The sequence below is a fragment of the Zootoca vivipara genome, chromosome 7 (genome assembly GCF_963506605.1).
Source record: "Zootoca vivipara chromosome 7, rZooViv1.1, whole genome shotgun sequence".
NCBI lineage: Eukaryota > Metazoa > Chordata > Lepidosauria > Squamata > Lacertidae > Zootoca > Zootoca vivipara.
The window spans coordinates 55,619,937-55,764,115 of record NC_083282.1 but is presented as its reverse complement, the minus strand read 5'-3'; the positions used below and the strand labels follow the sequence as shown (position 1 = coordinate 55,764,115).

The 144,179-nt window shown below is 44.5% G+C and overlaps 1 protein-coding gene across 6 annotated transcripts; it reads right to left on the bottom strand.

Annotated features, from left to right (window-relative positions):
• Positions 1–47,051: 47,051 nt before the first annotated feature.
• On the bottom strand, positions 47,052–140,550 carry TMCC2 (transmembrane and coiled-coil domain family 2). Of its 6 annotated transcripts, XM_035122736.2 has the most exons (6): positions 140,321–140,550; positions 139,709–139,930; positions 118,554–119,087; positions 62,420–63,354; positions 49,841–49,976; positions 47,052–49,205 (listed from the first exon to the last, which is right to left on the bottom strand). In XM_035122736.2, exons 2-6 carry the CDS (start codon positions 139,895–139,897, stop codon positions 48,894–48,896), a joined length of 2,106 nt encoding a protein of 701 aa, XP_034978627.2. In that variant the 5' UTR covers positions 139,898–139,930; positions 140,321–140,550; the 3' UTR covers positions 47,052–48,893. The 6 variants fall into 6 exon arrangements, with proteins under 6 accessions (XP_034978627.2, XP_034978629.1, XP_034978630.1 ...); XM_035122738.2 differs by lacking the exons at positions 118,554–119,087; positions 139,709–139,930; positions 140,321–140,550 and adding exons at positions 79,285–79,427; positions 86,513–86,957; XM_035122739.2 differs by lacking the exons at positions 118,554–119,087; positions 139,709–139,930; positions 140,321–140,550 and adding exons at positions 79,285–79,424; positions 86,513–86,957.
• Positions 140,551–144,179: the final 3,629 nt, after the last annotated feature.

The window sequence follows — 144,179 nt, the reverse complement described above, 5'->3', positions numbered from 1 at the left end:
GATTTCAGGACTTGCTGGTTCCGTTTTCATGCTTTAGCACTGTGGCTGGCATTTCAACTGGTGGCTTGCAAACAATCCTAAAATGGGTCATATGTGTGGGACTGCGATCATTTATTGGAAAAAAGTTTTTTTGGGGTGGGGGTGTCTTCATAATGACAGAAGCAAGTATTTTCACAGTGTCATAGATCAGCTGTATGAGGAAGGAGAGAGAAGGAATACAGTGGTACCTCTACTTACGTATTTAATGCGTTCCGAACACACATTTGTAAGTCAAAAAAAATCGTAAGTCGAAGCAACCCTATCTAAAAATTCATAAGTAGAAAAAATCCTATCTAAACCGCATCCAAGATGGCGGACGGAGCTCCGTTCATAAGTAGAAACATTCGTAAGTAGAGTTATTCGTAAGTAGAGGTACCACTGTAGTTTTAAAAATACACATCCCATGTTAAAGGTGGGATTAAAGGTGGAGCCTTCTGAAAAATGGAAGACCACTGTTCTGTCACAGGGATGGGAACATGTGGCCCTCCAGATTTTGTTGAAGTACAGCTTCCATCATCCCTGACCACTGGCTATGCTGTCTGGGGCTGATGAGGGTTGTAGTTAAAAACATCTGGGAGCTTGGGAAGGTTGCTCTTGCATCTTCTCATACATGGACACCCAATCAGTGAGTTATTGGACACCTAAACTTACCCTCCCCGCTGTTGTGAAAGTATTTTAGAAGGTCTGTCACCTTGTGAAGGCTGCTGGGAATACAGACAGTGTGCTGGCATATCCCAGGCATCCTGGTAATGTTTATCTTTTTTTTATTGGCCTTTCTCCTGATAACACAATGAGGAAATGCACTCTCTCTTTTAAATATGTTTTACATTGGGTTTCAATATGCTGTGACAAATAAAGTAGTAAAAAGAACGAAAGGAATAATAACAACAAACCCCCAACCCCTGCCTCCAAAATGGGCAGCAGACACACCATCATCAATGAAACGCATTGTACCCCAATTGCTCATGTGAATGTGAAGGATGTGAAGTTGTGGTGTGGCCAGTTGAAAAGGTCGTAAAAGGGTATCATATTTCCATAAAGCCATCAGAGTCCGGATTGACATTCAAAGCTCTCGCACATTGAATGATCTTTGCCATTAATTCCGCTGTTCATAGGAGAAATCATAGCTTTTCCAGGTTTTTCCAGTTTGGCACTACCAGTTGCTGTGTAGGCAAAAGAAGAAACATAAAAAAATTATTTGAACTGTAAATCCTTTTGGTCATTATGGAAAATAGTCAGGAAAGCCAACTGAGGTGTACATCGGATTTTTTTGTTGTGTAATGAGACATACCGTATTTCATTGAAGACTATCATCTGAAATGTCTGTATCTTATTGCAGATCCACCATATTTGGAATACAGCCCCAATTTCACTACATCGTCTCCGACAGAGAGGGGATGCTGATGGGTAAATGACACTGTTATGGCATCAGATGCCATTGATGAAAAGTTTGAAGGTGTTTCAACTATTTTTGTAGAAACAGATAGCATAGGCATTTTGGTCCACATATCGCACCAGACTTCCTGATCTGGATCCCCGGGTCCATTTCCTAATGGAAGGGGGAGTGGCTGATATTGTGGTCCCAACATGAATGATGCTAATATAATAAGCATTCATTCATATTTAGAAACTATCCTATTCCCAAAACTTAGATAGGGTTACAAAAATAGCTAGTTTTACATATATATATATTTAAAAGTGACTGACTCTGGTGATTGAAATGCTCACAATATTTTAAAATATCTGCTGTGTAACCCCATAAAAGTTAAAATTATCCAGCAGAGTCTTCCAAGCAGTGATAAAAGTGGGTTGCGTGTTTTGACAGCACATTCATAACATTCTGTTGGCATTCAAAGCTTAGTTATGAATCTCCCCCTGTCCCTCCTGGAATTTCATAATACTTTGCTGATACTTGCTTGCAGCTCGCTCTTATGAGCCACACTGTCGATTAAATGAATAACAGGATCTGGCATAATAACAAACGAGGCACAAATGTGCCTCTCTCCCTCTTGTCCTGGTGCCACAGTTACCTTCAGATATGCAAAAGCCAAACAAGCGGGGGTAGCTCAGTTGGAAGAGCACAATACTCTTAATCGTGGTTTAAGCCCAAATTGGGTAAAAGATTCCTGCATTGCAGGGGGCTGGACTAGATGATCCTCATGGTCCCTTCCAATTCTATGATTCTAAGATCAGTTACATTGCTGTATTGGAGAGATAGCAAAAGAGAAGGGAGACCAGGTCCACCTTTGATGAAAACCTCTGGATCTTGAGCTGGGGCCTAGAAAAGACATGGAGGCCCATGCAAAATGTGCACCAGTCAGATGCAACACTCATTTGTTTATTTTAAAATACTTATATACCACTTTTCTATTGAAATATCCAAAGCAGTTTTGCACTACATAACAAAAACCACCCTAAGACCCAGAGACAAAACAACAAATGAAACCAAGAGGCATATCAGAAATCCAGAAGTTTAAAAACACAAGAGTTAGTCAAAGCTGCCACAGGTTAAGCAGAGGTAGAGAACTCCTGAGCCCAACCTTCCAGCAGTGGGGCAAAGCGGTGGGTTGATGGGCTGCATTCAAAGTCCTGTCACTTTCGTCAGCCAGAGCAGAGGTGGTTCTTTCATTTGTTTCCCTTTTGCTGCACCAGCTTCAGGCATCAGCAGAAGACTACCAAAGAAGGGAGCAAGGTGGGCCTCCCTTGGGAAGAGAATATCTTCCCAGAGAATATCTTCCCAAGAGAAAGAAAGACCCTCTCATTGGTTCCAGCCAACCATATGTGAGGTGTGAGAAGAACTGTAGCTCAGTGGCAAAGCACATACACTGAGGAGAGCCAAGGTGGCAACTTCCAGCTGCTTTGGACTACAATCCCCATCATTTCTGACCAGGGCGGTGGTGCATCTCATTTTGTCACTTGAAGCAAAACAGGAAGTGCTGCTCTGCCCTGCTGCTGCCAGCGCCGATTTTGGGCGAGCTCTCACATATTCAGCAAGATCTCATGCAATTATTGCAATATCTCACCTGAGATTGGCGTCAATGCTGGGGGCAGCCTCACCCCACCTAATGGCTGCACCGTCCCTGATTCCTGTCCATTGGCCCTGCTGTAGAAAATACTGAGCCTGGTGGGCCAATGGTCTGAGTCTGTATGAGGCAGCTTCCTATGTTGCTAGGTTGGTGGAACACCTATGGGAACCTCTGCTGAAGATCTTAATGAGCAAGGAGGCTCAATAGTAAGGGTTAGGGGAATGGAAGGTTTTTGACAAGCTGTCCAGCAGTTCGTCTTCTTGCTAAGAATAGATGGGTTGCTTTCTCCAGCTGCCATGGTGCAGGTTCCTGCTTGTGTTGCTGCAGGATGTGGGGGGGGGGGATCCCGATAATAGAAAGCTCACTCCTGAAGGGTAGGGTCAAAGGCTGTGGAATTATAAGAAATCTGCACTAAAGCTATGAAACTAGGCAACTTTACAATATTTTTGACCTTTTTTCTTTTAATGGCTTGCTATGTTTATAAATGTAAAAAATAGAAATGCTTCATGACTCGGTAGTTTTCATCACGAGCTTTCAGTATAAATGCCAGCTTCATTCGTGCCCACTTGCAGCCATGAGTCAGCTAATATCACAGTACAGTGGTACCTCGGTTTTCGAACGTAATCCATTCTGGAAGACCTTTCAAGTTCTGAAACATTCAAAAACCGAAAACTCAATAGCTGACAGCCAGGCCTCAGGATCTTGCACTCAGCAGAAGCCACGTGGCATGTTCGACTTCCAAGGCGGGTTCAAAAATGGAAGCATTTACCATCCAGGTTTATGGCGTTCGAAAACCAAAATGTTGATCAATGGAGACATTCAAAAACTGAAGTATCACTGTATTCTTAAGACTCTGGACATTCTCTTCGGGGAAGGGCTAATATTGTCACGGGTGGAAGTTCTGCGTCATTTCTCTTCACTTCTCTGAACCCTATGACTGAAGGAGGAAAATAACTTTGCATACATTTCCCTAAAAATGCGGATGGCAAGAAAGCGTCTGCCTTTGGGGCATGCGGAGACAGCAGGTGACACACCACTGCTGCACCTGATCAGGCTTACTCAGGATCTGTCCCCATGAATACCACTGCTATTCTGAGCCCTGTTCCAGAGCATAAACTGAATGAAGATGAGCTGATGGGAGTCACTGTGTTCAGTTTCGTTACAATTTCTGGTTTGGCATTGAAACATCAGCCAAGGGAGCTTCTAGGTGGAGGTTTATTGTGAAATTGATGCTGCTTGTGCATGCAATGTAGTGTTGGTGGTTGTTTTGCACTGTCCACACGATGCTATAGTTCTCAAAATGCTTTTGCTGATGCCTTGATCTCCAACCTCAATACCCTGCCTTTCTTGCCAGTGCTTTCACTTGCTGTTTTTCTCCTTCTTACCAGTACTTTGAACCCTGTCAACAGGAACAAGCCCTCGCCAGTCGCCACCCTTTGATCCTCAGAATAAAAACCTTGATACTCTTATCTTTATGGAGCACGAAACATTCCCGGCAATGCCCTTCCTTATCCTAGAGCTCCTTCTCGGGTTTCTGTAAATATGCTATGAAATTATTGTATTTGACCTGAAGCACAGAAGGAACCTGAATCTTCATGGGTCTGTTTTTAAAGCTTGCAGAAGTTATTGCTATCATTTCAGTTGATAAACAAGCTCTGTGCCTTAAATCGGAGATACAGCGTCTAAAGTTCAGTAGCTTCTTGGGCTCAGTTGGGTCTCAGACTAAACTCGTTGCGAGGATAAGATCCTTTCATCCTTATCTTCTCCTCAGAAGTGTGTTGCTATTTGCCGCCTGTTGTGGACAAATGCATATGACCAAGTCTCTTTTAAATTCATCCTGCTACTAAATTTCCCTCCAAGAGCATCACACCTATATGCTACTCGCTGTACCTATACTAGCCATGCTGGCTATGCTCTGCCTCCACAATTGGAGGCAGCAAAGCTTCTGAATCCCTGTTGCTGGAAACCACAGTAGGGGAGAGTGCCCTTCTGCCCAGGTCCTGTCTTTAACAGCCACTGTCTTCACTGGGTTCAGAAACCACTGAACAACAGGAATCTCATACCCAAAACAATGCAGAAGTCACCATACTGCGAGCTTCCACCTCCTCTTTCCTCCCCTGAAGGTATATTGTGACTTGTTGACCAAACAACACTTGAAACCAGGGATCAGAGATGAGATCCCTCCACATGCTCAGATTGCTATGTCTTTCCCATAAAACAGGCACAAGGGTGGGGGTTGTGATTAGGACCAGGGCCATGGATGAACCTTTGTTCCATCAGGTGTTGGTGAACTACAATTATCGTAAAGTTTTTTATTGATGGTTTTATTGTTTTGTCTTTTTTAGAATCATAGAGTTGGAAGAGACCACAAGGGCCATCCAGTCCAACCCCTTGCCAAGCAGGAAACACCATCAAAGCATTCTTGACATATGCCTGTCAAGCCTCTGCTTAAAGACCTCCAAAGAAGGAGACTCCACCACACTCCCTGGCAGCAAATTCCACTGTCGAACAGCTCTTACTGTTAGTAAGTTCTTCCTAATGTTTAGGTGGAATCTTCTTTCTTGTAGTTGGAATCCATTGCTCCGTGTCCGCTTCTCTGGAGCAGCAGAAAACAACCTTTCTCCCTCCACTATATGGCATCCTTCTATATATTTGAACATTGCTATCATATCACCCCTTAACCTTCTCTTCTCCAGGCTAAACATACCCAGCTCCCTAAGCCGTTCCTCATAAGGCATCATTTCCAGGCCTTTGACAATTTTGGTTGCCCTCCTCTGGACACGTTCCAGCTTGTCAGTATCCTTCTTGAACTGTGGTGCCCAGAACTGGACACAGTACTCCAGGTGAGGTCTGACCAGAGTGGAATACAGTGGTACTATTACTTCCCTTGATCTAGATGCTATACTCCTATTGATGCAGCTCAGAATTGCATTGGCTTTTTTAGCTGCTGCATCACACTGTTGACTCATGTCAAGTTTGTGGTCTACCAAGACTCCTAGATCCTTTAGTAAGCTACTTTGTGGGTTTGTTGTGTTTTGTTTTGTTTTTACAATGAAGCAGTATATAAGTTTTATGAAATAAATAATACATCTGCGCCTAAATATTCTGTTTTTAGTGTTGTTGTTTTAATTATGTTTTGTGCCTTGCTTTGAGATATATATGTGGAAGGTGGTTAAAAAATAACAATAGCAACAATAACAAACAATTATTGAGCATGACAATAAATCTGGAGACATGGCCCAGACCATCAGAACCCCACCCCCACCCCCACCCCATTTGCTGCACATATGGCGCACTCATGAAGAGGGCTAAGGTGTTTTGTTTTCCACGAAGCTGTCAAGTCATTAGTCCACATGGCTCAGTCTGGTCTACACTGGCTGACAGTGGTGCTTTGTTGTTTCGGGGAAATTCCCCAACCCTATCTGGAGAACCCGGGGATTGAACTTTGGACTTTCTGTATGCAAAGCAGATGCTCTGCCATTGAGCTATGACCCTTCTCGGGAGCACCATCCCTCAGTGAGTTGACCTGCTGGATCCGATCAAAGAACCATCTATTCAGCATCCTGTCCTCACATGGCCAAGCAGATGCCATTGGAAGGGCTGCAAGCAGAATCCTCACCCTGCTTGTGAATCCCAGGGTGGTTTCACAGCCAATCCCTCTTTACAGAAAACACTGGAAACTGTAGTTCTGTCAAGGGGATAGGGGTCTTCTAACAGCTCTCAGGACCCCTAACAAGCTACAGCTCCTTCCCAGAATTCTTTGGGGGAATCCGTAGCTGTTTAAAGTGGTATTGTTGTGCTTTAAAGGTGTGGTGTGAATGTGGTCAAAGTTACAGCTGCTTTGGGTGGGGGAGAGGGATTAAAATATTTTGCAAAAAGAAAATTAAAATTCTTTGGCGTTAGCCAAAGATTAGCAATGCATTATGCAAAATACAGGACAAGGAAATAAAAAGAGACTGGCATGTGATGTGTTGCCACTTCAGCCTTCAGTGTTTAGGGAACTGTCCGTGCCTGCACCATGGGAAGAAGGCATAAATAGCCCTCCTCAGTTTCACTTCCCTGTCCAAGGTCTCCCAAAAGTCAGCCTCAAGCCTTGTTCACCCCAGCTAACCAGTTGATTGCTCTTCCCTCATCACTTTTGCTTTTAATCCCTTTTAAGACCATAAGCATCAAAGCTGCCTCCATAGTCTTTGCTTTCTCAATGGAATTAAATGGCCTCACTACATGATCCTAGGTTTCAGCCATGAAAATTTGTTGTTGTTGTTGTTTAGTCGTTTAGTCGTGTCCGACTCTTCGTGACCCCATGGACCATAGCACGCCAGGCACTCCTGTCTTCCACTGCCTCCCGCAGTTTGGTCAAACTCATGTTCATAGCTTCGAGAACACTGTCCAACCATCTTGTCCTCTGTCGTCCCCTTCTCCTAGTGCCCTCAATCTTTCCCAACATCAGGGTCTTTTCCAAGGATTCTTCTCTTCTCATGAGGTGGCCAAAGTACTGGAGCCTCAGCTTCACGATCTGTCCTTCCAGGGAGCACTCAGGGCTGATTTCCTTAACAATGGATAGGTTTGATCTTCTAGCAGTCCATGGGACTCTCAAGAGTTTCCTCCAGCACCATAATTCAAAAGCATCAATTCTTCTGCGATCAGCCTTCTTTATGGTCCAGCTCTCACTTCCATACATCACTACTGGGAAAACCATAGCTTTAACTATACGGACCTTTGTCGGCAAGGTGATGTCTCTGCTTTTTAAGATGCTGTCTAGGTTTGTCATTGCTTTTCTCCCAAGAAGCAGGCGTCTTTTAATTTCGTGACTGCTGTCACCATCTGCAGTGATCAAGGAGCCCAAGAAAGTAAAATCTCTCACTGCCTCCATTTCTTCCCCTTCTATTTGCCAGGAGGTGATGGGACCGGTGGCCATGATCTTGGTTTTTTTGATGTTGAGCTTCAGACCATATTTTGCGCTCTCCTCTTTCACCCTCATTAAAAGGTTCTTTAATTCCTCCTCGCTTTCTGCCATCAAGGTTGTGTCATCTGCATATCTGAGGTTGTTGATATTTCTTCCGGCAATCTTAATTCCGGCTTGGGATTCATCTAGTCCAGCCTTTCGCATGATGAATTCTGCATATAAGTTAAATAAGCAGGGAGACAATATACAACCTTGTCGTACTCCTTTCCCAATTTTGAACCAATCCGTTGTTCCATATCCAGTTCTAACTGTAGCTTCTTGTCCCACATAGAGATTTCTCAGGAGACAGATGAGGTGATCAGGCACTCCCATTTCTTTAAGAACTTGCCATAGTTTGCTGTGGTCGACACAGTCAAAGGCTTTTGCATAGTCAATGAAGCAGAAGTAGACGCTTTTCTGGAACTCTCTAGCTTTCTCCATAATCCAGCGCATGTTTGCTATTTGGTCTCTGGTTCCTCTGCCCTTTCGAAATCCAGCTTGCACTTCTGGGAGTTCTCGGTCCACATACTGCCTAAGCCTGCCTTGTAGAATTTTGAGCATAACCTTGCTAGCGTGTGAAATGAGCGCAATTGTGCGGTAGTTGGAGCATTCTTTGGCACTGCCCTTCTTTGGAATTGGGATGTAGACTGATCTTCTCCAATCCTCTGGCCATTGCTGAGTTTTCCAAACTTGCTGGCATATTGGGTGTAGCACCTTAACAGCATCATCTTTTAAAATTTTAAATAGTTCAGCTGGAATATCATCACTTCCACTGGCCTTGTTATTAGCAGTGCTTTCTAAGGCCCATTTGACTTCACTCTCCAAGATGTCTGGCTCAAGGTCAGCAATGCTCAATTAGACTGTTGGGTGTGCCTAGCTCAAGATGTTGGTAGCAGATCTCCAAGATTTCAGGCGGGATTGTCTCCCAGCCCTACCTGAAGATGCTGGGGATTGGACCTAGCACCTTCTGCATGCACAACAGCTGTTCTGCCTCTGAGCCACAGCCCTTTCGTTCACCTTGATGCAAATCCAGCCAAGCATCTTGGCTGGTTTCTCGCCCTCTCCTGGAGGGCAGGGGATGAGACTGGGTGTGGAGGAAGATTTTGGAGCAGGTGTCTAGGGAACCTTTTGGCTGGTTCCTGGCCCTTGTAATCTTCAAGTGGCATATTGCAGCAGGGCTCACAGGTTTGAGGCTGGCACATCACCCCAGGCATTTGAATAAACAGGCAGAACAGTGACTGGCTTCGCTTTGCTAGGGCGGGCAACCATCTCCCGACTTGCTGTAGCATGAAGGGCACTCCCTACCCCGATTTCATGAGCCTCTTAGAAGGGCAAGTTGAGGCTACGCATTTGGCTAGACCACAGAACAACACCAGCTTGTTAAAGGCGCAGAGGCAAGTGCCTTGAACCGAGCCTTTGGGTTCAGAATTCTTTATTCTGATGTTGGCTGTGTACACACCATACATTTAAAGCACAGGTATCCCAATAACCCTGAGAAGTATAGTTTCTCCTCACAGACCTACAGTCCCCAGCAGCCTCTGCAACTTACATTCCCAGGATTCTTGGGGGAGAGAGAGTCATGTGCTTTAAATGTATGGTGTGTACCCAGCCTGACAGTGGCTCTTCAATGACATGCTACGTGATTTCCTTTTATTGGCTATAATTCCTATGAAGTAGGCCGTAATTCCCATGCCCTAAATGGCCTCGGTCCAGTATACCTGAAGGAGCGTCTCCACCCCCATCGTTCTGCCCGGACACTGAGGTCCAGCTCCGAGAGCCTTCTGGTGGTTCCCTCGCTATGAGAAGCCAAGTTACAGGGAACCAGGCAGAGGGCCTTCTCGGTAGTGGCACCCACCCTGTGGAATGCCCTCCCACTAGAGGTCAAAGAGAACAACAATTACCAGAGCTTTAGAAGGCATCTCAAGGCAGCCCTGTTTAGGGAAGCTTTTAATGTTTGATGGATTTCTGTGACTGTATTTTAGTGTTTTGTTGGAAGCTGCCCAGAGTGGCTGGGGGAACCCGGCCAGATGGGTGGGGTATAAATAATATATTATTACTATTATTATTATTATTATTATTATTATTATTATTATTATTATGTTATAAGTGAGGAACTGAGGACTCAGCTAGACTGGTAAATAAAAGGCTATTTATGTGAGTTGTATATGTGATATAACTTTGTGCCACCAGATGGAGATGTGGAGTCCTGTTTTTCTCTACCTGTTTCCCCTGTTTAAATTTACAACGCTTTAAACCAGGCATCCCCAAACTTCAGCCCTCCAGATGTTTTGGACTACAATTCCCATCTTCCCTGACCACTGGTCCCTGGGATCATGGGAGTTGTAGGCCAAAACATCTGGAGGGCCGCAGTTTGGGGATGCCTGCTTTAAACTGAAACGCTTCTCTGATGTGTTTAGATCCAGCCTGAGTGAGTGTGTTTGTGTGTGTCTATATGAGAGAGAGAGACAGACTGACTGAACTGACTGAAGAACTCTTTGCCAAAGCAACAAAATGAGCTCAGATCAAAAGTAGAACTTGGAAACATCAGTCCAGGTATAGCTCTGAAATTCACCTGATTCAGATACCCTACTGAAGCTGAGCGAAAAGCTGGCCAGGACCTGATTGAGAGACCTCCTGGGTTCCCCATGTGTACCACCTTAAGAACATAACATAAGAACATAACAAGACCCTGCTGGGTCAGGCCAAGAGCCCATCTAAATCAGCATCCTGTTCTCATGGTGGCAGACTAGATGAACTGGAGCAAAATGCAGGATAAAAAAGGTAATGCATGAGCCATCTGCATGAGCATCATTGTGTGGCTAGAGCAGAGAGATATCTAGAGTTGTGCTTCATCCCATGCTCCATTTTCTCCCATTCTGGTATTAAAGACTTTTTTACAATTGCTTTCACATTTCCAGTATCCATCCTGCTTGGCTTCAAGAGCACACAGAGGTAAAAATAATAATAAACAGCTGCCACTGTAATCTTAGATAAGAGTCAAAAAGCTCGCAGGTCAAGCAGCATCACCATGACTCCTGCATTCCTGATCCCTTTCCAGTGAGTGTTTAGCTTGAGTAGAGCTGGCTTCTGTCTCCCATCCTTCCGTCTCATCCAGACCTGATTCAGCCTCTGCATGGTGGACACTTCCTTTCGGTGCAGAGCTTGCTCAATTTCCCCTGCATCACTTGACATGCAGAGTGGGGGACTTGTGGCTGAAGCAGAACATCTTATTTTTGCTGGCGATGACTTTGCATGTGTCAGAGGTGCAGGGAGATGGCCATTTCCTGTGATCCTAGTTCAGCGCCATAAGGCAAAACTTGTCTGGGGCAGGAAGAGCTTTGGGAAAGGGCAGGAGCCATGCCCATTTCAAGGCAGCAAGATGCACTTAGAGACCTCTGACAACCTCGGAGGATCAGAGGAACCTGAAGGGCCTCCCCATATGGACTGCTTGATCTGGAGCACCGAGAGCATTCAAGCCCACCTTGGCCTCTGCTTGACATGACCCTGATCCGGTCCTTGACACCGGGTGGTAGCCAACCCTAGTCCTCCTCAGACACACTCCAACATTTCTTCAATGAAAATAGGGACGTCTTATTCCATACTACTACTACTATTCCTGCCAACCTAGCAGTTCGAAAGCATGTCAAAGTGCAAGTAGATAAATAGGTACTGCTCCAGCTGGAAGGTAAACAGCGTTTCCGTGCGCTGCTCTGGTTTCGCCAGAAGTGGCTTAGTCATGCTGGCCACATGACCTGGAAAAACTGTCTGCAGCCAATAAAGTGAGATGAGCGCCGCAACCCGAGTTGTTCGCAACTGGACTTGACTTCCAGGGGTCCTTTACCTTTTTTTCTACTACTACTACTAATAATAATCTGACTGGGTTGCTTAAGCCACTCTGGGCTGCTTCCAACATATATAAAAACATAATAAAACATTAAAAACAACTTCCCTATGCAGGGCTGCCTTCAGATGTCTTCTAAAATTTGTATAGTTACTTATCTCCTTAGCTCGGGAGTCATGTAGCTCCATACCCTTCATCGTTTCTCCGATAGAAATAGGGACGTCCTCCCAAGGAAAAGCGCAACATTCCGGGATCAAATCAGAAACCGGGACAGCTTCTGTAAATCTGGGACTGTCCCTGGAAAATAGGGACACACGGTCTGTAAAGGTCATTGGACCGGCCTCTTAAGTCGCAAGCTGGAATTTAAGAAGCACTCAGACTTATTGCAATGAAAAAAGCAAAAATGGCTGTTCCGCCATTTTTTGAGACTATAAACTCTAACTGTTAGTTTCATCTCAAGTCTTAACTGGTACTTACAGGACCATACTAGCAATGATAGTTAGGTTCTTCCTCCACTGTTACAGGCTTTATGCCTCCAAATAACAGTTGTTGGGAATCACAACTAGGAGACAGCTCTTGCTCTCATGCCCAGCTTGCCAGAGGCATCCCACAGGCATCGTCCCACAGACATCTTGAAAACAGGGTGCTGAACTAAATGGGCCAGTGTCCTGATGCAGCAGGCTGACCATATCTTCTTGTGTTCTTAGGCCCTTGGGAGGCATTTAGTAAGTTCACCCTGGGAAGTGGGGTCTCCAGAATCTAAAAACAGATCCTGGCCTGGGGCGTGGAAGCTTGCCAACCATCTGCACAGAAAGGCCAGGTCCACAGCAATGCCGCAGACCCACATGGGAAGGGGGTTTGGGTTTTTCTCAGCCATGCAAAGCCCCAGCCACACACGAGCCATTTTTAGCAGCCGCTGTGTGAGTAAAATAATATTTCGATTGGACCTCGGAGTCGGAAAGAATATGACCGATCTGAGAGAAAGCGCCCACACCTTTTGCAGGTTGGGTCAGGGGGAGGTTTGTAAGGTGTGCTCCCCGACTTGGCCATCACATTGCTCAGCACTGACAGGCTAAATTTCCTTGGACAGCTTCTCCCCAGGGCTGGTCCTACTGTTAAGTAGACTGAGGTAGTGGACTGGCCTCAGGCGGCAGATGCTGGGAGGACCAGAGTGGTAGTGAAGTCTTATGTGTGTTGTGCAACCTGATCTGAACTTCGTAAGCTGATCCAGCAGCCTCAAGTGCAGTTGGTTAGTTATCTGTTGCGTTTATATCCCATGTTTTTCTCCAAGGTGCTCAAGGTGAAACACATGGTTCTCTTCCCTCCTCATTTAATCCCCACAACAACCCTGTCCTGTGAGATGGATTAGGCTGAGAGGCAGTGACTGGCCCAAAGACTCCCATTGAGCTTCATGGCCGAGTGGGGATTTGAACCCTGGTCTCCTGGGTCCTAGGCCGACACTCTAACCACGACACCAGCTCTTTCAGCTGAGGCAGCCAGTCGTTGGTCTGGTCAACTTGCTCTATGTTCTCTATGTGCAACATACTGCCTTGCCCCTCTCCCAGGCAGCAAAATGTCTTAGGCTGGCCCTGCTTCTCCCTGCTGCAAAGCAGTTAAAAGGAACGCCGCCCCCTTCGAAAGCGAAGCACAGGCAAAACTCACAGTGCTACCAAGCAGGGCACGAGGGGGTTAATGCTGTCCCGATGGCAGCAGAAGGGTTCCTAACAGCTGGCACATGCAGGAATTTGCCTTTTCAAAAGGTAGAATGGCAGCAGCTCCCTACCCACCAAGCGAGGGGAGACATGACAGATGCGCTCTGACTTGCCTTTTGTGCTGGGGGATTGGCTCAGGGATTTGCAGATGGTCCCCGCTTAATGCCCCTGAAAACCCTCCTGTAATCACCAGCATCTGCCTTGGACAGATATAAGCCACATTATTCTTTTCTAGCCACCTACAATAGAGGCAGCAGGGAAGGGTGGAATAGCCTTTGAGATGCAACACACACACACACACACACACACACACACACTAAGGGTGGCTTCTCCTACCTGTTTCCCCCCAGCCCTCTTGTCCAGCCCCTGCATCATTTGCTGGATAGCATAACATAAACACAATACGACCCCCATGCTAACCTCGAAGAGGGAGTGTACACAGATCTCTGCCTCTTGACCATAACAGATCTGGGGAGGCCACATTCACACTCAAACTTAATCTGGCTTCTTTTTGGCTGTTGCGTTTACATGTTGCTTATAATTAATCTGCATCGAGCTGACTGCTCCTTCCCACCTTAGAAGTACATCTTCTGCCCACACATGTTGAGTAATTTTAGGATAATTGGGCTGCCTGTGAGGAGAATATGTGGGTGTGGTGTTTTTTTTTATTATCATATCCTTAGGTTCATTTTATTTTAAAGAGGGTTTGGGGTACAACCAAGACTCTATGCAGCAATGGAATACATAGATATCTATCTCCATGCTTGGAGCATTTGACCGCTTCTGAACAATGTGCCTTCTGCTCCCTTTGTGGGAACCCCCTCCTGTCTCCCTTTCCTCCTCCTCTTCCTCGGCACAGCCCAGACCTGCCGTGGAAAGGTCTTTCATTCCATTCTTACCAGAGCCACTAAAAGCAAACAAAGCATCTGCTCCTGACCTTGGGAAGGAATGTGGGCTTTCGGCTCAGGGAGGAGTGAATTGCAGCGGCCACCCAAGGCATTTTGGAATGCTGCTGGCTTCTCCCTTTGTGTGGTTTTTGTTTCCCCTTTGCCAATTCTGCAGGTGTGAACATGAGGTGTGGGCAAAGAGAGGAAAAGGCGGAAGCAGAAGAATAAAAAAAAGCCCAGACTTCATAGACTGGGAATGCAAAGCGTGGGGGCTATTTGGATTGTTATGGTTATCTTTCATCCCCTTTCCCTGGGTGAAGTTGCATTGGGGGTATTTCACAGAGGTAACCTGAGCAAAGTCAGCATGGGGGAAGCCAGGAACAGGAAGAGGGCAGGGACTTTCCCAACTGGAGATCAGTTTTCTATCCAGACTGGAGACGTGAAATTTTGGAGCTGTTGACTTCTTCCTGTTCAATTGAACATGTCATGTTCAACCCATTGGTGAAATCATGCAGTATCTGACCATAACTGTGTAATCACACGGCACCTGTCTTGTGTAACCATATGGCTTTGGTCACCACTAGGGTTGCCATATTTTGAAGAGCAAAAAAGAGGACACATTTCCCAACTTCTACTTTTAACTATGGATCACTATGATTACTCTCATTTTACATACCCATGAAAAAGAGGACATGTCCTGGCAAAAGAGGACATTTGGCAACCTTCACCCTACACCTTATTAAGGTTCCTCCAGACCACCTTTTTATTGAGCATTCATCCTATTTGTTTGTACAAAGCTCACATGACACTTAGACAGGAGCTACATCCCCGCCATACATTTGAGCCACCAAAATACCACTTCAACAGTCCTGGCTTCCCCCAAATAACCATGTGAAGGAACTGTGGTTTGTTAAGGGCACTGAGAGCTGCCAGGAGACTCGGAGCTACGATTTCCAATGGTTTATCAATCAAACCCTATTTCCAACTCTGACAGCTAACCCATAATGTTACAATGCTTCCAGTACTGGACCTCATTGGCGTGAAAATCACGTGACATTATTTACAGCAGTCACTGCCAGCTATGGGGCAACTTCAGTGGCTGAGTGCCAAGTTGCATCACACATGTTTACAGTGGGCAGTCAGTGGCAAGAAGGCGAAACATAAACTGCCTTGGCACACTTTTAAATAGAGCTCATTTATTGAGAGTGCGCCTGTGAAGACATGGGCTATAATGCTGGTGAAGAACCTGGACCACTACCAGAACTGGAGAGCAGAGGGAGAGCACCAATCACCTAAATCAAAATCAGCATTAAAACAAACAAACAAACATGAAAACAGATCTTTCTTTTGAAGAAAAGGCAACGCTGAACCTTGGCCAAAACATTTGTCACCTTGAAAGATAGCAAAAATTAAACATCATGAAAAATGGGCACGGTGCTAATTATTAGATGATCTCCTTTCAAAGAAGCAGATCAGTGTAGCAGCTGCAATGTCCTCAGTTCACAAATGTTAGTCTTCTAGTGCAACCCACAGAGGTAAAGCTAGGAGTCGGGTGGCACTGTGGATCCAGCCTCCCAGCCACAATGTCCAGGGTGCACCAGCAGGAAGTTAGCTCCATGGATGCATCTGCATTGCCTGAGCTCACCGCACTACCACCACACTGGCCACTTCTGGGTAAAGCCTCCACTCCATAGCTGTCAACTTTCGGATTTGAAAATAAGGGATCAGCAGCAGCCTCCCCTGTCCCGGGGACAGTCTACGGTATATCTAACAATCCAGGATAGCAGTGGGAAACGGCGCTGGAATAAGGGAATTTCCAGCAAAAAAAGGGAAGGTTGACAGCTGTAGCTTGGAGTAAGGGAGTTTCCTGCAAAAAAGGGGAGGGTTGACAGCTATGCTCCACTCTCTGTTATTATTTGGCCATTCCAATGCTCCTGCTGGCGCATTTGCACCATGACTCGCCAATGCCTCCCCTCCCCAGCTTATCATGCAGCAGCAACTCAGCTGGAAGGAGGTCAGACGAGAGGCAAATCCACACCTTGTCATCTGCTACTGACAAAGGGGCATTTTGTAGAACATGGGTAGGAAGCTTGTGACTCTGCAAATAGTATTCGACTCTGACTCCCATCAGCCCCAGGTACCATGGTCTATGGTGAGGAACGATAGGTGATAAAAAGGTAAAGGACCCCTGACCATTAAGTCCAGTCGTGAACGACTCTGGGGTTGTGGCACTCATCTCGCTTTACTGGCTGAGGGAGCCGACGATACAGTCCAGCAAATCTGGAGGCCCACTGGTTCCCCGGAGTTAAGCAGTCATGATGTTCTGCTTTATTGCATGAGGTATTTCAGGAGCATCTGACATAGGTAGTTGTCACTAATATACAGAAAGCAGAGGAGGTGGCATGTTTTTTCACAATCCCTCTTTGATTTCTGCCTTTGAAAGTCTGCCCCAAAGAATCGGGTGATGCATTCCTCAAAAAGCTTACAGCAAGGGCTTCTCATTTCATTTAGTGGAACTACTCCAGGTTACATAGTTTGTAGTTTACAACCTCATCACTTGTCCAGAGTAACACAGAAAATGGAGTGTTGACAGGGCATCCATCACAGGGTTACCAAAAGTTCCTGGCAGCATAACTCTTTGATCATCCTTTCTCCTTCTCAGGTATGTTGGCCTAGTAACTTAATTATCTTTCCATCTTCCAGGAAACATCCCCACCTTTCTTTGTTCACTACATAACTTCAGACTAATTCTGAAAATAAGTGTATTGCAATATATTTCTTGAGACCAACTGAAAGGTCACAAAGAAGTGAGCAAAACTTCAAGTTCCCCAAAACTAGATAGGGGGAAAGTCCTAGTTTTCAGACTGCAGTTATCTTAAAATAGAATGAGGGAAGTGCTGTGCAGACTAAAATCGAGTGAGTCTATACTTGGTGCAAAAAGATCTCGGTCTATGCTAAAGAGCTACAGGGACAAGGCCCATGACTGCTCTCACTTTGAAAATATAAATACTGTGGTACCTCAGTTTTCAAACGTAATCCATTCCAGAAGACCAGTCAGGTTCTGAAACATTCGAAAACCAAAAACTCAATACGGAAGCCTCAATACAGAAAACTAAATGTGGAAAAATTTGATACGGAAGCCTCGTGGCATGTTCAACGTCCAAGGCATGTTCAAAAACTGAAGCATTTACTTCCGAGTTTACGGAGACATTCGAAAACCGAGGTACCACTGCACCAGCAATCAGTCAGATCTGCCTCTCACACTAATCAGAACACCTGGGTATCTTGTGAGGCAGAAAGCAAAAGTAAAGAAAAATGTGGTAGTCTTTATAATAGCAAAACCAGAAAATAGTATTGTTTTCCTTATTTGTTTGTTACATTAAGGAGCTGAAGGTGGCCTCTCCCTCTCTCCCATCTTGTCCTCACAACCCCCCTGTGACATAGATTAAGCCGAGAGAGACAGTGATTGGCTCAGTGTCATGCAATGAGCTACATGGCCATGTAGGGATTCAAACCCTTGTCTCCCAGGTCAAAGACACTCTAACCCGGAGTTTTCCAAACTTTTCATGTTGGTGACACACTTTTTAGACATGCATCATTTTATGACACAGTAATTCAGTTTTACGAGCAAACTAGAGGTTAAACTAACCCCTTTCAAGCGTTGGTGTGACACACCTACACACTGCAGCCTACACACTAATACGTCACGACACAGTTTGGAAAGCTCTGCTCTAACCACCACACCAAATCGGCTCTCCATAGGCACTATGTACAAAGTCAATAGAAGCCAAATTGAGCAGCAAGGCTGAGTGGCTCATTATTTGTCTGTTATGGACCCCAAAGCAAAGAGACATTTTGGACAGATTCTGGGGAGGGTTTTTATCCAGTGGAGAGACTCAGTAATTGCTTGAAGAGTTGCATGCCCATGCTACATACATAGCTTTGGGAGATTTGGACTTCCCCGGGCCAACTGATTGCTCTGTAAACCACATTCCCATTTTGGAAACTGTTCCAGTCAATTGCAGGCACCAAATGACAGTTTCATCAAGACAAATGGGTTAAGGCAATAAACTTCTGAGCTTGTGCCAGCAGCCGCTGCAAGCTTACTAAATTCTTAATAGTCTTGTTTTGCATTCCAAGCACTGAAAGAATTTCAGGAGAAGGAAGTTCTCTTTGGAACACATCCAGGCACCATGCGCTTGGAAATTCATGGTCCAATCCTGTTATTTCCTAACTTTGGTGTTCTCTACCCACCCTTGCTGCTTGGTCATGCCTGCCTTAACTTCACAACCTGACCATAAGCAAGTTCAGTTGCATGGTAAAATCCACGCCTGTCAACTAGACTATTTTCCAGAGCTGGGGTTATCAATGTTTTTAGGGCAGTGGGAATTTTGAGGAAGTGTTGTGGGTGCTAATCACAAAATGACTGACTGGGGGGGGGGGCTGGCATAATACAAAATGGCTTCCATATCCAAAAGAGCAGAAACAGGAGCACAAAATGGCAAAATGGTGTTCGAATGTGTCACTCCAAAAGCGTGGGGAAACTTACCTACATCCACCACTGCCACAGTCACTCCAAGAGAAATGTTCTTTGCACCTCTGCTCTGTTCACAACAGATTGGAGCATAGGACGTCCCTTCCCCCCCAAAAAAAAAATTGTGGAGGCTGCCCCCCCCCCCCCCCCCCGTTGATGGGCATTGCCATTCAAATGGTGTGTGTGCACCATGTCTTATGATCAATTATGCAGGGCGGGACTCACCTGGGACCCCCAATATTTTATTCAAGTTGACACCCCTGGATGGGAGAGTGGGCATCCAACCCTGGCATCCATGAAATGTGGTTATGTTTAAAGGGGGATGTTCAAGATAGGAGAGGCCAAGCCAGGTAGAGCAAACAGTCTTTTGTGCATTGTAGATTTTGGAGGGGACTTTCACTGAGATATTTCACAGGCACCATAGGTGATGCTGGTAGGCACATTGGCAATCCCAGGTCTAGGCAATTGGGTCGGCAGCTAACAGCAAAGCAGCTGGCCACCCTTGTTGTAAAGTGCCTTGTCTATTGATTGTAATGTATATAAATAAATGAATTATCTGTCTTGCTTTGGTCACCTCAGGTGACCTGCTGTGGTCCTTGCAATGGCCTCTTTTGGCAGTGACTCCTTTTCCATCAAAAAATGTTTCCTCCAATCCCCCCTCCAATCCGATGAAGCTGGAGTTAAAAGGGAGTAGTAGAAGGAATAAAAGTTGGAGGATGAATGAGTGGTTATTAAATGATGAAAAAATAGTAAAAGAGGCACAAAAAAGAATGAAGGAATATTTTGATATAAATATGACACAAGATATAGATATAAGAACGGTCTGGGATGCGGGGAAAGCATACATAAGGGGCTTCTATATTCAACAGAGTATAATACAAAAAAGAACGAAGGAGCTTAAGTTAAAACAGATACAGAAAGAGATAGAATTGAATGAGGGGCTATTAAATAAGAACCCAAGAGATAAGGAATTAAAAAACAAAGCCAAATTATTGCAGTCTCAATTATCCACACTTTTGTCGGAGGAGCTGGAGAATAAATTAAAGTGGATGAAGCAAAAAACATTTGAAAGCGGGAACAGGCCTGGAAAATTGCTCGCCTGGCAAATAAAGAAAAAACAGAAAGAAAGATATGTGAATAAAATCGTATATGGAGGGCAGGTACTAGATACAGAGGAGAAAATTAAAGAGGGTTTTTTAAAATTCTTTAAAGGATTATATAGCAAAGGCCAAGAGACAGAACAAGAGGTAACGAAATATTTACAAGGGAAGGAAATCCCCATGGTTAATCAGGAAAATATGAAGTATTTAAATGAACCAATATCGCTGATGGAGGTACACCAGGCAATTGCAAAGATGAAAATAGGAAAGGCACCTGGCCCAGATGGGCTAGCTGCGATACATTATAAAAAAGTTGAGGATTCGCTAGTATTGCCATTGAAAATCCTGCTGAATAAAATCATGAAAGAAGGCTCAATTCCAGAATCCTGGCAAGAAGCTACTATTACACTAATACACAAACCAGGAACGGATGGAGAATTGGTAAATAACTACAGACCGATCTCTCTGTTAAACAATGACTACAAGATCTTTGCGGGAATCCTGGCTGATAGATTAAAAAGGGTTATGAAAGATGTAATAAATACAGATCAGTCAGGGTTCCTACCGGGAAGATATATAAAAACTAACATGAGAGTAGTTATTGATTTAATAGAATATTTGGAACTTAGACCCAGTAAAAGAGCCGGCTTTGTACTAGTGGACGCGGAAAAAGCGTTTGACAGCCTATCAAGATCCTTTCTCTATAAGGTTTTGGAAATGGCAAGGCTAGGCGAAGATTATTGTAGGGGAGTTAAAGCAATATATCAAAAGCAAATTGCAAATATAATTATAAATGGAGATAAAACAGATTGGTTTGTAGTGGAAAAAGGAACTAGACAGGGGTGTCCCCTTTCACCGATATTGTTTATTTTATCACTGGAAGTACTGCTGAATCAGATAAGGGCTGAGGAGGAAATTACTGGAATCACACTAGGAAAGGAAATTTTCAAGGTGAGAGCCTTCGCGGATGATATCCTAATAACAACAGAGGATCCAGAGAAGAGCATTAGCAAAGCATTGGAAATAATTAGAAAGTTTGGGGAAGTATCCGGATTCAAATTAAATAAAGAAAAAACCAAATTATTAATAAAAAATGTACAGGAAAAAGACCAAAAGAAATTAGAAGAGGAGGTGGGGTTAAAAGTTGTGAATAAAGCCAAATATTTGGGAATAGATATCACTATGAAGAACATAAATTTATTCAAAAATAATTATGAGAGAGTTTGGAAAGAAGTTAAAAGAGATTTGGATAGGTGGAACAAATTGCATTTATCATTGTGGGGAAGGGTCTCAGTTATCAAAATGAATATATTACCAAAAATGCTTTATCTATTCCAAACTATACCGGTGATAATAAAAGAGGATTGCTTCGATACCTGGAGGAAAGACATAACTAAATTTATATGGCAGGGCAAAAAACCTCGTATAAAATTTGGATTATTGACACAAAAGAAGGAAAAGGGGGGGCTCTCACTACCAAATTTACGATTATATTATGAGGCAGAATGCTTAATATGGATGCGGGATTGGATGAAATTAGAAAATACAAAAATTTTGGATCTTGAGAGCTTTAACTCTAGCTATGGTTGGCATGCATACCTGAATTACGGAAAAGCTAAAATAAATAAAGAATTTACCAACCATATATTAAGAGGGGCATTATATAAGGTTTGGGTCAAATATAAGAGGTATATTGATTTGAAAACGCCGCTATGGATTTCTCCCATAGAGGCTTATGCACGCAAAAAATTAACCACTGATACAAAATGGCCTATATACAAACAATTAATAGAAGAGCACCATGAGGGGTATAAATTAAAGTCATATGAAGAATTAAAATGTTATGGTATCAGTAATTGGCAATATATACAGTTGGTCAATATATTTAGAGCAGACAAAAAGATAGGTTTTGCAAAAGAAGATTCATTATTTGAAAGAGAATTCATTGAAAATAAAAGCAATTTGCTATCCAGAACATATAATCTATTACTGGGGTGGGACTTATTTCAAGAAGAGACGACAGAATCTATGATCAAATGGTCCCAGGATCTCGGTCGGACAATACAAATCGATCAATGGGAGAAATTATGGAAGCAGGACATAAGGTTTACGGCTTCTTATAATATAAAAGAAAATTTTATCAAAATGTATTTTAGGTGGTACTTAACACCTGTAAAGATGGCCAAAATATATAAATTGAAAAATAATTTATGTTGGAGATGTAATCAGGAACCTGGCACATTTATACATATGTGGTGGACGTGTCAAGTAATAAAAAAGTTTTGGTTAATGATTCATGAAGAATTAAAGAAAATGATGAAAAAATCGATAAAGAAAAAACCAGAGATTTACCTATTAGGTTTATTAAGCGAAGAGATCCCCCCAAAGAATAAGACAGTGTTCTTGTATGCGTGCACAGCAGCCAGGGTTCTAATAGCTACATATTGGAAGACATCCAAAATACCAACGAAAGAAGAGTGGATAAACAAGCTTAGTGAGTACTTATTAATGGCCAAGCTAACAGTAGCCTTGAGAAATCAACCGAAACAAAAGTTAAGAAGCGAATGGGAAAGTTATGATGAATATATAAAAAAATATTTTTTAAAAGAGGGTATGTTCACATGTTTAGAATAAAAAGATATGAAGGGTTATAAAAATAAAGAGTGGAGATATAAGATAAGAGTGATAGAGGAATACAGGAAAGGAAGAATGCATGCAGAGAAAATATATAAGTGATGGACTATAATTAGAAATTGAAACCAAAGTGAAAAAAGAAGTCGGGTAAATAAAGGAGGGAAGCTTATGGGGGTGGGTAGGAGCTGGGGGGTGATTGGTAACTGGTGATTGGTAAATGGTGAAACTCTGTATATTTTGTTTTTTTTTGTTTTTGTTTGTATGTTTGTTTTTTTTTTGTTTTTTTTTATTGTTATGATTATTATTTGTGGATATTACGGATTATTTTTTATGTTCATTGATTTACAGAATATTTGTTTATTGTTTATGTTGAGTTGTACAAAGATTGATGCTTAATAAATAAATGAAATTCAAAAAAAAAAAAAAAAAAAAAAGAAAAAAAAATGTTTCCTCCAGACCCTTTGACCTGAAGGGTAGCTGGATATTTCCCAGTCAAAATCCACCCCCCTCCAGACATGGAATGCAAAGTATGTTATCCTTAGTACCGGGTCTTTCTTTATACAGACTAAGTACCCTCTCTAGACAAAGCTGGGGAAGCAGGCAGGGACTGAAGGGGGCAGGAGAATTACTGGCATCTGGGACACAATGGCTGGCTGACTTCCGTTTGCAAGCTACTGCAGGAGAAAGAAAAACTCCACTCTCTGGTGGGCTCCTTTGGTTGTTCCTTGTCCCATGGATCTCAGGGGGTTACAGCAAAATCAACACAGCAATGCGGCACCTTAATGATGAGCGCAAGTTTATTGTGGAATAATCATGGACTCTAGTCCAAATAAAGCTTCATACCATAATGAATTTGTTAGGATGTCACAAGACTCTTTGGCTATGTATACGTTAGTGGCATAGAGCACAGTTAGTCTCTCCCTTTCCAACATGCCTCCCCCGCCTGCCTTATTTTAAGTCACATTTGGACATTGCTATACACACCACAGAGGGGGCAGGGATGTCTTAACCAGGTGCACATTACATGATTTGTTTCTCCATGCCTGCAATGCTCCCCCTCGTTTCCAGGGAAGCTGTCATATGCGCATAGATGCCTGAAATGTACACACCTCAGCTTAACTGTGCCTTGCATTTTCAAACTGGATGGAAGCTTGTTGGGGGGCGGAGCGCATCAAACAGCAGCATGTCTCAAAAAACTGCAGGATTAGCTATGAATTGTGGCAAATGTCACGTATACTCAGCTTCTTACTCCAGTGGTGAGGGCATGATGCTGTCAGAGTAAATGGTAATGTGTTTGCAGCCTTTGCTTCAGGAGTGTACATTGAAATTTTAAGCAGCATCTTGTCCTTACCCTTTTTAATAAAATAACAACAACAACAACATATTATTATTATTATTATTATTATTATTATTATTATTATTATTATTCCCCGTCCATCTGGCTGGGCCTCCCCAGCCACTCTGGGCGGCTTCCAACAGACATCAAAATACAAAAATCTATTAAACATTAAAAGCTTCCCTAAACAGGGCTGCCTTCAGATGTCTTCTAAAAGTCTGGTAGTTGTTTATCTCTTTGACATCTGGTGGGAGGGCGTTCCACAGGGCGGGTGCCACTACCGAGAAGGCCCTCTGCCTGGTTCCCTGTAGCTTAGCTTCTTGTAGCAAAGGAACTGCCAGAATGTCCTCGGCGCTGGATCTCAGTGTCCAGGCAGAACAATGGGGGTGGAGACGCTCCTTCAGGTATACTAGACCAAGGCCGTTTAGGCATAGCTGCCAAGTTATCCCATTTTTAAGGGATTTTCCCTTATGCTGAATAGGCTTCCTCGCGAGAAAAGGGAAAACTTGGCAGCTATGGTTTAGGGCTTTAAAGGTCAGCACCAACACTTTGAATTGTGCTCGGAAACGTAATAATAATAATAATAATAATAATAATAATAATAATAATAATAATAATTTATTTGTATCCTGCCCATCTGACTGTTTCCCCAGCTGCTCTGGGCTGCTTCCAACATATATAAAACATTAAACATTAAAAAGCTTAATGCGCTGCCTTCAGATGTCTTCTAAAATTTATATACTTACTTATCACCTTGGCCTGCAGGTGATATAGCTCCATGCCTTTCGACGTTTCTCTGATGCATGCACACGAAACCTCATACCAATGACAAACTTAGTTGGTCTCTAAGATGCTACTGGAAAGATTTTTTTTAATGATGAAAATAGGGACATCCTAAGGAAGAGTGGGACATTCTGGGATCAAATCAAAAATTGGGATGGCTTCTGTAAATCCAGGACTGTCCCCGGAAAATAGGAACACTTAGAGGGGCTGAGTTTCTCACCAGTCAAGAATTTACTGTCTAGGAGGGCTAGAAATTTACTTTTCAGAATAAAAGCTGGGAGTCTGTGTTCCTTGCAGGCATGGCCCATGGTGCAATTGCACCCTTATAATCAAATTGCAGCACTATAATCCAATAATGTCCTCCACCTTCTGCTTTTGGGCTGGTTTTTACCCCACAGAACTATGTTGATGATGACAGACAAATAGCTCCCCAACACTGTGTCAGCACCTACCTAGTAATTGACTTGCCCTTGCTGAGAACTAAATAGCACTTGCTTATCTTACAGTTTGACCTAATTCCAGTCTGGAAAACTGAGAGCCTCACCTTATCAAGATGAATCGTAGGTGCCTTCACCTACATTAAAAACACTTATCTTACATTTATCAGCTTTGCTGCCCTGAAGCAAAATTATATAAACAAAACATCTTCCCAGAACACAGCCTAAGTATGGGAGGACACAACAGCTAGCATCCAGCTAAGCCTTGGAGGAGCAGATCAACTCTCTGTTGCCTCTCCACCCTATGGTAACATAGCACAGGGCCACACCCCAGCATGCAGATCAGTGCTATGGATTTAAACAGCCTTTACCACCCCCTGAAGTGCTTTGGGACAAATTCCAAAAGAGCAATCTACTGTAGCAAAATGAATAAAGAATCCTGAGACATCTTCAAGCGTAATAAATTGCTTGTGGTACTAACTTTCTAGATGGAACCATGCTTCCTTTGAAGCTATGTGGGACCTCTGTGTGGAGGAATTACCATTCAATTATGTCCTAATAACCGACTTGCGTGGCGAGGCCCTGGGCCCCGCAGTTCCTACAGAAATAAACACAGAGACACAAATATATTGGTCTAATGCAGGCATCCCCAGACTATGGCCCTCCAGATGTTTTGGCCTACAACTCCCATGATCCCTAGCTAAGAGGACTAGTGTTCAGGGGTTATGGGAATTGTAGTCCAAAACATCTGAAGTTTGGGGATGCCTGGTCTAATGGGATAAATAAGGCCACAACTTTATGGGTTACAGATGTGAGCGGTTTGGCTCTTAGGCAATTGGGTGAAGCAAGACTATATCCTGACTCCTGCCCATCTGCAGGAAGTCTCAAAGGGTCAACCACCGATAGGGGGAGTCCTATGATATACATCAATTAAGAGCACCCCCAGGGTCACCGATGGGGTCGTGGCATGGCCAGGCTTCAGACAGGAACAACACTCCTGGATCCCTTTACTGTACCGGGGTACCCTTAACATGGAGGGGCAGGCTGGAGGCAACAACCGCCCCTCCCATGACAAGGCTTACCCAATTCCTACCGGCTCCAACAACCAGGCGATTGACATAGCAAGTCATAGCAAGGCCATAGTCAAGCAACACAAGAAAAGAGGGTGGGTGGGCTGGGAGATCCGACGGAGGAGACGAGTGGATGCCACCCACCCAGCTGTGCCACAGTTTAAACAGCCCGTGGCCATGCCCCCCAGTCAACCCGATTGGTTGGCCGGGGGCGTGACATGGCTGGGTGCCCTAGTGATGTGGGCAGCATCCCTCTGCTCACTACCAGGTCACTGTGAGGTCCTAAAGCCCCTCCTGCAATGCAGTCCCCCAGAAAAGGGGAACTGTCTATGAAAGCAACGCCCATGGTGAAAGCTTTGTTAGATGCAAAGTCTCAAATCCTGTGCAGGTGTGAGTCTCCTCCTCAAGGCCTATCCAATTAGATTTCATGGAATTTACAGATACAGTGGTACCTCGGTTTACAAACACAATTGGTTCCGGAAGTCTGTACTTAACCTGAAGTGAACTTTCCCATTGAAAGTAATGGAAAGTGGATTAATCCATTCCAGACGGGTCCGCGGAGTACTTAAACTGAAAATACTCAAACTGAGGCGTACTTAAGCTGAGGTATGACTGTAAATGATACATTCTTGCCTTGCTAAACCTTGCCTTGCACCAGGGGCTCTCATAATCGTTTAGGTTTCATAGGCTTATGACACGATCATCAAGATGCTTAAAAGATGCCCCCGTCTCTGCTGTGTTAGAAGAGAGGTCCAAAGAATATCAAGGTCTCCCTCCCCGTAATTCACATTGCATTTCAGAAAGTGAGCCCTAGCTCTTAATTTGTGGCACATACATTACCGCTTGCACATTGTGTGCATTCTGCTGGACCAAAAACGTGCTTTTGTAAAAGCAAAACAGAACGGGTTGGGTTGGGTTGGCCTCACAGAGGAGTGTGTCCAACATGCTTAGCCATGGTAACTCAGAGCTGCCTGCATTTGAGGTGACACCTGTCCCCCAGCAAGGCTGGAACCAGTTTTGTAGCATGACTCCTGTTATATGGCACATTTCTGAGAGTGTGGGATTAATGCTCTTGACATGAGTTACTAAGCAGAGGGTAGCCAGCTCATCTGTTGCTTGTGGGAGCTGATACAGAACTAATTGAGGTCTCCCTAGAAAGCTGCATTGGAGCACGCTGGGTCTTATGAAAAACCTTGGACATGACTTCTCCAAGCCCTTTACTCATGCAAACCAAAGTGGGGGTTGCAACTAATGAGCCCCATCGACAAAAGTCTGCATAAGGACTTCTGCTAGCACCACAGAGCTTCCCAACTCCTCCTCCTAAATGCTCACAAAATTGGCTTGGGGTGTTCCACATAACCCCTGGAACAGCCTGCAGGGGGAGAAGAGGGCAGATAGTTCCAACCAGCAAGCATGGGCCCAGCAGAGCGGTTTTGTGTGCAGGTGTTGTATGCAACATGTCATTGACACATAGTGCATTAGTAGTGGATTTACACTGGAGTATCCACAGATCATTCTATGATATTAATTCTCCTGTTGTGCTTCCACGATGCTATGGCTTTATTGCTTTCTGATTCAGAATAAGGCAAACAAACTGACTACCTTCGTGCAGTTTTATGCAGACGTTCCATATTTATTTGAGTATATATTATGTACTGGAATAATAAGTTCCGAGACAATGCAGCCTTATACTTTGTTAGGATCTATTTGATAGGAAGTTAGTGTTGAATACTGTATCCTGAAGAATAAAATGAATAATAATAATAATAATAATAATAATAATAATAATAATTTTACTTATTTAATCTGAGAACACAGTTTGAGTTTCCTTTGTGTAGAAAATTGTACAGTTCCATAACAACTCTTAGGATAATTCCTGGCTAGTTAGAACCCATAGCCTCTTTAGGGCACAGCCAGCCCTTCTGAGTACAGGCAACAAAGAATACAAAACTGAGCTTTCTAGATACAGGCATAATGCAAAGAACTTATTATTATGCTTATTATCTAAAGGGCTGTCCCATGGAAGATGGAGCAAGCTGGTTTTCTCCTGCTCTGGAGGGGAGGACATGAACCAATGAATTCAAGTTAGAAGAAAGAAGATTCTTAGTAAACATCAGGAAGAACTTTCTGACAGGAAGAATTGTTCAACCGTGGAGTGGACTTCCTCAGAAAGTGGGGGATTCTCCATCCTTGGAGGTTTTTAAGTAGAGGTTGAATGGCCATTTATCATGGATGCTTTAGTTGTGATTCTTGCATTGCAGGGGGTTGGGCTACATTTAGGGTCCCTTCCAGTTCTACAATTCTATGACTCTGTGATTCCTTTATTTAGCAGAATAACCCCCAGTCCTATGAACTGAACATCACCCACCTTCATATAAGACAAATGGGCACACTTGTTTACAAACTGTTAAAATCCAAAAATATCAAAACCTTCCACAAAGCATGTTCGATGCTCTGTTGTCTGTGGTGCCTTTTGGATATAACTGTGTTGCAACTACCCATGGCTTTGGGGGGGGGGGGGCAGGGGTGTGTGTGAATATTGTAAGCTATGCTCAAAAATGCCTCTCTTTCCCAGTGATTTTTCATTATGGCTTATGGGTTTACTTCACCCATGCCCTCAATTGCCCTCAATTGCCTTTAATGATGTCATCATGAAATCAAATTTGATTGGCTGCACTGTGTTGTGACACCGTCCTGTTTATTGTGTGACGCATGATGGGGGTCAGGTCAGCCATCTGATTATTCCAAAAGAGAAGGAAGCAGTGGCAACTCAATGCATCAACAGCAAGGGGGAAATGATGTCAAATAGAAGCAATAAAAGTGAACCAGGATGGGAAGATTCCAAGGCTGAGGTGGGAGGATGAATTATTGCAATGTAAATCTACCTGATCTACCTGAAAAGCAAATCTGCAGAATACCGTATCTGGTGCAGTTTTAGAGTAAGAGATGAACTGCATCGTGACAACCCCCTCCTACTTTTACGTTAGGAGACTCGTGGAAGTGGAAGACTTAAACTCAAAGAGGAAGCAGGAATATCACAAATTGGACAGCTCTCCTTCATCCTGACTGCTCTTCACATTTCCCTGGCCTTCTGGCTCCTCTCCTGCTATCTTCCCAGAGCTCTCTCCATTGTGTTGAGAGACCCTGGAATGTGCCTTTCCCATTGAGCTCCTCTTGAATGCTCCTGCTTCCACCAAACTGTTTTAGGAGGGGGGCAGGGAGGAAAAGGTCCCTGGGAAACTGCTGTGTCAACCCCTCTGCTAGCACCCCTGCAAAGCTCCCCGCAGCGGGTGAGGAGCATAGGCCGCCCGCCTGTCCAGCCCTCCCTCGGGGATTTGCATTCTTAGCCAGCTGCCGTCGTCAGCCACTGCTGTCGCAAAGAAGGGCCTGGGCTCTGTTGTGGCTTTTCCAGCCACCTTGGAGCCTCGGGGCCAAACGCCTAAGCGTGAGAGAAGGTGTGTGTGTGTGTGTGTAGCCGCAGCATTGCTGAATGAGCTGGGTTGGCTGGGACCTTGTAGGGCATCCTTGCCCCCACCTTCCCATTCAGTGGCGTGGCGAGGGAGCCTTGCCTGCCGCTTCCCAGCAGCCCCTGCTTCCTTGCTGAGAGAGCCTGGCCCCTGTCACTCTGACTTATCCCTCTTTCAATAGAGCAATGGGCACCCAGCTGCAGCTATTACATAAGGCGCAATTAGCGAAGGCAGGCCTGAATAGCATTAAGGAATTCCACCCAGGGTGACGTAAAAGCCTCCCTTCTCCTCGTGCCGCAAAGACAAAGGGGGAGGGGGGGGCGCTGTGTTATGAGCCAGGGTGTCCCGCTGAGCCTATTCCAGCCACTGGGAATGCAAGTCATTAAGAAGGCCCAAGACCCTGGAGGAGAAGGGAATGCTCTTGGGGAGGGGAGGGGAGGGGAGGGGAGGGGGCAGTAAAATCAGAACAATAAGCAAGGACACCAGCTTTTCAAGGGCGCAGGAGGCTCCCTCCTGCTCTTCATTCTACACCCAGTCAGATCCCGTCTCCTGTGTGTGCCATCTGCTCAATGCCCATCTGTGAGACATCACAGGGAGGGGAGGGTTAACAGACAGGTGCCCATGTCACCAAAGCCTTTTTTTAAAAAAAAACACAAAACAAACTATTGAAAAGTTTTTAAACAATTGCAAGCATCAAGTGTTGTCTTCCAGTGTTGTATGGCGTCATCTACGAGGCATCAAAGCAGACTTGGAAAGTCTTTCACATTATAAATTAACCTCACATCCACAGGGTGTACTTCAGTCGAAGATTCAAGATAATTTCTCAATAGTGGCTGCTGTGATTGAGAAAGAAGGGAGATTACTGTGCTACTGTTAATAAATGATATGAATTGAGGCCATACAGAGTCAAACTCATCTTTCCTTGTTATTCCTCTTATCACACTTTGAGACTTCTACAGTGACCCATTTCTCAAATTAAAGCCTTCTCACAACACATCTCCTCAAAAATTCTCTCTCTCTCTCTCTCGTTAGGTGTCAACCAAGGAAATTGGAAATGCTTCAGCCTGCTTGAAGTGGAATGATGCTGCTTTAAATCTATAGTGCAGATGGAGCCTAAGATTTTAGATCACTTGCTTGTATAAATATAAATATAACTGTGAGGGGCAAGGGATATCGCGAAGCCCCTCCCCTCCTGAGTTCCAGCCCAGCCCCGAGCGAGGCTGAAAAGAGGGAAAGCTCCAGCTCAAGTGGGGAAACAGGAAGTGGTGTCCAAGGCTCTGGCAGAGTAGAAGAGCCATCGTCCCAGGTGGGACAGGGAGGGGGAAGGAAGGGGGGCAGACCAGTCCCCCCAACTCCGGAACTGCGCAGAAAGCGTCGGGGGAAGAGGATGGGTCTCCCCAAGTTGTTATGCTGGCGCAAGACGCACCAAAAGCCACTTGGAGGTTCTGATTCAAGCTGAACAGATGTGTCTTTGTAAATAGCACTGCCATTAGCACTGTAAATACTCAGCACCAATAAAAGATAAAATGCAGAGCTGTGTAGAGTCGTTACTCTGAAGTAGCCTTCTCCGGCCACCGTGACAATAACGCATGCAGGTAATACCCTCTCCAAAACCAGGAAGGAATGCCAGCAAAGAAACTTTAATTTAGCTACCAGTACTAATGTTGTGCAATGCAACTCTTGCTGACAAATCCCATGCACGCTTGCAGACCCATCCAATGCACACTTACTCAGAAAGTTGCTGAGGACGCAGGTGGCGCTGTGGGTTAAACCACTGAGCCTAGGCTTGCCGATCAGAAGGTTGGTGGTTTGAATCCCCCCACGACGGGGTGAGCTCCCGTTGCTCGGTCCCTGCTCCTGCCAACCTAGCAGTTCGAAAGCACATCAAAGTGCAAGTAGATAAATAGGTACCGCTACAGCAGGAAGGTAAACGGCGTTTCCCTGCGCTGCTCTGGTTCGCCAGAAGCGTCTTGGTCATGCTGGCCACATGACCTGGAAGCTGTATGCCGGCTCCCTCGGCCAATAATGCAAGATGAGCGCTGCAACCCCAGAGCTGGTCACGACTGGACCTAATGGTCAGGGATCCCTTTACCTTTACCTTACTAATGTTGTGAGGCTGTACTGCAAAATTGCCCCCCCCCCAAAAAAAATTATAGTCCCTCACCCCTGCCTACAGGCCTGTCTGAGGCTTATTGGCAGAGACCATCACATCATATTACATAGCAGACATCACTGATAACCAGGGGCGTAGCCAGGATCAAAACTAGGGGGGGGCAAGCCATGGTCGTTCAGGGGCGGGGCCAAGGCATGGGAGGGGAGGGGCCACAAAGTGGGAATGTGGGCGGGGCTACAGGGCCAGTGGGCCTGATGATATTGTGGCGGCGGCAGCAGCGGTCACCTTGTGCTTCTGGGGCTGGCAGCGTTGGCGGCTACCCTGATTGGCTGGAGAGGACGGGAGGGTCGGGCAGGCAAGAGGGGGTGGCAGGGCGGGCGAGGGTGAGGCAAGGCAAGGCCGCAGCCATGACGGCTCCGAGGCGTTGCTGCATATCAACATAATATTTCAACCATGGTTCAAGCCCCACCTTAGGAAAAAATTCCTGCATTGCAGGGGGTTGGACTAGATGACCCTTGTGGTCCCTTCCGACTACAATTCTATGATTCTATTGATATATTACCATAGCATATGCATCATTCTGCTTTCTTGAATTGTCCTACTCCTAGGCATAGCAGCCAACTCCTAAAGGCCTAGGTGCCTCCCTAATTACTGGTAAATACCGTATTTGAAAGAGTCACCCCCCATGTTGATGGGCTTTTTATGTGGGGCTTATCTGCCCCCCCATATTTTATTAAGGATGGAAGAGGGAGGGAAGGAAGGAAGAAATAGAGAGAGGGATAACTCATATTTGTGGGTGCCTCTGGGTGACGCTGTGATGCTGGAACTCTGCATGTACAGGAGCCTTGTAAGCAGCTTTCTCTCTGCTTGATTTACAGCAGGCACGTCCAACAGGTAGATTGTGATCTACCAGTAGATCACTGGATGTCTGTGGTAGATCACTGGTAGGTCACTGGCACCCCTAAAAAAGCTCACCCAAAATTTTCCTCCTCCCTAAAAAAAGTTGAACTATGACCTGAAGCCCTAAACAAAAATGGGCCTCCCTCCCTCCTAAAAGAAGCTCAACAAGTTTGACCTAAACCCCCCAAAACAGGGCTTCCCTTCCTTAAAAAAACTCAACAGCTTTGACCTGAACCCCCCAAAAGGGGGTAGATCACCCCCAGTTTTAAACTCTGTGAGTAGATCAGTCTCTTGGGAGGTGGCCACCCCTGATTTACAGTATACAGATGCAGGAGGAGGGGCAGACTGGAACACCACTGCTTTTTATAAACATCACTGTGTCTGTCAAAGCTACAGCCCCCCCCTTTCTTATTCACTTCTTTTTAGCCTTGCAGGGCCACCTTAGTCAAATTGAATCCTCTGAGTCTGCACCCTCATTAAATCGCCAATAGAACTCTTAATGCTCCTGAATGCTCATTAACAACTCCCACTTAAGAACAATAGGGTGAAATGGTCAGCCATCGAATCTTGCCTGGGGATATATGCTCCATTGTCTTAACTGCTTAACTACTGGTAGCCACTTTGCTTTATTTATTTGATGTGTTTTTGTTACAGCTGTGTGTCCCCCCCCAGCAAGCGGAGACTTAGCTGCTCTTGCTAAAGCAAAGCCCTTTCCACTTCAGTTTTTGGAGGGGAAAAGTGCTGGTTATGGTCTGTAAAATACATTAATTTTTTGCTTCTGGGGGGGGGCAGCTGCCTCCTCCTGCCCCCCCTGCCTACGCCCATGCTGATAACTATAGCACCCTTTCTTTAAGCATAATGGATGCCACTTATTTTAGGCACATCTTAAAAAATACACTTTATTGTGAATGTTGGGAAATCTACAGCAGCCCTATATAGGCCTTGCTTGACGCAACCAATCACTGTTGTTCTGTATGATGCTCAGTTGCTACCTGTTGCTCCTGAAGTAAGGTGAGCTACCAATTCACACCACACCTATATTTATAATTATGCCCAGAAGCAGCAACCTGGCAGATCTGGTTACCCAATGACCCATGTGGAAGTTACTGCTTTTACTCTGCAGTAAGCAAACACAGAGAGTTATGCAGAACCTGCCCTCATTTGCTAACCTGCATTGTTAGCAGGTTAGCAAAGTCTCCTCCTCTCTCCCCCTAAGGAATGCTGGGGAAAGTCGTGTACATATGCCAGGAACAAAGCTTTCGTCACTGGTCAGTCGGAGACAAAGGTGAGCCTGGAGGAAGGCAAAATCTGTTTCTTCCTGGTTGTCACTGAACAATGGGCCCAGCACTGAATTGCACACACTTTGGGTAAAAGTTTCATCAGATTCTCTTTCTGAGTAAGTGTGCATTGGATGGGTCTGCAAGCGTGCATGGGATTTGTCAGCAAGAGTTGCATTGCACAAAAATCTGCAGGTGAGATTGCTAGATCCTTGCCCAGAGATGACATCTACCTCTAAACCAGGAATGAGGACCTCGTCCACCAGTTGCATCTGGTCTACAACTCCATAAACCTCTGGGCCATGCTGGCTAGTACTGATGGGAGTTGAACATTATTAGAAGGACCACAGCTTCCTCACCTCTCTTTAAGCAATCCAGGGCAGTAGGACAGAAAATAACTGTTGCCCTTTGTTTCAGTTCTGCCTCACAACATTTCAAGGCGTAGGCACTGCTCATCTGTACAGGATTCAATTTTTAATTATTTGTGCACTTTAAAAAAATATCGCTCTTCAGTACTAGTGCTAACAAATCCAAAAGTGTACAGATGTGAAACTTCAGGAAGGAGTTTCTGAGCCCGAACATTGGTTGACAGTCTGACAGACGACTAGGCCTCATTGGAAGTTTTTTACTTCCTCTGATAATAGGTGCTTGGGAATATGGACTACTAGATTAACTGAACCGGTAAGTAAAAATGTCCACCAAGGCAAAGCTTGCGTTGAACTGCTGCTGAGTTTCCACTAGAGGGAGCTTCACATCCATAATGTGGTATCAGGAAAGCAGAGGGCTTGCTCAGCAAAACATTCTGCAATCCTTTGCGAGTTTCTCTGTAACTAAATCATGATTTATTATACCTGAATGTCTCTAGTAGTGCAGGTGACTGGATGTGAATAATTTTCATGGGCTCCTAAACTCACATTCATATGCAGGTTTCAGGACCTGAGGAGCGTTCTCCTCCATTTTCAAAGCGGGGAAATCAGGGACAAAAATTGAGTGTGTCCAAAAGATCAAAGTGTGACAGTCAAACTCATGGGGACAAGATTATTTTCATTGTTGACCATAACACATTGGAAATCTCCCCTTTCCATTCCCCCAAGGACATTAAAAAACAGGATAAGAATTGCAGCCCAGAACCGTGGGAACATCGTGGCATCGTTGATTAATGCTGTCTAATTGGATCATCAACTTACAATTTTCAGAACAGAGATTGCTATTTACCTGAGCATGCTGGAATCCAAGGCCCATCGCTTCCAGTACTGCTCATTCTGTCAAGATGCCCCTACCCAAGAATTCCACAAATTATCACACCTCAATTATTGCATCCCAAGCATAGGTGAGTGGAGAGGGAGGGGATGCTTTACCCAGACCCAGAGCTCCAAAGGACCCTGGCCTAAGTTGACATGTGCCCTATCTTGTGATCAATTATGCGGGCTGGGCTTTATCTGACCCCCTCCCCATATTTTATTCAAGTTCGTACCCTTGCTTCCAGGGGACGCAGGTGGCGCTGTGGTCTAAACCACTGAGCCTAGGGCTTGCCGATCAGAAGGTTGGCAGTTCGAATCCCTGTGACAGGGTGAGCTCTTGTTGCTCGGTCTAGCTCCTGCCCACCTAGCAGTTTGAAAGCACATCAAACTGCAAGTAGATAAATAGGTACCACTCCGGCAGGAAGGTAAACGTCATTTTTGTGCGCTGCTCTGGTTCGCCAGAAGCGGCTTTGTCATGCTGGCCACATGACCTGGAAGCTGTATGCCGGCTCACTCGGCCAATAAAGCAAGATGAGCGCCGCAACCCCAGAGTCGGTCACGACTGGACTTAACTGTCAGGGGTCCTTTACCTTTACCTTTACCCTTGCTTCCAGGGCCTGTGAAATGTTGAAGACAGTTGAGGGACTGGAGAGGGAGAAGAAATTAGGGGGCTGGGGCTGTATGCCATGGGGTTAAAGCAACACACCTGTTTGCCTTATATGGGCAGGTTTTTGGTAGGTGCCCACATGACAAAGAAGGCAGGGTTCTTGAAGCTGCCATAGTTCTGCAGAATGCAGAGGCGTTTTTCCCATAGGGCCTAGTGGCGCGTTGCGCCAGGGTGCCAGCCTCTCAGGGGCGCTGGCGGGGTGCAACCAGCCACTAAGCCCTATGACGCCTACGGCTGCCTCCTCCTCCTCCACTCATGGCGAAGCGCTGCTCTGAGAAACCCACCGGAGGGAAGAAGCTGACCGCCATGGAAAGAGAGAGAGGAAGAGAGACCGCTCTTCGGGCAGCGGGACCGGCGTCTGCAGCGAGACCCTCCAGCTAGGGCAATTCACAAGCGCCAAGACCATGTGGGAGAGCGAGGTGAGGGGGAGCGCGCTGACCCAGTCCACCACCCAGCGTGGCCTTCCGCTTAAAGCGGTGATGGCCCCAGAAAAGGGGAGCCTGCCCTCGAGGAGTGGCTGCCCATGGGGGGCTTCTGCGAGGAGGGGGGCCTCCCGAGCCACTCTGACCCTGGGAGTGGGCTTTGTTTCCCCCCTGGTTAGCTTCTTAGCCACGATCGGGGGCATTTCTCCGACGAAGCGCCCTGAGCCACAGGCCGCCTCCGGCCACGCCTCCCTCCTCCCACCCGGGTTGGGATGCACAAAGGAAGAAAAGATGGGAACCGAGCCGAGCCAAGCGCTGGTTTCAAACCGAGGCGAGCGCTGGTTTCAAAGCGTTGGCTCCTTCTACTGGAGTGGGAGGGCCAGAGGAGCGTGGGACAGAACAGGAAAACGAGGGCGGCTACCAGCACGCGCACATACCGCCCAAGCGGCTCTTGCTAGTCCCGACGCTGTGCTGCGCCTCTTCCATGCCGTGCCGCTGGTGGTGAAGCTCTACATTTTGAGAAAGGGAGGGGGCGCTGGAGGGATCTTTGCACCACGACACTGGCTGTGCTTAAGATAGCCTTGGCAGAATGTTCCCCTTTTCTGCATGATGATTAAAGGTGCAGGAGCCCTTGGGGGAAGGACCACAACTCAGAGGGAGGGCATCTGCTTTGCATGCAGAAGGTCTCAGGTTCCATCCCCAGCATCTCCAGGTAGGGCTAGAATTGTGCTCAGTCTGAAACCCTGCAGAGCTCTGCCAGCCAATGCAGAGACAATAGGGAGCAAGGTGTGGCAGCTTCCTTGGTGCCATGTTCTGTTTTTCACCAGCCCACCTGACACCCTAGGTTTCCCATCCAACTGGTTTGTTCCTGTTTCACAAGACTGTTGTGAGGCGATACACAATAATGGGTGCAAAGCAGTTTGCAAAATTAAGGTATGGTATTGCGTGTCCACAGGCTAGCTCAGAAAAGAAAAGAAGACTAATAAAAATTAAACCGTAAGAACAGAAAAGAATGCCATTAAATAAATGCTAAAGCAAAAATGCACAATGTCAGGTTTGCAAAGCAAATTAAAAAAAATCCTTCCAGTAGCACTTTAGAGACCAACTAAGTTTGTCATTGGTATGAGCTTTCATGTGCATGCACACTTCTTCAGATACACTGAAACAGAAGTGTTTGCAAAGGTTTGAGGACCATCACCATGTTGAAAATTGGAAAAAGGGCGGCCTCTAGTGGACACCAATGAAATTAGTTTGCAACTTTCAAAGGCTTATAAAAATGCCAGAAACTAAGGCTCCTCATTATACCAGATTAACCATCCTGGTTGTTTTGCATCACCCTGGCTCCTCTTATATCACATTTTACAATGTAAACATTAGCTTTGAGTCTGAGAGAGTTCTGACTGAGTCCAGTTTCCAGATCAGTATAAGAAAACTGCTTAAAAACTGAATGGAAGCAAATAAGGTTTGCTATGCTTTAAACCATACAAAGGCCAAGTTTCTCCTTTTGCTACAGCAGACTAATGCCAGCCCTGGGAGTGGGCTTTGGTCTGACCCAGCCGGGCTCTTGCTGTGTTCTTATGAATAACCTCTGGCATGCCTACTTTTCTGGAACCTGTGCTCAACAATTACCCTGCTCCCTACACCAATGAATCAAGGCCAAACTGTCTTTCTCCTTGTTTCTGTACTTTAGCAAAGGTGCGTAGGGGGTATTACTCACTAATCACCATCTTAAATTGGAATAATTTCAGTTTATACAGCACTTTATAGCAGAAGCACCATTTGTCAGAACATTCTGGAGTAAATGATCCCTAGAAGTGTCCTTGAAAAGTCAGGCAACTTTTCTCCTATGTCATTTCAGAAAGTTGAACATACTAGCTGAAGTCCCAGCTGGGTGACAGCTCCACCGAGAGCTATTTGTTTTTACAAATAGGAGATGTGTACCTCGCTGTACAAACAGACTACATCTGATCCTTGAAAAAAGTGTGGCCATACCTTAGGGCAATTCTAGGCCTTCGTGTCCCCTTTCTGTATATGTATGGTGAATGATTCATACCTGTGTAAGAAAATATGCACCTAAATCAAATAAATAATGGCTGTGCATTCACCTCCTTAAGTGTACCCAAAGACACTTACGGATGTTTGTTTCCTGACACATGTATGAAACCATATACCTGGACCAGTCACAAGATATTGGATGCTAAATGCACAGATAAGGCAGGGTTCCCATCACAATGAGGCTTGCAAATGCTTACAAGAGTGGCTCAGACCTTCATGCAAAAGTTGGCAATCATGGGGCCAACACACATGGTGACTTTCGGGGCAGGCTGACACTTTTTACCCCCCACGTTGTCAGGCAGAATGCCTGAAAAGGACTCTGGATTCAAATAATTTAGATTAGAATGGGGCCCTGGAGGTCATCTACAGCCACGGCGGTCCAACTTTTCATACAAAGTAGGCTGCAATAGGAGAAGGGGACGACAGAGGATGAGATGGTTGGACAGTGTTCTCGAAGCTACCAACATGAGTTTGACCAAACTGCGGGAGGCAGTGCAAGAAAGGAGTGCCTGGCGTGCTATGGTCCATGGGGTCACGAAGAGTCGGACACGACTAAACGACTAAACAACAACAGGCTGCAATAGCACTTTGACATGGAGCCCATGGGCCACACACTGCCTTGTTGTGGGGGGGGGGGAGCAAGGCCAAAATTTGACACTCCCCCCCCCTACTGCCCAGCCCTCATGCTGCCTTCCAAAAGCCAGGTAAATGAGACACTGGGCTTTGGGAAGAAGGAACAAAGTTCTGGCAGGGTCCTAGAGCCCTCCCACTTCCTTCCCAAAGCTGGGAAAGTGCTAACTAAGCATTGGGAAGGAGGCTGGAAGACTCTACTGTCAATCTTCACAACTCCTTCCCAAAGCCCAGCGCCTGGCTTACTCGGCTTTAAGAAGGCTAGTGTGTGAGTCAAAGGGCCGCCAAAAAAGACCTCAGGGGCCACATGCAGCCCTTGAGTTGTGAGTTGGACCACCCTAGATTCCACACCAGCTCACCTATCCCTCCATGCAAGTTCTCACAACTCTTTTAAAAGCACTTTGGGAGTCTGATATTAAAACACACCATTTCCAGATTGAATATTTGCATCTTATTTGGCAGCAAAATGTGCCGCCCCCACACCTGCCAACTCTCTGCGACAGATTTTGGGCTGCAGTCCAGTGCACATGTGAATAAGCCTCACTGAACGTCTGAGTAAATGGAGCCATAAAACAGGATCTCTGCACTGGCTGAGGAGTAGCTTTCTTATATGTAGGTCTTGGCCGTCCAAAGTCGTAACTTGAGAATAATTTCATCACTTGCTATTTTCTCAACCAGCAGGAGCTGTGTGCATGCTGGAAAAGATGCCAGATCTGGCTCTGCAAGGTCAAGGCTGCTGACACACACAGCTGCCAGTGGACTATCTCACCACTTGGACTACTGCAATGCACTCTATGTGGGGCTACCTTTGAAGGTGACCCGGAAACTACAGCTAATCCAGAATGCGGCAGCTAGACTGGTGACTGGGAGTGGCCACATAACACCGGTCTTGAAAGATCTACATTGGCTCCCAGTACGTTTCTGAGCACAATTAAAAGTGTTGGTACTGACCTTTAAAGCCTTAAATGGCCTCGGTCCAGTATAGCTGAAGGAGCGTCTCCACCCCCTTCATCCAGCCCGGACACTGAGATCCAGCACCGAGGGCCTTCTGGCAGTTCCCTCACTGCAAGAAGTGAGATTACAGGGAACCAGGCCGAGGGCCTTATTGGTAGTTGCACCCACCCTGTGGAACATCCTCCCAGCAGATGTCAAAGAGAAAAACAGCTACCAGACTTTTAGAAGACATCTGAAGGCAGCCCTGTTTAGGGAAGCTTTTAATGTTTAACAGACCATTGTATTTTAATATTTTGTTGGAAGCCGCCCAGAGTGGCTGGGGAAACCCAGCCAGATGGGTGGGGTATAAATATAAATATCATCATCATCATCATCATCATCATCATCATCATTGCTTATCTTTCTTTCTTCCCAAGTATGTGAAAGGCTGGAGCACATATTGTATGTTCAATGCAGTGACCCCTGCATTATTTAAAGTAGAAGCAAAAGCATAAATCAGTTAGAAGACCCAGCTTTTTGCCCTCAGGTTTGGGCACCGGGTTGGGAAAGGTGGCTTTGGGCTCACTATACTTCCAAACCTCAATTGGTTTGAAATCAATAAAAGGCTCTATTACTGTGATGTTTTGGCTTTGTACACTACTCTTTTTGCTTTCCTGTCAAATGCCACCTGAATTATTGCCCTGTAATGATGATTTCTTAGATCAGGCAGGTTTGGATGTGACAATAAGCCACATTCAGTGTTTTGAGACTGAGTTTACATAAGCCTTGGCTCATGGGCTCCCCCTTTTCCTCAAGCACAGTTGCATGGAAAAGCCCATAAACTTTCACTTCCATTTTAGATTATCCACAGTTTGCCAGGTTGTCCAAACCCAACAAACTGTGGTTAATATTTAACCATAGTTAGCCGACACAAGCCAACTTCAAACCAAAGTTTTAAAAGTAGGCTTGGTCCAAAAAGCCGTGGTTAAGAACGAACAGTTTAGGGCTCTGACATAACGATAAACTGCACCTAATCTAAAAATGGAAGCAGAAACGTTTGCTCTCCTCTTCACAGCCATGCCAGAGGAGACAGGAAGGGGAGTTGGTGAGCATGAGGTTTGCTACAGCTTGTCTCTATAACATGGCTAAACCATGATTTAGTGTTACACAGGAACTGAGCCTATGAAATGCTGTCCATGATGGGACAAAGTTTGTGACGTTCCATGAAGACACAAACACAGATTTTCCTGGTGCTTTCTGCTGACCAGGCTGGTCAACTTGCAATGGAAAATCACCACCTCAAAATGTACTTTCAAAAGGAAAGCATGAATGCTGCACGGGGGAACAGGTCAGATTCCTGCAAAGTCCATGTGTACAAATGATTGCCGTGTGCTTCTGCTTTGCAGCAGAAGCCACTTTCCAAACATGGGGGGTTTGAGTTCTCTGTGCTGCTGTTATTCTTAGCTCTGTAAACTCAGGAGCTAAACAAAACTTCGAAGTGGTATTTCCATATCACACCCAGCTCCAAACAGAGACACCCCCCCCCAACGGCTGTTGTGAATCACAACTGATTCACATGATTGCCTCAAAAACCTGTGCAGCCGTTGTGGGACTCAGTATATTTAGTTACTACCATCTCAGAAAGTTCCGTTTTAGTAAGATTAGCTGTTAATGGTGTCACAATAGCGTTGATGGCAAAATCATTTTGGGATTTTTAATCTGTGCTGAATTACGTGCAGGTCTTCTGTTGGGACTTTGAACTGCTGTTTAAAATTACCGTACTTTTTTTGCTTTAAAATATATGTTGCAACCTAGCCTTATCTGAAAGACAGTCACCAGCTGAACATCAAAGAGATGCAGAACAAATAAAACGAAATAGCCATGTCTGGAAACACAGTGACTGGGCATGTTGAGCAACCCCATTGGAGATTCCCCATGTATGACAACACATAGTCTCAATTTCCACTTTCCCCATATAGCCATGGATCAGGGGACTGGAGCAATAAAGGGCAAACTCCAGTGTGTCCTCTTTGGTCTTGGGCAGCTCTCTTGCATTTCAATAGGGCTTGTGGAGGAGAACTTCCTGACAGATGGTGACTGGCACCTTTGACCCTCCAGGTGTGGCTTGATCAGGAGAACCAGGAAAGAGGTCAAACCAGGCCACCAATCTGCATAAATTTGGCACACCGTAATTTTTATGTACAGGCTCCTATTGAAAACTTAGTACTACAGGCAGCGACCATTTTAGGCACGTCCAATTGACACATGACTGCTGATGTGCAGGTCCTTTTGGACTCAGAACAGGGGCAGAACAGGGCACAGCAGGGTGGGCTGAGCTTATGTCCACTCCATCCATGTGCACAATCACCTGGAACACAACCCTCACACAAATTGGGTGTTGCCTGTAGAGTTAAAATAGAAATACAATACATTGCACTACAGAGGGAAAGAATTGTGAGCATGCTCAGTATGCTGGTCAGGAGCTGCTGTTGACAGGCAGCTTCAAGTCTCCTGCTCTCCCTGTGTCATAGCTGCCAAGTCTCCCGTTTCCCCCGGGAAATCCCCGTTTTTCCAGCTGTTCCTAGCTGAAAAAATGTTTTTTCCCAGTTTATTCTGGCGCGGCGGCCATTTTGGAACTGGGTGGAGCATGCTCAGAAGCGACTTTTGATGCTGCTCTGCCCAGTTCCAAAATGGCTGCAGTGCGACTTCTGGCGCGGTGGCCATTTTGGAACTGGGCAAAGCAGCATCAAAAGTCACTTCTGAGCATGCTCCGCCCAGTTCCAAAATGGCGGCAGCGCTACTTCCGGTCTGCTATTTCTGGCCCGGTCCTTTATTTCTCTGACAGCAACTTGGCAGGTATGCCCTGTGTATGGTTCCTTATCTTTACAGCAGACCTGGATAGCATTCAAATGGAGGGCGATTTCCAAATTAGGGGTTGTCCTCTGTAGAACAGGACACGTGGCCACTCTCGTTTGAGCTCCAACTTCCAGCAGCCGCAACCAGCAGGGCCAATGTGCAGAGATGGTGGGAGCAACATCTGAAAGGCCACAGCTTTCCAGCCCCTGTACTAAGCAGCGGCTGGATATTCTGCAAGGATACAGGCCATTTAAAAAATAATAAAAATTTAAAAATCATGATTTCTGATGAGCAGCTGGCACTGCAGGTGCTATAGTCCCATACTGGCCTCACCAGTGTTGCTGAGAATGGTATTCTAAGCTCATGCTTGTAAATTGATTGAATTAATATGCCACATGGATCAGTAGTTTTGAAGGTATCTATATAGCATGCAACCACCCTTGTCTCCAAAGCCTATAAGCTGCCTAGAGCCATTCATGTCCAAGTCACTGCTCTTCTTTGGGCTTGTATTTCAGAATGATATATAATGTCCTACTAGGTCAAATGAAGAACAGTGAAACCTAACCTGAGCATTAGGAAAGCCTATCACTTTCTGGTGCCTTATAAATAGGCCACACTCCTATTGCAGCTAAACACCAGCCCAAACCCCAAAAATCCCAACCCCCTTGAAAGAGGCTTCCATTAATCTTCTACGCCAGGCATGTCCAACAGGTAGATCGTGATCTACTGATAGATATTGTATTCAACTTATTTTCAGAGATATATGAAGGCTCATCAGTGGGACTGGCAAGGGAAATGTGCAGCGGCTTCCTGTACCCCAGCCATTAAAGAAATGTAAAACGAAGGAATTCAATGCATCTGGGTGTGAGGAAGTTGATCATTCTTCAGAAGTTGCGAAGTGTTGATTCCTTCTGGGAATCAAGGCTGCTGGGGAATGAGTACCAGGGACAGACAGATCAAAGGGCGGGTGTATTCCAAGGGCGGGCAGCTAGGGTGCAGATTTGCGCTGGGAGCATTGATCAGGTTAGAAATGCCAGGAGACTCTCTCTCAGCACCATCATATGCATGACTAAGTCTCATTGCATTAGGGAGGGATGAATCAGTCCTATTTCTAGCTGGTGTCAATTTCACATACATTTCTCCGCAGGTCCCTCCTGTTCGTGAATTAATCTCTGATTTAAAGTCCATGTGAAAATTCATATTAAAATACGTATTTTATCTCAATGTATGTCTAGGTGTGCACGTGTATGTCTAGGTGTGCACATGCCGGTACTTTATACAGTGGTGCCTCACTAGACGAATTTAATTCGTTCCACCGGTCAATTCTTATAACGAAAAATTCGTCTAGTGAATCCCATAGGAATGCATTGAATTTTTTTTTGCCCATAGGAACGCATTAATTGAATTTCAATGCATTCCTATGGCAAACTGCGATTCGCTAGACGAATTTTTGGTAAAACGAATTCATCTAGCGAGGCAACCTCCGCTTGAAAAATCCTTTCGTTAAGCGGAAATTTCGTCTTACAGGGCGTTCATTAAGCGAGGCACCACTGTATATATATAGCAGGGAACTGTACTGCAAAATGCTGCATTTTGGCAGTATCATCACAGAAGCCTGGAACACTCAGGCCTGCCCTGTCTGGATGTTAGTGGCAAAGTAGTCTCTTGCCATCCATCATCTGATAGAATGCACCTCCCTGAATAGCTGCTGCTTCATTGTGCCACCGCAGGCATTAAGAATTAGGGACTTTTCTTATGCCAGTGTTTTAAAATTCTTTATTTGAAAAAAAAGAATGGAAAAATATAGTGAAATGAAACCAGAGCTTCCTTTGAATGGGCTCCCCAATGGAAAATAAACATAATATCAAGGGGTAGAGGGCAGGACAAGATTCAAGCATACGTAATAAATACAGTCAAACAGTATAAGAAGAGGGTTATGCCATGGAGCGGGCTTGGGTGCCCTCTGTGACAGAAGACCACAAACCTTGCCGATTCAAGCCTGTCACGAGGGCTAGAAACTTCGCACTCTAAAACCTCATGGAGCCACTGGCACCCAATTCACAAGGAACACCTTTCATGCCAAACTATACGATTGCAACAATCGTGGGGAAATGCCAAAAACAATTCTCCAGTCACAAGTTCGTTGGATAAATCAAGCCCTCCTTCTGCTAGGGCAGCACTGCAAGTGACAGGGTCGCCCCATCAAGTGTCAAATGTTGCTTTAACTAATCCATTACGTTTATATGGATACGATAGGCACCACCAATGGCATCAAACAGTCCTAAACTAATTTTGATTTAGGCTTCCAATGAAAACACAGCATGTGGCCACATGCCACACCTATTCTCGATAAGGCAGGAGGGGTGGGGCAAAGATACTATATCAGTTGAATTTAGATCAGTAAATAAATCATGCAGTCATGATTCTAAGGCCACAAAGGACTATTGCAATTGTTTGCTTCTGGTGCACACAAGCATGGGAAAATATTATCCAGCTGTTCTTACACCAGTCAATGTTCGCAAGGACTATTCAATTGATTACATCAAAACACAAGTTGTGTGTGTGTGTGTGTGTGTGTAACCCATGAGCATAAATAGGCTAGTAATAAAAACAATCAAGGATAACAAAAGTTCTAGCTGACTATGCTCTCCTCTTGCTCTGCAAAGCCTGCATGGGAACCCTCACCTAGCCCCATTTATATGTTTTAGAAGCTGTGCACAACAGCATCCTCTTTAGCTCTCCACTGCAAGACTAACCTGCTGCAGCAAGATGCATCACTTATCCATTACTTGGTGACAGGGTCAGGGTCAGGAATAGTGCAAGGTCAGAACTAAAGAGGAAAGGACAAATCCTGCACCTCAGTTACACTTTCACTGCGGATTTTGGCCAAAAACTGTTTCATTTTATATTCTGGAACAGTTTTTTTGTTTCTTATTGAACGCTCTTTTCCAACTCATACAACATTCATCCTGACATCATTAAATAAATTATCCATGCACATTGCACTAGAAAACCAGCTCCTCCGATAACTGGGCAGGGAAGGCAAGTTGATTTTCTGACTCATTAAAATATACAAAATAAATAGATGTATACAAGAAAAGTTGAGAGCCTTCACATCTCCTGGGGTTATTAAAGGCAGATTACAAATGTTACTTACATATGATGGAATTTTGACATCAGAGGCTTCCTTAGCAAATACATTCCAGAGGTTATGCCTCAAGCCACCATTCCATTTTAAGTGCCAGGGAGAGTAACATGTAGGCTCTCAAAAGCCAAGGTCAGGTGCTTGGGTAGGAAAACCTGTCACCTAGACTATGATTATGCCTTATGGACAGTATCCTCAAACAGAGAAACAAAAATATAAAAAAATGTTTCATGTAATAATGAGCAGATCTGCAGGCAGAACCAGAATAAAAGGAGTAGATAACCACTCTGCCAGGCTATTTTGCATTTAACAGTCATAAGGAGGAAAATTTCAGCAGATGAAGCTTTTCTTGTTGTAGTGTCACTGGGGTGGGAGCTGACCTGCCAAAATTCTCTCTTCTTGTCCTGTACTGTAATTGACAGCTCTTGGATCCGAAGATCTTACACCACAGCCATTGGCCATAGATGAAAGCATCATAAAGTGCATATCCTCATGGGTTTGAACAATATCAGAAGATATCAGATATTGTATCATAACGAAGCACATTCCTTTTCTCTTTCTACAAAACCGTTTGGCATCCGCCCAAAGTTCTCACCGAAGCAAAACTTGCACAAGCTTGACCTTAATCACATCTAAGGCTAAATTTACACATGCAACAGAATGAGGTGGTGAAGTCCTGCGAAGTACAGCAGGTTGTATAACTTAGGCTGCAGGTGAATCATGTTTTTGAACACCCTATGTAAAAATGACTCTTGCAAGCAGAAACCTAGCAAGGCATAGAAGGGAGCCTCTTCTAGACAGCCTTCTGTCTCCTATCCTGAGTTTCTGCTTTCAGGAATGTTGTTTTTAACATAAACAAGCAATCAAAAATATAACCCTACACTTAAAACCCATGCCACTGAATTGAAAGAGGCCATTCCACCACCTTAAGACTCTGCCACTTCACTTTGCGACAGATATAAATCAAGTTTTTTAGAAGTTTTTTTTAAAAAATTACCTCCACATGCAACTGAGACTCCCCCCCCCCCAAAGCCTAATTGTCGTGTGTGGGGTATTTGTGGGAGGTGACAACTGGGGAGTGAAGGCTTAAATCCTACTCTCTCTGTCCTCCCCCCATAGATTTTTTGTGTGGAAGGAGGGCAGGGTGAGAGAGGAGAGAAAAGGGAGTGAGAGAGAATGGGGAGTCTATGTATGTAGGGGGAGTGCGGATGAACGAGAGGAAGTGTGGGGTAAATGGGGGATTGATAGAGGGCAAGTAGGTGCAAACGTGGGGGGGGGGGTGAATGCAGGCCCAACTAGAGTTGGCATGCAGGCGCTGACAGTTTACCTTGGGGAGGGAGAGCGTCTCTACCCATGACACACAGCTTCCCTTAAACAACCACCTGAATTCAACTTACAATAAGCTTCTCTTTTGCCAGCAACAGCAATTATAGTTTTGCGAATATTATATTAATAACTCCTCACCCAGATAATTTCATCTCAAACCTTTAAAAATGTGCTTTAAAACACGCCACACAGTTTTGCTGTAAAATAAAATGCTTCGGACAATAGCAGGTGTGAATAGATCAGTTGAAATAAACATTGCAGAAATATGTCAGGAGCTCAAGAGCAGAAGTGATCTGTTAGTTGCTTTTTCTTCTTTTGTGAGGAAACCTCCACTAAGGGCCTGATACTGCATACAATGGCTGCTTCTTTGTCTGCTTTAAAGAAACTACAATAATGTACTATTAATAGAATCGCTTCAATATGGAGATGGAGGGTTGTCTCTTGGAGCAAGTAATGAGCAAAATTTCTACTGGTGAAATTTGATGAAGCATTGCCAAATTCAAATAGAGACTCACTAATTTTGCATGGACTATTCAACCATGTTAAAACCACGTTCTATTTTCTCTAGGTAACCAGGAGATGTGAAGGCAGCTGAATTTTCACACAATACTCGATTTAGAAAAAGGAACCCATCTGTAAATCAATAAATTAACACACACACACACACATTTGCAAAGATTGTAAGATTCGCAGGTGCACAGTCAGAATTTCTCATTTAGTCCCTGAAGATATCAAACAAAAGCAAAAAATAAATAAATAAAACAAAGCCAACCAAAAATGCTGAACTTGCACCAGTGGTAGATTCTTTCCCCCCTTTGATCTTGTCTCCACTGGGCAAAACCGAACAGGTGAAACAACCCGGCCAAATCCATAATCACATCAAGCCCATCATAAGAAAGATGCCCAGGTGTGCTTCTGGCACATCAGCTGTTCTGCAGGAATGGGACTTGGATAAACTGGTGTGATATGTACATCATTCTGCTCCATGAATTCTGTGCATGTTTCTAAGGGGCATCAGTTTTAAGAAAAAGAAAAAAGTACATCTTCAGTGTTGAACCGTTGTCTTCATATGTAGAAATAAGCCTTTTATCATCCTTCTCAGGCAGAAAAACACCCTGCAAAAAACGCTCTCTGGAGACTGGCGTTCTGCAGCTCTGCACACAAAGCTTTGCAATCGCCCTCACTTCCTTTGTTTGCTTGGAAAGAAAAGGCTAAGGTGTTGCCGCTAAAGATTCTTCCAGACTTCATTTGCTTTCCCACAATCCCTTGCAAAGGCATCCTGGAGGAGTGACTTATTCAGCCTCTCACAAGCTCAGATGCAGCGACACTCCCTACGGCTGAGAGATGGTGTTGGACGTGAATAAAGTTGGCTGTGCAGGGAAAGAGCGAGTGAGGATTACATACTCTGTATAGACAAAGGAACTGAGTTGGAAGGTCTCCTCGTTCTCTCTCTCTCTCTCTCTACATGAAAAAAACCCAAAACACCCTGCAGCCCCGATATCTGGCTGCCAGGAGAATCAGCTAGGGAGCAGCACGTGTTCCAGAAGATAAGTGATGGAGTCCCAGTGCTTCCAGAGGAGGAAGAGAAAAAGCACTAGCAGGGTGGTGCTCAGGAGACGCATGCGGGTCTTCATCAAGGGCGTGATGAAACTGGCAATGGTGGAGACAAAGACCAGCAGCACAGCCATCAAGGCCAATATAACGTTGATGAATTTGCCTAGCAGGGCCCGAGCATTGGCATTCTCCACCCCTTCCAGCTGAACCACCTGTTGCTGCTGCTGCTGAAGTTCCAGCTTGGTAACACGAGTCAGGCAGGATTCCACAGCCTCCTGCAGGGGAAAGAGAAAAATGACCAGTGTTAGCTTAGCTGAGGGATGAGGGATCACAGCTGTGTTAGAGCATCTGCACTGCATGCTGAGAGTACCAGCATGTCCAGGAAGCTGATGAGGTGAAAGATCCTCTCTTCTGAGATCCTGGAGAAGGGCTATGAGTTGGAGCAAACAATAACTAGCCTAGATGGACATACAGTGTGACTTATTATATGGAAGATTCCAAGGTTCCTATGAAAGCTGTGGCACACCTACTGAGCTTGAGCCCTTCTACGATCTAGGGACAAGAGGGAACGGATTGCAGACTCGCAATCTAAAGCTAAGATCCATAGACAAATTCTCAGTTCTTCAGATGCAAGTCTCATTCCTCTTCTCCTGCATCTTTTCAGTTCTCTAGTCTTATCAGTGCCAAACATCCATGCTTAGAGAATGATCTGAAGGAATATACCACAGTTCTAAGGTTGCAGGTCTGGTCTTGAGCTCTGCCTGTATAGCAGATCACCTAGGATTTGTATTTATATGTAAGCCATCCTATGTTTTTGGGAGGGAGACTGAATATGTGGAAATAATAAATACCCAATAGGGAGAGGAAGATGTCAGGCCAGCTGTACAAGCATCCCTATGCATTCCCATACCTGAATGTCTCTGGCCCTCTCATAGGACTGGTAAGCCACCTTCTCCTCCATGCTGGCCAGCTCCTGTTTGAGATTGGTCATCTCATTCTGGTGGAGCTCCGTCAGGTCATTCAGCTGCTCTTCCAAGCGTTCATATCTGTGTAGCGGGAGAGGGAGAAACACATGCAGTGGGTGAGAATTTGGAGCTGGAGAAGTCAGGGAAGCTCATTGTATTCAGGTGTGGGGATGAGCTTTGGGGGCTCATAATGCTAGTGTCACAGAAAATGTGAACTTTTCAAATCCTTTAATTTTTCCTCTGGCTCAGATTTCCTTAATATCCTACACCAATGCTTCCCAATTCCCAAACTCATGTGTCACTGCTATGGGCTGATAAATCCTCAAGGAGAAGGGGAAGGGAAGGATGTTCCGAGTTCATTTGCGATAAATTTGCCAATGCTAATGAAAACACCAGCCCACAAACAATACCCAACTTTAACTTTCCTTGGAGCTGAACCATTATTTAAGAACACTGACAGCTAACTAAATAATATCCTGCTTTTCAGCCTTGATAGGTTTACAAAGATGATTAGAATGCACATAGAAATAGAGTAACGTATTTTTCGCTCCATAAGACACACTTTTTTCCTGCTAAAAAGTATGGGGAAATGTCTGTGCGTCTTATGGAGCAAATGCATGTTATGGAGCAAGCCCCCCCCCCCCAATTTTCGGTTGCATGAGATTTTTCAACTGTTCTTATATGTTCTTTCAATGCTGATTTCATATCTGAAGTCGGTTTTGTTCTGTAAGTTCTAGGGTTTTTTTGCAATTAATGTTTTTCACTTTTCACCGTAATCTTTGTTTTTCGCAATGCAAGAATTCAATTTTTTATTAAACACATAGCCGAAGTAGTACAATACGATTATAAATGTGAGTGACTTATATAGCATTGAACATGACATGTATAGCATTGAAAATGACATGTATATCTATGTACAGTTGAAGGTATGCAAAAAAATGTATTCCCTTGGGATGCAGTATATACAAGCTGCTGTTATTCAGGTAAGAATTTGTGCTTGTATTTGAGGAGGGTGTGATTCAGAATATATTTTTTTCTTGTTTTCCTGCTCTAAAAATTAGGTGCGTCTTATGGCCAGGTGTGTCTTATGGAGCGAAAAAATACAATATGTATGCCAGAGTCTTTCTGTCCTTGGCAGCTGATGTAACAATCCATGTTCCAGTCTCTTCCCTCTTGAGTAAAAAGCCAGCAGGAGCTATAGATGGTCTCAGGGGATGGCGGAAGGTAATGCCAGCCCACAGAAGCAGCCGCTCTAGGGGGCACTCTACATGATGAAAGCATTTAATGGTATATTTTCTCTACTTTCCAAGAGACCGGATTTTGTCTTATATCCCTATGAAACATCCCTGCCTTGTTCCTTCAGGATGTTGCTATATCCTTGACAGTCAAGCAGAATAGAAAGGGAAGTGTAATTTAACTGTGAACAGTTAAACCACTGTGGAAGCAAACTCACTGCAACTGCAACCCAATTATAGCCCATTTCCTGGGACTGTCTAAGGTCACATTTATACAATGCTGGTTGGCCAACCCTTGTGTTAGATCAGAAAACAGCCTCCACAGAGCAAGGCTGTGCCCCAAGATGACTGGCTGTCATCTGTACAAGCAGGAGCAGCTGGCAGGGAAAGTAGGGCAGAGGTGCCTACCCAATGCCACTTACCTCTACCACTTACCCTAGTGGGGGAAGTAGGCAGTGGGCAGCTCAGTGTGGGCGCAGAAGCAGGTGCATCAGATTGGCTCAGCTGCTGTGCCTGCAATGGGCTCCTCACTGCCTCGTCTTCCCCTCTACTGGGAGCCAATAGGGATACATGGCACTGGCAATCTTCCTCCTCCTCCACTTAAATTTTAAGTGCAAAAACAACAACAACGGGTGTGGGGTGGCGTGGCGGTCCTTTAGCAAGTAAAAAGGAACCTTCTGGCACTTTATGTGTTATGGCATCAACCTTTGTAGACTGGAACATATATGTCTGCATGGATTCAGAGGAAAGAAAATGTAAACAGTAGCATCAAATGGACAGGAAACATTAAAGTGCACTCTTGACAATTCTATATATAAAGCTTAAATGAATAAGCACAGTGATATCTGGCCACTCAAAATAGGAGGGAACTGAAAACAACAGATAAATGTGTTTGTGGGAGGGGGCATTACTGGTTCATGTTTCTTCTTCTTCTTGATTTTATCATGTATTTTGTACTCTTATGTTGTACTTTTATGTTGTGAACTACCCTGAGATCTGTGGATGAAGGGTGATATACAAATTGAATAAATAACAACAACAACACAATCATCTTTGATGCCGCAGGCTGGTTGCTTTTGGTGCAACAGACCACCATGGCTACTATCCAAACAAACTTTTAACTGGATAACGATGCAAAGCGCTTAAAGAAATATCACGATTAAGGCTGCATTCCTAAGACACTTATTAGGGAGTAAGCCTCACTGAATGCAGGTGGGACTTGCTTCCATAAAATAAGGATTATGCTGTCTAATTCCCAGTTACTCTAGAATTTTTTGGGAAATCAGGTAGTAGAAATAAACCTATGGACAGGACCAGCCCTGCCATTAGGTAAAGTTAGGTGGTGTCATCAGATGCTGGGCCAGCAGCCCACATCATTTCTCCCCATTGCTTAAGCTAGCTTGGCCTGCACCTGGCCTAAGCTAGTAGCTAGTGGTAGAGGATGTATTCCAGGCATAGGCAATCTCGGCCCGCCAGATGTTTAGGGACTACAACTCCCATCATCCCTGACCACTGGTCCTGTTAGCTAGGGATGATGGGAGTTGTAGTCCCTAAACATCTGGAGGGCCGAGTTTGCCTAAGCCTGGTGGATGAAGGGTGATATACAAATTGAAGGGTGATATACAAATTGATCTCAGTGGTCACGGGTAGGAGGAGGAGTTACGCTAAGACCAGACCATGTCATTACCGAGGAGGCAGACTTAGTCGTTGTCTGAGGACTATCCCTGCCTCCAGGTCTGGTCCTGACCGGACGGATATTGGAATAGGCAAGGGATACCCACATGACCTGAAGGTGCTGCTGTGCAATGCCAGGTCGATGATGAATAAGACCACCGCCATTCACGACCTGATTGTGGATGGAGGATTTGACCTGGCATGTGTGACAGAGACCTGGTTGGAGGAAGCCGATGGGCCCGTTCTTGGCGCTGCTTGCCCACCAGGTTTCTCTTATGCACAGCAACCCAGGCCATCTGGGCGGGGAGGGGGGGTTGCAGTGATTTTTAGGAAGTCATTAGTTTGCACCAGGCGTCCTATTGGGAAGACCCAGTTCTCTGAGTGCATGTTCTGGAAGTTGGGCAATAGGGGCAGTACAGGATTCCTTTTGGTGTACCGACCTCCCCGCTGCACCAAGGATTCCCTGCCCGAGCTGCTTCAGGTCGTGTCGGATGTGCTCCTGGAGACACCTAGCTTGGTTGTCTTAGGGGATTTTAACATCCATGCCGACACGACCTTACAAGGTGCCGCTCGGGACTTCGTGGAAAGCATGGCCACCATGGGGCTGTCCCTGAATAAGTCTGGCCCAACTCATAGCCGCGGACATGCCTTGGACTTGGTGTTTACCTCTATGGATGTTGGTGATCTGACATTAAGTAAAAGCGAAACAAAAGAAGTGCCATGGTCAGATCACTTTCTGGTGCAACTGGACTTCTCCGCAACCCTTCCCCTCTGCAGGGAGGTGGGACCGATTCGGATGGTCCGCCCCCGCTACTTAATGGATCCAATTGGCTTCCAAAGAGTGGTAGGGGATGTTTTATCCCATGTCGATGGCCTTTCAGCTGATTCCCTGGTGGCCCGCTGGAATGCGGAGTTAACCAGCGCTATTGACTGTCTGGCTCCGAAGCGCCCTCTCAGATTGCATGGAGCCCGGACAGCCCCGTGGTTTTCCCCGGCGCTGAGGGCAATGAAACAGTCGTTGAGACGGCTAGAGCGCCGGTGGCGGAAAACTCATTTTGAATCAGACCGGACACGGGCTAGAGCTCAACTTCGAGCCTACCAAGTGGCAATGGCGACGGCGAAGAGGACCTTCTTCACCGTCTCCATCGCATCTGCAGAAAACAGCAGCAGGAGACTCTTCCAGGTGGTTCGCAATTTAGCGGAACCACCTGCTCCATCTGGGCCCAGTACGGGCCACATGATCTCCTGCAATGATTTTGCAAAGTTTTTTGCAGATAAAGTCGCTCAGATTCGGGAAGAGGTAGACTCCACCGTGGGAGCAGGGCCGGGGCGGGGGAGTGCTAGAGTCCTGTCTAGTCAAGTTTTGTGGGATCAATTTCAATCTGTTACCTCCGAGGATGTGGACAGGCTGCTTAGACGAATGAAACCAACCACCTGTCTCCTTGATCCTTGCCCATCCTGGCTTATAAAAGCTAGCCAGGAAGGGCTGGGCGATGGGCTTCGCGGGCTGGTAAATGCTTCTCTCCATGAGGGAGCCTTCCCAGACCCGCTGAAAGAGGCGGTTATTAAACCGCTTCTTAAAAAACCATCTTTAGATCCGTCCAATATGGCCAACTATCGCCCAGTCTCAAATCTTCCATTCTTGGGCAAGGTGATTGAGCGAGTGGTTGCGGAACAACTCCAGGCACGCCTGGAAGAAGCGGACCATTTGGATCCCTTCCAGTCAGGATTCAGGCCTCATCATGGGACTGAAACTGCCTTGGTCGCACTGGTCGATGATCTCCGGCGGGCTAGGGACAAAGGTAAGAGCTGTTTCCTTGTTCTGCTGGATCTCTCAGCAGCTTTTGACACCATCGACCATAACATCCTTCTGGACCGTCTAGAGGGCTTGGGAGCTGGGGGCACTGTCATGCAGTGGTTCCGCTCCTTCCTCCTGGGCCGTGTTCAGAAAGTGGTGGTGGGGGATGAGTGTTCAGACCCCTGGGCGCTCACTTGTGGGGTGCCTCAGGGTTCTGTCCTCTCCCCCATGCTTTTTAACATCTATATGCAGCCGCTGGGAGAGATCATCAGGGGGTTTGGGCTGGGTGTCCATCAGTATGCTGATGATACCCAGCTCTACCTCTCTTTTAAATCAGAACCAGTGAAGGCGGTGAAGGTCCTGTGTGAGTGCTTGGAGGCGGTTGGAGGATGGATGGCGGCTAACAGATTGAGATTGAATCCTGACAAGACAGAAGTACTGTTTGTGGGGGACAGGAGGCGGGCGGGTGTGGAGGACTCCCTGGTCCTGAATGGGGTAACTGTGCCCCTGAAAGACCAGGTGCGCAGCCTGGGAGTCATTTTAGACTCACAGCTGTCCATGGAGGCACAGGTCAACTCCGTGTCCAGGGCAGCTGTTTATCAGCTCCATCTGGTACGCAGGCTGAGTCCCTACCTGCCCACTGACTGTCTCTCCAGAGTGGTGCATGCTCTAGTTATCTCTCGCTTGGACTACTGCAATGCGCTCTACGTGGGGCTACCTTTGAAGGTGACCCGGAAACTACAACTAATCCAGAATGCGGCAGCTAGACTGGTGACTGGGAGCGGCCGCCGAGATCACATAACACCGGTCCTAAAAGACCTACATTGGCTCCCAGTACGTTTCCGAGCACAATTCAAAGTGTTGGTGTTGACCTTTAAAGCCCTAAACGGCCTCGGTCCGGTATACCTGAAGGAGCGTCTCCACCCCCATCGTTCTGCCCGGACACTGAGGTCCAGCTCCGAGGGCCTTCTGGCGGTTCCCTCATTACGAGAAGCCAAGTTACAGGGAACCAGGCAGAGGGCCTTCTCGGTAGTGGCACCCACCCTGTGGAATGCCCTCCCACTAGAGGTCAAAGAGAACAATTACCAGACCTTTAGAAGGCATCTCAAGGCAGCCCTGTTTAGGGAAGCTTTTAATGTTTGATGGATTTCTGTATTTTAGAATTTCTGTTTTTTTTGGAAGCCGCCCAGAGTGGCTGGGGGAACCCGGCCAGATGGGCGGGGTATAAATAATAAATTATTATTATTATTATTATTATGGTGTATTCTATCAGCAGCCAGTCCAGTACGTGGAATGTGGGAGTGGAAGATGAAGTCCTGCTCCTCACCTAAAGCAACAAAACATCTTGGGCTACCCCGGATCACCACGGAAAACCAATGCTCTCTCTATGCTTCAAAACATGTTCCCATTTCCACCGCTTAACCTTATATAGTATTTAACCAAGCCAGTGACTTGGTTATTGCACTGAAATAGAAAATAAAAGAAAAACAAGCAGCAGAACTCAAAAGCAAATGGCAAGTTAAAAATAGAAGAAGAAGAAAAAGAGGAACTGAATAAAATCATTGCATGAGCAGTTTGGCTCTTCATAATAACTTTTCTTTAGAATACTGAGCAGAAAAATGAAATACAAGTAGTCTAAAAACAAATGAGAATAATTGTAGTTGTTCCTCCCAGTCTTCTTCATGGAATTCGCTGCCATGAGAGGTGCCGACTGCCACTGACTTTAATAGCTGACTAATAGGAACTAGTCCTGGTGAACTCCCTGTCCTTCCATCTGAAGCCATCTCTTCATGCTTTGTCACCACATGGCGGTTCTAAAAGGGTCATGCTATGGGAGGGGCAACCACTTGGTGGTAGAGCACATGCTTTGTCTAGTTCCTCACATCTCCAGGATTGGAGGGGGGTGGGAGGGGCAAAGATCAGGTGGCATGGGATGCTGTTAGCCAGAGGAAATACTGGAATCAATGGTCAGTCTAACCTAGGGCAAGAAGGTAGCCTCCTATGTTCCTGCAACAGAGGAAGATATCGACAAGGAATTGGATTACTTTTCATAATTGGCTGTCAGACAGCTGTGAGAAGAACCAATTTGACAGTGGGTGCGCCTCTTAAGAGCTATTGTGATGATTAGGTAAAGGTAAAGGGACCCCTGACCATTAAGTCCAGTTGCGGACGACTCTGGGGTTGCGGCGCTCATCTCGCTTTACTGGCTGAGGGAGCTGGCATTTGTCCGCAGATAGCTTCCAGGTCATGTGGCCAGCATGACTAAGCCGCTTCTGGCGAACCAGAGCAGCGCACGGAAATGCCATTTACCGTCCTGCTGGTACCTATTTATCTACTTGCATGTTGACGTGCTTTCAAACTGCTAGGTTGACAGGAGCAGGGACCAAGCAACTGGAGCTCACCCCATCACGGGGATTTGAACTACTGACCTTCTGATCGGCAAGCCCTAGGCTCTGTGGTTTAACCCACAGCACCACCCGTGTCCCTATTGTGATGCTTACCTCTGCTTAAATCTGCCAAAGGGCTACATGTCCTGAATGTTACGTAGATACTCACAGAACCATAATCCCATCACCTCATTTTATTGAACAGGCCATCAAAGAAGACATCAGATTGCATTGAACATTTTGTTAGGTTTATTGTCCTAAGTACAACTAAATGATTACTTGCAATGCTTTGCTCCTTAACATCTTGTTCCTGTGTCCCATGCTGTATGCTTTAAAGCAGCCTTCCTCATCCAGGGGCCCTCAAAATATTTTGGACTACAACTCCTGTCATCCCCAGTTGGTGGTGGCCAAATTTCTATCAGTGGTTCTATCGTTTGAGAGCAGAGGGCATCAATCCTGCACATGGTGCTTGTCACAAACAGCAACCTGCAGCTCCTCCACTCAAGATGAGACCCTTTGTAAAGGGCTTTCAGGCAGCCCCCCCCCCTCTTCTTTGAGCTGCTGAAAATCAAAGGCTCAAACCAGATTGCTGGACTGCTTAAAACTGTGCAGGATGTAACCCCTGATGAGGGGGGATTAAATCTTGCTGCTTTGGCTGCAGGAGCCTGTTCTGTCCTGGGAACAGGTGTGTGTAGTCAGTATAAGATTTAACCCTGCCTTCCCAACCATCAGTTGATGCCACCAGTGATATCAGCTGATGGGTAGATGGACATGGTTTAACCACCTGAAGCAAGGAGGACTGTTTCCAGGGTTATGTGCTCTTTTATATGTATATACAGGAGTTGTCTTCAGCACCATCCAATGCATCTACAGGGCACAAGGTTGATGCAGGCTGCTCTAAGCTGCAATCGTGTGCTGCTGGTAGAGTTTTGGTTTCCACTAAGTTTCATATAGATCAGGGGTCAGCAAGGTTTATCTTGCCTGGGCCGGATCAATCCCACGGAGATCTTTCCATGGGCCGGATCGCGTGTGAGTGCGCATGCCCACAATTTTCAGTGTCTGCGCATGCGCTGATGCGATTTTCAGCACCGCGGAGGGCGAGTCCCTGTGCCATGCTGCACCAGTTTAGCGCAGCACACGAGCGGGTGACTAGGTTGGGGGGGGCGGCTCATGGGCCGGTCAAACAACCTCCACGGGCTGCTTCCGGCCCATGGGCCTTAGGTTGCTGATCCCTGATATAGATGGTTTTAATGTTGCTTTTTAGAACTATTATTTTGTATTTAAGGTTTAGGTTTTTAATATTATGCTGTACTTCACCCAACTCCATTAGTTATTGAGGAACTAATAAGGATTTTACTGGCCTTATTATGCCTTTGTTACTCACATTTTATTGTGTTATTTTCTTTTGGTAAACAAAGCTGGAAATATGTTTGAAGCGTTGTGTGTATATATATATATATATATATATATATATATATATATATATATATATATATATAACCTTTTAACTGACAGACAGATAGATAAAGAAATAAGTCCCATGCATTTAGTGGAGTTGATTTCCTAATACATGTCATTCAACTTTGGGGGTGGGGGGAGATGAGGAAGAAAGTTGTGGGGCTTAAAGAAAAAAATATTTCAGGTCTAACGTATTTCAGAATAATTCTTTCCCTGGAAGGCATGTTTTGAACAGCAATTTCTATCAAGTGGATAGCCTATTCTATAAGAGTTACTGTAGTGTAGGTATGAGGAACCTTTGGCCCGCCAGATGTTGCCCAACTCCAGCTTCCATCAATGCCAGCAAGTAGTGGCAATGGGCAGGGGGGGGGGGTTATACGTCAGCAACATCTGAAGGCCAAAGCTTCCTCACACCTGCATTAGTGGTTTATGCATTTGGTGGAAGCTGCCATTGAGGAAAATGTGGCTTGGATGAAGGATTATTTCAGAACTTGTCAGGCCTAAAATATCTCTCTCTCTCTCTCTCTCTCTCTCTCTCTCTCTCTCTCTCTCTCTCTCTCCCCACCTCTTTCCTGGTTTGGTGGTCATTATTCAATTGCAATCCAAAGGTTTTCCTCAGCCTTTCAATTGGGATACATGTGGGTGAGTGGAAAACAAATGAGAAGGGGGGTGTCTCTTCTGAACAAAGCCTGCCTTTGGGAACAATGAGTTTTGTTTCCATCCCTGCTGTCACTGATAAATGCCTTCCAGGATATTTTGGGATATTTTCCAGCTTCTGGGGCATAGCTGCCAAGTTATCCCTTTTTTTCAGGGATTTTCCATTATGCTGAATAGGCTTCCTCGCGAGAAAAGGGAAAACTTGGCAGCTATGTTCGGGGGGGGGGGGACAAAAAAACCCAAACGGCCGGGGTGGGGGGAGCATCAAACACCAGGGTAGGACAAAAATGGACATCCAAAATAAATGAGGACACAGATAAGCATTTCAAACAATCAAACACGCTTCTAGTGAATGCATGTGGGGAGAAGAGGGCTCGTGGTGATGAGCCCCTCCCTGACCTACATATGTTCACTAGACTTTGGGTCCTCAGATGTTGGGCTACAGCTCTCAGCATCCCCAGCTAACTTAGCCAATAGTCGGAGATGATGGGAGATGTAGTCTAATAAATACGAGGAACCCGAGGTTGAGGAACACTGGACTAGACTGTCTGTACAATCTCTATGCATACACAAAGGGAACACAAGTGGGGTATGGGGCCCTGCACAGCCCCAAATGCATGCAGGAAAACTGTAAGCATACACTTTGTATGCACATGAAGATTGTAAGGTCCAGCGAATTGAGGTAGGATTTGCCACTGCAACCTTGCTTTCCCTGGGTACGTTCACTGTATGTACAGTTGGTTATGTGAAAAGCACTGTACAGTGGCTCGGGTTGTGAACGTGATCCATGTGGGAGGCACGTTTGCAACCCATGTCTGCACATCTGCGCATGCGCGGGATGCAATTTGGTGCTTCTGCGCATGTGCAAAGTGAGCTTTATCATTTCTGCACATGCGCACGTGCAGAAACCCAGAAGTAACCTGTTCCGGTACTTCTGGGTTCGGCGCGGAGCGCAACCCAAAAATACGCAACCTGAAGCGGCTGTAACCCAAGGTATGACTATATTCACACTGAAGGCTTATCCACACTTACCTTTCCTCCACTCTTTCCAGGCATGGTCTGCAATCTAAAGCTTTGTGTCCAAGCACCTTTTTTATTTTATTTTCTTTTGCTGCAGAGCTTTCCGTGTGAAAACCTGCTCTTTAAAGCAAACATCAACCTGCGGAAAACCTGAATTGCTGTTTGCTCCAATTTGGCTTTAAAGAGCAGAATTTCATGGGGAAAGCTCGAGGCAAAAAAAAGAAAAATTGGACATGTAGTGTTAAAGTGTGGACATCTGCCTGGAAATAGTGGGGCAAAAGGTAAGTGTGATCTTCAGTAGTAGGATTGGACCAATGTGGAAAACTGCCTGCAGATTTGTTATGGCCATCTGAGATGAGTGCATGCAGCCTTGGTTGATCCTAATAGGAAACTGGCCCTGTGAGACACTTCTCAGAAAATTAGGAGATACTTCACTGAGAAAACACTCACAGAAGCTGTATGCTATTTATTCTATGGTGACTGGACTGTGTGGGGAGATGCCTTATACAAAGTCTGGCTATATGTCCATTTACTCCAGAATTGTCTACTCTGGATGGCAGCAGCTCACCAAGGACTCAAGGTCTTTCCCAGCTCTGCTACTTAGTAGAGATACCAGACATTGAGCCTGGGACCTTCTACCTGCATGGCAAGTGCTCATTCACTGACCTACACCATCTCCCCAAAAGTCCAACCAGCCTCCTTCTCCTCTCCATGCCCCCAGCACAGTTGTCTGGGCTTTGAACCAGAGACCTCTGACACTGAGGAAGAGCCATACCCCTAGACCAGGGGTGCAGAATGAGTGGTTCCATAGATGCTGCTCGAGTACCTTTCTCGTCATCCCTGGCCATTGGGCTAAGGTGGCTGGAACTAATGGGAGCTGGAGTTTGGCAACATCTGGGAGGACCACAGTTTCTCCACCCCCACCCTAACCAACCCTAGACATGAGAGCTGGTTGGGACCATAAGAAGCCTGCAAGAGACATATGCTCCCCACATCTGTGAGAACCATAAGCATCGCATAGCATGCAAGTGTCACCCCAGGACTGAGCCCTTGACCCTCCTCTCACACAAAAATGGAAACATAATTCTTTCCTCACTGCCTGCAATTTTAATGAAGCCCAGGGGCAAAAGAATCCTTGGGGCACGGGTCCTTATCTTTCCACCGGTGGGAGAGAAGCAAGAAGCTGGAACTGAGCATTCAACCAGGAATGCATTTCCTCTTGTGTCTTATAAATAGAAGCAGTTAATAGTGCAGTGTCTTTCTTCTTGAGGAGAACTTACAGTACAGGAAATTCCAGCAGACATCTTCAAAGCTAGTGACAGCTAGGCAGGATTTAAATCATGATTTAAATCACTAGGAAAAATGACTTATTTGAATCACTTATTTAAAATTCAACCCCCCCCCCATTTGAAATTCATACTTTTCCTGAACAAGCATGCATACTCATGGTTGCTATAGCAATTAAGGCATATTGGTTTGCAACTAAATGGGAGCCTGAATTCAACTAAAGAACATAAATCCAAAAGCATTGGCCTTCCACCGCAAAATTATTATTGGCTTAGGAAAAAAGGAGACAAATTTCTGTTAGGCTCTCTCTCTACGTAAACATGCAAGGATAACAAGCAAAATTACTTTCTTGAAGGATAACAAGTGTTATCAAATGCATATAATTGTGTTAGGTGTTATCTATTGTTGTTTTTATATGGTTTCTGGGGCTAGGTTGTTGTTTGGTTTGTGTTATCCTGTAAGTTGCCACTTTGGATTTATAAAGAGAAGTGGATAGCTATTTTTAAAAATAAAGAAATACGTACTGTTCTCAGTGGAGCTTACTTCCAGGTAATTGTGCACAGGACTGTGGCCAAAGCAAACAGAACTTTGTAGGAGAAAGGAATAGCAGTGACTGGGGGAAATTAGGAAATGGAAAGCAAATTTCCATGCTGCATGGCTGGTTCTGATATCCCAGAATCCTATGTGGCTGCAAATAACTGACTGGATTGAGGTCATAGGCTGAATTCCTCTCTCATTGCCATGTGCTTTGTAGCACCTCATCTCCCCTTCACTGCCACAGCCTCTTCTAAAGGGAAATTCACTGTCAATTTGTTTCTTCGCATAGGACATAAATCTTAATTCCATTATTTGCCAGCCTCTTCATCTATTGTACCCCACCTTTCAAGAGCCACTGCATAAAGACTGGCCAGCATGCCCAGTTCCACAAGTCAACAACAATTAAATATGGTGGTGAAGGGTAACAGTTTCCCACTGGGAATTAACAGGAGCACACCCAACAAGTCTTACCTATAACGCTCTTCCTGTAAGCACTGAGTCATATACGTATAGTCTCGTTGCAGCTGAGCCTTGAGGTCTTCCATGGAGTCCTCAAGGTGGGACTGAATGTCCTTAATCTCCCTCAGTTCTTCTATGATGGTCTCAAAATTATAGTGGTGACTGTCCAAGGTGTTAGACTTGGGGCTGCCCAAGCCACCAGCACCCGCCCCCGAGTTGCTACCTGCTGCTGAGCCAGAAGTGCCACTGGAGCACTCATCATCACTGCCATATTTGGGGCTAGAAACCAGAGTGGCGCTGCCACTCAGAGTCCGTGAGGCCTCCTCAGGGTGCCCATCTTCCAGCGTGTCCTTCAAGTGGGCAATGTTGTCCGCGCTGCCAAATTTGTTGCGGATCAAGCTTGCAAACTCTCGGGGTTTGGAGACCACAGCTGAGTGGGTGGCTTGAGAAAGGCCTGACAGTCCACCTTTGACACCCTCCACCACTCCGCCTCCAAAGCCACTGATGCTGGAGCGGACATTGGCCCCTACATCCTTGAGACCCTGGTGCATGTCCCGGAAGACGTCTTTGGGCTGTCGAGAGGGCCCATTTTGTTCAATCTCCTTTAGCTTTTTGTGATAATGTTCAAGCTTCTTGTGCAACTGCGCAATGGTTTGGGCTGACTTCTGGTTCTTCTTCTCAAAGACCTGTTTGATACGAGAGGCCTGCTGCTTGTCGGCGTTGTTAGCTAGCTTCAGGTACTCAGCCACATTGTCATCTCGTGCCTCTTGCTCAACCCTGATCTGCTCGGTGATCTTGAGGATCTTCTGGTGCAGGTGGTCAATGGCAGCCTTTGTCCTCTGCGGGTCTGGGTTGCCATCTGGAACGTCAAGGCAGAAGTTGCCATCAGCATCACCGTGGCTTGTATTGGAAGGCAGGCTGATTTGACTCACATCCCCTTTATCCAACTGTGGGAGAGGAGAAAGAGCATGGAAAGAGACTTGAGTTAAAATAATGCCATTCCCCGAGACAACACATGATGGCATGAGAGAGAGAAATGGTGATGAACTACCAAAAACAGCTAGAAGAAAAAGATATGAGAACTCAGGTGACAGTGGCTGTATCACAGAGTTTTAACTGATCGTCTGGCTTTCAATTACCAATTCATTGGTAAAATGGATTTAAATATGCCTGCTACCAAACTCTCAATACAGATGCCATTTTGAAGTTATCTGACGGAAAGGCATATCCTGAATTCTGTCGTATTTCCCCTTTTCATGCATTTGGAAATATGGAATATAGAATACTTTTGTATTACAGCAAGACAACAGAGCCATATGGATTTTTAAAGAAGAGTAAAACTACAGTCATACCTCGGTTTAAGTATGCCTCGGTTTGAGTATTTTCAGTTTAAGTACTCCACGGACCGTCTGGAACGGATTAATCCACTTTCCATTACTTTCAATGGGAAAGTTCGCTTCAGGTTAAGTTCGCTTCAGGTTAAGTACAGACTTCCGGAACCAATTATGTTTGTAAACCGAGGTACCACTGTAGTTCAAATCCCATCAGAATTATTGAAGATTCAGGTAAAAACAACAACCCATTTTTTAATTTCAGTTTGAGACTTCCACCCTCAGTTGACTGTGGTTCCTATTCATGGAAGGAATGGAACAGTGGTCTTACTGTGGAATGTCTGTTATCTTTGTACACAAAATCTGGAAGCCTTAATGGGAAGCAGGGAACATTTTTCAGTCTGTAGTCTCATTCCCTTGGGAGTAATCTGTCAGGAGAGGCATGCTGCTGGTGGGCAGGGCCTGAGCCAAATCTGAGCATGGCACCCCCCTTTCTTCCCCTCCTTCTGCCACCCCACTTCCCTCATTTCCCCAGCATGAAATGAGGCTAAGGGCTACATGTACCCTTCTGCATGCAGGTTGTCCACCCTGCCTTAAGGGCTTTCATGGTATATTTCCACTGGCGTTGCGTTGATAAATTTGCGAATTGTGCCCTTGACTTATTTTTCCTACTCAGGGCATCAGAACAAAACAGAACTCAGGAATACTGACTCACGGCCCTTAGAGAATCAGCCTGATCATACCGCTTGAGTAAGGGAAATGAGAAAGCCAAGGCATGAGCCAAACTTTGTACTGTGTCATAAGTAGAGGTGAAAGGACCAGAGAGCACCTCGGGATATTCTTCAGGGTTTGGTTAATAATGCTCCCCAGTCTCCTGATTTTGCTCAGCAGAACTGTAACTCTGCAAGCCTTCCCCTGAGACTAGAATGACAGAAAGCTGATCATTACATATGGGCTGTAGTTAATGGGTTTTGTAAAGCCTGCTTAACATTGGCCTGATGTTCTTAGGAAGCTGCTTCAGAATCCAGGAACTCTGCCCAATTGCCAGAATAAAGCCCCCAAAGCATATTTGTCTCCCATTTGTAACAAATACCAAATACTAGCCACTCACTGAGTTTTCTATGCAAAATATTATGCAGATTGAAGTGGTGCATCAGTGGCATGGGATCTGCAGTTTGGAGATGGCAAAAGTTTAATGTATTCTGTAGACTCTGCGTAACTAATTTTCATGCTGCTTTCCTGGAAGAGCCTCTGGTGCCCATGAACCCTTGTCACTAGACTACAATGAAAGAAAGGCTTTCAATGTAGAGGAAGTGGAGACTTAACTCATAAATGTTTTGTCCACAACAGCAGTCCCAGCCATCCCAGATTTGTTCCTACAGAGAAATGCAATGTCTGGTTTGCCAGATCAGATGTATATACAGTCCAGTATACCTGAAGGAACGTCTCCACCCTCATTGTTCAGCCCAGACACTGAGGTCCTCCTCCAAGGGTCTTCTGCTGGTTCCCTCACTGCAAGAAGGGAAGCTACAGGGAACCAGGCAGAGGGGCTTCTTGGTAGTGGCACTCGCACTGTGGAACACCCTCCCTTCAGATGTCAAGGAGATAAAGAACTATACAACTTTTAGAAGACATCTGAAGGGAGCCCTGTATTGGAAGGTTTTTAATGCTTGATGTTTTGTTGTTGTTGTTGTTTAGTTGTGTCCGACTCTTCGTGACCCCATGGACCAGAGCACTCCTGTCTTACACTGCCTCTCGCAGTTTGGTCAGACTCATGTTGGTAGCTTCGAGAACATTTTTTAAAAATGTTTTATATATTCTTATATATATATATAGAGAGAGAGAGAGAGAGAGAGGACGTGGGTGGCATTGGGGGTTAAACCACAGAGCCTCTAGGGCTTGCCAATCAGAAGGTCAGCGGTTTGAATCCCTATGATGGGGTGAGCTCCCGTTGCTCGGTCCCTGCTCCTGCCAACCTAGCAGTTCGAAAGTACACTAAAGTGCAAGTAGATAAATAGGTACCGCTCTGGAGGGAAGGTAAACGGCATTTCCGTGCACTGCTCTGGTTCTCCACATGACCCAGAACCCTTATGCCAGCTTCCTCGGCCATTAAAGCGAGATGAGTGCCGCAACCCCAGAGTCGTCCACGGTCAGGGGTCCCCTTACCTTTATATATTCTGTAAGCCGCCCAGAGTGGCTGGGGAAACCCAGCCAGATGGGTGGGGTATAAATAATAAAATTCTTACTATAATTATTATAGCCATTATCATGGGAACACAACAGATGCGTCTCATGACACCTTAAAGAATAACAAAGTTATTACGACATAATAAATGAGATTATATTATACATACATATTTGCTTTTCTTAAATAAATTATATATACAAGCACACACAGAGAGGATTAAACAACAACTATGAATGGATAGGCACTGCCTAATATACTTCTACAGACTACAAGTCTCCCTTTCCATATGATATAATACTGTGTAGTAGTACCTTGCAGGAGTACCTTAAAAAATGAGGCAATGTTAGGAGTCGTATTACACAAGGTACTAGACATAACAGAATAGAACAAAGTTCTACTCCCCTTGCTTCCAGTCAAAATATTCTTTGAAACGTGTAATTTCACCAGAACTAAAAGTGGAAGTTGTTAGTAACACCCACCAAAAGCATTTTCAGACAAGTTGCTTTAAGTGGGAAAACAGAACCCCAATTTTTAGCATTCCTACTTGGAATATCAGTATTAGAATGATGTTGCAGCTGGGTGTGTGCATAGCTGTCAAGTTTTCCCTTTTCTCGCGAGGAAGCCTATTCAGCATAAGGGAATTTCCCTTAAAAAAGGGAGACCTTCACAGCTATGGGTGTGTGTTAGTTTTCCATAAAATGGGAGGCACTATCTCAGGCATCCCCAAACTGCGGCCCTCCAGATGTTTTGGCCTACAACTCCCATGATCCCTAGCTAACAGGACCAGTGGTCGGGGAAGATGGGAATTGTAGTCCAAAACATCTGGAGGGCCGAAGTTTGGGGATGCCTGCACTATCTTAAAATACCTGTCCAAGGTCACAGTATCTGGACCATTGCAGATCCCCACTCCTCTACCCTGTTTCCCCTATTTTAAGACGTAGTCATAAAATAAGCCATAGCAGGATTTTTAAGCATTCAAGGAATATAAGCCATACCCCAAAAATAAGACATAGCGATAGGCGCAGCAGCAATGCCGGCCGCGGCAGGAGGAAAAAAATAAGACATCCCCTGAAAATAAGCCATAGTGTGCTTTTTGAGGAAAAATAAATATAAGATGGTGTCTTATTTTCGGAGTAACACGCTATTGGTGCTGGGAAAGCAAGGAGGTGGTTAATTAAGGACGGTGCCAGGTCTTGGACTCAGCTTAAGGGGCCCATTTATCATCCATGCAGCTGGTCGGCTGCCCAATTTTCCTTGGTACTGGCTCTAGCCACAACCCTGTTTCCTTACTTCTAAACCAATGACTTATACACTGATTTTATTGTGTATTCATCACGAGGTTAGCCTTCCTATCTCCCTGTATTAATCCCGCTTTCATGCAGGAGTGAAATAGCTCTTCAGCTAGTGTTGAAGTTCCAGCTCAAAACTTATAAAAGCTAAAAATCCTGTTGATTCTACAGAGGTATCTCAATCAGCTGTGTCCCAAGAAAGGCCGGTTGCACCAACCATTGTACCATACCTTCCAGTGTTCATCCGGTTCCAGCACTCTCTTCTTTCTCATAGTAGTCTAAGCTTCACTGCTGAGCAAAGGAAGATCCTTGGCAAAGGAAAAACCATGAGGGAAGCACCAACAAAGCTATCCAAAAGCTACCGGAGTCTTGGCCAGGCTACTGTTATCTTTCTGCTTCAGACATCCTACTGATCTGTTTTGCTGGGTGACAGAGGCAAGCAGGCGGGGAAAACACAACCCACACACAACATCATTCAGAGCAGCCACAAACTTGCCTCAACCTTATAAGATCAGCACTTTTTAAAAAAAAAAAAACAAGAAGGAACTGCAGACTTTACAAACACTGACCGATGGCCTATTCTTAGCTCCTGTGCTGCTCTGGGGGCTTTTCAGGACCCAGAACACAGTGAGGAGTTTCTCCTTCTCTCTTATCGACTCACAGGAATTGAACTGAAACCTTCAAGATATAGATTCTTTTAAAAAAAAAGAAGAAGAAGAACTGTTCTGTGTACGGTCAAGATAAAAGCAAGCCTGATGAAGCTGAAAGAGGGAACCACGTCAATTTATTAGAGAAGTTGCCAAACTTCTGTTTCCATGAAGTGTGCAATTATTGCAAAGACTACGTCACTCAGTTCCCCCTTTTTTTTAAGTAAGGGAGGACATAACCCATGTAGAGATGGGGAAACCACTACTAGGAAACAACAGAGGAGGAACAAACCCAAGGCACCACTTTGGGATGTATTCTAGAAAATAGTTCTTAGACATGGTAGTAAGTATGTCTGTAGAAAATTTACCAACAGGAGCTTTCTTTAGGGTTAACTGTCGGAAGCTGAATGGTCAGCTGTTGATATAAAGTAAGGAACCTGCAACCCTTTAGATGCTGCTGGACTCCAACTCCCGTCTTCACTGAATGTTGGCCACGCTGACTGAGCCCGACAGTCCAACAGTGTATGAAATATCACAGGCTCCCCACCCATTGTAAACTTATCCAGCCTCACGCCAAAATTAAGAGCGAGTACAACTTCCATTCAGGGACCCAGGTGGCTCTGTGGGTTAAACCACTGAGCCTAGGGCTTGCTGATCAGAAGGTCAGTGGTTCGAATCCCTGTGACGGGGTGAGCTCCCGTTGCTCGGTCCCTGCTCCTGCCAACCTAGCAGTTCGAAAGCACGTCAAAATGCAAGTAGATAAATAGGAACCGCTACAGCGGGAAGGTAAACAGTGTTTCCGTGTGCTGCTCTGGTTCGCCAGAAGTGGCTTTGTCATGCTGGCCACATGACCTGGAAACTATACGACGGCTCCCTCGGCCAATAATGCGAGATGAGTGCGCAACCCCAGAGTCGGTCACGACTGGACCTAATGGTCAGGGGTCCCTTTACCTTTACCTTTACAACTTCCATTCAACTCAATTAGACATATATAAGTAAAACTATTTATCTATCATCAGCTAAGGTAGGGACATCAAACAGGGACATCAAACAGGAGATTGGATATCCCGACATTTGTGGAGATGGGTCTTGGATCATGAGGAGATTATCGGTATTGTGGGAAAGGCTCTTTTAACTCTTTCCCAATGTTGTCATTTCCCCTATTTAAATGCCCCTCGGCATCCTCAAAGCTGGTATTAGAGCTACAGTGGGAAGAAAGAGAGACATGATGTGGGTACCTTCTTCCCCTTTTCCACTTTAGAACTACTAGCAGCTTCATGAATGGTTATTTTTGATGGGGGGGAAGGGTAGATGGAAAACAGTTAATCATCTCCTTCCCTAATGTTGCTGTTCCAATCAGTATCAGAATTTGCAGCATCTTTTAAAATGGGGAGCAAAAGAGGTCTGATCATGGCTCTCCTGCATCATGTCTGTTTTGGCCTTCAAAAGCCACAGCAATGCTGACAGGCTGTCTTGGGAATCAGACTTGCACAAGAGGTAATTTCAAATTCCAAGGCCAAGATAGGCTTTTTGTTTATGTTTTAAGGAACCTGTGTTGTCAGCCTCTTCCTGATTTTATGCTAAACTCCTTTATAGAAGAAGCTGAAAATAGAACATAGGTAAGTATGATTCAAGGAGATAGAGATAGGGGAAAGCATTTGCTGTCCCCAAAGGTCTACTCGATCAATTATATCAGATTCCCAAATAGCCAACACCAACTGTGCAGATACAATAGAAGGAAGTGTGGCAATGTAACAATCAAAACTCCTAATTATCGAAAATGAACCTGTCCCTCTGTGGCACAACTACTTACATAACTTTCCTGGAACACAAGAAACATGTTTCTAATCCCAGGCCTGTGCCAAGGTCAGGTTCAGAATTATTAGTGAAACTAGGTGTCACAGTGGCCGGCGTGGGCTACTTCAGAGTAACGACTCTACACAGCTCTGCATTTTATCTTTTTATTGGTGCTGCGTATTTACAGTGCTAAAGGCAATGCTATTTACAGGAACACATCTTATCCGCTTGAATCAGAACCTCCGAATAGCGTTTGGCGCGTTTTTCTCCAACATAATAACTTGGGGAGACCCATCCTCTTCCCCCTACGTTTTCTGCGCAATTCCGGAGTTGGGGGGACAGGTCTGTCCCCCTTTCTTTCCCCTTCCTGTCTCACCTGGGACGCTGGCTCCGCTACCCTGTCTGAGCCTCGGACCCCACTTCCTGCTTCCCCACTTGAGACGGAGCTTTCCCTGCTTTCCCCTGCGCTCGGGGATGGGCTGGAACTCAGGAGGGGAGGGACTTCGCGATATCCCTTGTCCCTCACACTAGGCTTTAGGAATTAGAAATACAGGCAACCCACAGTTTCCATGGGGGTTGCATTCAGGCTCATTGTGTGTGACGGTGGAGCGTGTCCTGCCACACTCCATTCCACCCTCAACCCAACCTATTTTCTTGCCTCTTCTGGGTTCACGGTGATGTGTGCATGTGCACCATCACACGAGCTTTGAACGCGTGCAAAATGGTTATTGCCTCTACTGTACACCACCTCTTCCCACGTCCAGTCCAACTGACTTTAACCCAGTTGTAGCATGCGTGACAGAGACCAGACTGTGTCAAAACAAAACCAGGTACACTCTTTTGAACAGTTGGTATCCATCCACTGATAACATCTCATTCAGGCTATTGCAACTCACTGTATCTGCAGCAGCACAATTGTTCACTGGGGTGAGTCATACAAAGCATCTAAACACCAGTTCTGGAACAACTACATTTCTGAGCAAAATGTTAAGTGCTAATTTTAACCTACAAACCCCTGAATGTCTTAGGACCAGGGTACCAAAAGGACTGTTTCTCTACCTTGAATCTGCCAAGTCATTAAGACCAACCTCAGAGACCCTGCTCCACATCCCCTTGCCATATAAAGTAAGGCAGGAGGTGACCAGAGACAGAGCCTTCCAGTTGCTGTGCTTCATTATTAAAGGAACTCCCTTCTTAGAGAGACTCAACCTTGGACTCTCTCTATTTTCTTTATGGCACTAGGGGAAACCTGCCTTATTTGTCCTGTTTTATGAATTTTTAATTGACCAACTAGCTGCTATCATTCATGTGTGTGTGTGTGTGTGTGTGTGTGTGTGTGTGTGTGTGTGTGTAAAGGTAAAGGGACCCCTGACCATTAGGTCCAGTCGTGACCGACTCTAGGGTTGCGCGCTCATCTTGCATTATTGGCCGAGAGAGCCGGCATAAAGCTTCCAGGTCATGTGGCCAGCATGACAAAGCCGCTTCTGGTAAACCAGAGCAGCACATGGAAACACCGTTAACCTTCCCGCTGTAGCGGCTCCTATTTATCTGCTTGCATTTTGACGTGCTTTCGAACTGCTAGGTTGGCAGGAGCTGGGACCAAGCAACGGGAGCTCACCCCGTCACAGGGATTCGAACCGCTGACCTTCTGATCGGCAAGCCCTAGGCTCAGTGGTTTAACCCACAGCGCCACCTGGGTCCCATATATATATGGGTTGTATTCAACCAAGTCCTACTTAGGGTAGACCAATTAAAATTAATAAAGCTATGTTAGTCATGGTCATTAACTTCAGTAGATCTATTTAGAGTAGGACTAGCACTGAATATCACCATGGTGGAATTCAGTACTATGCTATTAAAACATTCTGTCTGTGCAAGCATAACAGCTTATCAGATGGAACAATCCCCTTCACCCCTCACACATTGTTCTGGAGTTCTCTCGACACCCCCTCAAGGCCAATTTTGGGGGCATGCAGGGGGATCAGGAGGGAGACCCTGTTGTGGAAGTACAAATCCTTGCATAGGGTTTCTGTTGATGGGGTTCAGTGTGGGGTAGTGGTCAAAATGACAGACCAAGTCACTAGGATCTGGGAGACCAGGGTTCAAATCTGGGTGACCTTGGGCCAGACACTGCCTCTCAGCCTAACCTGGAAGCTACAAAGTCTGGAAGCTACAAGTACGCAGAGCTGCTCCATAAAATAGCAAGCCTTCAAGACTAGCAGGGGTCTAATGCCCCAACTGCACACCTATTCTCCCCTTGCATGAAGCACCAAAGAAGGTGAGTGGCAGAACAGGAGGTTTATCACATGCCACCTTCTCCAAGGGCACACCCACGCTGTACACTTAAAGCACTCTTATAGCACTTTAACAGAATCCTGGAAACTGTGGCTAGTTAAGGGTGGTGTGAATTATAACTCTGTGTGGGGTCTCCTGACAACTTTCAGCACCTTCAACAAGCTATGGACTCTTTTGCAGGAAGCCACAATTGTTGAAAGAGGTTTCTCCAAAGTTTTTTTGCCCAAGGGCGTCAAAACCCAAGATATAAAATGGAGGTTCCCCATCAAGTGTCAACTTTGCCGGCAAAATATGTGAAACATCAATGCAGGGTGGAACTACATGTTACACTTTTGTTTTACAAAATGCAAGCAATGAAACTGCCATTTAAACGGACAGGGGGAAATTTTCCAAATCCTTTCCCACTGAGGCTATTTTCCTGCCCCAAATCCCCACTCTCCACTGTTTTTACTCCTACTGTGCAAATGATAGGAAATTATCTTTTTTCATAGCAGGGATAAAAGCAGCTAGGGACCGGGGAAGATCTTTGATGGGGGAATTACCTGACAGAAAAGAGTTAAGAAACCGCTAGCCTTTTGTGATGGTCTTCTATTTCATTTTTTTTTAACCCAATCCCCAAAATGATTCACAGAACTGCATGTCATAGTGACCACAGCATTCCTATTAAGAGAGGACCAAATTCTGGGTTAGCATAGCAACCAGCACAATGTGCTTTTTTATATTGTGTTACAGAGTATAAAAGTTACCTCAGAAGAAAGAGAATGCTATCAACATAGGAAAGAGGGAGAATGTAATTGTTTGAATGAAGGAAGAGCATGGCTGACCAAGTGCTTTGAATATCAATACACAAATTAGTGACAAGACCTTGGAAACAGCCAAAAATACATTTCCCTTGCCTACTATATAGACAAAAGTCCCACAGGGAGGTTATATGCTTCCTCAATTAATGCGCACAAAAGAAGCAATTTCCTCAGCCTGACTGGATAATGATATTGAAGGGGCACAGAATGTCTGAAATCTCAGCAGGAGCCTTGTGTGATCCTGGAGCAAGCCATCTCTGAGAGAAGGGTTGCGCTCAAAAGGCAGGCAGCGTGACAAGACGAGGCAAGCAATCTTGCTGACAGTAGCAGTGAGGTCATAGTGCCTGAGGAAAACCAAGCCAACTTGCGTGATTGACTGAAACAGAGGCAATTTTCAGAGTCTGTTGCAGAATAAACAATAACAATGGGTTGCACCCAACATTGATTCCACTCAAAGAAGATGCACTGAACCAAATGAACACAGCCAACTTAGGTCGGTTAATTTCATTGGATATACTCTAAGTAGCACTAGCATTGGACACAACCCAGAGTGTCTCGTGGCACCTTATGAATCAAAAAATTTTCATTATGTAATATGCTTCCATGCACTAGAGCAGTATTTCCCAAAACTTCTCCCACCCCAGACCATTTGAAAAGTTGCTGCAGGTCTTGGCAGACTGCTGAAAGATTTTTCTGCCCCTTGTTGAAACTGTAATGCTCCGTTAGACATGACATGATTTTAATTGTATTTTTTAGTACTGCCTTTATTTCTTATATATTTCATTTGATTGTATTACAGGCGAATTTCACAGAATTTAGACTGTAATATGAATACCAACATATGAGAAATAAAAGCAATAAAGTACAATTAAAAAGCAATATAAATATTTAATACAGTAGATGTGCCTTATCCCATCTTCAGCAATAAATCCATGGACACTTCACAGACCACTTGAATCAAGCTTGTAAACCATGGGTGGGGACTGAGGCTGAGCATAGATGAAACAATTGGGGTTTAAGAGGAAAAAGGTGGAGCAGAGGCTGCAGAAAACAAATGGAGCGAGAAATGGAATGAAGAAGGGGAAGCATGGAATAAGAGAGAAAAGGGGTTTAGAAGGAGATAGTTCAGAGGGGAAAAGAAGTGGAAAGGAAGAAAAACAAAGAAGCAATATGAAATCCTAAGGTGAAAAGAGTGACATGAGATTGTGCATGTGTGTATAGTTGCATGGAACATATAGATGTTTGGGAGAAGGGTTGGTGGGTTGCCCATAACTTTTTTGTGTGGTGGTGGGGACTGGCTGCCGCTGCCATTAAACACCATGAGGTGGAAAGCTGCAGAGTGCTTTACTTTGGAGGAGGAGGAGAGCTTCAGCCAGCCTTCAGTGCAGAGGTTAGAGGAACGGTGAGGCAGCTTTCTCAACTGCGTTACAGGTGCTAAATGTCTTCAGCTCCCATTAACGTCAGTAGGAGGTTAGGGCACTCTCAGCACTCTGCCTGTGTAAACGCCCCTGGGCAAAGTCAATCTGTACAGTCCAAGGGAACCTTTTCTTTCCCCCTTAAACAGAGTTCAGGAACCCAGCTGGCTTGAGTGAGCCAGGCTCTCTCGACTCTGATGGGGGCTCTGGAGCCTGGTTTTCCAGAGGAGGAAGCATGTGTGGGTGTCTCACGCCTTATAAAGCCATAGGAACTTCCTCTCCCAGGCTCTTTGGACAAAATTAAAAACCCAGGAAAGCCTTGGCTGCCTAAAGGTGATGAATACTGGGTTCATTTTGAACACAGGAATGCACACTGGATGTGGAAATGGAAACATTTGTTACATAATCAGACTAAAGGGAGTAGTACTAAAACCACAGCAGGGTAATGGGATTTTCAGGATAAAGCTCTTTTAAAGTTTCAGGGATCAGCCACAAACTGGGTAGTGCTTCAGATTTTCTATTTTCAGACAATCACAAATGTTTTTGTACTAGAGTATGCTGCTACTGCTTGCACTGCTCACCAACCTCACATAGTCCACACCCTCCTGAGCCCCATATGACCAAAGAGGGCACTTAGAAGCTATCACGTCAAAGGCAATTTAAACCAGATTTTCCCTGTCCAGGGGAAATCTGGTGTTAAGGAAGTCCCTATTTGGATGCACCCATGCACACAGAATAGCATCACAACAGCAAGCAAAATATCCCAGTTTGAATGGTGAACGCGGCAAACTTGTCCAACAGCAAACATGTTAGCAGATTCAGACAATATACAGGCAACTCCTCATTTGCGGGTGTTCAAGGCACATGCGACTGTGACCACACGCATTCCCACAAAGCCGGATGTGGCACAAATAGGGGCAAAAACAGTCCTAAAAGAGCGTGGAAATGGCAAAATGGCCCGAAAACAACATCTAGCAAGGCTTTTGCAAGTCATCCCAGGAGACCTAGCACAAAATTTGAGCAAGGAGGTTTGAAGGGAGCAACTGTGGTGTTTGCAGGCTTTTTCAATGGTGTTCTCAATATACGTGATTTCACTTCAATGCATTGTGCCTCGGAATGTAACCCCCATGTAAATGGGGAGTTGCTTGCATCGGATTAGACAGGAGTAAAAATGAACTTTACCATCAACGCTAGTTTCCAACAGGATGGAACCTCAACATTCCCTGCATCTGGACCATATCATAAGCCTTCAGTCTTTATGTCTTAAACCTACCTGTGTGGAATGTTTCATTTGCAAATGCAAAGTCATGTCAAACCTCCTAGAGCAAATCAATCTGCTTTATTGTTTTCAGCAACAAAAGGATAATTGGGATGCCAGAAACGCTTAAGGGCAAAGTGTTTAATAAACCCCAGCAAACCTGAAATGACTGTGCAATAGATTTGACATAAGGATTAGCCAAATAAAATGAACTAAAATCCCTGTATGGAGGGAAAGCTTTGCAGTTGTTCAATCATAATTAAAGTTCTCTTCCACAGAAAGCCAGTGGGCTCCTTTGGAGATGTAGGAGGAAAAGCCGGATTTAAAGCTGGTGTGGTGGAAATAGGGTGGCCACTTACACATCAGTAATAATAATAAAAAAGAGGACAAAAGAGGGCACAGTTCTGCATAAAATTTCTGTGCACTAATTTATATGTCTAGATATGAATTTAGAAATAAGTACTATAATTATAAAAGAAATTAGGTACACCTCAGCATAGTCAGGCCTACATTCTGTTTTTTCATGGTTTGCTGCTGCCTGTAACTCAGCACATCAAAAGATAGAACATCAAAACTCCCCCAATTCCTGGGGGCTGCAGCATGAGCAGGGGCATAGCTAGCTGCTCTGGCACCTGGAGTGGCGGGGGTGGGGCGATCTGCCCATGGGCGGATGGGGCGCTGTGGCGATCCGCACATGGGGACAGCGCAGCGATCTGCGCAGCAGCGGAGTAAGCTGCTTGGGCGCCTTGGGCGCACCACCCATAGGGGTGGGGCGCACCGCAGGGCCTCCGGAGTCTGCCTGCCTCCTCCCACTAAGCCGCCCTACAGCTGGGGGATGTGACAAAATACCGGGCAGCACTCACCGCGGAGCCTGTGCGTGCCCAAGCCACTGCATTTCTCCTAGGATAGTGGAAGACACGTGGCTCGGGCACACACAGGCTCCGTGGTGAGTGCCGCCCGGAATTTTGTCACCCCCCTCAGTGGTGACACCCTGGGCAGTCTACACCTACCGCACTCCCTTTCCTCTGCCACTGAGCATGAGCTAGAGTGGTGCTGCCTCATACTTGTATTAGACTTATGGAACACTTGCCTAAAGGTTGGCCACGCCCCTGCATTAGTCCATGGCATTCCAATATATTTTCTTTTCTACCTAAAAGATGCAATAGCCCAGTACTCTGGAATTGGCCCTTTTTGCACTCAAGTAGACATGCAGAAAGAGGACCAAAGGGTGTTACTGTGAATGAAGTCAAAAACACATCTGTTCCCCTTCAAAAGTACTATGTGGATGAGCATTAACCTGAAGATCCAGCAGCAATGCCTGCTCTTGAAACATCCAATTGCACCAGCATTCAACAGCCTGATGTCATCAGAAACAACAGAGCTGGGGGTCTACAGACACAACCTCCATCTTAAGCAAATGGATTGGTAGGAGAGAAATTTAAACAGCAAACAAAACTCCAGCACAAATCCAGTTTCCTTGAGCTGAGAGGCAGCCAAACTGAGGAGAACTTTGTTTAGAGACGCTCTTTATCTGAAGGGCTGAACACTCCAAGTCTTGTTCCCATATAAAGAACCACAAGAAAGGAGAGTTGGGGACCTTGAAATCAGCACCTGGACAGCAGACTGAGCAGTCACTCAGGTCATCCAGTCACAAATCTTTCTATGTAAATTTCTATGTAAATTCCAATGGTTATTTTTAAATTGACATCCGTACACATCAATTAGCATATCCAAATTTTATGCAGATTGGTTTCTTCTTTGGCAGTACAATGGTACCTCGGGTTACAGACGCTTCAGGTTACAGACTCCGCTAACCCAGAAATAGTACCTTGGGTTAAAACCTTTGCTTCAGGATGAGAACAGAAATCATGAGGCGGCGGCACGGCAGCGGGAGGCCCCATTAGCTATCCTAAAGTGGTGCTTCAGGTTAAGAACAGTTTCAGGTTAAGAACAGACCTCCAGAACAAATTAAGTTCTTAACCCAAGTTACCACTGTATATTTCATCTATTTTGGGTGGTAAGAGGCCACCATAAATGAGCAGCTTCACAGAAGGAGAAAACACACTATGTGTTCAGTTCTATGTACTGAATGTGGCCAGTGAGCCATATTCTGCAATGGCAGTGCTAACTCTCTGTAAGCTGGGTAATGGAAAGTCTATGCTGAATAAAATTCAGCTCAGTAATAACCAGTTTGCTCAGAAACAGAGCAGAAGAAGAAAAGGGCTAAACAACCTATGCTCAAAATAGTAAGCATACGGCATGTTTTCCCAGACACTGCCAATTACAAGAAAAAAGAGCTCTATTGGCTTGCTCAGAACACTGAGGTCTTTTGGAAGGAGGTGGAGGAAACTTGGCCTAAATTCATCGGAGTTTCAAAAATTTAAGTCCTAAGTGTCTAAAATAAGCTAAGGGTCACCTTACAAATGCACACCGGTGTGTATGTGCATAGCTGCCAAGTTTTCCCTTTTCTTGCGAGGAAGCCTATTCAGCATAAGGGAAAATCCCTTAAAATAAGGGATAACTTGGCAGCTATGGTGTATGTGTGTGTTAAAATTCAATTTGATCTGCAGACTGGCAGTGCTAGAAGAGAACACTGTCTGGAATGGGCACAACTTTCTCCTAAAGACCTGAGCTGACGCAACTTCTTGAGCAAAAAATGACAAAGTTGTTTCATTTAACCAGAGCAGCTGCCAAGCCACCTCACATTTAGTAAGGAGAACTGTGCTGCAAGCAGGAACAGCAGCCTACTTTTGCAAAAAACAAAGCAAGACCAAAAAACAACCTGAGAAAGCAATTTCCTAAGATTCAAGAACACAATCAGAATAAATATGAAAATCTGCACATTCCAACCACCTTCATCACTATGATGGTCTTCCCCACAAAAGGGGAAGCAGAGCATCACAACTGTATTCTATCAAAAAGCATAAGAACCCTTCTGTAGCAAGGCCAAGAGGTCAATCTAGACCAGCATCCGATTCCCATAGTGACCAAGCAGATGCTTATAGGAAGACTGCAAGAAAGACATGAGCTCAAAAACGTTCTCCCCTCTTGTGTTCCCCAGCAACCAGTATTCAGCAGCTGGAGCCAGCCACTGATATCCAGCCACTGATAGCCTTCTCCTTTTTGGGAAGAGGGCGCAAAGTTCCAGGGTGGGAGAGGATCCTGCAGCAAGCAGTCCTAAAACAGGGGTGGGTAAGCTGTGGTCCTCCAAATGTTGCTGGACTCCCATCAGACGCAGCCAGTATATCCAATGTTCATAGATGACGGGAGCTGAAGATCAGCAACATCTGGAAGGTCAAAAACCTTCCAGCAGCAGAGGTTTAGCACTGCAACCACTCAAAATGTTTCTGCTTATCATGGAAGAGGCAGAGAGACAGGGACCATACAGGAGCTTCTGGCAACAGCACCTCCTACTTCTTCTGCCCTCTTCTCCAGCTGGCTGGTTTTAGGAGAGATAGTATGATAAGAAATCCTGCAGTCTAGTAGAACCAGTATAAACCCAGTAGATTCATCACCCCACTCAAGGTGCCCCCAAACGTCCTGCAACCAGGACAGGCCCCACCATTAGTAAGTCAGTAAGTAAGTCAGGTGGTAAAGACTTGGAGGACAAAACTGTGTTTGCCGCCCAGCTTGCCCTGCACCCTGTAAGCGGCCTGTTGCCCTCTGTTGTGGTGGAGGCAGCCAGCACTAAAGTTCAATTCAACTGCCAATCCGATCAGCTTCTGTTCAAGGAACTGGGGCAGCAGAGAGATCTTATCCATCCCAGGCAGCAAAACATATTGGGCTGGTCCTGCGTGCTACCATCTGCCCTCGGATGAGCCCGTGCTCCTGAAAATGCAGAAGAAGGCTGTACTTACAAACACTCCTAATAAAGAGTTGAGCAGCAATATCTTTTTCCCGGGGCAGGGGTCAGATTCAGATGGGTGCATTTCTGGCACGAGCAGCAGCGTTGGTAACGAGCCCGGCTGTGTGATCCTTCCACAGGGAAATTCTCCTCCTCCTGTCATGAGTTGAGTTAAGGATTGGAGGGCTGGGTACTGGTGGGAGCTTACAAACCATGGATGGTGGGGGGTGCGGGGAGGAAGAGAGGAAGGCATGTGTGTTTCGGCTGCTCACTGGGGAACTGAAGCTTCTGAATCAGCAGCCAAGTACAATAAGCCCTGGCTAGTGCCACGGAGAACAGAGTGAACCCGGAGGCAGAAGGAACATGCAAGATGCAGGGGGAAGCTTTTCTGTCTCCTTGGTGCTTGCTTCCCGCACCACCCCCCTCCTCCCCAAAGCATTCAGAGAACAAACATTACCCATCAGCCCTGTCTGAATAAGCAGTGTGCTCTTTGAAGAGAGCAATTCAGAAGAAAATCCTGTGGTACAGAACAAGTTAGCCACAAAAGAGATCTTATGGCACATCCCTCCTGCCATGCCAATTTCATCAACGAGCTGGGGCCTACGAAGCACTCAATGCTCATGACAGCAACAGATTCTCTGGCCTTGCGCATCCACGGACAACAAAACATGACTAACAATTAAATCCTAAGCATGTTTTACTCAAAGGTAAATCACGCCAAGCTTGAGAGGCCTTAAAAAGGTAAAGGTAAAGGGACCCCTGACCATTAGGTCCAGTCGTGACCGACTCTGGGGTTGCGCGCTCATCTCGCATTATTGGCCGAGGGAGCCGGCGTACAGCTTCCAGGTCATGTGGCCAGCATGACAAAGCTGCTTCTGGCAAACCAGAGCAGCACATGGAAACACCGTTTACCTTCCCGCTGTAGCGGTTCCTATTTATCTACTTGCATTTTGATGTGCTTTCGAACTGCTAGGTTGGCAGGAGCTGGGACCAAGCAACGGGAGCTCACCCCGTCACAGGGATTCGAACCGCCGACCTTCTGATCAGCAAGCCCTAGGCTCAGTGGTTTAACCACAGCACCACCTGGGCTTGAGAGGCCTTACTCCCTAGTAAATGTGTTTAAGACTAGTGCCAGGTGCTTTATGAAGTCCGTGAAATCTCCTGCTTTTGAGAGTGAAACTTTTCCTTAGCCAGAGCTTCATATGAGCACAGGCTCCTGCAAATCTGCTTTGGATGCTAGTATCAGGCCCGGTGATAGGACACCCCCATGTAGAACTGTCCAAGAAGCTTGTCTGGAAACTGCAGCTAGGCTCCTGTAGGAAGTGGCTGACTGGGAACATATTCTGAAGGAACTGCACTGACTGCCAATACACCACTGGACCCACTTTAAAGATTTGATACTTGTTCAGAGCTTTATACACAACTGGGGGCCTGGGTACTTGAGAGGACCTGCTCTCCCATAGGCCAACCTGTTTATTAAGAGGCTATCTCCCATTCATTGCACGTGGACTAAATTCAGAGGCCTTTGAACTGGAGTATGCAAAGCTTAAAAACTGATCAAGCATAAAAGCTTCCTGTCAACCAGCAGAGTCTCCAAACAGGTTAGCATTTTCACACCTATAGGAAGATTTGAACACCAGCCTCTCCCATCTGTTTTCTGAGTTATAAATATATCTCTGCAGCTTCCCACAGATTGTTCTTCTGTTTCGCTCATTCTGGGAGTTTTTCTTGTGGGATTACATCTCGCCATAAAAATCCAAGGTTGCAATGCGCAAGGCACAGATTCAACAAAACTGTATGTGAAGAAGAAAAGAGTGACCTTGAGCAGGCTATTTTAATTAGTCTTTTAGTTCTTCATTAGGAGAATGGAAACGACATTCTCTTCCCATGCTGATTGTGAAAAATGCATCTTGGTAGGTAGCCATACAGCTCCTAGCATAATGGAACACCTCAGTGTTCCTGCAGTGCAAAGCACCACTATTAACAGCAGAAGGATAAAAGGCAGCATTCATAGCATGGTTTCTTATTGTTACTGTACTTTCTGTATTGTTTCAATACCATTTTTATTTTTTCAAGTTTTTATAGGCTTTGAGGGCGGTAGAAAAAAATATGGAAGTCAAATCTTGAGGCCATTTGCTAAATCAAGCCAATGTCTCATCTAGTCCAGCATCCAGTTCTCACAGTAGCCAAGCAGAAGCCTATGGGAAGCCCACAAGCAGGACTTGAACACAACAGCACTCTGCCCACCTGTGATACTCATCAACTGGCAAACAGAGTGGAGATAAAACATAGCCAGCATGCCTAACAGCCACCAATAGCCTGATCCTCCATGAATTTGTCTAATCCTCTTTTAAAGCCATCCAGGTCGGTGGCCGTCACTGTCTCCTATGGGAGCAAGTTCCACAATTTATGCACTGTGTGAGTAAGCACTTTCTTTTATCTGTCCTGAATTTTTCAACCTGCAGATTCATTCGATGTCCATGAGTTCTAGTGTTCTGAGAAACTTTTCTCTCTCCAATTCCTCCATGCCATGCATAATTTTTATAAACTTTTATCATGTCACCTCTTACTCACCTTTTCTCTAAACTAAAAAGTCCCAGATGCTGTAAGCTTCCCTTATAGGGAAGTTGCTCCATCCTCTTGACCATTAAAATGCCCCTTAAACAATGATCGTTTAAAACTAGGTAATTACATGGATTAATTCAGCAAAAAACAAACAAGCACCTGTGGTTGTTTAAGGGATATTTTAACAAATGGCCCCAGATTTGAGTTTAGTTTTGTATGAATCTTTCAAAACAAAAACAAAAAAACCCATCAATTGAGTACAGATGTCAGGAGTGTATCACCTTATGGTTAAACAGAGGCTGCAATCCTATTCAATGGGAATCATTCATAATGTTGAACACAATGTTGCTTACTTCTGAGTAAGCATGCAGGACGCTGTTCAACAAATACTTCTGCGGTGAAAAAACAGTGACTCACCTCTGCAAATTTACCACCATCCAGTAAGCAGGCGGATTTGCTGCTCTCTGGTTGGAATCCAGGGGAAGGCTATTTAAGGACTTTCATTTGCTAGGGAAAGTTCCAAAAGTTTCATGATCACTGCTGGGGTCCAACCCAGTCCTGTTATGGATGACAGCACATGCCTGGGCCTGCTGGCAACTCAACAAAGCTTGCTTTGAAGAGAGTTAGATTACAGAGCGACTGCAACAGGTTGAAATGTCACTGCATACTCTCCCTGAAAATTCTTATCTGCAGCCCAATTATCTCAGTTAATTAAGGATACTGCCAGACAGCTTCCTGTGGGTTGGCGCCATAATACAGAAATGGGAGCACATTATATTGTCCCTCGGCATGGGAAGCCACTCTATACTCTGTCTGGCCCATTCTGGTAGCATGCAAACTGATCAATGTGAAGAAGATCTGTCTGGATATCTGAAGATCTGTCTGGATATGGTTAGTCAAGCCTTGTATCACCTCCACCCATCCACAGCTAATGTCTATTTTCCTGTGGCACCACAGTGCAATACGTGCAGCGATTCAACCTCATCCACTTATTCACTCCCTATTTCCAACAATCAGAGGTACAGTGATATCCTGGTGGCCCAATTCCAGGAGTACAGTCATGGTTGGTCTGCCATGGCACCTTCAAGACTGGTAGTGAAGGCACACAACTCTTAACAGCAGCAAGGCTCTTCCGGAAGCCCTCTCACTGTTTTCAGTCTAAAATATACCTTCCTTCCTCCTGAAACACCCCAAATTGATGATATGAATGGGGCAGACATGTAAAAAGCAGCATGTATCTGTCTGCCACCATCGCATCTTGTTTGGCTCTACTTCAGACACCCAAGGTCAGTTCATAAGTACAAAAATAAGGCAAAAACAAAGCAAAGTTGTCTGTGATCTTCACGTTTAAGAAAGCTACCCACACATATTATGAGATACCTTGTGCACACTTCTTCTGTAGCTGTTCAGGGGTATTGCGTAATGACAGCTTTCACAAGAATTGAAATTATGAAATGGCAACTTGAGGGTGCTACCAGATGGGACATTGAGAGCCAGAGATCAGGTTTAATAATGCATTTCAAAGCTATTTAGTCACAGTCAGAAAGAGAGTCAGGGAGAAAACTTCCCAAGAACAACTCCCTCTCAGTTTTTCACTACCAACCAACTGCATTGTTTCTTGTAACACCACTAGCACTGTTACTTGTAACCAGCCTTACAAATAAGTTGCCAACCCACACTTTTCTATGCTCACCTGTGCATGCATACCAAGTCATTGATAAAGCACATCTACAGCCTGGGAGATGGGCGGGGGGAAGGCGTAAACTCAAATTTATATTTTAAAAAAATCTCCCTATTTGCTCACCTGGTAGCAATTCTGACTAGCCACAGGTGAGCAAGTGGCTGCCTATTTACAAGGTTGCTTTTAGTTGTATGCCTGGCTAGCTAATGTCTGTGAAAGGGTAACTAATCTAGCATATATTCTTGCTAAAGAGAGATAAAGGCTGCCTCCTACCACAATCCTCAAGTCTCCAATTTTGGTCATAAGCTGGTTTATACAAACCCCTGAACTGGAGAAATGAATCCTGAAGCTGCCACTAGTGGTCAACCTTCCTCTTTCTTCTTGTGGAGACTAGGCTTTTGATCAGCATATCCAAGAACAGCCAGCATTTTGAGATTACGGTTTTTAATCTATAATTCATCCATTTCCTACTCCATTTGCATCTACTGGTCCCACATGGAAGAGCACTGAAAGGATATACCAGAAGGTGATAGGAATCCATAATATCTTGCTCGGGCTTTTTCTTGCAAATTTTATAGGGATTCTTTATTCCAGTATAACAGCTGCAAAATGTGACCAGGGTTCCCTCCCCACTCCAGAACAGGGGCAGCCAACGAGGTGCCCTCCAGGTGTTGGACTCCAATGCCCATCATTCCTGACAATTCACCATGCTAGCTGAGGCTGAGGGGAGATGGAGGGTTACTGTGTTACTATGGCTGCTTTGAAATCATGGAGAAAGCACTCTTGCCCACATTTAACTGATGCCCAACTGCAACCTCCTCGCATTCTCCAAGCTGAAGAGACTTTTAAAGGGGAGTGGTAATATTAGATGTAAAGGCTGCATTATATTCATTACATCTGATCCTCCTGTTTGCAAAAATACACACCAAGTATACACATACCGGTAAATTCTCACTGCTCCTAAGCTCTCACAATTTAAAAAGAATCAACTAACATAAAACCAGGTCCCTGACTCTTTTTGCTCCCATGTAAATCAGTGACAATTTTACCACCACCATGCAAAGAACCACTGTTTCACTTAAGTTTAAAAACTTTTAAACTCTAGAATTTCTGACCAACAGGACCCAGAGCTTTCCCCATGCATTCAACTGAACTTGGAAAAAGAATTAAACTACAGTATAGTATGTGAAGTCCTCCACCAAATTAAGAATAGACATCTGGCTGACCACTGTGAAAACAGGAAGATTGGCCTGATCCAGCAGGTTCTTCCTATGTTCTTACAACCTTAAGAGTCAAAGTCTGTATTATTTCTGACCAAATCATACATGACATGCTTTATTTATCAAACCAGCCTCGGTACAAAAACAAAAAACAAAACCCAACTCCTTTGCTCTAGATGAGGTCCAAATTAAAGGGAGGGGGTTTCAGATTTGAAGAAGTGTTGAAGTTAGGGAAGGAGGAGATCAGACTCCTGCACCTTTAACAGATGTGCAGAAGAAATTTCAGCATCACACACAACACACCTGGTGAAATCCTCCCATCTACACAACTATTAAAGGTGCAGAGTCCTGCCTTCTTTTGCATCTGGCTGCCCTACTTGGAGCGGAGTTCAGCAGGACTTGTGAGTGTCCAGATCAGGGGTGGGGACCCTGTGGCTCTCCATATGTTTCTGACTCCAAATCACATCTAGCCCAGCTAGCAAAGTCAGTGGTGAGGGATGATGGGACTTGTAATCCAACAAAATCTGGTTGGCCACAGGCTTACTAGTACAATTCCAAGCATGCTTATGGCATCAAAGGAATTGGTTATGAAAGTCTTACTCCATTTTTGCCATTGGGCACTGTATGACATGCTGTTCAGTCCCGCTGACTTCACTGCTTTCCATACCAACAAAAGACAAAGAGGGAGGAAAGAAACAGGAAAACTGCATGATTTTGTTTATATTTTTCAAATGGCTTTAGAGCTGGCACAGCATAGGGAGCTGGAAACTCCCTTGTTTCAAATGCCACACAGTCACCAGGTAATTCACAGTGCAATCCTCTACTCAATGTCTACTCAAAAGCATGTCCCTATGAATTCAGTGGGGCTTATTCCCAGGTTACTGGGTACAGAACTGCAGCTCCAACGTACTTGGTAGGCAGCCCCATTCAGTTATGTGGAGTTTACTCCTGAGCAGACATGCAGAGGATTGTACTCAGCCTCAGTCTCCACCCCCCCCAACCCACTCACCCACTCCGCTTCCCCATCTGTTTTATGGGGATAATACTGCTAGACTGCCTCACAGGGTTGCTGTAAAGATTACTGGGATATAGTGCTTTATGGCTGCTGGGAGGTTGTTTTTTTCTTCCCACCCGGCCTTATATCTTTTGCCTTTTGAAGGAGATCTTTGTGCTGAGTGTACAGAGAAATTTATTTCTGCACAGAGAAATAAATTAGTGGAATGTTCCTAATTTTTTCTTCCTTTGCTTCTGTGCTCAGTCCTTCTGCATTAAGGAACCAGAGGTCTTACCTAAGGAAGGAGAGCTCATGTTACTACGATTCCATCCGTTGAGCTCAGGGCTGTGTTAACTCTCTTGGCAAAGGATTCATTCAGGAAAAGAGCAACCCTCTTCATTAATAAAACACTGGACATTTTACAGTTTTACTATAAAGCATTATTGTTAACTGTGATTACTGTATACCTGGGTCACCATCCAAAACTGAACGAGAAACAAATGCCTTCTGGGAGCTAACACACCCAGGTGACCTGAAACTAAATGAACCCCAAAGATTAGAAGCAATCAGAAAATGGGATGGTAAGTCTTCTAGGAAGCATGTAGATACATCTGCTTACAAAAATAGCATTCCAATCACATAACTCCTCACCATTAAGGTAAGCCTGGGAAATCCCCTCTACCTTACACAGAGATTGTGGAAATCAAGAAATCACAATAATAATGTAGAAAAACATAACATCCCAGCTCCATGCTATACAGCTAGAAAACACAAAGGATACTCTGGAAGCCAATCTCCTCTGCTGAGAAGCCAATCTTGATCTCCAGCGTCCTTTGGCCAAAAGGTCACTGGTCAGTTCTGTCTGTTCCTCAAAACGTCTCCCAAGGATAGTCCTTTGCCTTTACCATTGTCTTTCTTTCCAGCCGGAAAATACTCCTCTCCTCTAGTTTACTTGCTCTGGTCTCTGAAGTGTCTCTCTGGAACCGTCCAAACTCTCCAGCTCTCCGAGGCAGTTTTTCATGCCCCAGACAGTTGTCGACTCTCTAAGTAACCCAATCTTTAAAAGGGCAAAGGGAGGCAAAGTCCCGAAACCAAACACGGTCAGAGGCCAGCTGGCATGGAGGAAGGAGTCATAGCTGCTGCACCCAAGTCCCAGCCAACAAGAAAATGCCTTGTCAGAAGTGACAAACTTGGACAGACCTTCTGGAGTGATGGGTCCCAGTCAGAAGAGCAGGCAGCTCACTGATGGCATGCCAGGATTTGCAAAGAAGCACCCAGTCCCTGAAAAGTTCTGGAACCACTCTCATCTTTTTCTATTTAAAACATACTGTTGTGAGTTTTTTTTGTGTGGGGTAGGCTGCATTGCTTGAGCCTCCTTCTAATTCCTGGATCCAGCATAGATTCAATTCCAGGAATAGCCAGGCTAGCTTCCTGGTGAGGGAATGGTTCTCTTTCCTGATTGGCAGGGGGTTGGACTGGATGGCCCTTGTGGTCTCTTCCAACTCTATGATTCTAAGTATGGGCCATTAAGGTAACAAAGGAAGTGGCTCTGTGCCCGTCCTCAATTCCCTGGTAGTTAGAAAGACAAAGGCCAGAGTTGACATGTGATCTAAAAGGTAGAAGTGGGAAGGCTGCAGGCTGGGCAGCTGGGAGACAGAGCCATGCCTGATTTATGCTGGAATCCGAGGCTGTGGGCTACAGGAAAAGCAAGATCCTCTTTGGGTGTTGATGCTGTGAACCCCTCCATTGTAGGCTCAGGTTGAATATATCTGTAAATAAACTATCTTTCATGGTTTGTTCATCAGAATGTTCATCATTCTGTAAGAGACACAGAATGTTCATCATTCCGTAAGAAACACGAACCCTGGGTTAGAGTCTGGAACTCCTGGAACCTCGCACCGCTTGGAGACTGGGGTGGCATGCAACAATATAGATGCACACACCATCAACCACCACTACCTCAGATTTCCATATCAAACACTAAAGGGAATAGATCATAATTCGATATTTGTCACAATGGAAAACTAGGCCTCAATAACATTCTCACAAGCCCATTTTAAGAGTGAAACCATAGAGGCAAAGGAATAATTCTACTTCCTAGAGTTTCTGATATCTAAGTATTACGATTAAAATAGCCACCCCCAAGTTGGTGTCACTCCAGATGTTTTGGATTCCAGCTCCCATCACCTTTGGCCTGCATGGCCTATGGCCAGGGAGCATAACAACTGCAGTCCCAAATGTCTGGAAGGTATCAGCTTGAGGAAGGCTGGATTAAAAGGACATCTATTTCAAGACACTGTCACACAGACAGGGAAGTTTGGAGCGAAATGGAAAGTCTGAGAAAATGCTTAGCGGATGGGCACCCAAATGCCTTGTGCTCCAAGGAACCCCAAATAAGCCAGGTGTTCTATGGCCAACTACTGATTTCATCTGCACAAGAACTCAGGGTGGCAGGGAAGACACAGAACATGACTTTTCATGTTTCAGTTCTAGCTGAGGCTACATAAACAGAGTAAGGGTAAATGACAGCTATAGGCAAAGCAAATAAGAGAGGAAATAGAAGGAACAGCCACTGTCTTATTTATGCATTGAGATAGATATAGATAGATAGATAGATAGATAGATAGATAGATAGATATTTCTATCCCACTTTCCTTACACAGGACTTCACAAATAGACTTGGTTGGCACGAACAAAAGAGTGCAACATGATCATACACTCTCCTGCTCGCTCTGACCAAAATAAAACACCATGCTTCACCCTAGAGGCGATGAGATTGTATTTCATTGCTGGATGACAGGAGACATGTATGTGGCAATCACGGCATGCCTTTGTGAAGCATGCTGGAAAGAAGGCCACACACAAAACAGGGCAAGTTTTTCTTCCCTATGAGGTAACTTAGATGACATACACCCACCCAGCTGCAGAGTTTTAAATCTGGCCCATTACCATCAAGCCATGCAGGCTTCAAGAATTCTCTAACTGAGGCCCTGGAATGTCTAAAGCATGATGACAATGCTTTAAGGAAAGGAAGCAGGAAGGGCACAGCTGCTGCAGTCGTGTTTGCTAGAGCAACTTTACACGGTGGCTGAGAAAGCCAGGGTTAACTCTGAAAATTTCGGAATGACCCAGCTAGATGACACATTAAATGTCTGAATGCATTGAGCGTTTGTGTATGTGTTTGGGGGTGGGTGGGGGAGGAATCAGGATAGGGGCCATCATGAACAGGGAGGTAGAGTTTAACCCTTTCTTCCTGTGCCACGGTTGCAATTTAAACTGTCCCGCTCTCCCACTGAAGCAACTCTTTGCCATGGTGGGGAAGAAGCCACTGACTCCAACAATTAAATCTCTCCTTCAGCAAGCTACAGTCGCAATCCTCGTCCCCCCTGTATTATTATTATTAATAATAATAATTAACAAAACAGATAACATGAAATGCATTGACTTATTCCACATGCCATCAAGTTTGGACCTTCTAAACCCAGAGAGCTCTTCCCCACCCCACCCCGCAGTGTGTACATGAGAATTGCAGAGTTAGATTCATATCACCAGACCAAAAGCAGTGGATTCTATACTGCAATTTCAAAGCACACAATACCAGGCACTTGCTACTGAGGGCCTAGGGTGGGTTGACAATGGAGCTCTATCTTTGAGCCCATCCCTCACACTAAGCAGAGGCAGAGGGAAGATTATACCTTTTCTAGCAATTAAGTGAGCAATTTTAAGAGCCATTGTTTTAGAGCATGAACTTTGCACTTTGAACATAATGTTAGGGTGGTGCATCTGTGTGACAGCTAAATGGAAGGATGTCACAGACCTAATTCCAATGCTGCCCCTGCCAAAGGAGTATCTGTGACTTTCAAACTGACAAGCCTCAGATCCTTCTATATACTGTTGCTTCCTGGTCATAATGAACTAAAGCAGGCTTCCTTCTCAGATCCAGAAACTTCCCTCTAGGTAACACAGCACTCTGAAAGTGAAATTGCTGGTCACCGACCTTCTCCATTCCAAAAGAGTAACCATCGGTCCATAGCTACTCAAGATTTGTAGAACCTTTTATAGAGGTACAGACCTTTACCACCACAGACCTTTACTGAAAGAACAAATTCAACGAACAGCTTATGAAATATGAACTATCTGTTGTCAGCCAGGAATCAATCTCAGTCTCACACAGAATCAGGAAAAAGGCATGATGCAGGAAGTGTAGATGCAACCAGCTACACCACAATATTTGGCAGAACAGCAGTTTTCCCTGTACATCTCATGTACCGGAGTAAAAAATATACCAGAAGTGATCTTCGACTACCAGCTCTTATGAAGAAACACAAACAATGGGAATTATAACAACAATCCTTAATTGAACCTATGGAATCTGATCTAAATCCAGAGTCTCTAGAGACTGCACATGGTGTGTATAGCCCATGTGTGTGCAGTAGGTAAAGTACTAGATCCAAACTAGGAAGAATGCATTCAGATCCCTGACGGTTCTAAAATTTGCCTACCCCCCCAATGGTTGCTATGATGATAAGCTTGAGTAACTGCATGAATTTATTTACATATATGTATTTATTTTTTTAAATAAATAAAGCCACCCTATATCCAAAAATTAATCACACCATGATATGCAAGGAGACTTGGAAATGCAGAATAAAATATAATAAACAATGCAATACAATTCAGAGGAATAAAAACATTCAACCAGTTTGAAACACCATAATCTAAAATGCCTGGCAAAACAAACAAACAAGGCTTTAACCCAGTGTCAAAAAACAAAATACAAATACAAATGTTGGCACCTCTTCTCTGGGGAGGACAAACCCATAGTGGTGGTGCTACCACAGAGAAGTCCTCTCTGTTGTGCATTTGTAATGTGCTTCTCCTAAAGAGGAAACATGGAGAAGGGTCTCTTTTAATTACTGTGATACCTCAGGTTAAGTACTTAATTGGTTCCAGAAGTCTGTACTTAACCTGAAGCGAACTTTCCCATTGAAAGTAATGGAAAGTGGATTAATCCGTTCCAGATGATGAAAAACACCCCCTAAAACAGCAATTTAACATGAATTTTACTGTCTATTGAGACCATTGATCCATAAAATGAAGGCAATAATCAATGTAAAAGGTAAAGGGACCCCTGACCATTAGGTCCAGTCGTAACCGACTCTGGGGTTGCGTGCTCATCTCGCATTATTGGCCGAGGGAGTCGGTGTATAGCTTCCAGGTCATGTGGCCAGCAGGACAAAGCCGCTTCTGGCAAACCAGAGCAGCACATGGAAATGCCGTTTACCTTCCCGCTGTAGCGGTTCCTATTTATCTACTTGCACTTTGACGTGCTTTCGAACTGCTAGGTTGGCAGGAGCTGGGACCAAGCAACGGGAGCTCACCCCGTCACAGGGATTCGAAACCGCCGACCTTCTGATCAGCCCTAGGCTCAGTGGTTTAACCACAGCACCACCTGGGTCCCTAATAATCAATGTACTGTACTATAAAATAAATAAGACAGTACAGTATTATAGATGAAAAATATTAACATTTACAGTGGTACCTCCGGTTAAGTACTTAATTGGTTCCGAGGTGCCATTCACACCCCAAAAAGTACTTAACCCGAGTGGCGATAGCGTGCATGCGCTAAGTGCCGATAGAGCGCTTATGCGCATGCGCAAAGCGCACAGAACACTTCTGCGCATGCGGTGGAAGTGTTTACTTCCAGGTCCGCGGAGTACTTAACCTGAAAGTACTCAACCTGAAGCGGACTTAACCCAAGGTATGACTGTATCTTAATGCACAAGCAAGCTGATATGGGAGGAGGTGCTCTCCCTCAGATATTTGGGGCCCAAGCTCTTTAAAGATAAACACTGGAATTGCACTCAGTAGTGAACTGGAAGCCAATGTAGTTTGTTATGAACTGACATTAATATATCTCCTGGGTAAACCAGTCAGAATTCTAGCAGCCAGACTGGAGCTTCTGAACCATTTTCAAGGTACCTATCATGTACTTATTGCAATCCAATCTGGAGGATCACTGTGGCCAGGCTATCCCTATGCAGGAAAGGCCACAGCTGACAAACTAGCAGGAATTGGTAAAAGGTGCTTGAGGTCACTGAGGCCATTTGGGTCTCAGCTGTCAATGTTGGATCAAAGAACACCCCAAGTGCTTTGTCCTAAGTTCCTAAGAAGGAAAGGCAGCATAGAAGTGTAATAACCAATCAAACAAACTCAAACAAAGCTGTGGGAATGGGAGATCTTCAAACAGGTTATGGGGAGCTCTTACTGTTATAAATAGATGGGCTCTGCCAGACAGTGTGGACAACAGTGAGCTAGATGGATCCAACACAACATAAGGCACATTCCTGTGTTTGTCTGATCAACATGGCTACGAACAGTCAAAGATGAAACTAAAAAAGTGTTTGGATTTGTTCGGGGGGAGGGTGTACCCCCCAAATCCTAATTACACAGTGATTTGTGTGCACATGTTTGTTTTAGAAATATGTTGGCCAAGTTCTGATTTAATTAGTCCCAGCATGTCTTCTGCTACTAGAAGAAGAAATTGGAATAAACTTAAAGAAGCAGCAAAGCTATTGCAGTACCCAGGCCACACAAAGAATGTCACTACTGTAGTCTAAATCCAGATTCAGGGAGGGAGAGAAATAGCACAATTAATTTATCATTACATATCATACTGTGGAAATCGTTTACATAGATTGCCGAGATGAACATTAGTGAAGTGGATTGACTATGATGATGATGATGATGATGATGATGATGATGATGATGATGATTTATTCAATTTATTAACTGCTTTTTTATAGAAGGGAGAGGGCCATAGCTCAGTGGTTGAGCATCTGAGTTGCATGCAGAAGATCCCAGGTTCAATCACTGCCATTTCCAGTTAAGGTTGGGAGAGACTCTGGTCTGAAACTCTGGGGAAGCCACTGCTACTCATTGTGGACAATATTGGGACAGATGGACCAAAAGTCTGACTTAATATAAGTCTGCTTCCTATGTTCCTATAAAAAAGAGAGTCTCAAAGTGACTTACATTGTAAAAATGCAAAGATACTATAAAACAGCCCAAAGCAATAAAAACAAACATTGTCCACCCACCAGCAATCAATAATCAGATTAGATGGAGGACAGTGACATCAGTGGCTGAAAGACATAATAGCTAGCAATGGAGCCTCCACATTCAGAGGCAGTTTGCTGATAATTACACAATGCTAGGAACAAAGAATAAGGATAGCTACTGCAGACTTGCCCTGTTTGCAAGCTTCCTTTGGGCATATAGGTGGCTCTAGTCGGGGACAGAATGCTGTGCTAGGGAGATCTTTGTTCTGACACAGCACAGCAATTATATTTGTACAGATACTGCCCTATTTATCAGAATCGCCTTAAAACTCTCATCAATGGATTCAAGAGGTTCCTGGAATGCTGTAGCACAGAGCACTTTACATTAGAAGGTTTCCAGTGTGCCATATCTGTTTGAGCAGGAGCAAAAGAAAGGTTTTTATCTAGGACATGAAGGCACAGATCTCCCGCTGGAGCCAGGCAAATACTGTAAATAGATCAGCACAGCTGCTCTGCCTCCTCCACCCGCATGAGAGTACAGTCAGCCTGCTTCATCACAGGTGCAACCATCCTACACTCCCAGCACATACCAAAAACACACACTTCCCACTCTCTCGCTGGGTTGCAAAAATCACAGCAAGAGGCCAATCTGCCTCCATTTCAACTGTCCCACCACCTCTAGAGCTGTATATTTGCTGGCAAACACGGCTGGGGGCACATTGTGCCTTAGAAGTGACAAGGGATTCACACTGAATTGTTTTTGTTAAAAACGAAAAAAAAATTAATGCTGCAACAAGCATCTTCCACTGTCGGTGCTACAAGCCTCGGACCCTGGGTTTCCACCAATGTATCTTTATGCTATTGAATTTCGAACTGAGACTGATCAGTTACCTCTTTGTTCCACCTTTCAACAGCCTGCTCCATTGTTGCCTATCAGGCACCCCTCCCCTCTCTCCCGTCATTCACATTCCAAAGGTAGAACAATGCACTTCAAAGCCTCCAACGTGGGGGAGGAGGTCCGGGTTGGATGTCCAGACTGAACGCTCACCTGGGTATGAACCATCTCGTGGAATCAGGCAGGGGGTACAATCCCAGGTGACCTTCTGCCCCTCTCTCCTGCGGCACCATGTACAAATCCTGCTTGGGGTCCCAGCGTGCAGCAGCCCTTCTTGGCAAGGCGGAGGGTTGGAAGGTAAAATATTACTTCAGCCATGCAGGAAGGCTTCAACCCCATAGAATCCTTCCATTCTGCTTTAATCCGACAGCGCCTGCAAACCATCCTGCTTGAGCGACGGCCAGTGGGGATTAAGGCCTGCCGGTGGAACAGCAATCATTCCCATCCCTCCCACCTCCCCCTGCGGCTGCTCAGCGAGATGGGTGATTCCAGTCTCGGTAATCCCCTTCTGTCTCACTCTCTTCCAGGGAAGTCTGGCAGGTCACCAAAGGGGAGATTAGTGAGATAATGAAAATGCCCCCCTTGGAGCGCTCCTACCTCCATTGCTGGGGTCTGCACAGCACCATCACCCTCTCCAGGCGAGGCAGATGCTTCAGTCACCCAGCAGTGGTTTGATGCACGGATGGGAAATCTGTATTCCCCACCACCATGCAAATCCTTCTTGCAAGGCTGCAGCATCACCAGCTGGCTTCAGACAGAAATGCTGTGCTACCTTCTCTCACTACAAAGAAAACAGCCTCATCAGCAAGACCGATGATGCTGAAGCTCGCATCTTCCTGCCCCTCCTCCTTCTCCTCCTCCTCCTCCTCCTTGGCAGTGTGCATTATCGTACAAGCATGGAACCCATCCTATGTGCAAGAACGCTCAAAGGAAGAAATGCATTAACACAGGATTCGTGCCTTATTGTCCAAGTGTAGGTATCAGGCACTCTGGAAATGCAAGATACAGTATCTGATTTCACAGACTCGTGATCTGAGCTGCTGCAGGTTAATCCTATAGCTCCACACATCCTGCTTGCACATCATTGTGGAAGTGGTAATAGCAATGTATCCTTAATTAAATACTAATGCTAATTAATTAAGCACCCATGCTAATTAAATAATTAAATACTAATTGTGCACTAAATCTCAAATGGCAGATCCCATAATAAAATTGTAGTTGAGTTCAATACAGTGGAAAATCTACATTTTTTTCCATTGTACTAGAAAAAAAGCTGGACACTTCTTAAGTAAAATCAATGTTGCTGTGAAAATAATAGCCCATGATAGCATTTATATAGTGCCATCAATGCACAAGGTGTTTTGCATAAGCAAAAAAAGATCGGTCTCTACCCCAACATACAACATAAATGATTTATAATAATTACAAACTACTAATATATTATAGTAGGGCATTTAATGTCTTTTTTTAGACCAACTAAAATGTTGTAAAATAGGGAACAAGTTTTCAAGTTCTTACTGTGGTTTTTTGGGGGAAATTATGGATTGACTCAGCTACTTATGTTTTTTATATGTTATAAACAACACAGAGAGAGCTAATTGGGGATGAAGTCTTTCCTTAGAATCAAGCTTTTTCTTTTCTTAAAATCAAGTGGAATGGACTCCCTGGGAAGGTGGGAGACACTCCTTCACTGGAGGTTTTTAAGGAGAGGTAGGATGGCCACCTGTCATGTTGAGATTCCTGCATTGCAGGGGGTTGGACTAGATGACCCTTGGGTCCCTTCCAACTGTTCGGTTCTATGATTCCATGATATAATTTTTATGAAATAAATAAATACTTCTATTCCGTGCTCTATCTTTCTCTCTCTCCCCCCCCCCCCAATATTTCTCCACTTTCTGGATCATCACTGCACTTTTGCAGGTTTGATCCCCGTATGGGACAGCTGCATATTACTGCATTGCAGGGGGGTGGACGAAATGATCCTCAGGGTATTTTCCAACTCTATGATTCTATCTAATACTACTTAACCCTGTTCATTCTCACTACCTTGCTATCAAACCTGTCCCTTTTTCCTATGCATCTACAGATACAAGCCTTTTCCTTACTTATGCTGGCTCAAAGGTATGGCCCTGCATTTCCCCCAAATAAACAGTGCTCATGGTAATAACAGTCATGCTAGTAGTCATGCAATCTCTCATCTCAACTAACCCCATCTTGAACTCAAATTGAAACAGGAAGCTTAATCTGCAGTAATTAGCAGCAAACATGTCAGATGGCAAGACCTGGCAGTCATATTATACATGCAACACAATCCCTCCATATTTACTCAGAACTAAGGCTCACTTTGTGCAACAGACATATTCAAAAGTATGTGCAGGATTGCAAGCTAGGGAACTCTAAAAGCTAACAGACTGTGTCAACTCTCGGGCCCCAGACTCTCGGCCTGGCGCCCCTGAGAGCCCGGCACCCGGGGGCCCCACACCCCTAGCGCCTATGGTTACAATGGCCCGGATGGCAGATATCAGAAGAGTAGCTGTGTTAGTCTGTTGCCACAAAAACAACAAAGAGCCTTGTGGCACTTTAAAGCCCCACATTGGACAAAAGATTCCTACCACTACAAAGGATTGGACTAGAAGACCCTCATAATCCCTTCCAATTTTACAATTTTATGGCATATCCATTTGGGCCTGGTTTTTGTTTTGCATTTCCTTTTCCTTTGAACACACACCTATACACTCCCTCCTTTTCCACCAGCACCACCATCATGCATCTGATGAAGTAGGCTGTGATCCAATGAGACGATTAGTTTTTAAGGTGCCCCAAGACTCGTTTGTTCTTCTGGCTGGTTTGATGATTCTGGATGGTGGGGGAAGGGAGCCTTGGGAATCAGTGCCCACCCTCCCTTTCGCCACTGATACATTCATACTATCACATTAAGGCAGCGTTTCTCAACCGCTGTTCCGCGGCACACTAGTGTGCCGCGACGTGCGGCGACGAGAAGGGCAATTTGCATTGTCACGTGCCTGGCGGCCGCCAATAAACAACACTGACCCGCCGAAAAGGAAGCCGGCCGGGTCACGACGCGGGGCGAGTGCAGCTCTCAACAGCCACCACCACGGGAGGGTGGTTTTAGACAAACTTAAAGAAGCTGGGTGGATGAGCTCAACCTGAAACTTGCTGAGCAAAGGATTGTGCTGGCAGAGAAATCAGCGGCTTGTGAAGCCTTATTACAGGAGATTGCAACCAACACAGCAATTGGCAAGTGTTTCTTACAGTCATAATTATATAGTCAATATAGGGCGGCACAGAGTTAAATTTTTTAACTTTTTTAATGGTGGTGTGCCTCGTGATTTTTTTCATGGAACAAGTGTGCCTTGGCCCAAAAAAGGTTGAGAAACACTGCATTAAGGGCCTCAATCCAAAATGAGGCTCTTGCTGCAGCAACATTTTACTGTATAGGAAACTCCTTGTGTGGTGGTTACATTAGGCTGCCATGATATACACAATTTAATGGGAGTAGCTTAGGAAAGATTCAATTTGCTTTAAATCTAAAGGCAAATCTGCCTAACTCACACAAATTTCTGAAATAACACAATTTCTGAAATAATACACAAACTCTTTTTTTCCTTTCCCCTGGTCATTCTAGACTGAAGTTAAGTGTGTTTTCCTATGTAAATTCCATTTGAGAGGCTTGTAGATCCACTGGAATAAATGCCACAAAGAGAGCTTCCGGATTTCTTAATCTCACCCTGTTATTCCAAGGGACATAAAAAAATTAATCTGCCTTAAAGCAGTTCCTGAAATAATTAAATACTGGGTTGATTTACTCAGCAGCCCAATCAATCACCTGATTCCCGAATGTCTCCTGCTCAGCATGATTTTTGTGAAATTCTAACTTTGTAACATGTTATTTTGCTGCCAGCAGAGGGAGAGCTGGATTAGCAGAACTGGAGCAGAAGAATGGAGTCATCTGGGGCGTCTTGGGATAGAGTGGCCTTGGAGTGGAGATGGTGAGTCAAAAAACTGTGTTTGACATGGCAGACAGCGGAGACTTAATTGCATGTATCAATAGCAATGAAAAGCTCTTGCTAATGCTGAGCAATTATATAAGAGATAAATAATCTAGCTCTTACGCTTAAGATATTATGCAATGAACTCCCAATTTCTTTTCTGTTCTGTTATCACTATGTTTTATCTGCTGTGTTCTTACCATTTTACAAATATTCAGAACATACGAGTCCCTACTGACCTTCACAAAGAAAGGGCAAAAAGATCTGGATTTACATTCTGTTTGTAACAAAAATGTTAGTAAATCATAAATCCATTTATCTAGAAATAGACTACCTGATTCTTTTTCATCATAGAACTTAACTAAAGGTATGCATTTAAACAAACCATCACCTGGTGCTCTTCAGATGCTTTGGGCTATACCTTCCATCAGTCCTAGCCAGTCCATAACCCACCCACCCCCATTTAATGCCTATTTAATCTATATTTTTCACTTCTTGCAGAAACTTATAAGTTTGTTTTTTAATGTTGCCAACAACTTGTTTGCCATCTCATTGGCCAGTTACAATATTAAGCCCATCTGGAAGCACCATTTGTGTGCATGCACTTAAATTCAAAAAGAGTCCTTGCAGACATTCAACTGAGCATGTGTACAACTCCCGTCTCCACGCTTTCGCTCCTCATGGAGATGTTGGAAGAACATATCCTTACAGCATCTGACACAACTTTTAAAAAACATTCTCCCGTAATGTTTTAACCTTCAAACAGGCTGCACATAAGTGCTATTGATTGCCACCAAGGTCCTTACACCGCCAATATTTTATTCTGTGATCCACCCTGAGATCGCTGGGTATAGGGCGGTATATAAATTCAATAAATGAAATAAAGATTATGTTGCCACATACATTTTGTTAGATTTTTCTCTAAATGCCTTCTATACATAAATAGGCAAAGTCTCTCATGTGCCACTCTACAGAAATAGACAGGAGCTTTATGCCGCTCTATTATGCCTCTGTATTCTGAAGGTCCTCAAACTTCAACAATGTGAGACCGTCAAGTCTTGAAATGAAAGTGGGAGAAAGGCAGGACGATTCTTGATAAAAACCACCACCACCACCACCACCACCACAATAATAATTTATTATTTATACCCCACCCATCTGGCTGAGTCTCCCCAGCCACTCTTGGCGGCTCCCAATCGAATATTAAAACAATACAGCATTAAATATTAAAAGCTTCCCTAAACAAGACCCACCCTGCCTCCTCCTAATTTTACCCAAATCACACCCCGCTCCCCCTTCCCTTCAATAAAAGAGTAGCTAATGAAGCTATCATGAAAGATAAGGGGGCTGAGTTTTGGTGCTCCTGTTTCTTTAGCACTGTCCACCAATTAAATTATGACTTTGTTCAGAACTCACTTGTCAGTCCTGTCCCCTAAGCCAGAACTTTCTCAGCCATTAACCCCTGCTGCTGCACTGTTGGTAGGGGGACTGAGAAACCCCTAACCCAGTGGTTCCCAACAGGTGGTCCGGGGACCCCCAGGGGTCCGCGAGCTATGCCAGAGGGGTCCGCAAGATGCAGTTTTTTTTGTTTTGGCCTCTTCCTGCATGAGCAGAGTCTAGCGCAAAACTAGAATTAGATAGAGGCAGTAGTTCTGCTGTATGCCGTTAGGTGGCGCTTTACAAACACTACTGTTTTGCAAAGAGGCAGCGCGCGCATTCTAAACGCTCACCTCCCCAAGATGCTTCGCGCGCGTCGGCTTCATTTTTGCGCTACTGCGCAGGTACCCTGTCTTCTCCATTCCTCTCCCTCCTCCCTGGCGCACGCTGCCTCTTTGCAAAACAGTAGTGTTTGTAAACAAAGCGTTGTTTTTCGCGGAAGCTACAGTTCGCATAGTTAAAATTGGACTGTTGGTTAAAAAGTGGTTCGTTAAAACGACAAAGGCCTACAGATGAAGAGGAAGATAATGCATTTGATGTTCAAGCAAGTAAGTCAATTAATGGGGGTCCTTGTCACAATAGCGGCTCGATGAGGGGTCCTCGAGAAAATTTTGTTGGGAACCCCTGCCCTAACCCATATGCTCAAAGAATGCCAGAATGTGTGTGTCACATGGCTGTAAGGCTGCTCCTGTCCCTCCACGCCCAGCTACTGACTTGCTCAGAAACCACACACCCTACTAGTTGTGCATTCACTATGAGAATAAGAAGGTGCCCTATGTAAGTGGAGGCTCTACCACCCAAGGGGAGATCCTGGGTCACTCAGGATCTCCCTTGACGGTTGAGCTTTACATGTTTATGTCGATAAGTGTACACAACCCTTTTTCAAGCATGCTAAGTGAGCAAGAGGCATGACCATCGTGTGTCAGCAGCAGGGGCAGGCCTACCCTTCTTATTTGGTGATCACTCATAGCTGAGTAAGATTGTCTTCCACGAACACAGTCTTAAAGTGTGTCCATAGGTGACTGTGGAGGCCAATTCTGGATCCACACGTCCTTCCACAGTGGGAACATAGGTTTCCGGGCAAGAGTTGATTATGGTGAGGGTTTGCCAAACGTGCCTTCCTCTTAGCACATTTCTCCCTTTCGTCCTGAGTTTGAGCTTCTTCAAAGTCCACAACACCTTTGGTAAAGCCTGTTTGTTCTCCAACTGGAGCACTTCACAGTCACACACACACCCTGTCACACATTCTTTTAATGAGTGCAAGGGGAGCATCTGGATCCCCTTACCCATTGTTGGTAGCCTGGCAGCTCATCTGAAATGTCCCCAGACCCATTGATAGGTCCCTTCTGGAAATTCTCCATGGACCCTTCGCTTGAGCCCTGTCTGCTGATCTCTTCACCTGAATAAAGGCTGTAATAATGAGGCACTGGAACCATTCATTAAAATGTGAGTGAATCGGTTCCAGAAAGCAGGCCAAGGCAGATGATTAATGCCAAAAGGAAATAATCCTACCGTGAAGCACCAGTTTCCTTTATTGGACTGGTAAGTGCTTTTACTTACTCAGCCCAAAGCAGCACAATTATGAAGGGCTTTAAACTAAATGAAGTCAAGTGTGTGTTTTTTTGGTGTGTGTGTTCTTAAGTATAGCAAGCAAAGTTGTTGCTTTAAAAAATGCTGTGTGTGGTTTCATCATTGATTTTCAATTGCCTGAAAGCACCAAACCATTTTAATTACTATACTGAAAAGTTCTTGATTGTAGGGGATTCCTTCCTAACTAAAAGCTATCAACTTTAGACTGATTTGAAGTTCTAACGTGATACGTGTTCCACTCACAGCAGACCTACAATCTCAGACAGTGTCTCCTCGACATTCACCTTCGTGCCAGTAGCAATTATTTTGGTAACATTGCAAAAAGCTACAAATCAGGAAAAGACACTGCCTGTCCACAGCCATAAGATCAAAGCTTCTCATGACCTACTTGCAAGGCTGAGAAAATGCACTGGCTATTCCCATTGTCCAGATAACAGACACTGGAGATTTAATTAAATGGACAGCAACTGGTTTCAGATTGTCACAAATTTAGCTTCAATTAGCTTTAGTCTCCAAAACAACAGAACGTAGCCCAACTGGGACAGGTGTTGGGAAGGTTCCAAAAGATTCCCACAGGGAGGAAAGGGAAACTAGAATCCATGAAAGGAAAATGTTTTTAAAGCAACTGTGCCAAGCAATACTTTGGACTTTCAACATACATGCTATTATTATCAGTATTACTGTATTTCAAAAAGTAACTAATATGGGACTCAGCCACCACGTATCCATTACCAGTAATGACAACTGGTAGAAATGAACAAAGGCCCTGAAGGCCAACCGCAAGGAAACATGTAAAGATCAAGGAATAGTCAAACAATAATTTCACATGCATACAAGTGAAATCAATTATTATTATTATTATTATTATTATTATTATTATTATTATTATTATTATTATCCAGTGCCCACTGGAAAGCTTGCAGTTATTAAAATAAGTTTCCAAAACACAATGGGCCATATTGCAAATGAAGATTCCTCCTTTACTGCTAAAAGTTCTGAGGCAACAGGATGCAATGAGCCCAAAACATGGGCCAACAAAATGATATGATTCCATCTACTCTGTGGATAGGTCTACAGAACAAACTGCTCTGTCCCATTCCAACTTATAGCAGTGAACATCACTGCTGCAGCTTCTGTGGCATTCTGCTCAAGCAAAACAGGACAAAACGGAATAGCTTTGCCCTGCTTGCCTCAAAAAGCAAAAGGAAATCTTCTTGTCTCTGAACAGCACAAAACTATCCAGAGCTAGGCTCTCTGGATCAGTTTGTGAGCTTGAAAACAAGACACCTGGAGGAAGTCCTGCCCTTGGCATACTCCTCCTTTGACTCATGCATGCTTTCCCTATAGTATACTAAAGCCACAGCTCCCATTACCAGCTCCAGTGGAACCCCTGCATAGTCACTGTGAAAAGAAGCCATTGATAGTATGGTCCTCCATGAATTTGTCTAGTCCTCTTTTACAGTCATCCAAGTTGATGGCCATAACTACCTTGTGGAAGCAAATTCTGTGATTTAGCTATGGACTGTTTGCGTAAGTTCTTTTTATTCTCTGTCTTGAATCTTCCAACATTCTGCTTCATCTCTCCCCTCCCCCCCAAATTCTAATACATGAGAGGGAGAAAAACTTTTCTCTAGCTACTTCTTCCACTCCTCTCATAACTTTATGCCCCTCTGTCATGGCCCCTCTTACTCACCTTTTCTCTAAATACGGTACACATGCCCCAAATGTTGCAGCCTTTCCTTATAGATGATCCATCCCCTTGATCACGTTGGTTGTGCTTTTCCAACATTTGCTGCTAACAAAGGAAACTTGGTGCTGTCATAAAATGACAAGACCCAGGTTCCTGGAGTTGAAGCCATTACAATGAAACTGGATTGCATTTGCAAAAGAGCTAGAGCTAAGGGTGATATCTGTTTATTATGTTTTGAGTCTGCTTTTGAGAAAATTATTGTCTCGGAAAGTGGCTCACATCAATACAGAAAAAAGGGGGGGGGAGATGCCAAGAGAAAAAGACAAAAGGAGTGGAGGAAAAACAGAGGAGGGAGATCAGTCCTTTTAGGCAAAAAAAAAAGTCCTAAGCAATTCACATTTATATCCATTTTGGGCAGGGCTGATCTTACCTTGTTGCTGTTCTTGCTTGAATGACTCGTGTTCCTTTGGCTGGTGGATGGGGCCAAAGTTTCCTTTCCCCTTTGGTTCTACAGTTCCGGGGCAAGGAGGTGGGAAGCAAGCTCCCTGCAGCTGCTCCTTTTGTGTCTGTTGGATGGGGCCAAGTTGGTCTCCCCTTTGCCATGATGTGGCTCCTGAGAGGCAGGGCAGGAGGAGCAGATCCCTCTACTCCCCTGGCCTTTGGGCACTTGGCCAATGGCAGAGGCCAGAACATGCTGCCCTCCAGCTCTGCAGTCCCATGGTAACTTCATCAGTGACTGGACTGATGATTTTCCTTGATCGCTTCCTGATTTGTGCTCCTCTTGCATTGCACGGTTTATTAATAGCCTTGCATGAAAGCAACAAACTTGTTTCAAGAGACCTACATGCTTAGTGCTAAATGCAAGCTCCCAGCGTTTTGTGAACAGCTTTGACTTTCACACCCTAAAAGCACACCGGCAAATGACCCCTCCTAGAAATCATGCCCCATGTCCCTAAGAGGCCATTTGTTCTGGAGGCTTAAGTTTAAGTGCCAGCAGGTGGATGAAAGCCGTAAGAGGCACATGTAAGAAATCCCTCTCAGGGAAAGAGAAAAAGGTAGAGTCAGATACCTTTACTGTTGCAACCTCTTCCCGGTTGGTTAGGTCAGCCAAGATCACTGCAAGCTGCACAGAGAATGGGAAGCATAGTCCTTCAAGTGCAGCGCAGAGGAGGCGTAGATGAATAACACAGCCATTTCTTTATGGCATCAAGAGACTACAGTGGTATCTCGGTTTAAGTACACAATTGGTTCCGGAAGTCTGTACTTAACCTGAAGCAAACTTTCCCATTGAAAGTAATGGAAAGTGGATTAATCCATTCCAGACGGGTCACCGGAGTACTCAACCTGAAGCGTACTTAACCAGAGGTATGACTGTAATTGGTTCCGGAAGTCCATACTTAACCTGAAGCATACTTAATCTGAAGCGAACGTTCCCATTGAAAGTAATGGAAAGTGGATTAATCCGTTCCAGATGGGTCCGCGGAGTACTTAAACTGAAAGTACTCAAACCGAGGCATACTTAAACCAAGGTATGACTGTAACCGGAGCCATTCAAACTGTTATACAGTATATGGATGTGTATGTTTTAGAATGTTCTTTGATTCATAGGTTTGGACATTTAATATATTGTTAAAACACATACTGTGCATATCACATGTGGAAGAATGATGAGCATGCATATGTATGTATGGTTTTTACAGCATTAATTAGGCCACACTGCTGCTGGGGCTGGAATGGCACTAGAGTCACTGAGATGTTAGGACATAACCTCCATTTGCACACACACGTGGTTCGCACATGAGCCCATTCATCCATGCATGTGTGCGCACACACAAAAACATACACAATAGGAATCACTGAACAAAGATGGAGGCTTTTGTTTCACAGGACATGGAAAAAATATACGACACAGTACAGGTTACTGAGTTACTGCCTTTTCAGAATAAACTGTGATGGTGGTGGTGGTGTTTTTCCATTGCTCTAAGAAGCCCCCTCAGCAACAAAACCCTTAACTTTCTTTCCTGTGGCATGCTTGATTATTCATTATGCGGTGGTTGTGTTCATTTAAGCTTTCTTACCAACACTTTTGCTTAATGCACACAATTTGGCACTGTTGCAATGGGAGGAATTAGACTCTGGCTTTGGAGGGAACAATAATTGGTCCAAGCGTCCTTTAGTGTCAAGTCAGTTTCTGGCAGATCATGAAGAGCGGCAGTACAAACCTGTTGACTAGACAAAGGCTTATCTGCACACACCTAAATTAATCTTGTTAAAACCACACGCAAACTCAATTAAGATTAACTAGCACTATTTAAAGCACAAATGTTCAGTGAACTCAGATTAATTTTTTTCCATGTTAGGACTTCTGTTTTGCTATATTCTTTTTCTAGGGGATTCATTTCACCCTTCTTTTGTGGAATTGGTAGCAGAATGCTAGACACGCTTCAAAATATATAAAAGGAGAATTTTAGCTTACTAACCCAATCTATAATATGAATCTAAAGTCATGAATTGTTAGAGTTATAAAAATGCATTTCTGGGCCTAATTCAAGGTACTGATGGAGGCCAAAAAGGATGGGGTCATATTACCTTCAGGACTGCCTGCACCCATGTGACCACGTCCATTATCACATACCTGCATCTAAGGAACTGCTTATTACCTCCTCCCCCTGGTGAGACCAGTTAGACTGGAGAGCATATGAGACAGAGCCTTCTCAGTGGTGGCCCTGCAGCTGTGGAAATATCTTCAAGTTACCATTAGTTTGGCCTTTTCAGTTCTGGTATTCAAGAAAACTTGTGTTTTTATGATTGCCTTTCCAGAAGAGAATTTTCATGATTAATTCAGTGTCATTAGTCTGCTTGACTGTATCCACCCAGCGCTTCATATTCCACCTGCAATTCTACAATTTTATTTATCGCCATACATTGTGTTGGCCCTGAAGAGTGATTAAATAACTGGAAATAAGTCTATGTGATACAGGAATATTACAATCATTCTAATGGCAAGCAAGCCCTGATTTTTAAACTCTCATGTTAACTACAGTATATATATATTTAATGGGGTGCCAGTTTTGTCTCAGGTTTTAGATGGACATTAGAAAACTAAAACATGAATGCATGCTAACAAGTAGGAGAACAAGATGCTGTCTTTAATATTAGAGCCTTTTGAATAAGTCTCTATTTACAAACATCCTACTATTCTATAAACAGGTGTATAACAGAACAAAAAGAACCATCAAAACATGGACTTGCCAGCTTTTTTTCTGGGACAGGTCCTGTGTTGTCAGGAGGACACATGCCCTAAACTTTTGCTTATGATGCAAGATACACAGGGCCTACGCAATGAAAATGGTGGCAATCCTTTGAGCGTCCTTGAGAAGCACCTCCTCCAGGATCCATTTAGTGGGGTGCCCCATTCCCTTGGAGGGGCAGGCAGGGGCTTACAACCTCCCCTCCGACCATGACTAGGCTTTACGCAATGTCTTCTCCACCAAAGTTGTGACAATTGCTATGAAGCAGGAGAAACCCGCCAGGGTCAGTAGGGTCAATAGACCTGGTGGGAAAACTCCTCATTGGCCCCAAATATGGTGAGCAACTTTGTCCAAAGCAAGGTCAGATCCAACCTACCCACCAAAGTACCACCACAGCCCTGACATACACAGCAAGTGAAGCAATGTGGGGGCAGGAGGATTGGGCCCAATGCTGATGTGCAACAGCTGTGACACCAACTCGGGATCCAACAAATCCAGGGCTGGCTCAACCCTATTCCTCCTCACACTTGGAATGCCCTGTTTGGGAGCTTTCTTCTTGCCCATGCCCGCAGAGATACCACCATGGACTATCCACATGCCTACTCAAGCAGTCACTAAGAAGCTGGCTGAGAAGATGGGATGAATCCTTCCACCTAATCCAAACACACACACACACCAACCCAGTGTAATAAGGGCTTGGACTATCTTCCAAACCATTAAAATATGTAGTGGTGAAACTAAAAGGTAAGGTAAGGGATCCCTGGATGGTTAAGTCCAGTCAAAGGAGACTATGGGGTGTGACACACATCTTGATTTCTGGCCGAGGGAGCCAGTGTTTGTCTACAGACAGCTTTCCGGGACATGTGGCCAGAATGACTAAACTGCATCTGGCACAATGGAACACAGTGATGGAAACCAGAGCACACAGAAATGCCATTTACCTTTCTGCCGCAGCGGTACCTATTTATCTACTTGCACTGGGATGCGGGTGGCGCTGTGGTCTAAACCACTGAGCCTCTTAGGCTTGCCCATCAGAAGGTTGGTGGTTCAAATTCACGCGATGGGGAGAGTTCCCATTGCTCTGCCCCAGCTTCTGTCAACCTAGAAGTGTTGACACCAGGGTGTCATAAGAATGATACCTGGCAAGTCTGCAATGAAAGCCCTGAAGAAAAACATCATTACTGCCCTCACAATGCGGCAGGGCAAAGGAAAGATTAAAATTCTTGACTACAACAGCAAAAATTTACTGTGGCAATACAGAATCAAATGTACTTGCATACAGGAAGCTGCCCAAAGGTAAAGTATAAACAATGCTCTGCAGGAAGCCCAAACCAATCTCAATGTGGATCTCCCATCAAATTCTACAAACAACAATATAGCTTCCCTGCTGTCCTTTCTTTGCAATTCTGTGTGTACAAAATTCTATCTCCAACTTGGTGAAAAATTCAGGACCTTTTCCTAAAAAAAATAAGAACGGGCTGTTGCCACAGGCACAATAACAGTTAGATGGATGGTTCGTGGGTGGGGGTTTTTTTAAGCCAACAACAACTAGGCTTTTGCTTGGGTCCTTATGGCTGGGTGCATTATGTGCTCGTGCCTGTCTGCTGTTGCTATGTGCCAAACGGCAATTGAAATAAGAGAAGAAAAATGCCAATGCCGCTTTTCCATTGCCTCCTCATCACGCAACAAAAGGACCAAGATCACATTTCATTCTTTAGAGTAACGCAGAAAGCAATTCATTTCAGCCGCTCAAGGGGGAATTGTGGGTTGTCATGATCCATCTGTGTCTCTCCTCTGGATCCTTTTCTTCTGAATTTATAAATCAGCTTGCCAGGAGGTCACTGTGCTGCTGAATGGTATCAGCATGGAACAGGAGCCTGTCACCCGAGACCTTTCGTTTCCTTTCAAGCAAGAAAAGCTCTGTTGGTGGTACCCATCATACAGGGCACCTCAGTCGCAGCAGGCATAAAAGCCTTTGGAACGGGAGGCCAAGAGGCTATTTCCCCCTAGTTTTTCAGGGCCTAAATAGGCTTTTGCTGAAATTAATGTAAGTATGGGGTAAATGTTTTCAATTTCAATTTGTAGAAAGCTTTTTTTTTAAAAAAAAAAATCAGTCTTGGGCTAACTTTAAAAGTATCCTGTTTTTGAACAGTTAGTTGTTTTTAAAGAAATAAATACTCAATATGTGGTTTGGGATATCCTTCTGCTTCAGACCCAAATGTCAGCCTCAGATGTTGAAACTGAAATCTGCAGTGGCCTCCACATTTCATTTTTGGTTATGAAATTAAATCGGGACCAAATAAAGCAAGCCCTGCCCTGTCTCTTCTTACCACTAATCAAATGGTTTCCATGAGCTTTTAATGTTTGGTTGGGGATAGCTTTGCCAAGGCCACAAAGGGTGCAGAGAGGCCACCATAGGACTGATTGGTGCATATGAGCCTTAGAGCTGCTAGAGCTAACATAATAACTGGAAACACAGCTGCTTCTTCCAGAGCCTCACAGCCTCGTTGCCTGCATAGTTTTGTTTGTAAAATCTGTTTTTACAAGCCTTTGAAAGCTGCTCTGCATTTCAGCTTACAAACACGTGAATGTGGCTAAACAGATTCTTATACAGATAGGAAACTTGCTTGTTTGAATCTTGTCAGATTCAGGCTTAGGAACCCCCACCCCCCGCCGCCGCCATTTATTGCAGAAACAACCCTGAGCTCACAGTCAGCAGAGACCTATAGACAGCTATATCTCCCTGACTGGTGTCTAAAAACATGGTATAAAGGTAAAGGTAAAGGGACCCCTGACCATTAGGTCCATTCGTGACCGACTCTGGGGTTGCGCGCTCATCTCGCATTATTGGCCGAGGGAGCCGGCGTATAGCTTCCAGGTCATGTGGCCAGCATGACAAAGCCACTTCTGGCGAACCAGAGCAGCACATGGAAACGCCGTTTACCTTCCCACTGTAGCGGTTCCTATTTATCTACTTGCATTTTGACGTGCTTTCGAACTGCTAGGTTGGCAGGAGCTGGGACCAAGCAACGGGAGCTCACCCCGTCACAGGGATTCGAACCGCCGACCTTCTGATCAGCAAGCCCTAGCCTCAGTGGTTTAACCACAGCGCCACCTGGGTCCCTAAAACATGGTATACCCAACTACAAATATGGACATCCCATTCACACAACAACAACAACAACAGGTGCACACCTAAAGATGTAATATATGAAGTGACCCTTAGATTACTATAACATATTCTCTGGAGGTTGCCTTAGATGACTGCGAGGAAGCTGCATACTGGTGGCTTTCCTAATGAAGTGTGTTTGTTTGAAGTGTATTATCTTGTTTATTTGTTTGTTTGTTTGTATGTATGTATGTATTTTCAAATTCAATAAGTTTATTGTGCTAACCAAAGGTTAGTACAAAACCATACAAACACAGATGATATAAAACAAAACTTCTACTTAAACAACAGAAGCATGTTATCGCAAGCAAGACTATAAATGAAGAGCCGCCACAACAACATGCAGAGCATTTATTATTATTATTATTACTTATTAAATTTGTATACTGCCCTTCATCTGAAGATCACAGCATAAGTTCACAACATAAAAATACAAAATGAAAATACAAAACACATAATGAAACAAAAGCAAGAGCAAGGCAAACCAATAACCCACCCACCCCCACAGACACATTTAAAAGGCCAGACGCAAAAAGATATGTAATGAAGGTGTCAGGTGAGCCTCCTTGGGGAGAGCATCCCATGAAAGGCCCATTCTCATGTTGCCAGCCTTCAGACCTCTCATGGAGGAGGCACATGAAGAAAGGCCTCAGGTGATTATCACAGGGTTTGGGCCAGTTCATGAGGAGAGCTGGTCCTTGATGTATTGCAAGCAATGCCACCCTTCCCTATCTTGGACTGCCATTCCAGAAGGATACCATGGTAGATGGTACTGAAAGCCACTGAGAGGTCAAGAAGAATAAAGAGGGACACATTTCCTCTGTTTCTCTCCCAACAGAGGTAATCAAGCGGGGCGACCAAAGCAGTTTCTATGCCCAAAGTGGGCTGAACCCCCAGAATGAAATGGTTCTAATGAATCAGTTTCCTCCCAAAGCGCCTGAATCTGGTTCATAACCACCCGCTCAAGAACCTTGCCCAAGAATTTCATTGTAGACCTCCGAATCTCCCTTACAATTTACTGCTATTCGGGATTTTTATTTTAAAATGTAAAGCCTGCCTCATCCTTTATATTAGGGCTTTTCTTCTGCTGAGGGCCACATTCCCTCTAGAGCACAGTCATACCTCGGTTTAATTACGCTTCGGTTTGAGTACTTTCAGTTTAAGTACTCCGCGGACCCGTCTGGAACGGATTAATCCACTTTCCATTACTTTCAATGGGAAAGTTCACTTCAGGTTAAGTACAGACTCTCAGAACCAATTGTGTACTGAAACCGAGGTACCACTGTAATCCGTTAGGGGCCATGTTCCAATAGTTGATGGAGCCATATCTGATGATGAGCAGAGACAAAAGTGTTCTGGATGAACTCATCTAGAACAGAGACTCCCCCACCCGCTGGACTTCAATCTTCACCTCAGATTAGAATTCTCAATCCTATGCAGATCTCTCAGAAGTAGGGGTTATTGTCAAATAAATATACACAGGGATTGGGAGGAGCTGCTTGTTTTTAAGTAGAACAGACCAATATAGCTACCATTCCAAAAAGCACTTTAGTGTGTCAAAGAGAGAGAGAGTGCACAGATGCCTACCAATTTGTCCTCAGACAATTGGAGAAAAACTTATTTTCATCCAGGGGAAAAGTTAAATACTGCCCCTTGTGGTAGTTTCCACTGCTCTTGTTAAGTTGACAACAACTACTTTCTCGATTGGCTTTATCAGCTCTCTTTTGTTCGCTCTTGGACTCAGGTGAGATAAACATGAAAACCAGCATGTCTAAACAATTCTAATAAGCCAAGGCTTCCCAGAAGGTCAGGCTTATAGAAGTTTAGAAGTATTTGGCATCTGTAGTTGAAGCTACAAAAAAAGCCCATCCTGTTGAAAGTAGGATGGGCTGCAGCTCAATGGCCTTTTAAGCTTTGCAGGCATAAAAAGAAAAGCCCCAGTTCAGATCCTCAGCATCTTCAGAGAAAAGATCTCAGGCATGGGAAAGTTAAAGGCATAAGAAGGACCTGCTAGATCTGGCCAATGCTCCATCTAGTCCAGCACCCTGTTCTCACAATAGCCAACTAGATGCCTATGGGAGTGCTCTCCTCACTTGCGGGTCCCAGCATCCAGAGTTTCAGAGGCTTCAGCCATAATGTCAGTGGCTGATGCAAGACACTGCTGGCTGAGAGCAGCCTCTTTAATGCTGCTCTGCCACAACCTTATGGTGCAGAGTTTGCGTCCCCCCACCCTTCAGCTGATGCTCAAGAGTAGCAGTCCAACTGCGGCAGCGAGTGCACACCGTCAAATTCCTCCAGATGATGACCACATGTAGAAAGATGAGAATGTGAAGAGAGCTGTTGACTATTCCTGTGTGGCTGCTGGAAAAAGAGAGGTCACAAGGAAAGGTGCTGGCTCACTACTTGCACAGTTTGGAGTCCACTTCACTGTACAGTGGTACCTCTACTTACGAATTTAATGCGTTTCAAACGCACATTCGTAAGTCGAAAAAATTTGTAAGTCGAATCCCATAGGAATGCATTGGGAGAAAAAAAAATCGTAAGTAGAAGCAACCCTATCTAAAAATTCGTAAGTAGAAAAAATCCTATCTAAACCGCATCCAAGATGGCGGACAGAGTTCCATTCATAAGTAGAAACATTCGTAAGTAGAGTTATTCGTAAGTAGAGGTACCACTGTATCATGTACAACAGCCTTCCCCAACTTGGTGCCCACCCTAGGTTTTAGACTACTGATGCTGTGCTGGCTGGGAGTTGTGGTCCAAAACATCTGGAGGGCACCAGGCTGAGGGAGGTTGAGACAAATGAAGTGGACAAAAAGTAATAATCGGCATGGATCAATTTCTGTCTCTCTGTGAGCAACATGCAAAAGCAATTGTGCAATTAATTCCAAATAACAGACATTTGCAATTTAAGGTCTCTTTCCTTGTCTAACTAGCTCCCTTGGCTAGGTTCAGTACTGAATAACTTTGGCTCAATGCAGCTCAATGCAGCTGGGAATCTCAACATGCAGGAATGATGGGTAAAGGTAAAGGTAAAGGGACCCCTGACCATTAGGTCCAGTCGTGACCGACTCTGGGGTTGCGCGCTCATCTCGCATTATTGGCCGAGGGAGCCGGCGTATAGCTTCCAGGTCATGTGGCCAGCATGACAAAGCCACTTCTGGCAAACCAGAGCAGCACATGGAAACGCCGTTTACCTTCCCGCTGTAGCGGTTCCTATTTATCTACTTGCATTTTGACGTGCTTTCGAACTGCTAGGTTGGCAGGAGCTGGGACCAAGCAACAGGAGCTCACCCCATCACAGGGATTCGAACCGCCGACCTTCTGATCAGCAAGCCCTAGGCTCAGTGGTTTAACCACAGCGCCACCTGGGAATCTCAACATGCAGGAATGATGGGGCTATGTTTAAAAGGGCCAGGACCATAGCTCAGTGGTACATTTTTATTACACTGGGGCCAGTCACTGCCTCTCAGCCTCACCTATCTCACAGGACTGTTGTAGGGTTAAAATGAGGAGGAGAACTATGTATGCCACCTTGAGCTCCTTGGAGAAAAGGTGGGATATAAATGTAATCAATCAGTCAACCTAGCAAGTACCAAATACTTCCACAATTGCTCTGGATAGAGGATAGACCATAAGTCATTGAGGGGAAGGGAATATCCCTGCATCGGTCGTTAAAAAGCACCCATGTGCCTATAAGCCTCTACGAAGCACAGTAACCATGACAAGACACTACTGGAACATGGGAGTATGACGCATTAAGTCTCTGAGCCTGTCTGGAATGCCTGCCTAATGCATCAATAGCAATCAGCAGCAATGGCAGCAACAACAGTAGTAATAATCCTGGTGTGTGTTTCTCTCTGCCAGGCAACTGGCTTTCCATCTTTAAAGCAATCAGCTAAAATTGCAGCTCTCACTTATCTCTAACCCTCCCAGGCAAATAAGCAAGCTGGCACCCTTGATGTCATTCCAAGCTCAGATTCATTTTGGCAGGAGCCTGCAGCTCTCCAGTCGCAATACTCACTCTCTCCGTCTACAGGGAAACACAGCTGTTGGTTTTGTAAGATACAAAGCAAGAGAGAATTGAGGATCAAGACTTTATCAGTTCTATTTCTGACACCGAGAATGGATATGTTCTCTGGCAGCCCAAAGAGGGGTGCGGAAAAGGTATCAGGATACCTCTGCTAAACGATTTGGAGGATGTTGTCTTCGGAGAAGGAGACTTAAAACCTGGGACCCCGTAGTTGGGCAGTTAGTAAGAGAAACATCCACAGGAGCCCCTTATCATTTAGAAAGAAATGACAGCACTCATAGTCAAAGACAGAAGGCAGAAGGGAGCTGCGAAACGGAGAAGGTAAATGCTAGCTGCCTGCAAGCTGGTTAGCTTGCTGGCCAAAATCAATTTTTAAAAAAAGAAACCTTAAAACTGTACCACTTGGCATTAACTTTGTTCCAATGATCCAATACCTTTGGCAGGCTGAAAAATAAAACCCCTGAACATTCCACCCACTGTCCTTACCAACAAGTCACAATGAAGTACTGATGGCTGTGTGATCCAATGTTCTCACCCAAGGCATCTACTTTTCGGCCTATTTATGAAAAGGTATTGTCTCTCATTTGATTGTGCGTGTGTGCATTTGTGCATGCGCACACATCAGTACACATGTGATTGTACCTCTTTTGCACAGTGCAGGCGCTGTAACTATGTAGATAGGTTCAAAACAACGATAAAGGTCTAAGCATATGTCAGGTAAGCATATAAACAGCAGCCAGTTACCCCACCATACACTAATGTGTACAGACGCCCACACATACATACAAGAAATTATGTATACACTATAAATCAGAGAGAGCAGCAGAGGGGGATTTGGAATGTCAGGGGAGTGTTTGGGGGTGAGGCACTCTTGATACTGCCATCATTTTAAAAAAGAAGCCTAGTCTCAACAGCAAAGTTTTCATATGTCACAGGTACAGCAATAGGACCCAGACTTCAGAATGGGCTAAAAATAATATGAGAGGTTGGAATTCACCCAACACTATCCCAGACCCCCTCTTCAGTGTATATTTCCATCTGGCGAATGTGCAAGGGGCAATGCTTGCATGATCTTCCAAGCAATGTTCAAGCTCCTGTCTTATGAGAAGCAGCTGCATCCATGACCTCCACTTCGATTACTACTTGCAGTTGCTTGATAGGAAATATTTTCTACAGAGCAACAAACAGTGCATGTACAGAACGACAAGAAAATACCAAGACTTCAGTATGGAATTAGCCTGATCCTGCTGACCCCAAAGGAACCAGGCAATTTATTGTTCTCCTAGCGGAAAGGTCTTAGCAGCTGCAAAAGCCCTTACTTAGGATTTGCAAAGCTCCTCACAAACTCCCCCAAATCCCCTCACGGAAAATATTCACAGTCACATCCGCCACCTTCATTTCACCCAGAGACGTGCCCAGGCATCTCCCAGGCACCCAAAACAACACGTTTGCTCAGTAAAGATGGGCTGCTTACGCAGCATTGAAATTCAGCTCACAGGTATGGGTAATTGCTGTTTCATATCTCTCAGTGTTGTTCTGGCCAAAAGAGGAACTTTGCAAAGATGCTCAGGATAGCTTGGCTTTATGGCTGCCAAGCCCATGCAGAAGTGAGAGGGGGGCTCAGCCAGGTACACGTGCCCTGGGACTTGGAGGGCCAAGCTGATGGGGGGCCCTGCCAGGGACTGGGTGCCTTTTTGTTTGAGTTTATGACTTTATTCTAACAAGACGCCAACCCTGGATCTCAGGCAAGTTGTGCATGGGCCTGGTGGTTAAGCTTGTCCCATTGGAATCCTTCTCCCATTGGAAGTTCTCAACTAACTCCATGACAAGAGCTCAGCTCCAAACTCTAAGCCGCAGAGCAAGACCTTGTCTAACCAGATCCTCAGTAAGGTCATGTGCAACATTATTTAATACTGTGATTCTTAGGCAGGAAGATAAGGAGAGGAGATGATTTTGCTACTGTTAGAAATGGTAAACATTTTGAGATTTCTGTTCCCCGAACCTGCAGAACAAATTCAGAGTCTTCTTCTTATGCACATAAAATGGGACAATAATGGGACAATGAAGATCTAGGGCTTTCTGGTGCACCCTGTTTTAGGGGGTTTGTCTTTTGGTATCAGGAAACATATCACAATGGGCTGAAGCCATACATTGTTAATTGAGTTAATTCTGTAATTGCATATTTTAAATATTTTTACTTAATTTTAATCATAGCGTTCAGTGGTAGTGGTAATGTTGTCAACATCTATATAAAGGGGGAAGTTAATTAGAGAAGTGCCAAATGTTTCATGATTACTGGCTTGGAAACTGTTTTCACGGGGACAGAAAAAACCCTGCAAATGGTTCAAATATTCACTTTTTAAAAATTCTGTGCCTTCCATTGTTTCTGCTACTACTTCGTAGTTATCCCTGCCCCTCAAAAAAGTCATATGGGCAATCACAGCTAATCAGGGATCACATAATGAGAGGGATGATGCGGCAGCACTATTCAGCCAATCAGTTTTAACTACTTGAAATCATCACTAACGCAAAATGAAGACGATCCAGAGGGAGAGCAAAGCTTCCTGAATTTGTGAGCTTGCAGCAATCACACACACACACACACACACACAACTGCTGAAAGGGGGTGGCAGCATTCTCAAAAATGTTTTTACTCACCTCTAATTCTGATTCACACAAAATCATTATCTCCACTCCCAGCATTACAGGGTTGTATTCAACATTGTGGAAGCCTAACTTTTCCTTCCTCTCTTTCCCCTTCTACCCCTTGTGCTCCCAAAATCTGCTCCAGAGAGTCACCCAAATTTTGAGCATCTGCAAGGGGCTGCAGGAGGGAAGAGGGGAAGGAAAAATCCTGTTGCATTGGGGGGGTGGAGTTTGTTCTGTTAGTGGCAGCACAGCACTGGATACAAAATGCAGTCTGCACATGCTTGGTTGAGACAAAAATTCATTTCTGCACCTTTCCTCAAAATATCAGCTAGAAAAAAATGTATGGGAATTTCGCTAAACTATTTTTAACAACCAAAAACAAAGCAGTAAACTGATTAAAACCAATGAAGCCCCAATACCAAAGAGATAAAGTCCAGCATACATTTGGGTGCATACATACACAATATCTATTGACCAAGATATAGATATATGAATAGGTTTTTACGCAAGTGCATAAAAGGTATGTGTTATGACTTACTGAGTATTGAGAGGTCAGAATCAGGCACTACCTGCAACAACAGCTGTCAAGGCCAGGCAGAAAACTTTTGAGATCTCCCTCTCCCTCCCTCTCCCTCTCCCTCTCCCTCTCCCTCTCCCTCTCCCTCTCCCTCTCCCTCTCCCTCTCTCTCTGTGTGTGTTTGTGTAGAACAGGGTCAGCAAACTTTTTCAGCAGGGGGCCGGACCAATGTCCCTCACACCAGGCAGGCCCCACAAATAACCCAGAGATGCATTTTAAATAAAAGGACACATTCTACTCATGTGAAAACACGCTGACAGTCCACAGGCCGGATTCAGAAGGTGATTGGGCCGGATCCAGCCCCCGGGCGTTAGTTTGCCTATCCATGGTGTATAACAACTGTTAAAGTTGTTGCTCCCACTCCAAGTTGGTCTTGACTTGAATTTTCATTGAATGACTAGACTCTGAAAACCCACAGCTATAAAGATATCATCCACTTTCAGCAGATGACAAAGATTTCATGGACTTACTGGAAAGCGTTCTAGCTCATCAAATGGCAGCATGACTGACCATGATGCCAACTAGTGAGGTCATTCATAAAGCAAGCCTACTGCAAGCAAGCAAGGAAGCACAATGCTAAAAATAGACAACATGAAAACCAGCAAGTAGGAAACAATGTAGGTAGGACATGCAATGTTGCCTTTGTAGCCATGCAAATCCACACCCATAGATGAAGCAGTTGCCCTGATGTCTGACATTAACAGCGTAGTCACAATGTGCTACAAGAGTGGGCAGTCTGTGATAGCTACAACCTTCATAACAACAGCCAGCCCAATCTATGTGGAAATACAGAAAAAGACTCACATAAATGAATGTCAATGCATTAAAATGCCCTCCACATAGAAAACTAGGTATCATGGAAGATTCTAGCTTACCCTTCTCCCTAACATGCTATTTTTCTATGTGCAAGGAATTAGCATTAAGTGGTGCAGTTTAGATATAGGGCAACTGCCTAGCTCAGAATCCAAGCCAACTGTTCACCATTCTCAGCTGTGGTTTTTTCATTCAATGAAGGTGAGACTCTGCATTCAGAGACTCACCGCCATAGCAGCCTTGGTGCCTGGATGGAGAATCTGTGGCCCTCTAGAATTCAGTGTTTCTCAAACTTGGGTCTGCAACTGTTGTTGGACTACAACTCCCATCATCCCTGACCATTGACCACACCGACTGGGGCTGATGGGAGATGGACTGCAACAACCATCTGGAGGGCCAAATGGTCCCCAGCCCTGTCTTAGTGAAATACTGAATAATCAACATGGAAATCTAAAATTCTGTGGTCACAATAAATGTGAATTTTTCAGGGAGAGGTCTAAAGCGCTATGCAGACTAGAATACAGTCTTTTTTAAAAGATAATCTACAGTAGGTACAGGCAGAAGGTAGATTGGGATCTACTGGTAGTTTTCTAGGTGTTCTGTAGTAGATTGAGAAAAACATTTATGACTCCCAACTGTTTAACAACAAATCAACTTTTCCTACCTAAATTGGGCTGCTGCAATGAAAACCGCTAATAAGCAAAAGTGGATTTTGCCCTAAAGGACTATGAGCTCAATTCAGATATGGGACCAAAAATAAATTCCTAATCTCAGGAGATGCTCAGAGGCATAGAATTCCAACTATGTCTTTTGCAGGTGGTTCTGACTACTAAATTGTGGGGTTTGGCTAAAAAAACAAAGCTCATCCTACAACCCTGAACTCTGTCCACCCTAATCTAGGGAATGACAGAGCTTTTCACACTCTGTTAATGAAAGGACAGGCAAGCAGACATATGGAGATAATTGGCAATACTGTAATAATTTCAGAAGGCTAATTTGTAGCAATGCTGGCCAAGCTCAGCTAAGGTTGAGCCTTTTGATATGAATTCCACCCAATTTGTTTTAGGTGCATCCGATGGATGCTGCATCTCACTTTAGCATGGAGGTGCTTCTGGTGATACATGTTATTTAGTTTTCATTTAAAGCTGGACCTACGTAATTTGCACTTGCTGAAACAACGTGAGAACCAAAACACCGCCATCCTTCAAAATTTGCAGTTCTCCAAAGTATGTCATGCAGTTCTTCCAGCCAAGAAACATATACAAAATGCATTCGATGAGGTAAAATTGCCCAGCAAAAACAGGTATATTAGGCAAAACTGCAAACACAAAAATGTGTGCTGAATTCTCATGAAGACAAAAAAGACAATCACATACTGATTTGAAAGTGTGAACTAAAAGTCAAAAAATGAAAACCAAGAGAACCTGAAATTGACAGATTCACCCATTCCTATGTGCTTCTCACAAACCCTACAGGTGGCACCAAGCAACCATGCCAAGTTGCTTTGCCTTGTTAGATAAAACTCATTGGATTCCAGGGCCTTGAATTCCCTATCAAAGAGGCAGGCAACAGGAACATAGAATACTATGAAGTGAAATGGGTTTCCCAGTTACTGGACACTTCATACTTCCGGACCTTCAGTCTTACCTTGTCAGCGAGGCAGTCTGACTCTTCTGCCAGGAGGTATACGGTCCCACCCTCGGCCATAAGGAGAGCGGTGTCAGTGGTGGATGAAGATCTTGGCCGGCCTTGGTGTTGGTGCAGTATTGCTGTCAGGCTGCTATCTTGGGGAGCCTTGCGGACAAGGTGTGGGCTGATTTTCTGGGGTTCCAGGGAGCCACTCTTGGCTCGCCGGCTGCCACTGTGCAAGCTGGCCCCCCTCTTGATGGAAGGACGGGAGCGGATCTGCTGCAACACCCTGTTGAAGGCAGTGGGCCGAGCCGGAAGATCGTGGAGAGACATGGCATAGGAGACACGGTGCATCTCAGGGGAACGTTCTTTTTCGTCTGGGGAGTCGTGGTCAGACATGCCATGCTGCTGCTGCTGCTGCTGCTGCTGCTGCTGCTGCTGCGATGACTCCTGCGAGTTATGGTGCTCCCTTTCCCGGGACCGTCTGCGGCTATGGAAAAGATGCTTAAGGCCATGGCCAAACATAGATCCCTCAGACAGCTGTTGTATCTTCTGCGTGGAGAAGAGAGACAAAAGCATTGGAAGCACAGGGGCTACACAGGGCTTTTCTTACATAACACAGACGGCACAGAACACAGATGGGAAAATTAGCTGGCAATATTGCCACAATCCTGCAGCTGCATCTTCTGTTGTTATGAACTGGTGTAGCTTTTCTGAAGTCCAGGCTCGCCCACACATAACAATCTGGAGTACAATATTTTGCATTTCATGACCATGAACCTAGGGATCCAGCACTCTCAGCATTAATTAACCCCTGGGTTCCACCACGACCACCATCACAATTCACCACCAATACACACTTATACACACTTACTGCTCCCCCATCCGTCCCCAAAGATCCCACATCAGCTAGCACCCAGCAAGATCCATTGTCAGAGCACTTTTGCAGGGGCAGGAGGCAATGGATGCGAGCAACGTGGGGTAAGGATTATGATGGTTGTACAATATCAAGCGACTCAAAGGCTCAGAGGTCACATTTATGCCATTTAATTGCACAGGGACAATTGTGATAATGTCGTTCCCCCCGCCCCCAAGAGACATATTTCTTAAGGGGTGGAAAGGGTGCTAAACATGAGGATTATTCACCATTCCTATGCAACAATCAAAGCCTGGCATAGTATGCCCAATCCATTGTCACAGCTGGATGTTTTAAAGGAGATCACTATAGTGCATTAAGATCTGCAGCAGAGGTGGGGAAGTTTTGTGGCCCTCCAAAAGTTGCTGGGCTACAACCCCCACTATCTCCAAACACTGGCCATGCTAGCAGGGGCTAATGGGAGTGCAGCAGCATCTGGAGGGCCACAGGTTCTTTGCCTCTGATCTGCCCCCTAACTGTGACTGGTGTGGCAGCTGTTCTATGGTCATTTCCACACTTTTTGCTGACAACTCTTCAACTTGCAAAAGCATTCTCCATAGCAGGTGCTTTTCTTCCTGGCCTTTTAAATATGCTTTAACAAGATATGCTCCCTCCCAAATGAACCTGCCAGCTATAGATACCGGTATTAACTCCTACCCCCTTTGTCCTGCAAACTCTGCTTTAAGGAGTCCCGTGAGGCAGCACAAGCTTTTGCCAAAGTCACAGCTTCACTAGACTGAGGGGGGGGGAGAGAGAGAGAGAGAGAGAGAGAGAGAGAGAGAGAGAGAGAGAGAGAGAGAGAGAGAGAAGAAAGTCTAGAAGAGAGCCAGATGCTCTATTGCTTTTGCCAAACCACAAGGCAAGCTATGGTTACAGTTACTCAAGTCAAGCCTAACCAGATGCATCTTATAGAAGCTACAGGCAATGTAACCAAATTCCACGTATAAGTGCAAAAGCACCCCATAGCTTCCTTCATTAAATCATGATTGAAAACTGAATAGGAGATTTTCCTTTCTTCAGAGTTTAAGGGGCTTTAGTAGCTAAAAGCCTTGGTTGCGGCCCACTCAGGTTTCTCCCACAATCCAAGTAACATGGGGCCGGAAAGAATGCCAGAACAAGGGACAAAATGCTGGTCTTACACCCTGGATAGCCAATGTGGTGCCCTGCAGATGTTGTTGGACTGCAGCTCCCATCATCCCTGGCCATGGGCCATGCTGGCTGAGGCTGATGGGAGTTGTGGCCTGACAACATCTTGAGAGAATCAGATTTGGCTCTTACTGTATTAAAATATAGGCTACAAAAGTCCAATGCATTTATCGCCTATGAAGCAAAAATGTTTGATACTTGCATGAAGGGATTTGAAATATAGATGATAGATAGATAGATAGATTCAAGTTTGCTTATAAGCAGAACAAACTTCCTTTTGGGACATTGCTTCAAGATGGAATGAAAGAGCCACATAATCTTTCCAAGGAAGCTGGAAGTCAGGAGCAGGAAAGTGTCGATCATGCCATATCTTGCAACAATTCAAAGCAATTAAACAACAGTTTGTCCCCCAAAAAGACCACTGGGTGGCAACTTGGGTCAGTTGCCATTTCAAATGAGCTTGTTGCTATTTTTGGAGCAGAGGACAAATTTCCCACCACATCATCCCAAATCTGTGAGTGTCTAATGCATGTGGCAAATACGGTAAGTAGATCTGCGGAAGAGAAGTGTGAGGTGGAGCTTGCTCCCAACCCGTAACTCCCAGAACCTGGGCTGCTTCGAATCCATTCATTAGTCTGTGGTGCTTATGGGGCATGGTTTGGTTATGCATGGAATGTAGATAAAAGTTTTTCCTATGTATAGATCAAGGATCCCTAGGCGATGAAATAAAAGGTATTTCCAGTCCATGTTACATGTTGTCCATAGTCACAAAAGAAAGAATTCAGCTAATGTTAGTGGATGCAAACATAGTTAAAGATTATTATTTTTCATGAATAAACTATGTGGGAAATTTTCTAATATCATTTGTAAGGTAAAGGGACCCCTGACCATTCGGTCCAGTCGTGACCGACTCTGGGGTTGCGCGCTCATCTCGCATTATTGGCCGTGGGAGCCGGCGTATAGCTTCCAGGTCATGTGGCCAGCATGACAAAGCCGCTTCTGGCAAACCAGAGCAGCACATGGAAACGCCGTTTACCTTCCAGCTGTAGCGGTTCCTATTTATCTACTTGCATTTTGACGTGCTTTCGAACTGCTGGGTTGGCAGGAGCTGGGACCAAGCAACGGGAACTCACCCCGTCGCAGGGATTCGAACTGCCGACCTTCTGATCAGCAAGCCCTAGGCTCAGTGGTTTAACCACAGCGCCACCTGGGTCCCTAATATCATTTGTATGCATCTCTAATTATGGGATCAGATCTTCTGAAGGATGACAACAAGGGCATTCTGTACATTCTACTCTCCCAAGAGAACATGGTATTTGGCCATACATTACTTCTTATCTTCTTTTATTTTTCTTGCAGAAAGATAACCTGTGATGCTCTTTCATTATTAATAAACCAGACTCAGCTTGGTTATGTGAAATCATTGATATGTAACAAGCCCAACAATGCCGAGTTCTTTTGAAAAATCTGACAAACGGTGACCCTAGAGGAGCTGCAGTTTGAAGAGCATTTAGAAAAGTGATCTAAGCAACCCACTGACAAAGAGTCAGTGCATCAGCACTCTCTTCTAATTAAATTAATGATTTTGTTTTTGAAAACAGCCGAAGACTCAAAAGTCCACTGCTGGTGCAAGAATAGCAGCTGACCTGAGACCAGGGCTTTCTTGTGGGATCAGGGCCACCATGCAGGTGAATCTTTGCATGAGAAGTGCAAGCTTCCATCACTTTCCATCAAAGCAAACAGAACTAAGCCAAGGCAGGGGTCCCTAAAGCAGAAAACAATGAGCCCAATTCTAATAAAAGAGCAGCATACTCACCTCCAAGGATCTCACACTCAGTGCAGCCTATGCACCAGTGCAAAGTTTGCACTGGTTAAAAAAAACTCTTGGAGAGATGTCAGGTTCCAGGCCAGAGGCCTTCCCTTTTAAAGCTTTTAACTTTCGGGGTGGGGGGGGTGGGGTGGATTTAGATGTCAAGGCACTGCTGAAGAAAAATTGCTCCTCTGGACGTCATCTTGCTTTTTCAAGGCTTGTGTGCTCCATGTCACAACGTGGGCATGACATGGGGCAAGTGGTAGGGAGCAAATATCTAATAAATCCAAAGCAGAACACAGGGGATCTTCAGCCCACCTGTGTTCTGGTTTGCCTATGAATGCAAAACTCATTTTGTCACAAAGCTAGCCACCATATCAGAGTATTGGTCCATCAGAGTATTGGTCCATCTTGCCTATTAATGCTTATTGTAACTGGCAGTAGCTCTCCACAGTCTCAGACAGAGGTTTTTTCTAATGACCAGCTACGTGGTCCTCCTAACTAGACATGTTAAGGACTGAGTCTGGGTCAGTCCTTTCTGCATGGTCCCAACGAGGGACTTCCTCTCCCTCCTTGGAACTTCTTGGGGGGGGGGGCTTATCTGCTGTATTTGTTAACAAAAGCATTTATACAAAACATCAGTAGGGCAATCATTTAAATGACTTTGCTAATCAAGAGACATTCTAAACACCTGAATAGGCATTTCTGCTTTTTAAAACGTCTTCAAGAGATGCCTGAAAGTCAAAAGTGAGAATGCCTGCCAAATGTCTGCAGGAGGAGTATTCCACAGCAGGGAACCAGTGACATTACATGCCTGGTAGCCACTTGAGGCTAGTTGGGCTTCCAGAACACACGGCACAACTAACAGCACTCCTCTGGATGACCTCAGGAATTCTGCTGGGAAATAAGGGCTCAGGAAGTGCTTAAGACAGTGATGGCGAACCTATGACATGCGTGTCAGACGTGACACGCAGAGCCCTCACTGCTCGCACACACCCCATCAGCCCATTCGCGCTGTTGTTGTTGTTGTTCCCCACCCCCATTTGTTCTCCCGCTCCTCCTCATGCTACAGCTTATCTCCGCTGTTAAAACCCAGATCCTTTTTTGTTGTTGTTGTTGCTAGTAGCCAGAGATTGGTTTTTAACCCTTTCTGTGCTTTTTTTCTGGCGCTTTGGCAGACGATGATTGGGTGTAACAGCGTTCATTTTTTAACCCGTTCTGTGCTGGGGTTTTTTGGCACTTTGGCAGACTATGTCGGTGCTGCATGTTAGTTCCAGCGAAGGTATTATTCATCATTTATTTCTGTTCTCTTTCCCCCCCAAAAAAGCACAGTAGCTTTGGGGCATGCCCCCCCCCCAAAAGCAAAGCAACTTTTGCACCCCCAAAAAAAGCTCAACAATTCTGGGCACTTTGTGATAAATAAGGGGTTTTTGGTTTGGTTTGGTTAAATAATTAGTTTTTGGTTTATTAAATACACATATATATTACAATTATACATTTTTGTTATTTAAACTATAAATATCGCGAAATTATGGTTTTTTTCTCAAAGTGACACACCACCCGAGTTATGCTCGGGTTTTTGGCGAATTTTGACACACCAAACTCAAAATGTTACCCATCACTGGCTTAAGATATCCAGGACTGGTTTTCCGGCCCTTTGTATACCAACACAAGAACCTTGAACCTTCCATGTGTTTTGCATTCCCTATGCCTGAACCCTAGTTTGAGCTCCACTGAAGTATCAGAGAAGGGGCAGAAACATTCCTTTCCCAAACATCAACTTGATCTCATGGTTCCTGGGAGCATCACATCAGCACCCCACAGTTTAATCAAAAGAGAAGAACATTTAATGTGTAGCTTTCTGCAAACTAGCCTCAAGTCACTAAACTCCCATTAGTACCAAAATCATTAGGCCTCCTTTCTTCTCATTAAAAGTTAGGAATAATTTAGTAGCCACTAAAGTTGCACAGGAGAAGGGCAAGCTTTCCTCATCAGCCAATTGACTTTAAGAATCAGAACATCTTACAGATTTTCACCTGTGAAAAGGATTACCAGAAAGAAAGGGGGGGGACCCTCCTGTATTGAATTGCTGCTTCGGGCCATCTTGATTTAAAGTTTATTCTATTTATAGAGTCTCTATGGAAACGGAGCACACGTAAGGTAGAAAAGAACTATAAAACCCACAGATTTCTGTATCATGGTACAGAATGGATTTAGATACTTCATTTGCCCTTTAAAAAAAAAGGCTCATGGGAACCAAAATGCCTGGTTCCCACATTTTAAAAATAACTATTAAAAACACTTTTTTTTAAAAAAAAAAAGGAGACTGGGGACAGGGAAGGAAAAATCGGCTATTTTCACAGCATCACGCCATGCCTTGCGTTCTCTGCATGTTTCCTTTGGGGAGAAAATGGACAGATGACAACTGACATAACCAGACCATGCAAATGTATGCTAGCAAATTATTCTGATCTATGGATTTCTCAAAAGAACGGAAGAAAAGCCCTGCGCTGTCAGGCCAAATGTCTACCAAGCCTAACATCCTGTTTATAGGGAGGCTGTGTGTCCTACTTTACAGAGGATAGTCTTCTGTTTGAAACAGTCCTCTGTTTGAAGGGCCGTCTGGTCCAAGGCTGCATTCACACAGCAATTTATTTCATTTCCCTGACATTTCCCAAGCAGGTAATTTCCACATTAGTTTTGAGCTTTCACACAATGTAAAAAACTAACGGAATATAGCACATGTTTAGCTTTCATTTCTGTGCTATTTGATTCCAGGAAAAAATCCACGTGTAGAAAACTGTGGTAGTAAAGTGATGGAATTTGGAACAGTATACCAGCATACAGTTATTTCCTGCTGTTTTCATGTGGAAACAGAATCAGGCATGTGTGGAGCATTGCCCAATGACATCCACTGCTGTGTCAAACCACGCCCACTGGTGCGAATGAAATATAGGGCAACATGTCAGTCAGAAAGCCCCACTTCCATAGCATAACAGGTACTGCAGTGTGAAAGGGACTACCGGCAGATTCCCCACATCCAAAGGCTTCCAAAGTCCAGTTATCTTCCTCCATAAAAAGAGAGAGGAGCAGGAGCCTTGAAGCTGCCCACTGACAACACATGGACAGCAAAACTGAGTAGGCACGAAAAGAGGGCACTGGCCTTAGTCTTCTCTACCATAGTGAGATATCCAATCACAGAACTGTAGAGTTGGAAGGGATCCCAAGGGCCATCTAGTCCAACCCCCTGCAATGCAATGGAATCTTTTTGCCGAACGTGGGACTCGAACCCACAACCCTGAGATATATAGTATTTCTGTTTAAATGGTGGCCATTTTTTCCACATCTGCACATACAGTACATATAAATTAAGATAGGGGATTTTATGCAGATCTGTGACCTCTTTTGTCCTTTCTTTGTGGTGAAGTATCTCTTTCTTCGTTGTTTTTGTTTGTTTGTTTGCCAAGCATGAGTGGTCATCCTACTGCTTCCCAAAGTGGCCAGCTAACTATTACTGAACTGTACTCAGAAGCAGTCCACGAAGGCAGCAGGCCTCTCCTGCTGTTAGTTCCCAGCAACTGATATTTAGTGGCATACTGCTTCTGAACCTGGAGGGTCTGGGAGATCAGCAGAGCATCAGCAGAACCTGCCAATTGGTTCCACTAGCATAGTGGCTAAGGTGTTGGACTAGGATCTGGGAGGCCAAGGTTCAAATCCCCACTCAACCACGAAGCTCACTGAGTGACCTTGGGCCAGTCATTGCCTCTCAGCACAATTTAATTTACAGGGTGGTTGAAAGGATAAAATGGGGAGGAAGAAAGCCATGCATGGTCACCTTGAAGCTCCTTGAAGGAAAGGTGGGAATATAAAGGCAATAGGTATAGAAATAAATAAAAGACCTGCTCTTTGCCAGAACGTACAAAAGTGCAATACCATTGGTTGAATCTAATGCAGTCACTGCATGAATGGAACAGATTAAAGGAGTAGTGGGGAGGTTCCAAAGTTGCTTTGCGAGTGCAATGACTTTGTTGGATGCAACCTAATTAAAGCAATGATTTAAAATAAAATAAAAACCACCACCCATAACCTCAAAACAATAATTACATGCCACACATTACAAGGAGGACACGATAATGATAGTATGCCTCTCAATCTCATGTGACAAGAGTGCTATTTGCACAAAAACTTGCTTATGGGCCTCCCAGAGGCATCTGTTTAGCCACTGTGAGAACAGAGGGCTGGACTAGATAGGCTTTTGACCTGATCTAGCACAGCACTTTTTGTGTTAATATAATTAACCCCAAGCCTTGATATATAATAAAACTGTGTCCTATTCAATCATGGTTGTATTAACTTGCCAATCTTACCTGAGTGAGTCAATAACAGCCTTCAAAGCATGAAACTTGACTCATTTTCCAAACAATGCAAATTAAAATTTTAGACCAATTACCAATGTGCATTGCTAGTGACAAAAGTGTAGGAGTCTGTTTCCATATATTGCACATATATACAGAGATATCTTACTTATATGCAAAGGCAGACACCTAAAGCTTTTGTCCCTTTGGATAATCTAATTTATTGTTCTGGCTAAACAATTGACCTAATTAAAAAAAATAATTGTAAAACTGACTTCAAGGTACATACTTAAATGTGTTTTTATTGGAACAGCTTGCAGGGCTTGCTCTGAAGGTACTGAGGCCCAAACTCATGATAACTTTTGACACGGTAAAGTCACCGTGAAGTGATCTTATGGCAGCAATATCATTGCGTATGTGTGTCATAGCTGTAAAGTTTTCCCTTTTCTCGTGAGGAAGCCTATTCAGCATAAGGGAATTTCCCTTAAAAAAGGGGAGAACTTGACAGCTATGATGTGTGTACACTCTCGTGTAACAACAGCAAATAATTATAATGGCAAAGCAGAAAAATTCAAAAGGCAGAATTTGACCCAACCTGGTAAATACTGGTTTTTACCACTGGGGGGCAGACAAACAAAATACAGTACAGTATGACATGAAACCAACATTTGTAAATAATATAAAAAAATTCCTTCAGTAGCACCTTAAAGACCAACTAAGTTTTTATTTTGGTATGAGCTTTCGTGTGCATGCACACTTCATCAGATACACTGAAACGGAAGTCACCAGACCCTTATGTATATTCAGAGGGTGGGGGTGGGGGTGACGGGAATGGGTGATGGGCTGATAGGAGTGGTAAACCTGTTGATGACTGTTAATGACTGTTAATGACTGCAATTGGTCTTGCGGGGGGGGGAGCAACGGCTGAGGTGCTAAGGAAAGCTTGATAATGATAAAGATGATAGTGGTCGTGTTTGTTCTGGGTAATTACCACAGCAAAAGAAAGATTCTGACCATAGATACAACCTTCAGTTCAAAAAATCACTGTGTTTCAGTAAGCCCCTCCCCCATGACTTAAAGGTGAAAGCACTTTGCCTTTGCCGTACAAACGAGAGTCTTGGTTGAAAAGAAATGAGATTATATATATATATATATATATATATATATATATATATATATATATGTTTATTATTAAATTAATATCCCATCTTTCACCCCAAAGCTGTCCTTCCCCCCCCCTTTATCTCAACAACAACCCTATGAGGTAGATCAGGCTGAGAGATTGTGGCTGGTCCAAAGCCCACACAGCAAGCTTCATGACTCTATGGAGATTTGAACCCGTTCTCCCAACTTCTAGTCCAGCACTTTAACCACTACACCACATTGGGCCCAAATGTAGCTAATGTGAGCCCTAGATAAGTCCCACCGAACCCAATGTGACAAGTCAGTTGCAACTAACTCAAGACCCACTGCTTCCAATGGAGCTTAGTCAAGACAAGTGGGACCTGTCACAAAATGTTTCACTGTGGAGTGCTCCTGTTCAAAGTGCCAGCCAGCCAGCCATGTCCTCATCTTCTTCCAGGATACTCCATTACATCAACAACTGAGTTTTCCAGCTCTCTCCCAAACAGATAGCATTAGCATTCTGTGCCCCCTGAACATGATAAATTCTCACTGGGCTTTGGGAGGGGGGGTTGCTCCCTTGTCGTCGTCCCCCCCAAACCTACTGATACCTCCTTTTTGTGCACAGGTGATGTCATTTGGGCACTCACTGTTGAAGAAGTATTATTATTATTATTATTATTATTATTATTATTATTATTATTGGAATCATTTGCTTTGCAAATGGCAGGTGGCTGGCACAGAATGACTGTTGCTCAAATCCAGGACGGACAGACAGAAGTTAAAGTGAAGTTATGCTGCAGAAGAGGGCACAGATTCATCTGTGTTACAAATGCAGTCTGATAATATTCTCTTATTCAGCAAACCCATTCCGCCAGCAAAAGGGCTCTAGCCTTCACAACAGGGCTTCCCCCCCCCTTCCCCTCCCGCTGCACACCCCCTACACCTCACCCATATCTCCTCTGGAGGGTAGAGAGGCAACCGACCCACACCATAGCTGCAAGCTGCAGAACCATGAAAGCACACATACACAAAACTGTCCACGTAATTCAATGTGAAAAAGGATGTGTCTGCTAGGAATGGCAAGCCTATCTCAGTTTGCATGTTCTCTTGTTGGTTATTGCTTCTCATGGGTAATTCCTCCATTTGGCTTGAAGTCTAAACACTGGTGCCTGCTTTGGACCAGTGTGACACACTTACACATCACCAAAAAAAGAAGAAATGAATAATCAAAAAAGAGGACATAGATCTGAATAAAATTTCCATATGCTACCGGTAATTTATATGCCTAGATGCAACAGACACTACAATTTAGACAGTAATGCAATACATTTCACCATAGTGGGGTAGACTATGAGCAGATGACCTGTGTGCTTGCTCAGTCGGCCCTCCATGTGCTCACTGTGGGTGGGGAACTTCAGGGCCCCTGCTCGCTCCCCCTGCAGTGATTTTCTTTCTTTAAGCCAGATTTCAGGCCAACTGAACAGTTTATAACCAGTATGAGGTTGGCCGCAGCTCTTGAAGCAAAATCAAATGTGACCTGAAATGGTGCGTGTGTCTGCGCTCGCACGCACGCCTTCCCTTATCCTCCTTAAATGTCACCTCAAACAGAAATGAAAGAAACTGCACACATCTGCCATCTGAAGTCCTGAGGAATTGTGACCTTTATATCTAATTAATTTACTTGTTTAACTCACACAAATCCACTTGGGAAAACTGGTTTTTCAAGATCCATGCGCTATTCCCCCTGAAAGGTTATTAAACATCACGGAACATTTACGTGTCTTGAAATCCCACATATAGATTTAGCAAAGTATTGTTTAAGGATTATTTATGTACTGTAATGTAATTTCTACCCACATGATCTCACAAAAGTGACCCCAGCCCAAGGCAGGGTTTGGTAAAATATTAAACCATATCATGAATATAAAAGACCCTCAAACTAGCATCCGGTACAATAGAGAATCATAATCGTGATTATGGCAGAATTCTGTGTGAGCACCTCAACAAGTGCAGGAGGCAGGAAACGAGTTGCCAGCAAGCATGAAGTGTTGCAAAGGGTCCACTTACAAACACTGTGTTATCATAAGGGCGGCATAATGATAAAGTTAACATTTAGCATAAGTTATGCAGCACAACACTCCATGCACCAAATGTTTGAGCATGCAAGAGAATGACTGAAACCCATAGTAGCAAACCAGACAGTAGCTGATAAATGATTTTACAGGGCGGTCACTAATCATGTCATTCCAGAGCCCAAGCTGGTACTGTTCATGCTGCCTGACAGCAAATATATTCAGGTAACCCGTAGGGGACTTGGCTCACCTTGACAATGACCTTCTAAGACTGAAAGGCAATAGCTTATTCTCCCGCAGGACACACATTTCAAGCATACTATGCAAGAACTCTGACACTGGACATACTAATCTTCATGGGTAAAAAAGGGCAAATGTCACAGCTATCCCACAAGGCGAGACGTTAATGTCTCCTGACAGAAGTAGGCTTCTAATCTTCAGAGACGTCGAACCCTGAAACAGTCTCTCCAGAATGGTGCCAGAAACAAAGACAGTAAGTGGTTTTAAAACTGAGCTGAACACAGTTAACTATAGGTATTCAATACTGCATTTTAATTTCAAACTGCCCAAGTACCATTCTAGGAATGATTTCCCTTTGCTATCCCTTCAGGTTTTGAAGTGCACAGCCGAGCAGGGGAAGGAGATCACCTATTTTCACAAGGCAAGGTTAGGAAATTTGTTTGCACATTTGTGCCAAATTCACAACATATTTGCAAGTTGATGGACTGCTGATAATTAACATAACCTGCACATTAGTTTAACCAACATGACAGGTGCCAAATTGCAGGTGGTGAAAAGACTGCATCTCTGCAACATTCTACAGTATTTCAAAATCAAACCACTCAAATGTGAAAAATGTTAAGTCAGCTTCTGCAAAAACTTTGTGGAAACTGAAAATGTAAAACGCATTTGAGTTCCCTTTTAGTCCACTGCAAACCCTTTAGCATTTTAGTTTTTACCATCTGGTTTACAGCGTTTATTGCTGCAGCTCAAGAGGACTAGAAACTTGCTGCTTTTGTTTCCAAATGGAAGTTGGGCTTCTTGTGGGGTGCAAAACAAAATACTTAAATATGTAATTATGTTTAAAAGCTTTGGCTCCAGGCCAAAGAGCAACAACGCATTTGTGGATCCTTGGTCCTTGGCTCCTAGTTCCTGATTCTAGTCTCCCTACCATGCAGTGCTGAAACTTGCTTGAACTTCTTGTGATGTTAACATTGGATTGTTGCATGATTCTGTCATGTTTGAACCTAGACTAATTCTCTGTGTTTGAGCTTAATGTGTTTGAAACACACTGCATCTGCAACCCTGCCCTCATTGGTGAGTCCTTTGGCGAAGGTTCGTATCTCATGCAATTGGGACCCTACACCTGAGGGTATTTCCTGGAGCATGACATCCTGCTTCACCGTCATCCCAATTCCCAACAAAAATCCCACCCCCACTCACCAATGCTTTTATTAGGCCCAGAAAAAAGCTTCCATTGGTACCAATGGGACTTGCTAATGTTGCGTTTAGCATCCTGTCTAATGTGGCTCTCAGTTCCCACCTCAACAGTGTCAGGAAACAGGAGGAACAGCTATACTGCTACTATGCTGGAGAGTTGTCTGAGCCCATGATTTAACTGCAGGGGAGATTTTCCCAGGACAAAGTTTAAGTGCCCAGCTTGCAAAGAATTATGACAGCTCCTTACAATGCAAAACATTCATAGTTATGTAAAAGAACAGGACCTATAAACAGTCACGCTAAGATAAGGAAAGCAACGCTGATCTCACTGCACTCTGGGCTTGGAAGGAGCCTGACTTGCACTTCACCAAGGTCTAAATTATATTCCGTTACACTCAGCAAAATGTGCAAGAGAAGAATACACCCAATAGAAAACAAAAACTGCTAGCTTAAAACATTCAGGTCTTCATTTATTACAAAGACAGAATGCCTATAAACACAAGCAACTGAAAAATGAGACCGAAGGCTGTCATTTACTAAGTTTTCACTCAGAAGACTGCACTAAATCTTTATAAAGAAAAACATACAGTGATGGTTGGTGTGCTAGAGTTTGGGCATTGATTGCCTAAGGCAGAGGTAGGGAACCAGTCTCCCTCCAGATGTTGCTGGAATACAACTCCATTTATGACCATCAGAAGTGAGGAGAGCAGTAGAGCCCAACCTGTGCCACCCCACCAGCTGCTAATGCAGAAGGTCCCATGTCCAACCTCTGGCATTTCCTATTCAAGCAGATCAGATAGCAGGTGGCAAGAAAGGCTCTGGTGTGAGATGCTGGGGGAATGATGCTGGTGGCCAGAGGAGACAGTGCTGGGCTGGATAGTCTGGCCTGGATAAGGCAGCTTCCTATGAAAAGTAAGACAGTCACTGCCACTGGGCACCAACCAAGAGGAAAGAGGAGCATAACAGAAGGAAACACAAGGTTACAGAGACACAGGGGCTGCTATGTCAGCATAGTGTGGTAGGGAGCCTGCAGCCTACAACCAAACTTCAGGAAATCCACAACCAACCATCATGCAACCCATAGCATCATCCAGCTCTTCAGAGTAATGGAAGGGAGTGAGGAAGGAGAGAGAGAGATGGGGTGACACAGAGGAAGATCAAGGGATAACAGAGAGAGAGATGCAATGTTGTACACTTCCACTACTTTTGGCAGCCACTCCACTCTCCATCAGATGTGTGCCCACCTGCAGTTCCAACTCCTAGTTGCCTTTTCCAATGAGTTAATGGACCTTCGTAGGAAAAAGGTCCTCCATCTTTTCTTTAAACTATCCCCACCCCTAGCAAAATTAAGAGGCATGTAAAAATGGGAATATTTGTTTGCTTTCTAGAAGCACTTTGCCTCAAGCTGGCAACAAAGGTTCACTTTGTGGAATCACTCAATGCTTCATGCCCAGCTCATCACTCTAAGGATTCTGCACGGTGCATATTTTTAGTTGCAGAAATCCCAAATGAACTTGTGGCCTGCTATTAGCAACGTGTTTTTAATCTCTGGAAGATGCTACTAGAAAAAATTGGGATATGTCACTACATCTGGGGGAAGGTTGCCAAAAAATCATATTGGTAGCAGATCAGTAAAAGCTTGGTCAGCAGTTCGAAACCAATTCTCCATAGGACTTTCAATTCTCCCTTTAGTAAAGTTAAGGGGTGTGTATTTATTTATGACACTGAATTTAATATGAACTCACACATCCTGTTGCTGAGCTTATAACTGCTGCCCATCCAGTCTTAGGCATAATTAGGTCATCCATCTGCTGTTGTGTCTTGCCAGGACTTTTTCCCAGTCCACTTCTGCTCTAAAAGGCTTGCTCATCACCAGATGATTTGATCTTTTATTTGGATAAAGGTACCTGTATGTATGCAACCCTACACTCTTTCCTCCCCAGTCACAGGAGAACAGATTCTTTCCTGCTAAGGATCCAACAGAACATTAGAGTCTGAATGTTCTGCAACAAAGAGGGTGCATATTTTTACAGCAGCACCTTTGTTATTAAATTAACAGATCAAACCCAGCTTTAACCAATGAGGTGAATGTGGGGCTATTGATATGATGCTGAAATATAGAGATCTATGAATGAAGGTCCAGGTTCAGTTCCCAATATGTCAGTTAAAAGGGCACCCTGGGCAGATTTTAACAAAAGGAGTTGTATGAATGAGTCTTCGTGGGATTCCACTTTTGGAGAAAATGGATGCTTGAATAGTCCCATGCTTCTGCTTTCCAGTGCAAGGTTTAATATGCTGAAAGCAGACCTTTACCTCTCCTGAATGCTGACATGTGGATTTTAAGTGCTTTGCTGGTCATGAGGTTTTGGCAAACGCCTGATCCTGCCACCCTCTGGAGCTGGCTGCATGAAGGGAGACTTGTTAGTCTTGTCCACTTCTGCAGCACACCCATCTCAAAATGCGAGCTCTCTTTTCACATGCTACAACTTGTGGCAGAAAGTAGGAATGCAGACTTACTTGTTCACTCTCAACATTGTGAGTTGTAAAACAGGGATGGGGAACCTATGGCCCTCCAAATGTTGCTGGAGTACAATCACCATCATCCTTGACCTTTGGCTACTCTGGCTGATTGGAGCTGAACAACATCTGGAGAGGCATAGTTTCACCATCCCTGTTATAAAGTGTTAAACGGCCGTGTGTCAAACTTCTTTCCATTCATCTAACCCACTGTTACCTATTCTGATCCAAGTGGTTCCCAAACTCCCCACCCCCCACCCCACTTGAAATTTGCTGAATAACCACTTAACGATTTTTCTGCCTATGGTAGCAATTATAATCCATTATGCTAGATGCTGCATGGTTTTTAAGTGTATTCTTATTGCTTCTTTTATTTCTTATATTGTATTATGGTTTGAATTAATTAAAAACCAATATGGATATTCAGTGTAATGGATGTGCTCTCTCCCATCGTCAACCACAAATCCACAGACATGGACCACCTGAGTGAAGCTCTTGGACCACTTGTGATCTATGGGCCACGGTTTGAGAACCCCTGAAATAGATGATAAATAACAGGGGGACAGAGCAGAAGTCCCACAATGCACCCTCTGGTTGAAGTCCTGAAGGTAGAAGTCAAACCGCCATAACTTGCCCCCCGCCCAATCTCCCAGTCAACCGATGGATACCATAGTGAATGGTATTAAAAGTCACCAAGCTGGTCTAGGAGAATCAACAGGGTAGCATTCCTCCTGCCTCTCAATAAAGTTCATCAATCAGGCCAACCAAGGCTGGTTCAGTTCAGTTCAATTCAATTCAAGCCTAAAACCAGATGGAAATGGGTCCAGGTGATTGGCTTCATACAGACATGCATGCAGCTGGCATCCTCTCTATTACCCTGCCTAAGAAAGGAACATTCACAATTGGGCAGTAGTTATGCAATATATCAAGCTCGGAAACTTCAAATTTATATACAAATTTGATGATGATGATGATGATGATATCTGCCCAGGAGAGTAATTCTTAGAAAAATCATACAAAGATCCAGTGATAAATCTTTAGGATACACATATCACACATGTAAAAAGGGACTACATCTAATCCAAGCACTGTAACTCCTGCCTTGGTAACATTCCTACCTACTAACTGGTTTATCAACCAATTACTAGGATTGATGCTGTGCTGGAATAGTATACCAACTATTCGCTCAAGGTGTTAGATTATTGGAATAAGTTCTGTGCTTAATACTTAGTGAAGTATCGATTATAAGAGTTGTATTAACATAGGAGAGAATAAAGCGTTAAAAAGGCATCTTGCATTTGTCTGATCTCGGGGCTATAGAAAGGGAGGCTACTGGTGATAACTGGCTGCTTTATAACATCTACTTTTGGTTTGGTTCAAGGATTCATTTCAACTATATACAAGATCTTGCTTGAAGCTTCCTCAGAGGAGGTTTTAGGCCAGCACTACCGGTTCCACCGTCGAGCCTATGGCGCACTGCACGGTGTTGCAACTTTGACACAGTGAACTGAGCAGAACAGAAGGCAAGGGGTGGAGGGAGCACTGAATTTTGGCCTCACACAGGGTGCCGCTGAAAAGTGAAATACCAAAGTACGCCCCTGGCTTCATTTGAGTGCAATCTGGCTCCATAAACCTGGTGAGAGCAGAATTAGGATATGGTAACCAATGATGAAATTTGGAGGGAAAACTTGTCCAAAGCTACCGGTACCTTAAAATCCTTATCTGTGCAAACTAGGAAGCTGTATTTGAAGTTGGTCCACTGCTGGTACTTTAATTATTTCATAAAATTTATACACCACTTGACTGTAAACCAAAACATCAACGAAGTATACAAAAAGATAAAACAAAACAAAAAAGCTTTTGAACAGTACTTTAAAACATACAAATAGTTAAAACCCTAAAACAGATTAAAATTTACAACTTTGTGAGCATCTGAGTAGGGTTGTCTAAACAAGAATGTTTTCAGCAGGCACCGAAGAAAATACAGTGAAGGTGCTTGCTTGATATCAAAAGACAGAGAGTTCCAAAATGTCAAGAAAGTTCTCTTTTGTGTGCAAGAATTGCCCCCTCTGTGTTAGAAGGGGTGTGGAATTATAGGCTCCTATCATTGGGGGGGGAATGCACATATTTCTTTGCTTTTCTTACTCTGCTCTGTATTGTAAAATATATTGCTTGTTTATTGTTTTATGTTTGCTTGAAATAAAAATGCAATAAAAATGCAAACAGCACCCCTTTTTTAGTTCCATCAGGCATTCCAACCATGAAATTATGAAAAATTGCAAAATCAAATATAATCAATATTCTGTCATTAATAGATTGGCTACCCTGATGTTAAAAATCGGGTCTGGGTTGTGAACGGCTGCGCTTTTGGTAATTCAGCTCTACTTTTTAGCTTGTGTAAACTAACACAGTTCTTCTGAAGACAATGAGTTACAGCCATCTGTGTTTCCTGCTTTACTACATTATTGTTTCATACTATAAAATGGAGAACCCAGATGCTCCTTCATTTTTACAAAGCATGGCAAAAAGAAAGAAAGGAAAAGGAAAACACCACACATACTAAGTGCGATTATTGCTAAGTGCTAATTGTTATTACTGACCATTATGTTATCAACGGAGAACATTTTTTTTCATGCATTAGCATATAATGGGTTTCTGAAAAACACCCATTTTGGTCTCTTATCTTGTTATTTTCAAGAAAAAGGGATAATAAATAATTAGCATTCCATATCCCTTCTGGTCATAGTTTGTTCCGTGTTCCAGTTAGGGAATCGGAAGGAAACTGTTCGTTATGTTTTTCTTTGATGCCACTGCTATTCCTAGTACATTATGTCTAGCACACCACTATTTGAAATTTCCTGATACTCCCTAAAATGCCATTTGTGCCTCTCCCATTCCAAGAAGCAATAAAAGGTCTGCAGTGGAACTTACTAAACAGCCTCCTCTACAGCAGCACACTCTAATCTATATATTCCATCACCTGTGGATGTTCTTGCTCTCTGGTTTTAGTACAGTCAAATAAAAAGCATCCCAGGGGAGTGAGCAGGGGCCATTTTCTGACTGTAAATGTGTTTAATCCTATCAGAGGAGATGAACATTCCTTGTTGATCTCCTTAGTGGCTGCTGCAATGGGTTACTACTGTGTGTTCAACAGGTTATGTTCAGGGCACCAAGTCCTGCTTCAGTGTGCTCAACAAAGACCCACTGTAGCCAAATTGCTTCAGTTGTTGCAGCTTGAATAGTAAGAGAGGCCTCTACTGATCAGGCTAACACAAGGGGAATTACACTGACGCAAACTGTGGTAAGTGTGGTTGTGTATTAAGCATTGCTGACATTCTACAGGTCAATCTATTTGCCCCTCCTGTCCACAACTCTGGCTGTCAGTGGCTCTCTAGGGTCTCAGGGAGAGAGGCCCTTCCCATTACCTGCTGCTTGATCCTTTTAACTGCAGGTGCAAGGAACTGAACCAGGGGCTTTCTGTACTTTCTCTTCTACCCTTGCATCCAATTTGGAAGCTGCAGCTAGTGCAAAATGTAGCTGCTAAGAACGCTCAAGGGGGGATTCACCTCTGCACATGTTACAACAGCAATGCAAGGGCTGCACCGACTGGCTATTAGCTACCAAGCCAGGTTCATGATTTTGCTGTTGACATTTTAAAGCCTTAAATGATTTGGGATCAGTGGGCTTAGCGAACAGTTTTCCCTGGTACAGACCAAGTCAAAATTTAAGAGCCTCCAAGGAAAGAAACCCTGCCGGTTGTTCTACGACCAGCAAATTGTCACCTGGTGACAACATGGAAGTGGGATTTCTCAGTAGTCACACTCACTTTCTCCAGAGACAGCAGTAACTAGTTTTAAATGTTTTTTTAAAAATACAAATATGTTTACCCAAACTTTCCTGGACTTTGTTACCTAATTCTGTAACTTACTACTTTTTATGCACAGTTTAGTTTTACCTATGAGATACAGTTTTAGTCAGCTACATAAAAGTTTTATTCGATTGTTGTATATTTATATGCATTTCTGTTGATTTTTGAAAGTTATATTTTAAGTGAACAACTTGAAGACTACTTTTTCTATTAAGCAGTGTATACATTTGATCACTAAATAAATAATCCATTCTTCCTATTGCCTTCCAAGCTGCCTCTGCATAATTATTTCTATTAGAACAGCAGCAAGGATCTCCTGCTGAGGTCAATTGAAAAGGAGCTTGCTGCCATGCAATTTTATGATATTACAAGCATATCTAAGATCAGCCTTCCAGATGTTTTGGACTAAAACTCTCATAAACACCAGTCAACATAGGTAGTCCAAAATACTTGGAGGTTACCTGACTGGTGAAGGTTGCCTAACATTATGACATAATAGTGACCAAATTGAAAAACAAATGGAACAACTTTCTTCCACTATATAAATGTATTTTCCCCTGCTTGTTCGTCTAGAGGGGAGTCTTACTTTCCAAAGGTGATTAAATCACTATGTATAAGTCTACAAAAACATAGTATTAGAACTTCCACTTGAGTGTAACCTTTTACACTCTTTGTCTATACACTTAAAACTACTTTACCAAACAGGTTAACAAATATCACTCTATTTTTACAGAAGCAAAGTGACTCAACAGCACACACACACACACACACACACAAGGAAGCAGCTGTGAATGCTGGGAAATTCCTGAACCACAAGCCATTCATACAGATTATACTCATCACACAACCCTTAATGCATAGCACTGCCAAGAAGAGCTATTTTGCATAATGTGTCTGTGTCATAGCTGTGTATAAAAGTTCTATTTTATCACTGATAAAGATTTTTTTCAGATGCATTTTGCAACCACATAAAGATTTACATGGCTACATTGTAAGGGAAAAGGAAGCTTTGAATTGTATCATGCAATGGATATATATACAGTATATATAAGTGTTGGTTCACCCCAATGGCCCATTAAGATCTAGCATCCTACCTGTGACCACGTACAATATTAAGGGTTTGGGAGAAACCAAAGAACAAGACGCAACCATTATAACAGAATGAACGATTTCCTGACATTCACACTTGGCTTCTAGCAAGCCTGAGACGAAGCTGCATGCCTGAACCATTTTGGCAAAGAAATAAACATGTGAAATGTCCCTGTTGTGCTATTGGCTGTTACGACATCTCACGGCATTAAGCCACCGGCATACAATTGGGCATAAATTGACACACACAGAGAACAAATAACAGTAAGTTATAGTTCTTATGGAACAGCCACTGGGCAAAATCTGGAACTAGATACTATTAAGAGCACAATCCAGTACAGTATATGTCAACCAAATAGTAAGTCCAACTGAATTTGACAGGACTCACTTCTAGGCCTGGAGTCCAAATGCATTTATAATAAAAATGATTGTGTGACACAGGTGTTCCAAAAATCATTGAATCTGATTGAATCAACACTGTCTGCACCAGTGCTGGGATGCATTACAAAAAATGTATCTGTATAACAAGAACATGGCAAAGATGACTTAAAGGTGGACCAATATTATTTATATGAGTGTAAGGAATCCTCACACCAGGAACTTGCTAGGCAAGTTGGATATTGTTACCATTTGGTAAACATTGGGTTGACTGACATGCCTTCAAAAAGACAGCTCATAAATGCGGCACCTGTAATATTTTTGCAGCTGTCAATAATTTAAACGTCTGCCAGTTGGAAACTGGAATGTGCGTTCCAAGCAGCAATAAAAACAAATGAAAATATGCCTTCTTTTCTTTTTTTTCGTTCAAAAGGGAGATAGACCTACCAAAGCTTACCTTTAAATCAGGAGGCTTACTTCGGGTAACAGGATGGGGAGGAGGGTTTGGATTGGAGGCAGCCAAATCTGACAGGGCGGCAGCTGAATCCCCAGCCTTGGCATCCATGGTGGATAGGACAGGGGCATCTTCAGCCCCAGCAGAGTCTTCGTCTGATTGCTGCAGCTCATCCGATTTGCACCTCTTCATGCTGGGTGAGAGGTCGGGCTTGCCCTTCTGCTTCTTGAAAGCATTGCAGATGAAAAACAGAGGGGAAGAGATGGGGAAGTGGGGTTGGGGGAGAGGGGGGGGAGAAGAGGACCAGACAGGCTTGATCACCACTGAAGACTGAAGTTCATTTCACCTGTGAGATGCATGCAGGGAGCCAAACAGGCCATAGGGAGGAGCTGGGGAGAAGATGCCTCCATCCAAACACACTGCATTGAGTAGCAGCAGAAGTGGAACCACCACCATTGCCACTAACACCACTAACCCCCCCCCCCCCATTAAACTTTGGCTGCAGCCACATCTGCAAAAGGCAGTGGCTGGAATTTGATGGGGTGCGTGTGCAGATGCCATGGATTGATACTCACCCCCCTCCCTCCTTCTCTCCCTCCTGGCAATGCCACTCACTGTTTAGGAAAGCAAACGAGCGACTCGGCTCTTCGCGCCGCCTTGCAGGGCTGCAAATTCCCATCCGATGAGTGCATGTCTTCTCCCTTTCATTCAATGTCCCGGACAGCTGCTCTCTGTCTGCCTTGCTATCTCCCCAGCCAGCCAGCCAGCCAGCCGCCGGCCGACCCACCCTCTCCCTCTCTCACTCTGAGAACCCACTTTACGCCGCTCCTGCCGAGGCTCAAGAGCAAATCCCTCAGCCTAACCCACCCATCTAAGCCAGCCGGCTTGATAGTCTGACTGACAGTCGGGCCGGGCCAATCAGAGCCCGAGCCCGATCTGGAGAGCGGCAGGAGGCAGACCCCGCCGGGCACTTTCCAGGCTTGGTTGGCCGGTACCCCTCATCTTTCCCCGCCTCGGCCCCCGCCCGCCCGCGTGCCGGCCCCCGCCCGCTTCCCGGGAGCTGTCGATGGGGGAATGGTGCTGCACAGCCAGGGCTGCGGATTTGCAGTGCAGGCAGCCGCTGTCCTCGCAGCGTTGCGGAGGCTGGGAGTGGGGGGGAGCGGGAGCCCGAGGAACCGGTCGCTGTATTGGCGAGGCGCTTCCGCCTTGTGAAGGGACTCCTCGGAGGACCCCTGCCTGGCGCTGCTTGTGGGAACGTGGCGAATGGTCTCCGTGATGCATCAGGAGGAGGAGAAGCGCCACCTCTCCCATTGCCATGGGAACTCCTCCCACCACCTCGCTCCTGGCCGGGGGCTGGTTTTGCCTTTAATCCGTCAGCAGGTTCCCACCCAAGGACTACGTTGCAGCTTTATCAACTTGATTATCTTCCTATTATTATTGTTGTTACAATTGCCATTATTACCGTTGTTGTTGTGTTTGTGCATTTCTGATACGCAGGCATCATAGATGTTTTCGATTCGAATCCAAGTATTTTCTCTTTCTTCCCCTTTCTTTTCTTCTTCGTCTTTCCCTCCCTTAGGAAAGGATGGAAGTCTATTTGCTAAACTTGTTTTTCAGCCTTACACAGGCCTCTAACTCGCACTCTTTCATTTTGTCTGGAGACTGCCGCTTTCGACATCTCTCTCTGTGTGTGTGTGTGTGTGTGTGTGTGTGTGTGTGTGTGAGAGAGAGAGAGAGAGAGAGAGAGAGAGAGAGAGAGAGAGAGAGAGAGAGAGAGAGAGAGAGAGACTGCGATGTACCAGAATCTGTGCAGAATAGAGACTCGTCTCCAGACTTTGTCAAAACCACACACTATTTGGCCTTTCCAAAAGGAAAAGGGAAAATCTTATTTGTATCCTGTGCTCACCCCCACCAACAAGAAGCTCAAGGCAGCATACATGGGTTTCCTCCCACTAGTGGACAAGGGTGGGTATTCCTTTCTTTAAAAGCTGGGCAGTGTGATGTATTGTAGCCTCTATATGATGTACTTCCTACAATCTCCCACTTTGTCTTTGATCCAGCCAACTCTTACAATCCTAAAAGAAAAATGTCATATGCAAAGGAGGCCTAAAATAAGAAAGCAGGTGACCACTGTTAGCAATATGTGACTCAGTGTTCTGTCTGTAACATCCTCTTGGAATTGTGTTACGCTTTCATTTGCCTCTTTGTTATTTGACATTTGTCAGTGTTTGTTGGTGTATATAATTAGAAAAACAATGATACTCCATTTGCATATTGTGATACATTTGTAGGACATCAAAGGCCTCACCTGAATCCAGTGATGACACAGGCATTTGCTGTTTCAGCAACAAAATCCTTGGGTACCAGGCAGTCTTGTTCTGCTCCTAAGAATGATTATAACCTTTGCTGAACCTAAATTTGAGAATTGCTATAACTTTAGGTCTGCCTTTTAAAATGTTCACAAGCTTTGTGGTCCAGGCAGAAAATGGTAGCACACTATAATCAATAACTTCAGACTATCGTTTGAGGCTGATGATGAGTTCAGAACAGAAGACCAAGTCTAGTACTCCCACACTATCTTTTTTAATCTTGTTTAAGCCCCATTGGCTGCTGTGCTAAACAACACATTCTAGAAAAATGCAATATAATTCAATGAACTAAGTTTAGAGTAGGTGGCTTGAGAACCACAGCCTTGCTTATGTGATGAGCCACTGTGCAGAACTGGGGTGAAGGGCATTCATGATGTGGCATTGGCAATAAATGCCATTTCCTTGCAGAGTTGTGACCCACCATGGTAAGTAATTGCATAATTAGTTGTTCAGGTCACCACACCACTGTAGTAGTTCAATACTAATGCTACACTGAAAACAGCTATTTTGACCAAATATGGTATAGTGGCATTTTGACCACTGCCAAGTCAAATGTGTTAGTGTAAACTTACTTATCCAAGATTTGGAAAAATAGACATTTATTATAGGATTGTAACTGAAAAGAAAAATAGCAGGACGGACTTGCCCCACTCGCTAATCAAATACAATGCATCTATGGCTCTGCCCAGTGCAGACACTCTGGCCATCACTGCATCAGAACGCCCGGCTACCTCTGATCTGCGTATATGATGCTTCCACTCTTATTGTAGTCCATACAAGTAGACAGACTGCTAATATTTTCAGAAGATCCTAACCTTAACCATAAAAACCATTAAATGCTAAGTCCATGGGATACTAGTTCTGTTAATATGTGCATGTATTTATTTATTTTTATTTATTTGCAATGGTACTGTGCCATATTGGCTCCACAGAACAAACCACACAAAAATGCCTAGTGCATAAATAATTTAAATCAGACTGCTTTGATATAAGCCATCTTAGTCCCGTGAAAGTCATTGAAACACATTTAATTGGTCTGTGAACAGCCATCACTGTAAAGTGATTCAATCATAGCTGGTCCCACCATGCACCAAGGAGAAGCAGGCTGTTTCAGTGGAGAATCAAAAGAGATAAAGGGAGAAATGTGTGGATGGGGTAGCAAAACATTTTGCAATTAAAAGGTTTATTTTTATTATTATACTGTAATTATCATTATTATTAGATTGTATTTGGCTGCCCATCAATATAATTGCCTAGGCAGTGTGCAAAATGCAATATATTAAAATAAAATAATTAAAAATATGTCAGTAAAAATAACATAAAAGCAGCAGAGACAGAATAAAACAATTTACAACTCAGTTGGCACAATGACAATGCAATGGAATATATCTTCTTTGGTGCCTTCACTGCCACTAAGTGAGCCCAATGATGAGCCCTCACCAGTGTTTTGTTGCATTCGACTGGAGTTTTCCTTCACTCACATTCAAGCCATATTCTAGCTTGTTTCCTTGTCTAATTTCTGGAGTATATCAGGGAACCAAGGGGGCTCCGTGAAGCAGGAGAGGGTGTTCAGCAGTGATCAAATCAATGGCCTGAGCCATCCAAATGTTCCAGCAGTCGGCCAGGGCTTCAGCAGAAGTGTCAGTCATATCAGCTGGGAAATTCTCAGCTTATCTTTTTTTCCCCTGAAGTGGAAGTCCAAGTGCTTTGGGCAGCAATTTGATCGGTAAAAACTAATTAAGGGCTTCATATCATCCTGTGGCCATAATATGAGGTTTCAGTGCTTTCACATAAATTGATTGATTCACTGAGAAAACTGCTTCAACAGACCACAAAATGACCTGTTTCATCCAAAGGAAAGGGCTCTGATGAAAATGAACTGTGATGGATACGTAAGCTCCTCTCATCTCATTTAAAGCATTTCCTGTTTCTGAGTAGTGCAAGTTATGTCAGCACAGAACAGATGTGTTCTAGTAGGTGGTCTCATTGGCTTGACTATTTCTGTAAAGAGTTATTTTTACATGCATAGCTCTAATAAAGCTTTATAAGCATATTCATTAGTCTGCATAAAGGCTGAAGCCTTAATGTCCCTGCTGCATAATTCA

What these genes read in the sequence shown, in the direction of transcription:
- TMCC2 (XM_035122736.2), bottom strand. Translation starts at nt 139,897, where the DNA reads ATGAAGAGGTGCAAATCGGATGAGCTGCAGCAATCAGACGAAGACTCT. An exon ending in GTAAGCCTCCTGATTTAAAG is followed by an intron (nt 119,088 to 139,708) that starts GTAAGCTTTGGT and finishes TTCTCCACGCAG; the next exon opens with AAGATACAACAGCTGTCTGA. An exon ending in AGAGGGCCAGAGACATTCAG is followed by an intron (nt 49,206 to 49,840) that starts GTATGGGAATGC and finishes TTTCCCCTGCAG; the next exon opens with GAGGCTGTGGAATCCTGCCT.